The sequence below is a fragment of the Hesperophylax consimilis genome, chromosome 25, assembly GCF_061612785.1.
Source record: "Hesperophylax consimilis isolate HC1 chromosome 25, BYU_Hcon_1.0, whole genome shotgun sequence".
NCBI classification, from domain to species: domain Eukaryota; kingdom Metazoa; phylum Arthropoda; class Insecta; order Trichoptera; family Limnephilidae; genus Hesperophylax; species Hesperophylax consimilis.
In genome coordinates, this window is record NC_142860.1 from 27392067 (window position 1) to 27536245 (window position 144179).

At 33.3% G+C, this 144179-nt stretch overlaps 1 protein-coding gene across 1 annotated transcript; it reads left to right on the forward strand.

Moving 5' to 3' along the window:
• Positions 1–47243: 47243 nt before the first annotated feature.
• On the forward strand, positions 47244–110247 carry LOC149411756 (zwei Ig domain protein zig-8-like). The gene is made up of 7 exons (XM_089646729.1): positions 47244–47331; positions 54743–54936; positions 65223–65299; positions 71136–71272; positions 82817–83012; positions 85872–86005; positions 110102–110247. The coding sequence occupies exons 1-7, from the start codon at positions 47244–47246 to the stop codon at positions 110245–110247; spliced, it is 972 nt and encodes a 323-aa protein (XP_089502855.1).
• Positions 110248–144179: the final 33932 nt, after the last annotated feature.

Here is a 144179-nt window from a genome sequence, read left to right on the forward strand (position 1 = left end):
ATGGAAATAGAGATAGGTAGTATATACGTAATCGACGATCATCCTCTTCCTTTTCACGTCTTGTATAGAAGCAAAAAAGAGACTATTACGATGACATCACGTACAACCCCTCTCTGGGACTGCTATTAGACTGGTACCAAAGATATCATAATAAAAAAACGACACAAATCTTAACGATAAAGAGAAAAATGCATATGCATGTAGTGGTGTTTGAAATAGAGAGTACGAAAACAGTGTGCGCAATATAGTTGTGAATGAAGAATACTTGGAGCAGGTGGATGAGTTTGTATATTTAGGAACTATCTTCTAGAGACATGGAAAGGCTGTCAGAGATATTGAAAGAAGGTTTAATGCAGGTAACTCCATTAATGGATGACTGAACGCAGTTGGCGTTAACAAAAAATTGTCAAAAGAAGTGAAGTTAGCAGTCCACAATTGAGTGCTGGTACCTACCCTGATGTACGGAGGTGAGGCATGGAACTGGCAGAGAAAGTGGTAAAACCATATACGATCGTGTTAGAAATGTGGAAATCATCAAAGAGTGCAATGCTGATGTAAGCTTATTGAGTAAGATTAAGTAAGTAGATTAGTATTGGGCGCTTAGATGGATTGGTCATGTAGAGCGAATGAGCAAAGAAAGGAGTGTAAGTAGAATATATGATGCGAATGCGAATGGTAACAGAAGTCGGGGACGCCCAAGGAAGACATGGCACGATCAAGTGAATCAGATTCTAGAGTCGGGCCATGTAAAAAGTCAGAATAATAGAATAGTATGTTTGAGACGATCTAATGTGATTGAAGCAAGAAATGTGTGCCAAGACCGAGTTGTTTGGCGGTCCGTCCTCTCTGCCTTTCCCTGCGGGGAACTGGCGTGATGGTTAGTTAGTTTATGAATTAGAAAGTAATAGATAATAGAAACCGTGGAAGATATGGCAAGAAAGCGTGCCAATTGTCACCAACTACGATGACTCTGAGTTTACTATCAAAGAGCCTGTGCAATTAATGTTTTTAGATCTGTCATTGTAGGTAGAAACAAATGCGCTATGGGTTAATATCTCCCTTGTTTCTATTATCTATTTTCCACACCACACACACACAACGGTTGGTAGCTTAGCGAGCTTAGTCGTTTTCTGTCATGTTTTAGTTGTTTGTAGTGTAAAAAAATTGACCAGAAGTAACCTACTACTATACTTTTTGTTATTTAACTTGCTGTTCCAAAAATGTTCCACTGTCTCGATTTTTTTACTTTCTTACTTTAATTCAATCTAACTTAAAAAATGTGGTGACTTGGACCACAATTGATAAAGAGTCTTTCTGCCAAGTTTTAGCTCGATCGGATGCTGGGAAGTAGGTTAATCTCCACTTCAAAGATTTACATTAATTCATTACAGAAAACAAAAGTAAACTTCAAATAGATGTATTTTAAAAAATGCGGGTTTTAATATGCAAGTAGTTATATAATATTACACCGAAGTACACTGACATACTTTTTAATAATAAATGTATTTACAATAATAGGTGTATTCTCTTTGTGTGAAAATATATAAAAAAAACAGCTTCACAATTCAATTGGAAATATGTTTAAATATGTTGAGTCTCCTAGGATTCGCACAAACTCTCCTAATAAATAAAACTCCAGCTTCCACAAAACACTTTTAATGTGATAGATTGACATTGGATTCTGATATCTTAATTAGAAGGCTGTTGGAATAATATGGACCTTAACCTTGATGTTCCCACCTTATTTATTATAAATTTGGTCTCTATAATACTCGACAGCTAACGCCATCTATGAGTAACCTTATATACATACTCATCTAGTGCAATCTATAGGTGAGCTCATAAAAAAATATAAAGGATATCAAAAAATATATAAACCCTTTAATTTGACACTTATTTTCGGAGAATCATTGTATTCGCGTTGCCTAAAAGAAAAAGAGTGATAGCGGGAATTATGCAGATATTCGCAATGATAAAAGTCACCCCCAGATACACAAGTTCTCCCGGTTTTATTTATTCTCTATGCGAAAACATTGCTTTTAAAAATTCTCTTATCAGACACTAGACTGCACTGCGCTAAAGCGATAATACCTAACCTAACCTTACTCCGTACTACCCGTTTAACCCGCTTAGGCTAATTTGTTCGCTTTTGTGAACAGCTCATATGGTCTAACAGAAATTGAATGGTTACTGTCGTAGTTATAAATATGATTTAAATGGTGTTAGAAAGAGACAACACCAGGCTTTATAATCAAATCTAGAAGTTAACAGCAGAAGTATGAAAATGTATAGATAAATCAGTATTCGAGACAACCGCAATTCGAAAAAAATTAATGAAACTTTTTGAATTTTTAATGAATTATTATTCTATCTAATGTCTAAAAGGTGACAGTAACGTATATTATATTGCATGTGTCTAATTAATCATATTATGTGTGTTCGTTATCAGTAAATTTAGTTCAGTGTTTAGACAAAAAACACAATGTGAGCCATCTTTAAAAACTTTTTAATTTGCATTCAAAATTTTCTTTAAAAAATATTTGTGTAAATTATTTGACGCGACTTGTCAATTCAACAAAATTCATCACTTTTAAACAAAAATAAATCAGCACGGAATTTACCAAAGTCCGAATTTTTACGGCAATATTTTCCGGATTTCCCCAATCTGTCTGTCCGAGAATGTGCATCGTAAATCATGTTCAATATTCTCCTCTCAATATCCATCCAACATCCCACTCTCTCTCTCTACTTCCCAAATCCTTTATATCTGTGCCATATTACATAATACTTGATACTTGCTCTCGTGAAACTTTCAAAGAGAAACTATGTACCTAGTATGAAATATATTTTGGTAGGTAAAGTAACTACTTTTAGCTGAAGATTTTACTTATCCCCTCGGGCTTAGGAAATATCACGTTAGTTACAAATCTGTCAGATTAGAGGTTCATTTTTAAATATTCTTGTTCTACATTGAATTTGAATTTTTTTAACGTATGCTTTGTATAAAAGTTTTGAATGTAAAGACAAAGCTTTATGGCTATTAGCTTTTCGGACGTGGGATGCAACTGGAAGTAACCTCAATACCTAGAAATCTGATAGTATCGGCTGAGCTCGTAAAAATTCGGGTACAGCCGACATGCTATCTCTGTCAGAAGGTGCGAGTATAGCTATCTATGGACATACCGTAAAACTATACTAACTGTATAATAATAACTTAGATCAACATCTACATACTATACTGACACCAGGTAGACGGAATATAACCTTTTTTAAACTTTATTACAACTAAATAACCACAATAAACCTTCTAAAACGTGTTTTATCAAATGTCTGAATTATGGGAATTAATTGATTTTTTACTATCTTCGTCTTCAATAATTAATTAAATAATGGTTAATTATTGTTAAAGAAGTCTTTGAAATATTGGAAGATCTGAGAATTTCAAGGAAAAACAAGGATTTTTTGTTAACAAGACGCAAACTATAGCATTAATAAAGAGAAATAAGAAAATACATAAAATACTATGAAAGATAATGTAAAAAAGAAATGCTAAGGAAAGACGAACCTTTCATCCAAGGAATTTCGCAGTCTTGTTTGGTCAAAGTCACTGAATATACAAACTTATAGAAATGTTTGGTGGGCGTGCCTGCGACTCTAAAGTAAAGACAAATTTTCTATACTTCTGGTGAAATTATTATATTTATCGGGATAAAGCGCATCTGCATGAACACGTGTATTCTGAATGTACTAATATTTTAAAAGGAAACGACTTAACAGGATTTTAATAAATCAGTCGTACTAATTTTTCTCCATGTGGATCGAGCTACCAGCATCTGTTTTTCTTCCTTCATATAATCCAAACCACTTCAAGACTAGCATTAAGGCGAAGCTTAAAGCCAAATCACTATTTTGATTAATCTTTATAACGAATTGGTGTACATTATGAATACCAAAATATGCTTTAGATAAATTGAAGGTTTTCCTATCGTTTCGCTTGAGTAGAATACAAATAAAAAAATAAGTTACTCAATAAAAAATATAAATGTGAACTACTAACAAAAATTTTTTTTTAATAGAAATGTATGAACGCATAAAGGAAATAACTTTTAAAAAATACAGAATTATAGCTAAGATTATTTGTGACAGTTTTACTTGATTAACTTTTTTGCTTTCTTATAAAATTATTTACAAAATAAATAAAAAAACAGTTTTGTGCTTGAAATCGAACGTTTATAGACTCCGTTTGTCAAGCGATTGTAATACCTATTATCTACAATATAAGGTATACCAAGAATATACACATTTTTGGCTTGTAGCTTCCTCTTAATAAATCACTTCCTACAACTCCTGCCTTAACCCGTCTCACAACGCTGTGTAACTGGGTGGCGACATAGTTTCCCTGCCTTTACACTCTCACACACAGTCAGGGGCGCTCTTGCAAGAAATCACATTTTGAAAAAAATCTTTGGCTTGTCTGTGCCTAGAATTTGAAAGCTCTTATGTAAATTGACCACATCAGTTTTCATAATCGGTAAAATTCACACTCCTAGGTATTTTTCCATTCAGTGGCCATATTACAATATCTTTAGTATCAGGTTTCATGCGGTTTTCAGATTTTTTTTGCAAGTTTGCGGTTTTAGTTAATTAATTACAAGTTTTCCACCCGGCTTCTAATACAAAACTGAGCAGCTTTTGATTGTTGTACGTGATGCATTCATTTTCTCTTGAGATTCACTGGAAAACGCAAAAGAATTGCAGTTTGAAGAAAGAAAAATAAAAATAAAACTTTTCACAACGATTTCGTTATTCTTGCATTTTTATTGAATTGTTTTATTAAATGAACTCCACGTTTGAGGCTCTGAGGAGAGACCTATGTGTGGAGGGTTTTTTAAGTAAAGGTATGAGGGGTGGGTAGAAATCTGGGGGAGTGTGTGTCTGGGTGAGACGGACGTTTGAATTCATCCCTCCCATTGTGGTGCAAGGCGATCGGTCGAGAGAGTCCTGCTAGAGAGGTCAAAAGATCTCTCTCATCCTGTCTCGCCTAATCCACCACACAGTAGCTGGGCAGATGCATCCGCCGCCAAGACCTAGACAATCCTCACAATCAATCCATCGGGGTTAGTTATCCAATGGTTCCCGGGGCGGTGGTACCTATATACGCCTCACAAATTAGAATTAAACATTATTTTCGATATGCTACCAGATTTCGCCACAGTTTGTTAGTAATTTTATTATATAGAATTAATACATAATAATTCGATAGAAAATATTATATATTTGAAATAATGGTAATTGAAGCACTTTACAATTGATTTGAATTTAAGTGTCGCTTTAAAAATGGTGAATATTTTGTATTAATCACTCTGCAGCGATTGTCCTCATTCCGATGTATTTGAAAATATTCAGCTTCACAAGATGTACAATTATAATATCCCGTGATTTTTCTGGTGCTTTTATGAGTGGAAGGGGGTGCATGGACCAGATCTTCTCATTGCGTATACTCACCGAGAAGTTTCTGGCAAAAAACCAGAAACTTTTCTGTGCCTTTGTAGATCTACAAAAAGCATACGACCGAGTCGACAGGAAAAAGCTATGGAAGGTGTTGTCCAAGTATGGAGTGAATGCGAATCTGACTCAGGCAATTGCGTCTCTGTATGAGGGAAGCTTTGCATGTGTTAGGGTGAACGGTGGTTTTACGGGGTGGTTTGATATCACAAAAGGTGTTAAACAAGGCTGCGTAATGTCATCGTGGTTATTCAATCTAAACATGGATAATTGTATGCTAGAATTGAAAGAGTTGGGATTGGGCGCGAATTTGAGTAATCTTAAAGTATGTTGCCTGTTGTATGCTGATGATGCGGTGCTGATTGCTAATAGTATGGATGATCTGCAGTCTCTCGTTTCTAGGATGAACGAATTATGCGTGAAGCATGAGTTAATGATGAATGTAAGTCTAAAGTAATGGTGTTTGAAAGAGAAAGTACGAAAACAGTGTGCAATATAGCTGTGAATGAGGAATACTTGGAGCAGGTGGATGAATTTGTGTATTTAGGAAGCATGTTTACTAGAGATGGGAAGGCTGACAGAGATATTGAAAGAAGAGTAAATGCAGGTAACTCCATTAATGGAGGACTGAACGCAGTTGGCGCTAACGAAAAATTGTCCAAAGAAGCGAATTTAGCAGTCCACAATGGAGTGCTGGTACCTACCCTGATGTATAGAAGTGAGGCATGGAACTGGCAAAGAAAGGATGAAAGTAGATTGAATGCTGTTGAAATGAGATCCCTGAGGCGTATGTGTGGTAAAACCATGTATGATCGTGTGAGGAATGAGGATATCCGGAAAGAGTGCAAGGCTGATTTAAGCGTAATGAGTAAGATCAAGAAAGGGACGCTTAGATGGTTTGGGCATGTAGAGCGAATGAGCGAAGAAAGGAGTGTAAGGAGAATATACGATGCAAATGTGAATGGTAGCAGAAGTCGGGGACGCCCGAGGAAGACATGGCACGACCAAGTGAATCAGATACTTGAGTCGGGCCATGTCAAGAGTCAGAACAATAGAAGAATATGTATGAGACGATGTATGAATGTGAATGAGGCAAGGAGTGTGTGCCAAGACCGAGTTGTTTGGCGGTCCGTCCTCTCTGCCTACCCCCGCGGGGAAACGGCGTGATGGTTAGTTAGTTAGTTAGTTAGTTAGTGATTTTTCGTAAATCTGCGCTAGTCGAAACAAGTTATGTAGCTAAAAAAATGAAAAGTAAAAAAGTCACCACTTCGTTTCTTAATGTTATTTTAACTTATCTAACTCTACAACTCATGATGGAATGATATTGCGAATTTAAATTAGTTGCGTCGGTCTTGAAGATCTAGACTCGTGAAAAAGTCCGTAAATTTTATGACGCCAGAGATCATTTCCAAGAGTTCTTTCTGCTTTTTTTCAAATATGAGTATATAATGTCTAAAAGTTACATTGTGTGTTTATTTTTAAGATTAATATATCCGGGTCACAAATAACTGTACAATATTTAAAACACTCCTACTGCGATCACCGTAAGTAGAAAATTTTGCTTGTGCAATGATGGATGACTAAGCGAGAAGAGTACGGTATACGTATATACCTGGGTGGAAACCTGACGAATTTATTGACTTTGCTAACCTGTCAAATCTAAAGAATGTTCAGTTTGTTATGCGGATTTACTGCCAAAATTTAAAAGGAGCGTCGATGATATAAACTCTTCAATAATCGTACATATACGTCACTAAAAACAATAAACTGTTTGTTTCTATGATATTAAAAAAATTATTAATTATTTACACTTTAACAATTTTGCAATTTGTGGTTTTCAGTATTAATAAGTTTTTGTGAGCGAAAACCGAAATCCTAATTTATATGAATCACACCGGTTCACTTAACCTCTAACACATTAAGCAGACTGTTTGTCTGTTTTCCGAATGCTCAAACACATTAACTATATGGTGAAATATATCCTAACATTTTGCTAAGAATAATGTGGTCCATTTTTATCTCGTCTTTTCTTATTCCAGTGGAAGATTTCAATCCGTTTCTACACTCCCTCCGTACATAAATTATCACATACAAGCAAGGAGCTCAGAATAATGTGGAAGCTGAGATTAGTGAATATATTTTTTGAATGCAAAATTTTGAAGGTCAGTTTGTTTTTGTGACCGCCCAAGTTTCTTAAGTCAGTGGGAATATGATATTGCTAAGTTTGACTCACTAAGAATACTCAATTCGGATCCAGAGGTGACGGGTTCAATTCTCGGCATCCAAAAGTAAATCCATTTGTCATTACAGTTAAAACCAAAATTTAAAAACTACAAAAACTACCCTTTTTTATTTTTAGAGCAACAAGGTTCTATTTGCAAATGTTTCGTGCAACTTAGTTATATCTGTCATGGTTCCATTTGCGTTGCACTTCAAACTCATTCCCGGCAATTTCATTTCAAACTCATTCGGCCGTGTCCCGGCAAGACAAGGGTCCTGGGTTCGAGTCCTAGATGTGACCGTATCCTTTTCTGATTTTTCTGTTTCAGATTTTTGGTTCAAAAAACGCTAATATTGTCTTCAATAATCAAACTCATTTGCTTGGTACAACACGGTTTCCTTTACCAATTACGTGAAAATGAGAAAATAAATTAAAAATTATGTTCATAAAAAATCGAATGCGGGTATTTTTAGGTATAAGAACATTGAATGCCAAAATCAATGCATTTTGCCGAAAAAATACTTATTATTATTTATTTATTTATTAGATACAAATAATTACATACATATTAAGGAAGCTTTGGCTGTCCAACTAGGAAATTTTCCCGTTTTAGGACAGCCAACACTACTACTTACTTAATACTACTTACATTAATGACATTGTAAAAGCCCGTTGTTTTGAACTAAGCTGATTTTTGAAACAACAAAGGTATATCTGCTTTTTTATTAGTTCTTAGGCCAAATGCTACATTATTTCATAGAATTTTCTTCCACTCACATAATTCAATTACACCCGCACAGCTCAAAAATTACAATTCAACATACCTTTAAAACTTAATATATAGGCAAGAAAAATGATGAAACAGAAACTAGGTTCAATAGTTTACGTAGTTTGGGTTTATCGGTTGATTTTTGTCATTGCTTTTAACGACTTTATATCCCTTTTAAAGGCGCGTTGAATTGTCATTGTGTTGATTTATCAATGAACCTATAAGAGAGCAGATAGGACTTTGTTATTCCAAAGGCAAAAAATATTAATGTTTCTAGTCTGGATATATATATACCATTTTAATAGAATTATTTCACGCATGAGGTATATATGTCTAGACTTGCGTCATCTCTACCTTCTGGAAAATGTTGGTTTCCACTGTCCAGTTCAAAACACACGTCCAAACAAACTATTCCACATCCCACACTAAAAAACTAAGTACACACAACATTTTTCAGAAGGACATGCACTTAACACAATCATACATTTTCAGACCTCGATATTTTCCACTTGTTCTTGGTTAAGTTTACTAAATGCATATTGGAGAAAATTAAGGCGATGCACTAAGTAGTAATGCAAAATCATGTGTTTTTGGTTTGAAAATTTGGTCGCCTAGAAAAGTTTCAAATGCTTTAATTAAATAAGGCGAGCAGAATACATCCTGGTCTTTGAAATAATCGAGTATTTTTTAGATAAGTCTTTTTATTTTCGGTTATGATTTTATTGTACAATATTTATTGTATAATGTGGCAAATTAAGTTATTTTGTGGAAAATTAAATAATTATGCCTGAACATCCACAAAATAAAACAAAAAGCACTTTTTGACAATGTTTTTTTTCTTGCATAAATCAAAATAGGCGGATGGTGTTAAGCGGGAATTTAAACCTTATCGTCATCTACATAAGGGGTGTTATTGATAACGGCTCGATTTAAAATATTACACGACGTAGTGCATCGCCTTAAATCAAATTGTAAATTACGTATCCTCTCCCCCTGCTATGTGAAAGATACCTAAGTTTCTTCCCTACCCTTCGTTAAGTTGTTTTCATGTTTTTCTTTTTATTTATATTTTTTTCTGTATGTAACATGATTTTTATGTGGAAACTTTACTGGTTCATCCAAACATGTAAAATGAATTATTTATATAAAATATGTATAACAGTTCGTTTCCCCAATAAACTAAAAGTAATACTCATAGATCTCTGGGGAAGCTGTACGAAGGTCTCTTTTAAGAAGGAAAGAAAAATGAATAAACCTGGGTTTTTAAGGGTAAAGGTCATGATTAAGCGGGTCCATTTTTTTCACTTGATCCGCGCAAACCATCTTTTATAATAATTTACGAATCCACTTACTCATATCTTCAAGAAAGTTAAATCATTTGAGATTGCTCCAACCAGTGACTTCTAAAAAACTAGAATGGTTTTTGCCGACATAAAAATGACCTCATCCCAAAGCGCAATATCCACTGCGAACGAAGCTAAGCTAGTACTTACTTAGTTGACTCTTTTTCATATTTTCTTTTCCACTACGATCGTGTATGAAAGTATGAAAAAGACTCGTAACAATGCGAGCTAAGCTAATCTAAGTTAGTACTAGCTTAGCTTCGTTTGCGGTGGATATTGCGCTCAAAGGTTAGTGGAATAGTTGGTATGTTTGATACCCGTCAATTGCAATGTGTCCGATGTCAACGTTTGTCTCGTCGTTCGCGTCATTGATACAACAATTCGTTTCATTTTTGGAATTCATTTCGTTTGATACTAGGTACCGTTTTATGTTAGGTACCGAATAACAATTCTTTATAGGGTATTAAAAACGTAAATTCAGTGACGCAAAAAGAATTTTACATTAAAATAGGCGAATGGTGGAATTGTACGATGTCAAACTGATACATCGAACTAATATTAATTATATGCCAGACTCACAAATAAAACGAAGGTAAAGTTTTCAACTTCTCTATTATACTAAATTAAATTGGCTAAACTACGCTACGGATTTTGATATGATTTTCACTTTCATTTAGAGAATGTCTTATATACAAAGATAATATTGTTACGGGTCAAACTAACAGTGATAAAATTATTACGGGACAAAATGACAAACATAAAGTTATTACGGGTAAAACTGACAAAGATAATATTATTACGGTTCAAACTGACAGTGATAAAATTATTACGGGTCAAACTGACAAAGATAATATTGTTACAATTTAAAATAACAGTGATAAAATAATTACGGGTCAAACTGACAAAGATAAAATTATTACGGGACAAAATGACAAACAAAAAGTTATTACGGGTAAAACTGACAAAGATAATATTATTACGATTCAAACTGACAGTGATCAAATTATTACGGGACAAAATGACAAACATAAAGTTATTACGGATAAAACTGACAAAGATAATATTATTACGGTTCAAACTGACAGTGATCAAATTATTACGGGTAAAACTAACAATGATAACATAAAATGCAAAACTGACAGTGATCAAATTATTACGGGTAAAACTAACAATGATAACATAAAATGCAAAACTGACAGTCATCAAATTATTAGGGTAAAACTAACAATGATAACATAAAATGCAAAACTGACAGTGATCAAATTATTAGGGTAAAACTAACAATGATAACATAAAATGCAAAACTGACAGTGATCAAATTATTACGGGTAAAACTAAAATGCAAAACTGATAGGTAATCGTTAAACTATCGAAAATACCAATTTGCTTTGTATGTAAGTATTATTTTCAATATTTTAAATTATTGTGTTCAGACAAGCGATTAAAAGAACATATCTGTTATAATAGAAAATTGTTTTAACTGTCATTTTCAAAATTCTAACTCATTTGTCAAGAATTATCTATCACCTGATTTTTCACGGGTCCGCGCTAGTATATTAAGATAATACCCTAAATTGACATTTTCAAAATGAAAGTAAAACGTCAAGAACCTTTTAACTTTAGGTAAAAGTCAAACTACTGTTAAATTTAGTACTAATCTTTATAAATGTGCGATGGAATTGCTGTCAAAATTATCGATAAAAAAATTTGAATTGGAAATAAATACTAAAATGCGTTTAGTAGATAACTTCAACATATAAAATTAAAACAAGTATTTTTAGTTATTTAGTTTGCTCGACGCTCACATTTGAATTATTTCTGATGAACGTATTACTAAAATTTCAAATATTTCTAAATAAATCACTACGGATGTATGTGATTTTTATTTAAGATTAATAAAAACAGGATCTTACAATTGAAATATTTTACGTAAAACGGTTCGAATATTTTATAAAAAGTTTTTCATCTGTAAAATTATGACTAAACACCAGATTTTATTTTTCTAAACGATGAATTAATAACTTCCCGATAGATTTCTCTAGAAATATCTGAGATTTTATTAATTAATTCATCAGAAATAATTAAAATAAACCCAACGGAAATATCGATTTTCTAGGCCTGCTAGGGCAAAGTCGACATTAAGATTCCATTACACCAGGCCGCGCGCCGAATATTGTTTTTACACGACTTCATCACTTGTGTGGTTAAAATTCTCACTTTATTTTAGAGATTTGTTCGGCATTCAACCGCAGGGTTGTTCAATACACCAGGACCTCGAGTCGCATATTTTTGTGCACGGTTGCTTTATTTACGTCGTTAACACCGACTTTATGTCCGGGTTAAATCTATCCCACAGGAAAAACTAAACCCTTCCACACACTTTTCCACAAATGATCATCTTGTCAATTCAGATAATGCGAGTGCATTATATAAGCATAATAAATAAAATAAAACAATACAAGAACAACACGTCAACTCACCAGAGATCAAATGGGAAAATAATTCACCGACTCCTGATATTTTCATATCAGAGGGTTCGGCTCGGTAGAACTCCTAACTGGACCTATAAATTCTACTGATCCCTCAATATAAATATTTTAAAAATCTTCCGTTAACCAACATGTATTTAAAATGACTGATTGTTGCATTTTTATATATAAATTCTTTGACAGATTTAATACGCCTAAATTTTGAATGAGAGAGCTAGAGAGCTATGCCAGTAGCCGAAATAACAAATGGTATTATTTTTATAGCCTGAGAATTTCAAATTCTTTTAATTTCATTTCCTAAATCTGTGTATTTTCTTATTTTTTCAGAAATATTTTTGAATATTATTCTATTTTCCGACTTTATGTCCGGGTTAAATCTTCCCCACAGGAAAAAATAAACTTTTCACACACTTTTCCACAAATGATCATCTAGTCTTTTTTAATACTTTTTCTGACTTTATGTCCGGGTTAAATCTTCCCCACGGGAAAAACTAAACCCTTCCACACACATTTTTCACAAATGATCATCTAGTCAATCCACACTATGCAAGTGCATTATATAAGCATAATAAATACAAAAAAATACATGAACAACACGTCAACTCACCAGAGATCAAATGGGAAAATAATTCACCGACTCCAGATAGTTTCATATCAGAGGGTTCGGCTCGGTATAATATTAATATTATTTATTTAATATTCTTATTATATAATATTGTCTGGGTATTGTCTCGTCTTAATACGTTTTTTAACCGAATCAACCAGCACAACTGAACTAAAAAAGCATTTCATATAATGATATTGTTTATAAATACATTATTATCTATTGATTGTCTAAATATGCCTATAAGAGTGTTTGATTATGCCGCGCGCCTTTGATTGTGTGTATGCTTTGAGTGTGTTGATGGTCTTATATCTATCTCTCTATGTATTTATATTGTAGTCCTTCTGTATCTATCTAATTGTGTTTTCTCGTTATATGTGATTTTGTTGTAAAATTAATACTGTGAACATGACCTGCTGATAAACTGCTTTGGCAGTTTAGCGAGTGTTTATTTTGAAGAATAAAAAAAATAAATATAAAATAACGTTTTTTTTCCGCGGGTGACTCGCTAGTACGAAATATTTCATTTTCTTGTCGGAATTTTTTTGGACAGACGGGGTCTAATTTTATTCATATAATTCCCGTGATGTATTTGGCTCCAATGTTGCTGGTATTTGGTGTTATATTTGATGCCATATTAATTTATTACGCGATTTACCATACGCCGTTTTTACGTAACGAAAACGGCCAGATTTTTTTCACAAAAAGAAATCATTAAAAAATAGTGCTGTGAATGTAATATAAGTAAATCAATTTGGGAGGGGGCTTGGATACCGCCGCCCCGGGAACCTTTTATTGGATTACCAACACTCATGAGATCGGTCACTCCAAGTGGTTTGCAATGTTTAGTGACTTAGCAGGTGACCGTTCATGGGATGAAGTTTGTCTAGGTCTTGACGGCTGATTTGTTTGTCCACTCTGCGTGGCGGGCCGGATCGGGAGAAACTGGTTGTGAGAGAGCTTTTGACTTCTCCAGCTGGACTCATTGCCTTTCAAAGCAATGGGAGGTATAGATTCATACGTCTATCACTCCAGGACACATTGACACCCAGATACCTACCCACCCCCACATATCGTTACCTTCCCAGAACTTCCTCTCCTTTCTTTCCCTAAAAAGACCCTCCACACAGCATCCCCAAAGATGACATAGGCATTGGGATTTTTTACAGGGCCTCCTATGTGGACCTAATGTAAAAAAATATATTTATCTATTTCCTATTCACTTCTACATCTAAAATTAATGATAACTGTACCTATTTAAACCAATAAAGAAATTTAAAAAAAAAAATAAAAATAAAAAAACTCCGTCTTGGCACAAAAACCTTCATTCATTCAGATTCATACAACGTAACACATTTTAAAGATAATCTATTTCATATTTTGAGTGCCTAACAGCATACATGGAGATCCCAGGCAATTTTTTATACTCCGAAAGTGAGGACTTGTGAGAAGACGCCAATCAATAGAGGGACTCAACTGATCAACGATTCTGCATTGAAAATCGACATTTTTAACGTCACTCACAGACAGTTGGTTCAGCAACTATATTTTGATGCATTCTTAATATATTTGTTTATAACCGTTTTATGGAAAATTCGAAATACAAATAAATAAATTGTCTCAAAAATATTATTCTCAATATTGACATGACCCAACTCAATTATTTATTTAACTCGATCGTTCTGCCCCTTACTTCGGACCCGTAAAGAAATGTGTCAAAATAAAGTGTTTGAAAACGAATTTACGTTATATTTTTACCGTAAAACCTTCAAATTGTAATATTTAATCATTGAAGATAATATTAACAACTCTCAAACGAAACATGTAAAACAGAAGTGTCAGAAAAAGATTCGGTCACATCTAAGAATTGAACCCCGGGTAGAATATTGTAATCTCGTATAAAGATAGTAGGTAAAAATATGTGCTATAAATATGAAGGTAATGTTGGCAGTACTTATTTGAAGTACGACCTAAAAGGATTGGGTCGGATTAGCTCAGTGGTAGAACAAAGCTCCGGCAAGGCTGAAGTGCTGGATTATAAGCCCGATATGTTAATCTTCCATATAAATAAAAATGTAAATGTTCGTTTGTTCAAAATCTTAAATCTTTTCTTTGAAAATGCGTGTGTTTTTATGTACCTACCTATATTTATATTTATTTTATATAGATGTCACCTGTGACAGCTACAAACATTCTTTTTTTGAAAAACACGCCATCTGTTAGACAAACATGCTTCTTTTGAAAAACACACAATCTGTTGGACAAACATGCTTCTTTTGAAAAACACGCCATCTGTTGGACAAACATGCTTCTTTTGAAAAACACACAATCTGTTGGACAAACATGCTTCTTTTGAAAAACACGCCATCTGTTGGACAAACATGCTTCTCTTGAAAAACACACAATCTGTTGGACAAACATGCTTCTTTTGAAAAATATGCCATCTGTTGGACAAACATGCTTCTTTTGAAAAACACGCCATCTGTTGGACAAACATGCTTCTTTTGAAAAATATGCCATCTGTTGGACAAACATGCTTCTTTTGAAAAACAACGACATCTGTTGGACAAACACGCTTCTTTTGAAAAATATGCCATCTGTTGGACAAACATGCTTCTTTTGAAAAACACGCCATCTGTTGGAAAAACATGCTTCTTTTGAAAAACATGCCATCTGTTGGACAAACATGCTTTTATTGAAAAACACGCCACCTGTTGGACAAAAATGCTTCTTTTAAAAAACAACGACATCTGTTGGATAATACGCGTTATTGTTTCTCTATCTGCACGACAGACTGAGCCACAGCAACCCGTGTCGGGGTACAGCTAGTAAATAGTAAATAAATAAATGATTCAACTCTATTCCTATCTTTTTCTGATTTGTCCGTTTTACATTTTTCGTTTGAGAGTTTTCTGTAGTGATCAAGTATTACAAATTTATGTGTTTACATTGTAATTATTTATGACAAGCCATAAAGTAAATTTAAAGCTTTTTACGAATACGTAAAATATTATTTTTTTATAATTTTACTTTAGTGGACTTTTTCAAATTGTCACCTTTTCCCGGATCTTGTCAAGTTAATTGGTTTGTTACTTCATCTGTCCTCTGGGAGCTGAAACGTTGTCGTTTTCCTTCGCTTTTTGTCATTTTTCATGGCTGGGGGGTTTTATTGCTTCACCGTTTTATTGCCATCCAACCGCCATTACTAACTTGGGATGGTATTATAGTTGACCAAGGATGTGTTTTTACGATGAAAAGGAAAATCTTATGGTCATAGGTAATTCTCGATCGTGCAATTTTCTTCGTATTTTCACTACAGATATTTTTTAAACTTGAGAATATTTTATCCATTTATTTCTAAGAAACAAACAGCTTTTATGGTGAAGTAAATGATAATACTACGAAATAGAGCTATCAAAATAATTATGAATAAAAAAATACTCGCAAATGTACTATGAGAATCAACAAAGACATTAAAAACTAATTATTTAAGTCAATACTTTATTTTTAATTTACAAAATAGTTCATTTCAAAAATTGAAAACGTGCAGCTCAAAATACACACATAAGACGAGGAAAATAAATGATATACGACTGCCCTTGAGAAAAAATCCACGGTCAAAAGTCGTTGATGTACAGAGTAATCGAGAAATTTGGCAAATAGTATTAACGTTTCCCAAAAAAATTCTAATAATTTAATTCACTTTAAAACCAATATTCAATATTTTCAGCCGAGTGCATTGCAATATGTGAATCTCTCAAATATATAAAAAAATAAACATTCCCTTGTCCTCTTTGATTCTCTCAGTTCCCTTCAAAAGCTTAAATCCAGCCATATTTTTCATCCTGATGATCACTTTGTATGCCTTATTGGAGTGCTGATAGCCTCCATTCAAAGCTCCGGAAAAACCCTAACTCTTATTTGGATTCCTGAACTTGTTGGCATGATGGGTAACGATATTGCGGATTCCTTGGCAAAACAAGGAGTATCTAACCCTATCGTTACTCTCGTAAACCATTTTACCCTCTCTGAAGTTTTTTTCCATCCTCAAAGATATATCGCGCAATGTTTGGGCTGAGTATTGACACATTGCTAGTTAATCCAAGGGAGCCTGCTATGCTTCAATGCAAAATACTATCCCATCAAAACCGAGGTTTCAAAAATTCCTTCATTTCTCCAAAAAATAAATTTACTCACTTATTCGAATGAGGTTTGGACAATGCTCCGTTCCTTCTCACCTTTTTAAAATTCACGTGCTTGACTCTTCAGATTGTACATTCTGTCGTCTAGAAGTGGGAACATTAGATAACATATTTTTTGGTTGTATCTCTTTAATCAAATATCCTCTCTGCTATTAATTGCCTCCCCTTCATTCAAAATCTAATCTCATCTAAGTCTGAATTTGACTCCAATCTTCCATATAGTTGTAAAATTCGTCAATATAAACAAAATTAAGATATAAATTCACCTTCCCTCTCTCCATAATTTCAAAGGATGGCATAAAACACCCTGGAAGGGCGAATGCAAGAAAAAATTGAAAAAACAGAGTTAATACAATTAGGAAAAAAACAAAAACAAATTTAAATGTATATTTCGAAATTATGTGTTTGATTTATATTATTTTTTAAATAATATATTTCGTCTGTATAGACGAAATACAAAGCTCTCGAGTTAAAAAAGGACTTCACCACAGTCAGTCAAATATAAGATTATTATTCATTATATGAAATTTTTTTTAATTCTGGCTTATTCCCAGTGAACCATGCAAAAACTTTTAATACGAGAATTTTTTTCACCTAACCATCACAGTAGATATTCTAAGTAACTTTACTAAATAAGAAATTCCTTTAATGTCACAATTCTTTATATTTATTTCATCTTCGAGGAAGTATTATCAAGTTTTTCGCAGTTATTGAAGGAAGACTGGAAAAAGCTTTATAATGGAAATCGTTTGTCAGAGATTCGAGGAAAAGAGAACAAAACATAATTTTAATTTAAAAAAATTATCCATGAGAAAATATTCTTCCAATTGGAAGCTCGGTGAAAATTCTACCCACTTAATTATTCCGTAGCCTATTATTTGATGTTGTTACTTTTGAAAAAAAAACTTGACAATTCTCCTTTCGTTATATTAAATGACAATTGCCTTCGAAAAGATTTGAAAAAATATATTATCCATTGTTGAAATACCAGTTTAAAATACTTCAAAGGTAAAATTCCTCACTTTCGTCTTTTTTCGTGTACCTAATTTTTAAATGGTTTATTTTATAATTTATCTTCAGAGAAAAACAATCTAGAATTACGGGTGATCAGATAATTAAATTTATTATTCCTACTAATTTCACAAAATGTTTCAGACCGGATCAGCTATATATAGGACGCTCGTCTATAATGTAAATATAAAATTTGCTAAACGGTTATTAATATTCCAGTATTGAAATTAAACACTTTTTTAAGTGACCGAACCAGAGTTCCAACCTAACCTAACCTAACCTAACTGTCTGTAGCCAGTGAGAGTATGGCATACCCGATTGGGGTATATTGTGAGGCTGAAGGTAGTGGGGATGTGAATGAGATGAGAAAGAGGAAGGTGGGGAAGTACCTGGCTATTCAAATTTGGTCACCAAACACAGCCAAAGCCATTTCAAGCAACATTTTAATTATAAATGGTGGTCCTACACCAGGGTGATACTGAGAGTATTTTTCACTCTGAAATGTGCCACAAATATACTTCTTATTATTTTATAATAGTAAATTGTGAAATAACACATATTAATCAAATAAAATTTACTTGTGCACGCCAGGATTTGAACCCTCAACTTTCGGCTTGCTATTCGGAAGAAAGCCTTACCCCTCGACCACTTAAAAGAAACTGCAATTTTTGGTAAAAACACAGTTTTTTATTTTTTTCCACAAACTTACAAATTTAAGTAAAATATGAATTATGCCGAAAATAAATTGTTTTAGAAATAAAACAACGGTTTTGATATGATTTGAAATTGTCGCGGCCAAAAGTATTATAATGATTTATTTTTGAGGTATTATGCCGTATTGCACTTCCTCCTACTTTAACATAAAAGAAAATTAAATAATTTTAAACAAACAAAAATGACTAAATAATACACTCACGTTATCGTTATGAACCACCGACACTAATATCGACGAGCGAAACGATTTTTCCACCGTCGTTTTACTGTCTGTTTAAAGTGATAAATTCGTTAAACATTTTTCGCATTTGAGCGGAAAGAAGTGGAAAGAGGGTGGAAAGGAATGTAAAATAGGCGGAAGGACGCACTTAAAGATAACCTCTTAACATATTTACACGCCGTCGTTATTCAAAAATTTCCATACAACCTTAAAAATAAGGGTTTTCGAGTTTAACAAACAAAATTCTGATACAAAAGAAAAACGTAATTTATGATGAGACTTTAGACTAAGGTGATCCCATATATTATATAACCCCAAGTCATTTTTCAGGATCAAAATTGTTGGCAAAGCTTTCCGATATGCGTTCGGATTTTATAAACATACGCAGGAAAGGGTTCCTGCAAAAAAAGTATTTCTAATACTTAATATGGCAGGTCTCTCGTGTTCAGGAATTGGTAATGTATTTATGATAATGATTTTGTGATGATCATAATGATTCAATCATAAAAGTCATAGATAATAATAATATAGTTTATTTATTTTTATACTCTATGACTTTGGCAAACTTTTTAATGGTTCAGTCACAAATAGTTTACCAAAGTAATGGATTGTAATAATATAGTTTATTCATTGAAGACTTTCAAATATTGAATACTTTGTTTTAGGTATGTAACTATAACAAGGCTACGATACATGATGTAAAAAACTATGACTGATATAAGCCGCTACAATACATGTTGTCTTAAAGAGATCTGTTGTACAAAGGAGTTCAATAATTGGATACAATAACAAGAGTACAAAGCAAGTACCTAAGGTACCACGAAAGTTATTATGAGCAATAATTATTTGCCTTAAATACCCATGCAAATTGAAAAGATCTCCAGATAAAGAATTAACACGATTGACAAGAATTGAAACCGCAGCTTTTTGACTGCCGGTCAGTTGCTCTAACCATTGCGCTACGTTGGCTTATTCCAAAACAGCCAAATAATTCAATAGGTACAAGTATTTTTCATTCAACAATTTTTGATCATTAAATTTTTTCGGGTTTGAAATAAGGGGACATAGCTAAATGGTTAGAGCAGCTAACCGGCAGTTAGAAAGCTGCGGGTTCAATTACCGTTGGCGGAAAGCATTCTTTATCGCGTGATTTTTTTTTATGTAAAAATAAAAAAAATAAAGAAAGACGAACATTTTCGGGTTACGAATAACCTGAAAATATTTGTAAATCTAGTACATCCACCACAGTAAGCGGAAAATTTGGCTTGTATTGTGATGGAGGACTTTAGCCAGCCGAGGAATTGAACACAAACGGGATGTCAGCTCAGCCACCGATCAGTCATTTGTATAGGTATTTCTTGCTTATAATAATTTGTTATCCTTTGAACTAAGTATAAAAAACATTGTCTTTTTAACATTAGTCTATCATTAAAAATAATATTCTGAAATTAGTTACAGACCAACGTGCATTAACTTTGTTCATATTTATGAACAGTTTTTTTATATAGCGTTTTTGTATTTAGCAAAATTTTTATTACGCCAGATTGGATGTTTTAAAGAACATAACTAAATTAATATAGCGATATAAGATGCACATGAAGAAGTGTGAAAAATATAATGATATATCTAAATAATGTACAAAGAAGTTTGATAAGTATATTATTGTAATATAATAACATAGTTGAGGAAAGTTTATTAACATAATTATTAAAATAAACATGAGCAGTTTGTTGTTAAGCAGGTTTGCAATTAACACACCTGACTTACCCGATTGGGTAAATTTGGTAATTGGGTACAGAACATAGTAAAATTAATATGAAGATAAAATGGGCACAAATGCAACTACTGACAAGGTTTTATGCATACCATAAAGAATGACAAATAATTAAATGCAATAATTAGTCGCCTGAAATACTAATACCTTAATCAACACCTGTAAATCACCAATAAATTTGGTTGTTTAAAGGTGAAAAAAATATAATAAGCAGTAATTGTTGATTGAGGTACTAGTACATATTGTATCATTTGGCGGGTTGGAAATAAGCCGACATAGCTCAGTGGTTACAGAGCACCTGACCGGACATCAGAATGCACTGGTTCAATTCCCATTGGCGGCATTTATTTTTACCCGGGAGATATTTAAATTTGTATTTCAGGTATTTCAGGCTACTAATTATTGCTTATAATTATTTGTCACAAATACAACTGTAATAAATATTTTAATATAATTAATTTTAGTTTCAACACAGCGTGATGTCGGTAAACTTCTATCGATCTATTCTTATTATCAAGTCTTTGTAGCCATTGAATTGTCGAATCGAAATAATTATTAACAGAACTTATTTAAACGATGCCTAATTGCATTTAATATCTTACTTACGGTCTTACTAAAAAAACCTGGTGAAAATTTTATTCATTTGATAAAAAATGAGGAAAACAAAAAGAAGAAATGGATTGAAGAACAAAAAAGGCTTATATTAAATTTATCTTAAAATAATAAAAAATATACTTACATAGTACATATATTTTATACAACCGACCATCAATTATGTACATGCCGCATAGTTTTTATAACTGCCATAACTGTTTCATTTATATTCGTTTAATTAACATAATTTGAATAGAGAACATTTTTATTTACCTAGATAATTTGTCACATAAAATTACAAAATGGAGGCCTCACCACGGATAAAGCATCCAGTGAGGCTCACATTACCAAATCGTATTTTATTTCGAAATATATTCTAATGTATCAATAAAAATATTAAATTAAAAAAAACGACCCTGTATGTGAATACATTACTTTTATAGAAACTGTCAAAAAATAGTTCATGGAATGATTTATTCATCGTTTACATAGCCAAAAGGGGTTGTTTATCTGTTGTATACACTTAAATTTCTCATGGAATTTCACAATATTTACAAGTAATATCAAATGTGTCATATACGAGGGTGGTCTGAAAAGTTTCCGACCTAACAATGAAACAAGGTTTTTTTTTCCTAAGTTTTTTATTTATTTTTCTACATAGTCTCCTTGTATCTCTACACTCTTCTCCTAGCGATGCTCCCATCTCTCTAACCCATCCAAATAGTATTCGGCGTTTTTCTCTGCAAAATAATTGTTCACAAAGGTGATTGCCTCTTCATTTGCTCCCACAATCTTAGATCCGATGGATTCCCGTGCTTCTCTGGTTTAATTTCATGTTTAATTTAATTTTTAATCTTTTTATTTTTATTTTTATTTATTTTACTATATGTAAATACTATATGTACTTATATCCTCTATGGGATGTGTGGGATTGCACTAACCTCCCCACATCCTGGAATAAAGAATTTATTATTATTATTATTATTTACAAAAATGTCTGTCCTCCGAGTGCAGTTTTTAGATTAGGAAACAAAAAGAAGTCGCTTGGGGCTAGATCTGGTGATTAAGGTCACTATGGTAAATGATGGTGCAGAGTCCCCATACACGTATTGCCTTTCAAAAACAAAAAAATATATATAAATTTATAAACTGCGTGTCCAAAATGACCGAAACTTTGGTGAGTAACTGTCAAAAGATGCACAGCTATATTCACTAGCTTTCATTGACGAGTACCGCCATCTTTGCGTTGAGGTCGAAAACTTTTCAGACCACCCTCGTATCTTCTTTTGAAAACTATCACCTCACTTTTATACAATAAAAACATACAAGACAATAATTAAAATTGCATTAAAATAATAAAAAATCAAATATTATAACCTATAACACACCTAATCAACCTTAGCATAACACATGCCTGCTTTTTGTTGTTGTTTGTTTTTGGGGTGTTATGCCGTGTTGCGCTAACTCCTTCTTTAGCCTTCTTTTGGCTAAAGAAGGAATTAGCGCAACACGGCATAGCACCCCAAAAACAAACAACAAAAATGCTTTTGGCCGTGAAAATCTAAAAACTTACATGCCTGCTTTCCTAATACTCTTAAAAAAGGACTGGTAATCCCTATTTATAAATCCGGAGATAAAATGAAAATAACTAACTATAGACCAATCACTTTGTTAAACTCACTATCAAAGATTTTCGAAAGACTATTAAAAAACCAAATAATAAAATACCTGGAAGAAAACAAATTATTCTCGGACAAACAATATGGATTTAGAAAAAAAAGAAGCAGAAAAAAAGCTTTGGCAAGTACAATAGATTATATACATAGCAACTTAGATAAAGGGTTTAAATGCATAGCGATATATCTAGATTTGGCTAAAGCCTTTGATTCAATCTGCCAAAAACACTTTTTAAAAAATTAGAAAATATGGGTATCAAAGACAAAGAACTCCAACTATTGAAAAATTACATGAGCGTCAGAACACAGCAAGTCAAAATTAATAACTATACTAGCAAACCACTGCCGATTACACACGGAGTTCCACAAGGAAGCATACTAGGGCCCGTTCTTTTCACAATTTACAAAAATGAACTTTGCAACATGGAAATAGATGGAAAAATAATTAGTTACGCAGACGACACAGTTTTACTATTTAAATCTAAGGATTGGAATAAGGTATATAACATAGCGAATTTAGGAATCACGCAAGTGAAAAAATAGTTGGACTCAAATACACTTACACTAAAGATATCGAAAACAAAATTCACAACGTACAGCATAACTAACACAGCACAGCCAAAAAACAATACAAACAGCATAAAAATACACGAATGCATAAACACCAACATCTGCAATTGCCCCCCTCTAGAAAAAACAGAACAAATAAAGTATCTAGGAATCGTAATTGACCATAATCTTAGATGGACGCATCACATCAAACAAATCACAAATAGGCTCCTCAGAACAAAACACATTTTCCTAAATATAAGAAACTATATAAAATAAAACAATATATTTTGCACTATGCCAATCAATAATAGAATATGGAATAATTGCTTGGGGAGGAGCAACAAACGCAGCTATCACTCAAATAGAAATCGCACAGAAAACGATATTAAAGGTAATACTCAAAAAACATAAACTAACCGACACAGACCAAATATTTAAAAGCTGTGACGTACTTGATATACGCCAATTATATATTAAAACACTACTAAACTACATTTTCGACCAAAAAAACAAACCCCAACCAACACAAAATATCACTAATAGACCGGTCAGACAAGCGTACAAAGAAAACATAAAAACTCGGTAAACACTACCTTTGGACAAAGACACCATAAATACCATGCTATTAAAGCATTCAACAGTCTTCCACTTGAAACAAAAATTGAGGAAAATAAAAATAAATTCAAACACAAAATAAAAAAATGGATTAAAGAACAAAAAGACAATATTACCAAAATTCTATAACATAAAAGAATAAAACATATACACGAAACACAAAAAAAAATATAAAACACGCAACACGCACAAACACATAAATCATTATAAATGCCGATTTACATTCTCTTTTAATATTTTTCTTTTAGTGTGATAATTATATTTTAATTTTTAATCTTTATTTTTAGTTTAAATTTATCTTTATTTTAATGTTATTTTTCTTTTTTTTTAAATGTATAAATTCTTATATTATAAAATGGGGGCCTCAGCACGGGTAAACAACCCAGTGAGGCCAACATTACTGAATTAAAATATGAAATATTGTAAAATAATGTATACACAATAAAAAAAAATAACAAAATAAATTATGAAATTTTGAATTCATTGTTGGCGCAATTTAAACGTTGTATTACATTTACCTAACCAACTAACAATCACGTCGTTTTTCCGCAGGGGTAGGCAGAGAGGACGGACCACCAAACAACTCGGTCTTGACACACACTCCTTGCCTCATTCACATTCATCATTTATTCATTACATCGTCTCATACATACTCTTCTGTTATTCTTTACTTTTACAGTTGACTCTTTACTTCCAACACATGGCGCTGTTTGAAAATAAAAACATGTTTTATCCAACAGATTACGCTGTTTAAAAAAAACATGTTTTTACCTGTCACAGGTGAAATCTATATAATATTCGAACGCAACGTTGTGTCAAACTTTTATAGCAATCGGTGAAGAATTTTCGGAGATTTAAGATTTTTAACAGACGAAAGTTGAAATTTTTTATATATATTTTATATAGATAGATTAATGTGAAACCGGACAAGAGTCCCAACTGCTTCGAACGGTCTAGAGCCAATGAGACTATAGTATTCCCAAACGGGGTATATTGTGAGGCTGAAGATAGTAAGGAGGGTAAGGAGATGGAAAGATCAAGTTGGGGAAGTCCCTGGCTATTTAGATCTGGTCACCAAACACAGCCAAAGCCATTTCACGCAACGTTTCAAATCTGATTGGTTGTCTTACGTGTAAGGTGCCGTAAATATACTGAGTAAATTGTGAATTAACACAAATTAATCAAAATTGCGTACGCCGGGATTTGAACCCGTGACCTCCGGCTTGACCCCTTTACTCCTTGACCACGGATTCCGTCACATTATATTGTCAATATTACATCCGCGTGGAATATCTCAACTGCATTAATGATAAAAATTATTTCATGCGCCAAGCAATACTTGCGCATTTGTAAAAAAAACTAAACGAATATACTATAGGTTACAAATCACCCATTGAATACTTTTACCCTTTGCCGCAAACGTAAGTAGCAACTAGCCTGGCCATCCGGATAGCGGCAAGCATCGAGAAGGGACGAAGGATTTAATTGGTGTATACGTTTGCAGTAAAGGATCAGTGATAATTATAGGAAACAGTGATGCCGTCCAAAAGGCTGATCCATTAATATGAGTCCTGAATACACTATTATTGTCACAGTATCTGATTTAATTCCCGTCATGTTGTGCTTTTTGAATGTTTAATTATTTATTTGTCTCAAGTGCGTTGTCCTGCCAATGAGTAGGAATCCATTGAATATTATTATTGTACATGTTGACAGGAAAAATCGTAAAAGCTCTCTCGTATAAGAATGTGGTATAACTTTGCTAGTCACTGAAATGGATTATTTTTTCTACGTCGCTCCTGGAACATTTTCAAAGAGGTCTGATTTCAAAATAACAATGAAATACGTGATGTTGTTGAAATGGAACTTTTAATATTTTTATTTCACATCCCTGAATAACATTTTTTTCGTAGAACGGATATTACACGCAAGCTTTGAAAAGCGCTCGAAGTTGAAAGGCAGTCTTTTTCCGATTTTTCAAAAGATTGTAAACAATATGTGAGAGTGAAAAACTGGGCATAGTATTTTTTGTTTGTTTTCGTTTTAGTATATGTATATGATTGAATACAAAGCGATTTTTCAATTTATTCATAACAGACTAATGATTTCCTTCTTCATTTTCCATTTTTCTATTTCCGCAAAACAGAACAATGAAAATATATTAAACAATAACTACACTATATACTAAAGCCTGGTGAATTGAGATCCTTGAGGCGCATGCGTGGTAAAACCACCATGAACGTAGAAAATTATACGCTTTTTATATTTTTATTTTGAATACACGAGAGACCCAATTACTCCCAGCCGTCTGGAACAAATAGTTAGACTATGGCTTTCCCAATTGGGATATGTTGTGAGGCTAAAAGTAGAGGGGAGAGAAAATAGATGTGAAAGAGGAAGGTCTAGAAGTACTTGGCCAAACAGATATAGTTACCAAATATGGCTAGAGCCATTTCAAGCAACGTTTCAATTCTGGATGGTGATCTTTAACCAGTGCAATACTGAAAGAATTTACAACTTTTTTTAAATTTTATGATTTCGAATAAAATGTTTTAAACAAGCTGTATGCAAGCAATTCATCTGTGTGAGTACTGTATACACCTAATATGCTTGTTGTAATATCGTCACCTCAGTTGGAAAAGGTTCTAACTGACTTTTTTTCTAAAAATGACGTGTGCAAAACCATTTCTTTTGCTCATTTCTACAACCAAAGTTAGTTTCATAGCCATATGTATTGTATTTCCATTTATTTTACAAGGTTCTAAGATCACTTTAAACCTTTTTCATTTGTCATTTTGTTTGTATCTGGCAGTTGATCGTTTTTAAAATGAGCAGCGTAGTTCGTCACTTTAGTGAGATAGAGTTCTAACTTCGCCTTACCATATTTGGAGGTGTCAAAGTTGCAAAGACGATTTCTTATAATCTATTTAACATTTTCAGATTTAGAGATCCAATCTTGCGTTTAACATATTTAAAAGGAAAATATTTAACTAGAAAGTGGCTGTTTCTTAAAATGGCATTAGGGAAATGTAGTTAGAACCTTATGCAATGAGTTATTATGCCTAGCTTTTTGCATATGATACTTTTTGCATATGTTCGCTTAATTTATAATATAAAAAGATTTATTTTTTGTGTAATAGATTTATTTTTTGTGTCCTGTAGCGCATTTGCGAGATTTTCGACATTGCATATACACTGCATAAATGGTACAATTATAACGTCTTAGGCTATATTACCTGTAATTGTTATAAACAAATGTACAAATTATATTTATTTTATTTATTTATTTATTTCATTCAAAAAACAGTTTTTACATAAAAAGCATACTTTGCACATCTCACTAGGGCATTCCTGTATCAAGATGTGCAGCTTTACAATAATATCATTTAAAAAAATACATATATGTAAATTTAAAATAATAACAACATTAAATTAAATTTAAACCAAAAAGAAAAGTTTATGACACGGACGTTTCGAGACCGGTAGACAAAAATAAACAAAATTTTAGTAACAAATATATGAAAAAATAAAAACAAAATGTCAACAAAAGAAGCATTAGTAAGTAAGTTGGCAACAATAATATTCTTCTGTTAACTAAAGTACAAGGTACCTGTGCTGGCTTATCAGACACAAGCATAGTGTAACCATACTAACAATTACAACATGGATAGTATGAATAATAGATTATAAGAAAAAATAAAAATAACTAAATAAAAATAGGTAAATAATAACCGATAGGTAAGTAGATAATATTATAATAAAAAGTAAGTTAGTAAATAATTTAGCTAGACAATAATTAAAGTAAATATTAATACGATAATTAAGTAGATAATAATAATAAATAACATAATAATAAATAACCAAAAGTTATTTTAGAAGTAAATAAGTACATGCGCAGTAAGTAAATAAGGATTGTATCGAAACAGAGCTTCCACAAGGAATTATGATATAAGCGACAATATGGGTGATCCAAAATCATCACTCTCAGCTTGTACGGAGATTTTGACCATTTTCTTGAATGAATTTGACGTACCTATAGTTTTTATATTTTCTCCAAGCATATTATATAGCAACGGAGCTTTATATGAAAAACTCCTTTGTCCGAAGGATGTTCTGGTATACACCGGCTGATACATTAAAGAAGAACCCATTTTAGTGCTGCGCACTTGTTGAGATCTTTTAGCAGTAATAGTGTTGTTGAAAAATTTACAGAGAGCCTGTATTATGTACAACTGCCTTATTGTCATAATTTTGCTTTCGCTATATAATAACTTTGATGGATACATAAAATTTCTCTTATACATTATTTTTAAAATTAATTTTTGCGCAACATTCAAAGGCTCTAAGGTAGTCTTGTTACAAGAACCCCAACAGACAACATTATATGAAAGCATTGATTGAACAAGAGCATAATATACAGTTTTTAATGTAACTTTGTCCAATATGTTTCTAAGATTTTTGAAAATGTAGGCTAGCCTTCTTATTTCGCTTCTTAATATAGTAATGTGATTGTTCCATTTTAAATTTTTATCAATAATTAAACCCAGGTATTTGATGTTGTCGACTCTTTCCAAAGATTGACAGTTACACTCCTGCACCCAACAATGTATTTTTAATGAACGTTCCAAAGATGGTTGATTTACAGAGGAAATGCTAAAAGTAATATATTTAGTTTTGTTCATGTTTAAGGTTAACAAGTTTTAACCAAGCCAATTTTTGACTGCCCTTAATCCTGCCTCGCACTTAGCATACGTTTCATTCCATGTGTCAGCAGCAAACACCAAGACAGTGTCATCTGCAAATACAATTGAAGATCCAGAAAATTTCAGTTTACAGAGGTCGTTAATATATAACAAAAATAGAATTGGACCCATAACACTACCTTGAAGAACACCATATACAATTGATTTATTTGAGCTAATGTGATCATTAATTATTACTCTCTGTGTTCTATTTTCAAGATATGTTCTGAACCAATCTAAAGATTTATTAACAATACCCATTGAACTGAGTTTTTTTAAGAGTAAACCGTGGGATACGGTATCAAATGCCTTAGACAAGTCTAAAGAGACGACCATTGCTTTATTGCTAGTATCAAGAGCTTCTACGACTGTGGTGATCATTTTTAATGCAGCATCACTTGTTCCCATGTTCTCTCGGAAGCCAAATTGATTATCTGAGAGAATTTCATATCTTTTTACATAAGACATCAACCTAATTTTAGCTAATTTCTCTATTATTTTTTATAACGTATTTAGCAAGGAGATAGGTCGATAGTTATTTACATCTTTGTTATCTCCTTCTTTAAATAAAGGAATAACTTTGGAATTTTTGCAATGATTAGGGAACAAGCCATTCTCAAAACTAACATTTACAATGTGTGTAATAGGTATAACTAGTTCAGAAGCATTTTGTTTGTAGACCATTGCACTTATACTGTCATTTCCACTCGAAAAACCTGATTTTAGAAATTAATCACATTTAAAACTTCATTACAATTCGTTGGTTTGAATTCAAATCAGGCATTTTGCATAGATTGTGTTGGATTATAATTTTTTACTAAAGATTCTTCACTGGTGTTATTTGCACTACACAAAAAATTAGCAAAATTTTGACCTATATCACTAAAAAAATTATTCACATGGTTAGTAATGACTGTTGGATTATCATTTATGGATACAATGTTATTATTTACTTTCAGTTTATTTATGGGCACTGATTCCTTTTGCAAATCCAATGCTTGTTTTATTATTTTCCATTCTTGCTTTATGTTTTCTTTTACCTCGTGAAGCTTCCCTTTATAATATGTCTGTTTGGTCGTTTTTATAATTTTAGAACACCAATTTCTGTATCTTTTATAATGTGCAAACAGTTCGATATTATTTGGTTCTTTACGACAACTCTTGTGTAATTTGTCACGTTTAATGAGGCAGTTAACAATTCCAGAAGTTATCCATGGTTTCAAGTGCTTTTTATTACAATGGATTCTCTTAGTATATGAGCAATTTCCAATATGTAATTTTAGACGTCTTATGAAATTATCAGCTGCAGTATTGACATCACTGTATATATAAATTAATAAATAATTACGTTCAAAAATAGTAAGTATACTTCAAATTTAAATACTTTCCTGTAAAATACTTTGCACAAAATTAAATCTTAATAGATTGACTTATTAAATCCCCTATCTTTAACATACCTTTGAGACGTACACGACACACAGTGCTATTCCACACGCTAAATTATAAAACAAATGCAGCATCTAATTCGACAATTATCCGAGCTCTTCATACTCTAAATAATATTTGTCTTTACTCTAACATTGACATTTTTTCGGATTCACTGCCCAAATTCAAACGTGGCATCATGTCAATAATTTAAACTATTCAATGCGCATACATACAGACACACACACTCAAACACTCACACATACATTACATACGTCAAACACACACCTATAAACTACACAAGTCACCTGGTAATTAAAGAATAAACATACCACTTAGCAGACATTACAAGGAAACATTTATGTAGATGAACTATCTTATTCCTGTATATTGTTTCAACTCTGTAAATCATCTACTGTTTGTTTCTATAGTATAAAAAAAAATCATTTTTGCAAACTATGGCACCTGAAATTTCAGAACAGGGTAAATAAAGAATCCTGTCCAACTGAGGTGACGATAGTATGTTCGTTGCAATATGTTCGCTGTGTGCTGTAATAACGCCGAGCACAAAACACCATCAATCTAGAACAGCCTGTATTTCGTTTTGAATTATGTTTTAATATATTAAAGTACGTCACCCACAGCTAGCAAAATAATAAAGCGAGATTTTACGCTATCTAAACTTGCGCTACCCAAACTTGAACTATTTTTTTAAACCTTTTTCTGCAGCTTGGCGCTCTTCTGGGGTACAGATTTATGAAATTGTGCAGTTGCGAAAACAATTCGCTTAGTATATCACCCCTTGCAGCACCGAACAGACAACACCTAGAAGTGTGATCTATACTGAATTATTAAATCTTTTTATTTTTTTAATGATAAACTAATGTTTATAAGACAAGGTTTTATGCATAGCATAAAGGATAACAAATAATTGTAAGCAATAATTTGAATTGAAAATGTCTCTCGAGTAAAAATTAATTTATTGAAGCCATCTAATGGGAAGCATTTATTTTTACTCGGCAGATATTTTCAAATTGTATTGATATTTCAGGCGACTAATTATTGCTTATAATAATTTGAAATAAATCTGATGTACATATTTAAATGACCTTTCTACTTTAATAAAGTCAATGATCTGATCTAGATAGAAATTCGATAAATTAATGTACAATGAAATTATCATGTCTTATGTGTATGAATTTCGCATTAACCCGTTATGCCTCTGGCATATTAGGTGATCAAATATGCTTTTAAATTTTATGGTTACAAATAAACACATTTTTTAACATTAAAATTTTTAATGCAAACATAAAAAGTTTTAAAAATATATATCACTCTATCAATTTTTATTTTAATGTGCGACACCTATTGATTTTTTTACAAGTCTAGGATGAATATTTTCTTAGGTGCGACCTCTTTTTTTAATTTTTCTGTTTCACATTTTTCGTTCGAGAGTCTTTAATGATGATTAAAAATTACCTATTTTTGATATTTTTTTACAAGAAATAAGAAAAAATATATAAACTCTGGCGTAAGGAAACGCCCACAAAAGCCTTAAAATCAGTTTATCTCTCCAGTGGTGTGCATTAATACAGCCTTCTGGCATATCATGTAATATGCAAGTCTCAGTTGAAAGACACTATTACTTAACCAAGTGCAGAGTATGAAATAAAAAGTGCAGGAAATCAAGTGAAGAATGGGCCCAACTGATTGCGACGCGAAGTGCTAAGCATTAATACAATATGAACTAGTGATGTGATAAAGTGATATCAAAATGATGTTTTTAAATATAAATGTTCTAATGTTGGCGGTTTTGTCGAGCGAGATACAACAGAGCACACTTATCGGTAAGTGATTTTAAAATAAATATTTAACTTTTTGTGTATTGTATTTTAAATAGTAACCAACGTTTTGATCGTAATCAAATGATCGTAAGCCAATGGATCGCATTCAAAAGATCGTAAAAATCATTTAATAATAAGAGCATTTGAATGTAAATTACCATTTGATCGTAAGCTGTACATTATTTCATTAAATAAATTACTATAAGTAAATATTATCAAATCTTTTTACTTTAACAAGACAAACAGACACTCTTATTTGCTGACAATCGTTTGCTTATTATTTTCCTGTGATCATTTTGCTTACGATCAGTTGAAAGTTACGATCATTTTATTAAAATTATTTGATTACGATAATTTTATTTACGATAATTTGATTACGATCATTTGATTATCATGATTTGATTACGATCATTTGTTTACAATCATTTGATTACGATCATTCGATTACGATCGTTTAAATCGATCATTTGATTATCATAATTTGATTACGATAATTTGTTTACGATCGTTTGATTACGAGCATTTGATTACGATCATTTGATTACGATCATTTGATTACAATCATTTGATTATGATCATTTGATTATCATCATTTGATTAAGATAATTTTTTTACGATCATTTGATCACGATCATTTGATTATCATCATTTTATTAAGATAATTTGTTTATGATCATTTGATTACGATCATTTGATTACTATCATTTGATTACGACCATTTGTTTACGATCATTTAATTAAGATCATTTCATTACGATCATTTGATTACGAACATTTCATTACGATCACTTGTGTTATTGATTGATCATGTTTTCATGATATAATATTATTTTGTTATTGGAAAAACTTTTCTTTAACTTTTAAAGGTTCAAAACGGTTCCAACTGGGAATCGAGCCCAGGATTTCTGTCTTACCGGAACAACGACATGATCCACTAGACCTCTGGGACCTAATTATTAAACGTCATATTTTTTTAACTCATTTTTCAAATTAAGTTTTATAAATATTATCTTGCAAAAAATTTTTCCAACATTTTTGGCTGCCATATTTTTGAATGATCACAACGTTCTAAATAATTGGTTTGTAATCTAAATAAATATATCGGATTTTAATTTTTTTTCAGTGACTTGTTCTGTTTCATGTTTCATTTAGAAAAAATGAATATTCATTTATACTGAAAAACTCATAGGTATCCTATATTAAAAAAAATTATCAGATATATTTATCCGAGACACTATCTAGGTAACAAACCAACTTTTTTTTATTTATTTTTATTTTTATTTAGTTACTTTTTTAAATAATTAGGTACATTTTTGTATGGCACATGAAATAAAATATATATATAAAATTAAAACAGATCATTGAAGTCCTCCTCACTAGGAGATCCTGTGTTGAGGGGGACTATATATGTTAGTATACGTTTTCAGCGACTGATGATGTTTTTAATATATTAGCTAGTTCTTCTTCCGATATTTCCTTAAGCCAAGATTTGATGTCCTTAATGTAGTTATTTTTCGTTTTCCTTTGTTTCATGTTGAGAGGGAGTTTATTATATAATTTAATTGCTAAAAATTCAGAGTGTCTTTGTCCAAAGGTAGAATTACATTTAGGAATATTTAGCATGTCTGTTTGCTTGGCTCTGGTTCTATGATCGTGAGAGGGGTTTGCCTCTGGTTTATTTTTTAAGTGATGAACTAGAATATTTTTAGCATAGATTTTTTGTAAACTTGGAACATCAAACAGATTAAAAATATCAGTAGTTGGTTTTACTCTTCAGAACTTTGTAATCATTTAAAAAAATAGCTGCCAAAAACATGGGTAAAATTAGTTGTAAGATAATATTGTTAATTCGGAATTAAAAATATGACGTTTAACAATTAGATAGGTACCAATTGTTGAGTGGATAAAGATGTTGTCACGGTAAGGGAGAGATTCTGGGTTTGATTCCCAACTCAGACTGATATTTTTTTTTTCTTTGTATTGTTCTGTTTCATGTTTAGATTTATTATTATTATGTACTTCTTCAATGATAAAATATTACTTTTCCCTCATATCTACCAGACTGTGCTAAGGAGATTGCGTGTTGTAAGTTTTCCTCTTTGGTAATATTATTTTGGGAATTTTCAAATAATGTCAGTAAAATGTGTTTAAATGATTAATTTTTGCTTGTTTGTCGCCTTTTGCTATAACTTGTAGTAGTTTACAGACCATTTGTGTCACCAATAATGGCAGCCTTGGTCTTGGCTGATATTCCATTAACTTATATATCTTGACCATTAAATTGTTCGCCTCATTTATTTTACGACCGAAAATAAACAGTCTATTAGAGTTATGTTTGATTAATAAAGCGGTATTATATTTCCAATCTAGTACAATTTATCTCTGTGGAATATATAAAGATTCTGTAATTACGTGACATCGCTCGTTTATACAGCACGATTTAATAAAATAAATTACTATGGTATACAAATACGGTTTATATAAATTAAAATGTAATTACTGTTCCTAATTTTATATTGGAAAACAACTTGTAATTTCGACATGAGAATCAAACCATACCATATATTGACAACAATTAAAAATTTAAAAAAGTATAGTGATAAATATTCTTCATAGTAATAATTAAATAAAACGATAGCAATAGATAATAATAATAAACAAAAAATATTATCTCATAGTCCCATTTTCCATCACATTCCGTTCCATCCCCCCCACCCCCACTCTTCTCACTAATCTCTAGTCACGCCCACAACCCCACTTCAAGTAATATATTGTCTTCACGCATTGATTTGTAATGTTAAGTTAGTATATATTTTGGCCTGAGGAATGAATGGTTGTTCCGAAATCGGTCGGTTGGTCAATTGTTCAAATAAATTTACATTGTTGCATTTAAATAAAATTCTAATCTTCTCTAATCAAATATTTATTATACAAAAAAAACATGTAATCTTATCTAATGCAATATTTACTACACATAGAAACCCGTGTAATCTTATCTAATCCAATATTTACTATACAAAGAAACCCGTGTAATCTTATCTAATCCAATATTTGTTATACAAAGAAACCCATGTAATCTTTCTAATCCAATATTTACTACACATAGAAACCCGTGTAATCTTATCTAATCCAATATTTGTTATACAAAGAAACCCATGTAATCTTTCTAATCCAATATTTACTACACATAGAAACCCGTGTAATCTTATCTAATCCAATATTTACTATACAAAGAAACCCATGTAATCTTATCTTATCCAATATTTACTACACATAGAAACCCGTGTAATCTTATTTAATTCAATATTTACTATACAAAGAAACCCGTGTAATCTTATGTCATCCAATATTTACTATACAAAGAAACCCGTGTAATCTTATCTAATCCAATATTTTCTATACAAAGAAACCCGTGTTATTCGTTGGTTTCATTCCTGTATCTACTCTATAACGTTAAATTTACCAATTTTTTCCAACTTTAAATCCGGACCTGTTTATTCATCTACTAATCGACCCCTATCGTAAGAAACCATTTTCGTTCATGTACATCATGACGTAATTTTTACGTAAAAATTCGTTCACTATTTCCGTGTCTGCGCGGAACCCTCACCTCAAGAGGCTCACCGGCAGACCAACTTTGTTAAGGCTTATTAATTCTCACTACAAAGTAATTTCATTCATTTGTCACCTCGGGATCCTAGTCTAATTGGAGTTTCCTGTATTTTCTCTCCTTTCAATATCTCTCTCAGCCTTCCCATTCCCCTAAACATACTTCTCAAAAGCACAAACTCATCTCTCCTGCTCCAAGTATTTATTATTCACAACTATTTTGCATACTGTTCTCGTACTTTCTATTTCAAACACTATGAATTTATGTAAGAAGAGCGACCCGCTATCTGAATACAGTGAATAACAAATTTGAAGCCGTATTCCTTGAAACCTTCAACGGGTTTGTTAGGTCTTAGGCATTACATTTTAAAGATGGTGACCGGATAATTCATTAAAATGACAATTCAATACACATATAAAAAGTTTTATAAAGTTATGAAAAGTGATGAAACAAAAACTAGTTTTAATAGGATATATATGTAACTATTTAACCTAGTTTTTGTTTCATAATTTTATAGCAATTTTTAAAGGTGTGTTGAATTGTCATTTTGATAAGTTATCATGGAACCATTAAATGTATCAACGGCACAAACTAACTGACGTGCACCCGGCGTCGCTCGGAACCAATTCTGACCAATTGTAAGTATTTTATCGTATTTAAGTATTTTTTTTACTCAATCGTCCCATGTCTTCTTGGGGTGTCCTCGACCATTTACAAGTTGTTATATCTCTGCCTTTACTTGCAGATTTAGTGTTGGGAACTCTTGATAAAGTAAAAGGTTCTTTACAATAATTGCGTGTATTTACGTTACAATAAATAAGTCTAGTTTTAGCTACACTGTTCACTACCCGAGGGTTGGTAATTCGATTTTTCTAGAAGCTTGAAGTCTGACAAGGATACCCCACAGGCAATTGCTGCACTCTAGCGACATCTGTCGGACTCTAGAGTAAGTTTTATGACTGGTGCCATCTATCGCTTGAATACCCAACTTTTTACCATACATCACATTAGTCAAACATTATCCTTACATATCTTTCTTCGTTTATCACTTCGTATCATTCTATCACAAATAATTATTTGATTCATGCCTACCTCAAGCATCCCTGACTTTTCATACCATTCACTTCATGTAGTATAATAAAATTCAAATAGTAACAGCAAACAAACACATTATATCAACTTTAAATCGACAACGCATCTCATTCCAGTGTAGAAATACTTCGTTAAGTGTTCCTCGGGCGTCCCCGAACCTTTCTACCATTCGCTACAGTATACCATATTGTTACTTTTAAAAAACTTCATCATATCCACAGACATAAGAATATATAGACTAGAAATTAAAGGTGAGGGGTAAAATCAACTGTTGAAGAACGAAGGGGGTAAAGCTGACTGTGATTCGTCAATAAATCAATCTGACAGGATATAGGCATCTCGCAATATAATATCACCATTTAGTTCTTAAAAGTAAAATCTGCTTTTGAATGAATAGACATTTTTACATGGGAGCGCAAATTACTCGCCACGTTATGAACTAATTTGCGAAGTCCAAATTCGGCAAAATAAATTTCTTCTATTTTCAGAGTCGTAGTTAGTTTCAGAGTATTTAGTTAAGACACTTTTACAAATGTTTCATAATTTACTTACCCCAGTAAACAACGATGAGAATCTTCTCTTGTCTTCTCAAGAACACTTGAGAATCGCTACATTGTGATGTGATAGTATATGTTTCTAAAACTGATCTATATAATACGGTGTGAATAAGCTTAAAATAAAGCACAATAATGCTTACTTATGGAATGTAATACGACAATTGGGTTTATTCTCTTTTTCACATCTATTTTTACAAGTTTTCATATCACAAGCAACCATTTTGCCGTGTTATTTCGTAAAATACCTCGACCATAGCTCGACGCTAGTTCGAACAAGAATGATGACGTCACATTCTCAAGATTCACGGGAAGCCATACGCGAGCCCAGCCGGCTCCAATGGAACCGGTATGGGGAGTGGGGAATAATACGCTTTTAATCACTTAGGGCAGGTCTACTAATATTCATATGTCTATGATCATATCGAATTTAATTCGACTGTGTACCTCATTCAGATATGGTGCAATAACCTAACTTGTTGTATCATCATTTACATGAATAAAATAAAACCATTATAAGCAATAATTAAATTCCGCCGACGGGAATTGAACCCGTACCTTCCGATTGCTGGTCAGGTGCTCTGAACCTCTAGGCTACGACGGCTTATTCTCAATCCGCCAAATTATTCAATATATATTCCCCATTGGCCTCCGAATTGTTTGGCTAAAAAATTGTCCTTCACATCCGAATTAATTTTGTACCAAAATTTTTAAGTGCAGTGGTGTACTAAATTTTACATAACTTTTAAACTAAACATGCAAACGAAACAATCTTTTTTAATTTACTTGTGCATTGAATCAAGGTATGTAAAAATATATGCATTGTTTAAAAAAAAATAATAATATGATTAAACGAGGATATGAATTTTTTTTTTTTCAAAAACCAAATTTTTTTCTTCATTTTTTTATAATTGGATTAAGAAAAGTTGTACATTAATCATACTTATTACCATAATATATATATTTTGCCATTTGGGCTCTTGTTAGCCACCCACCATGCGTTTTACGAACAGGCTTGTCAATTCCCGAACCACACGCCATTTTGAAAAAATTCAATGAAGCTGAAATATAACAAAATTTCAATCGTAATTATCAGGAAAAAATTGTACCAACGGAGTCCTGCCAATCACTACGAAATAAATGCTTAATTATCTACAGAGCGATTGGCATTTAAAATTTTAAACAAAGATGTCAATAATGTATCCCTTTTTCGTTTTTAAGCCGACAGACATCAGACCCGCCGGGACGGCGTCGTTTGATTTTAAGACACATCGCCGTACACACGCCGGGACGGCGTCGTTTGAGGCCAATGGGCTAGTATTTCAATCAACAATTTTTACTCATTGTATTTTTTTACCCGTACACGTGATGGCGTCGAGTTTTTACTCGACGAGATATTTTCAATTTAGGCGAGTAATTATTGGGTATAATAATTTGCTATCCTTTGTTCTATTCATAAAAAAACCTTTCCTCATAAACATTAGTTTATCATTAAAAAATAATAAAATAAAATGTAAGTTGAAATTTCCCCATTTTATAACAAAACACCATGCTGGAATTTCACTTTGTAAAAAAACATATTATCTGAAAATTACACAGAAAAAATAAAGGTACAACAGAGAGTGTATTGTTAACCAAAAACACGTAAAAATATTTATAGCTTTCCAATCAATTTATACAAGCCGATATTTCACGCATTTACCGCCCAGAAAAACTATAAACACCTCCCAGGCGAAATATTTTCCATTAAAATTTACGCTTTAGGCGAGGGCTAGGCCTTTATTTTTCAGACAAAAGGTCCCATTATGGGGCCCCATTATATCTGGCTTACCCTCCAATTTATATAGTCCCCTTGAATTAAACCAAGCGTGGGATTTTTGACGATTTCAGATCAATACATATGATTCCTATAGGTGTTTTTTTTGGGTTCCGTACTGATTTTAGATGTTCAAATGGTTAACAGTGGTAAATGGTTAAAAGTTCAAATTTGGCGGGTACAAAACAATACTAAAAACTATAATGTTAACAGAGCAAAGCAAAATAACAACACTTAGTAAATATTGTGCCAGTATGTCAGTATTTTTAAGTAAAAGTTTCACTAAATTATTATATTTCTATATAAAATTCTAAATGATTTAGTTGATAGTCCGGTATTGCTAGAATTGATAAGCTTCCGGATTCCACAGCGTAATCCTAGAAGTCAGGATTTATTTCAGTGCAGAAATTCTGGGACTAACTACCATATGTATTCCTCTTTACAAATTAAATAACAACGTTAACAATTATTATTAGTACTTATTAATTATTATTAAACAATTATCACTATCAACCAAATCAGTGGACATCTTCAATTTATCTTTAAATAAATTTAAAATGTTCTTAATAAAGCAATTCAGTTATGTACAATAAATAATGTATATTTCTTAATATTCATATGTAAAACGAATTAAAAAAGAGCGTTAATTAATAAATAAATAAATAAAATTATCTATCTTGCCATAGCCCCTATCGGAGAATAATTTTACAGACGTAAATATCTCTCAAGCGAGGCTTGAAATGCAACTTATATACCAGTCTAATTTATGTTCGGTATGAGATAGATTTAGGTCCGTCAAGTGGCTCCCTGGTAGGAGCCCTGGCAAGATAAGCCTTGCGATACGATTACAAAAAAATACTGATTTACCTGGCGATAGCCAGATAGCCATATTAGTTTATGAAAACATTGTAAATCGCCTTACCCTATATAATATTACATAAAAACAAACCATTCCAGACAAACTACGTTTCTTCACTTCAGCCTTTAACACATCGCTCATCGATGACCACTGAACGAAATGCATGATTACACAAAACCATAACCCCCCAAATATTTTATTTAATTTTTTTTTTAATTAATTTTAAATTCAAATTTAATAATATAATTATTAAGTTCTGCGAGTATTTTTTGGTTTTTGTTATTGTTTACTGTTTCGGCTTTTAAGGCCAATTTCAAACTGTGATTTTGACCACGTTTAGACGACTTATATATATGATTCTATTATAATAAGTCGTCTAAACGTGGTTAAAACCACAATTTGAAAATGGCCTTAAAAGCCGAAACAGCTTTAATAATAACAAAAATCAAAACATACTAGCAGAACTTAATAATTATATATATTTAATATGATTTTAATCAAATATTAATATGAAATGGAGTTCTACGAATTAAACACAAAAACAATAAATATCCTCAAAATCACCCAGATTTCTTACTTTTTTCCAAAAAAACTCCATTTCTCCCCCTGATCTGGAACTTCTACCCAGACTTACCATCTCTTCAGTGAAATAACACAAATTAATCAATTAAAAATTTTGTAAGGTGTTCCAAGTACCTTAGTTGTTTTCGCCTTCTGATCATAACGTTTGTTAGAAAAATGGCAGCAGAGTTTGGCCCAAATCTCATAAAAGCCAATTAAAAAGTGGCACTCATTTGAAATCTTATACTTTCTTGCCTTATTTCATTTTTCTACAGCAGACACTCGTTTTATCGGGCTAATGGAAATATCTGAGAACTTAAAGACTTCGTGGCTTATCTTCTATTTACCGTGTTTGAGTGAGTGAGTGTTGACGATCGTTTGTTACAATTACGGAGGTAGCCGGTTCAAATCAAAAGTGATTAATTTGTTTTCATTCACAATTTACTCATTTAAAATTTAAATTAAATGTTAATCAGTTTTTCTTTCATTTAGTTTTTAAGGTTATGCCCATCAACATAATTTATCATTGAAGACGAATATAAAACTAATAAATATAAATGAAGCACGAAACAGACTCTGGGTTCGATTGCATTTGAGACAGTTATCTGTTTATTTTTCTGTGTCTTGTTCTGTTTCATGTTTATTATAGATTTATTAGTATTATCTTCTTCAATGATTTATTTTATTATTTAATTACGCCTTGAAGACTTTTATAATTAAGTTCTTCATGAGTACAATAGTACAAGTGTATATAGAACATAATAAAATAAACTGAGTATGAACTTAAACATTAAAGAATTAAAAATCATTCCACATGTTTATTAAAAGTTTCAATAAATTAGTACTATTTTTTTACATCCACACAGGAGGTTCAATAGCAACATTGAGTATGTAATAATGTTGAAGGTAGTGTGGAGGGGAAGAAGATAGAGAAAAGGAAGGTGGAAAAGTACTTGGCTATTTAGATCTGGTTACCAAAAATGGTTGAAAGCATTTCAAGCAACATTTCAATTCTGAACGGTTGTCTATCAGGGTGATACTGATAGTATCTTCCAGTCTGGAATATGGTGCAAATATACTAACGTGTCAGGACCCATGCTACGTGGACGGTATTTTTAAGTAAAGGGTGTGGTTATCGTGGTGTATAAATGAAAGATTTCTCCAACTCAGGTATAGCGTTTATTGATTAGTTGAAAGCTGATTTACAATTAAAATATTTCACGTTTATTTATGCACAAATACTATGGAATGCTCGCGAAACTGGGTCGTAGTACAATAGGTAGGTGCAGCCGACGATAGTAAATACTGAATACTAATAATATGCTCGCTGCGTCGGGCTTATTTATATTGTTCGGTCGGTGGCAACAGCAGGTAGTTAAATGGCAACTAAATCGAGACCACTCGCTCGGTCTGGCCCTTTCCCGAAGTTTCGACGGCGTGGTAATTATGCCTAGGCCGTAGACTCGAACCTTCTGGCGAGTTCTCGTAATGTGTAAGACCGACTTGCGATATTATTGTCGTCGTTAGACAAGTAGGTGCTTGTAGTACGTAGATTACTTTGTTTACGATGCGATTTGGACTGCAGGTACATAATTGGGGAGTAGGTACTAAGTAGGTCGAGCGGTTTATTATTAATTAGTTAATCTAGATTTTTCTCGACGCTACAAGGGATTTCTAGGAAGGAAGAAGTATAAGGGTTAAGTAGGAATCTGGAAATCAGAGTGTCCAGGAGTGACCATCCATTAAGGCGGGTCACGATTGTATGGGGGAAAAAAAACTTGTTTTGGTTTGTCTGTTAGTGATAAAAGGGTGTTAAATGAAGATGTAAAATCACGTAATTTTTTAAATAATATTTGGATATCATCTTCTTCCTCCGGATTGAGTTTGAAATTTCACAAAATAGAGAAAAACCCACCCTTGTTAAATCTCTAAAAAATATTAGATAAACAATTAAAAATCAACTTTTTTTCAATAAAACACAAATTGAAGAGAATATTCTGACTTATTTATTAAAAAAATATATGATTATAATTAACATTATCTCAAGACAGTGTATTCAAATACCAGCAAAATCCTTCTTACTCTCAAATTTCGGCATTATTTTGCGAGACTCAATCTTTGCCTTAATAAGACCTTCTCTTGCAGGCTTCGTACATAAAGTAGTCGAGGCTTCAGTAACAGTCTTTACAGCTCTTTCAACTGCTTGAGTATGACATGGCAGACGCAGAAGAGGCAATTTACCTTCTCCCCCCTGTGCTACAAATAATTGAAGATCTTCATCCAAAATATTCTGCAGTATTGGGGGTTCGGTTACATTTTGCTGCCAATTAATAAGGTCGTAGTAATATGATGCATCGAGGTTTATGTTTGAAAGTTGGAACAGCCTTGTTTTACTTAGTTTCTTACTGCGTGCTTTTAGAACACGACGCGCAGCTAATTCCCGGATATGCTTATGAGGGTCAGTTAACATTGCAAGTAGTAAATTTTCGGGGTGTGCGAAGTAACTGTTTCTTTCTATGACTGGATCAATTATAGTTTTTAGTTCAGGGGATAAGTATCTAGACGCTGAAATTAGCTGCCATAGGTGACGTGCTCCATCTTTACAGGTGGGATGAGTTTTAATACTGAACCAAGTCGGAGCATAAACTTTAACAACGCACGTTGCTAAAATAATAAAATTCTCTGTAGGAGCTTCCGTTGCAACATAAAGACGAAGAATTTGGTTTGCACGCGTAAGCCATCTGGCATGAGACATTTTTCCAGCAGATTTGTGGCCTAAATCTTCAGGTAATTCCCCCACCGTAACTGCAGATACGATTTTATACAAATATAACTGATCTGTACTTAGGTCTTTAGTTAATAATTCAGGCAACTCTCCGTCAATTTTCTGAAAATGAACAATAGGCTTTTTTTCACAGTTTTCTAAAGCTAGTCCTATTGTCCCTGAATATGTTTGAGGTCCAGTTGTCTTACCGTCAAGATGTGTGAACAAATGACGAAATGGTAACTCGTTCATGTGAAGCAAGCAAATTATCCATTGCAATGGTTTATCCAAACGTTTTTCAAGCAAACGTATTATACCTCCATGTTTTCCAACGTTCACGTTCGTTCCGTCACATCCAATAGCCATTAATGGTTCAAATGGTATTTCTTCCTTTAAAAAATAATCGACAATTGTTCTTTCTATAACTTTCGACGTGCCAGAGTTTGGTGCAATATAACCCAAATATATTGAGTCTGGCTCTTTTATCATTGAAATATGCTCTTCAATGATTAGTTCTCTGTAATGCATCCCCCCTTTTTCCCTGATAATTAATGTTTTATCTTTCCGGCCATCAAAATATAATGCGGGTATTTGTAAAACTATGTGTTGTGTCTTAATATTTTCCCTTGTTTTTTTTCGTTCTAGTTTACCTTTGTCAATAACTGGAATATTAGACTTGATGTCATACAGAACTGCTGAGGCAATGGCTGCCGCTGCTCTATCCGAAACTCCATATCTATCACAAGTTTTTGACAGTGTAGAATAATCAATAGTGACCGCAGCCTGCTTCTGAGGCATTTGAGATACAACATTTGGTTTGAAAACATCATTGCAATCGGATTCATTTGATGCAGAAGACGTGGAAATATCGATTAGAGAGGTAGTTTGCTTACCTGTGCTTTCCTTTTTAGACGTACGCAAGGATTTTTGCTTCAGAAGTTTTCTTTTCAACGCAGTTTTCATTCGTTTTGTTGTAGCGGTATCCACATTTCCTATTATCATTTTTCGTGTAGTACGTTGGTCACTAATGAAACTTTGTTCATTTACAGGTATTTTTTTATCTTTAGGACAGTCACATTTACCGAAATTTTTGCATTTGCAAGACGAAATATCAAACAGCACTTTACTTCTGCGACGGAATTCCTCCATTTTTTTCTCCGGTATTTTAGGATGTGACTTAAGAAGGGTTTTGCATTTAAAATGATATGACCTCAACATGCGTGCTACTCGCGAGTGTGTAACGATGGGAATAGAAGCCTTTCTCCATATTTCTTCAATTCGTGCTGTCACAGTACACTCTATTTGCTGAAATTTGGGTTCTAGTTTGGTCTCTTCATTTAATTTTATTTGATGCCTGGTCCACTCAAAAAACTTCATAACATCACAATAAGTTGGTAAAACATTGTCTTTAACGTCGCAAATTTCACCAAATATGGGACTTTTTAACGCATTCCGAGTACGTTCCATTGCAAAAACTTGTGCAACGCGACCTACCGCTTAAAGAACCGTAGCGATACTGACTCCAAACTCCGACGTCGGTTGCGCAGAGTCGCTGCGCCTAGTGCAATCGGTGCTTCCCCCGCCCTCACCTCGAGCCACTAATAATCAAAACTCGGATTTTTTGTAAATGAATTCGTAAATACGTACCATATTTCCCATAGAATATTACAAAAAATAAAGTATAAAGGATTCGTAGTAACTTTTATACACACTAGAAAATACCTCTAAAAAAGAAAATTTTCAAAACTTTGAAGTGAATCCGGAGGAAGAAGATCGTATCAGAAATTTAAAAAATTTTAAACACGTCGGTTTGAACCCATTTGGCACCCTTTTATCGCTAACAGAATCTAAAATTATAATTTTTTTTAAATGACCCACCTTACCATCCATCCCTCCTACTGATAGTGTCTGGCTGAAGGGGTCAAAGGGTCTCCCTCAACCAGCCTTTCTCGATCAAAAACAGACGCATCCGATAACAAGACTTAGGTAAAACCTCACTTCGCGAACCCAAGGACCCCTGCTAAGTAATCAAAAGTAGCAAACTACTTGGAGTGACCTATGGCCAGGTGTTGGTTAGCTAACGAATGTTTCCTGTAGTGGTGGCTTCCCAAATTGATAATTTTTTTTATAGTGAATACCTCACAAGAGTCCCAACTGCTCCCGTCTGGAGCCAGTGAGACTATGGCATCCCCAATTGGGGGATGTTGTGAGGCTGAAGGTAAGTGGGGAAGGGAAAGAGGAAGGTGGGGAAGTACCTGGCTATTCAGATCTAGTCACTAAACACGGCTAAAGCCATTTGGAGCAACGTTTCAATTCTGAATGGTGGTCTTACACCAGGGCGATACTGGTAGTATCTTCCACTCTGTTTTTGTTTTTCTAATTGTTTGATTGATAAAAATAATCGTCTAATAAGTTTTTAGACAACTGGGCGTCTTGCATATTGCATAGACTCTGTATTGATAGTTTCTTTATGTGTTGATTCCTATCCAGATTTTAGTACATATTTTATTTGTCTGTTTCTGATGGATTCCTATCCACAGTATGGAACATATTTTATTTGTTTGTTTGTGATCGATTCCTATCCAGATTATGAAACATATTTTATTTGTTTGTATGTGATAGATTCCTACCCAGATTATGGAAGATATTTTATTTGTTTGTTTCTGATCGATTCCCTTCCAGATAATGGAACATATTTTATTTGTTTGTTAGTGATCGATACGTATCCAAATTACGGAACGTATTTTATTTGTTTGTTTGTGATCGATTCCTATCCAGATTATGAAACTTATTTTATTTATTATTTTTCGGAATAACTTATTGAGTAAAACCTCAAATTATAATATTTAAATACTGAAGACAATATTAGTGATTTTTTCAATAAAGATAGTTGCCAATAAAAATGTGCGGTGAAAAAATGAAGACAACGTTGGTAGTTCTTATTCGAAGTATGATACAGTTAAAAGTGACCGAATAGGATAGGGTCCCATTAGCGCAGTTGGTAGAGCATTGTCCCGGAAAGACAAGGGTCCTGGGTTCGAGTCCCAGATGTGACCGTTTCCTTTTCTGATTTTTCTGTTTCAGATTTTCGTTTGAAAAAATCACTAATATTGTCTTCAGTATTTAAATTTTACTTATTTTATTTGTTTGTTTGTGATAGATTCCTACCCAGATTATGGAAGATATTTTATTTGTTTGTTTCTGATCGATTCCCATCCAGATAATGGAACATATTTTATTTGTTTGTTAGTGATCGATACGTATCCAAATTACGAAACGTATTTTATTTGTTTGTTTGTGGTCGATTCCTAGCCCGATAATAAATGAGCATATTAAATGCATTTTAATAAATCTGAATTCATTTGATATTTACCCACCAAAAATCGAGACTTCACTGTAATTTAACAAAATATCAAATTTGAACAGATTTATTCGGGCGGCGAATGGAGCTATTAATATTTTTACGAAGTTAATTGGCAATAATTTCCAATTAACTCCAACAATGTTCAGATAATGATTTTAAAGGTGTAAACATAATTTATTTTTTATTTTTTTACATTAGCACCATTAAGAAGGCCCTTAAGAATATAATTTCTCTCAGGGCCTATGTCATCTTTAGAGATTCTGTGTGGATGGTTTTTTTAAGGACAGAAGGAATAAGAAGTTCTGGGAAGGAAGGTTTCAGGTATGGATAGGAATCTGAGGGTCAGTGTCTCCAGGAGTGACGGACGTATGAATTCATACGTCGCCAGAATAAAAGAGTCCTGCTGCAGAGGTAAAAAAGAACTCCTTCAAACAGTTTTTCTAACTTTGCTTTCAAAATAAACTGCTCTGAACTTTTAAAATGTCTATCAAAACTTTTTTAATTGGTTTGACTGAGGATTAAACCCTCCTCCCCAGGGACTAACTCAAATGAGTGAACTGCGCTATCAATTAAACCAATCCTAAATGGATAAAAGCAAGATTTAATTCGTATATTAAGTGCTGTAATTTTTAATGAAGTCATCTAATTTCAGATAAATGCATGTGTGCGCATATGCGGACGTAAATACCACCAAAATTTGACAGAATGCATCGTCATCCATAGTGAATCTTTCTGCCCAGTTTCAGAAGTGGGTTAGGTACCACTTCAAAATTCCATTTCCTTAATTTTTTTATTTTTTTTATTTATTTATTTATTACACGCCCTAGTGGGCTTTTATTTAAAAAAAGCATTTTTTATTAGAGTAAATACTTAAAAATTAATACAATAAAGAAGAATGTAAACATAATGGCAAAAATGAATCCTCACGCATATAATTGAATTTAAAAGATTCAACAAAACAAAATAGTAGAAGCGGAGAAGTTATATGGGTACATAGGTTTATTTGTGTCTAGAAGAATAAAAGTGATAGAAATTTTGAATCTGAAATTGCTTACGAATAACAGCTACACACGAAAATGGACTGTAAATAATTTGAACGAAAATAAATCAATTGGTGTTTGCTGGAAACGGGTGATATTTAGGGTATGTGTAGGAATGAACAATGTATAAAAAGAAGGAAAACGGGAAGACCAATCACTTATCACTGTAGTTCTGCGAAGGAGAAAACAACACAATCACAATATAGTGAGTTCCACCGCGAAACCTACTTTAGTACTTAAAGCGATATAATGCTCTTCCAAGATAGTCAACTTCCTTATTTTTACATTCCAACGAGATTATTTAAATACTCGAAAAAACATCAATAACTAGTTTCCAACGTAGCCTCAATCCTTCTTTAGTTTTCTAAACTAAACGACCATCTTAATAAAAATAGTTACGGGATTATGTAGACAACACTGAACTAAAAGCAAATCCATAGATGTAAATGTATCAAAATAATAAAAAATTATCTAACTAACTAACTAACTTATTTTTTCTTCAAAACAAATGCACTCAAATTTGCACTATTTTTTAGCCATTTTTCTAAATTTTAAATACTTTCCAGCAAGGTGGTGGTTAGGGGGAAGTAGGAACTAGATATATGACATCCCGGTAGGAACTAGGCATATTTTCATTTGGAAACAGAACGTATTAATTTATTCATTGAATCAAATATATATATTTAAAAACCACCTTTTAGTCAAAACAATTCTTAACATGGTAAAAAACTATTGTAAAGAAAAAATATATTTCAAATTACTTTAGAACTTTGAAGTATTCAGATTTGTGCTTGATGTTTGAGGTAGTTTCTTTGCGTGGGTAGAAATACATTGGTCACCATTGTTACCATTGTTACCATTTTGTACGTTTGATAGACGATTTTGTGAAATTGATTTGAAAATGATTTTTTGATGAAAAACATGTATGGGTGGTGGGTTTCTTTAAAGAATTTCGTCTAGACAGTTAGTAGTTGTTCAGAGATGGAAGAACTTTTGATAAAGAAAATTTCTTTTTGATTTGAGTGATATTAATCGTAAGTATTTAATAAAATGTATATGTGTTGTTAGATACGTGTCAGTGTTTTATTCAGTAGTAAATTCTGTTTCCTTCCAGTTTAGAATCAGTTCATTTCCCATGTGTCGATACAGATTTAGAAATTAATTCTTCTCTGTAAATTGACTTAGCTTCATTGCGCTTCCCGCTACACTCCCGAGATGGATTAGGTGATAAATTGTGTCCGGTCCCCCCTTTCGAGAATACAGTATCTGTACAGACATTCTTGATTGTCTCGTACAATAAGTATATCTGTATATTATAATTTTTTTAATGATAAACCAATGTTTATAAAACAAGGTTTTTTATGTATGGCACAAAAGATAATAAATGATTTAAAGCAATAATTAGTCGCCTGTATTTTTTTTTTTTTTTATTGTCGGAGGCGGTTTACTTACGTTCCCCGCGAGCACTTAGGCCATAGGCCCATTGTACTATCTCCCATTTTACCTCATTTCCTTGCCAGTAACCCGGTCCCTTTTATGAAGTTCACCAGGGCTGTCATTGGATATGTGGCGATGTCTTCTGGTTCCACACTGTGTCTTCCCAGGTATCTGAGCCTTATTCCCAGCAGAGCGGGACATTGGCACCATAGGTGAATTGGAGTCTCTTCCTCCTCTTCACATTTCCTACAGATGTTGGTGTTTTTCACTCCGAACAGTTGCATGTGTCTCCTGAGATGGCAGTGTCTCGTTAATAGTAATACTTTCGCCCCTTTCCTTGCTAGTTCGTCAGCCCGCTCGTTGCCCTCAATACCTTTATGTCCTGGTACCCAGAGCAGGGTTACTTTATTGATGGTCGCCAGTTCTATAAGGATAGTCCTGCATTCCATCACCAGTCCGGAGTCGCATCGGTTACTTTCCAGTGCCATTAAGGCCGCCTGGCTATCCGAACATATATTTATGTTCTTATTTCTGTACCCGAAGTACTAGTACATTTTGAATTATTTGGCGGGTTGGAAATAAGCCGACGTGGCTCAGTGGTTCAGAGCGTTCAATTCCCATTTAATATATGTATATATTAAATTATTATAAATTACTATAGGACCAAATTCACTGAAAATTTCAAAGTTTGTTTTTATTAGTATCAGGAGTGTTTAGAGTTGTTTGAATAGTACAAGAAGTAGGGAACGCCCGAGAAATACAAATTCGACAATGTGGTATACAGTAGTATATGGTGGAAGTCTGGGATGTCCGAGGAAGACATTGCACGATCAAGTGAATCAAAAAGTTATAAAAAAAAAAACATTTCAATTTATCTCCATTAAAAATAGACCAAATTTTCAAGTACACTAGAATTCCCAACCTCAAAACTTTACACTAAGCCATACAAAACCCCGAGCAACCCCGGGTAAACAGCTAGTCATTTATAAAGCACATCTGGTAGACGGTCAAAATAGAAAGAGAGCGACGAGCACCCTTACCGGCCTTTTATACCTCTGTTCGCGTCGTAAGAGATATACGTTCACTAATATTCCATGGTCTCCGACTCTTGACTTTTGTGCTAGAGTGGAAATATTGAAAAATGCTACGCTATTTGGTATTTTTGTACGAATTATACACGGAGAAAACTTACTGATATAAATTATTGCTAATTTATTAAGAATTTCTTTAAATAATTCGTTATCCGGTTAAAAACGGCGCTTAACGAATGAATTGATAGGTTTTCGGTAAAAATAAAATAAAAGAGGAATTTGCTGTCTCGACGTCGGAACACGTGTTCATAATATCAGATTATTTTCGCATTTCGTTATTATATATTATCAACGAATGATGCAGGTTCAAGAACACGTGTTTCGATATATCAGGAATCCACTAAAAGCTTACCCGGAAACTAAAACACTAACACTAAAATGAAAGTTATTTAATTCATGGGGTCATTGGTCAAAACTACCAACTTTTGTTTCTCGATAATTGATCGCGTCTTAGATGAATTAATTAAGTCTTTCGGTTCTGAGAGCTAATTAAGTTCACCGTCGTTCATTAATAACGCAGCTGTTTTGCATAACGAACGAAATTATCCAAAAATTTGCGCATATTGATAGCTCATCAGACTCCTTAGAGGCCGCGCAAGCAGCGGCTTTTGTCTACCGATTATCCTTATCACATTCTGACCGTGCTCACAAATATCGCTAGCTGACCATAGATGATTTGTCAATATCGTATAAATTAAAATTCAAATTCAAAAAAATATTTATTGCAAAAAAATACAGAGTACAAACGGTATAGCTTATAGGTTTCATCCTATTTCTTCCAGCTGTGATGTTTTGAATATCCACATAAATAAACGATAAATAATAAACGAACGTGCTCTAAAAATTTTTTGTCTAGACTAGCGACATGGGATAGATTACAGGCCTTAAATAAACACATTCCCACAGGAAGGGATAAAATACGGGCAGTCAGTTCTTGAACGTGGATACGTTGACAGCTCCGAGAAATCAATACAAATCAGAAGTGTTGTGTGAGATTACAGTTAATTAGTGAATTCAGATGGTGTTAGAAAGCTTTGTTGGTTTTTGAATTAAAGTGAAATATTATTGAACCGGTGTTTGTGTGAAGTAAAAGTGGTTCGACTCAGTGAGAATACAATTAATAATAATGATAATAATAATAATTGGATAATTTGTAGAGCGCCGTTTTGTGAAAAATCACCCCAGGGGCGCTAAGGGTTGGGCGATCACGATTATAATATAAAATGTGTTAAATTAAACGTGATTTCGTAAATGTGTAGTTCAAACTAAATTACTTGTCTTAAAAACATGAAAATAATAATAATAATGATTGCGTTTTAAAACAGAGTGAACGTATATAAAGGCAGCAAGTTTTTAATCGGTCTAGGGAGGAATTGATTTGGCGAGATCTATCCACGGAGACCGAAAACCAGAGGATCAAACAAATTATAAACTCGGGTTCGAATCCCAACAGAGATTAGGGAGGTACAATTGTATTTGCAGAATTATTTAATTACCCTTTTATAGGCGTAGGGAGGAGAACAACCTTGAAAAAGTTGCAAGGATTTCGCTGAAATGAGGAAAGAAGCCGATAGGGAGGAGATCGAAAATTAAAGTGATTTAGCTATATAGTGTAACCAGGTAAGCTTTACGCTGAGAATGAGAGATGACTAACTGGGTGAGTTTTTTTATATTATTTATTAAATTTCAGAGGACCCTTTTAAAAGACGGATACAACCGAGGGATACCACACATACATAGATAACTAGGTTTCTAAACCGAGAAACAAAAAAAACCAACACAACGTTCGGTGAAGCCTTTTTATACTAAACCGTCACGTGAAATGAGTACGTTCAAGGTCGTACGTCACGTAGACAAACTAGGATATACACACTTGAAGGGGTGTGTAATAAGGAGAGGGACAAAGGCTTGAAAGACGGAAGGGAGGACATTCCTACCCCGGATATATACATAACCAAAGCCTTATGGAAAAGTTACCTATGGGACTTAAGGAAAATTTATCGTAGAAAGAAGAGAAGGAAAAGTTTGAAGTAGAAAGGGTAGATCATTACACAGCTAACCCAACAAATACACATTATATTACATAACCCAACAATTACATGTTAACAAATGAATGTAAATAATAAATAAAAAACAGTGGTATTTAATTTATGTAAGGTATTCGTGGTATAGTGACATTCGTTTAAAAGAAATGTTTTAGTGATGATTTAAATTTAAGTATGTCGGTTATTTGTTTGATGCTACGTGGAAGGTTGTATAGATAAATTTCGATATAAGGTTTTATCGATTTACCGTACTAGATATCCAACACTCCACCGAACGGACTGCTTACTCACACCTTCATTTATTCCAGTACTTATTTCCTTTCATCTTGCTATCTTTACATAGTACATAGTTGTTCTTTTCTGTACCAGGGTTCTTAAATTTCCTTTAAAGTATCTCAAAAGTCCATCTCCTCCACAATCAATGTTTCTAGAGGAAATAAATATCTTCCTTTATGATAATAATCCCTCAAAGGCTTTGCGGGATTAATAGGAGTTTTCAGTAATTGAAAGAAGAACTCTAAGTCGAAGGATTAGGATTTTAAAAGCAGCCACAATCTGCCATCCCAACTTATTATTATGTAAAAATCAAATCAATAAAGTTAAGTCCCGTAATAATAAATTACGAAACACAGTTAAGACTCCCTAGATTGAACATAAATAAATTATTTGCATATTTTAAGAGAGAAAGAAGGGAGTGTAAGGATATATGATGCAGATGAGAATGGTGGAAGTTGGGCATACCCAGGCATGACGAGAGTCAGAATTCAGAATAATATACGTATACCTACATACACTTCAAGTGGCCATTTTTTAGAGCCCGTTTCTGGGCGCGTTACAACTGTCTATCAAATTGTACATGACAAGATGACAGTTCTTGTCCTCTTCTGTTGATTACAATTTGTTCAAAAATTAAAACAAAAATCGGCATTTAACCATAGAGATACATTACATCAATGCAGCCAAAAAACAAAACGGCGCTAGTGGCAATTTGATGACAATCAGTTGAAAATTACAAAGTAAAGTAAATGAGACGATATATGATTGTGAATAAAGCAAGGAGTGTGTTCCAAGATAAAGTGCATAACGATTTATCCTCTCTGCTTACCCCTGCGGTAAACGATGAGATGTTTAGTTAGTTAGTTACTAAACAAATTTAAACCAAATGAATCAAGTATTCATGTCCGACTATGACGTAATCATTTAACAGAATAGTATGTGCTAACAGATAAAAATCCGAAGCCGTGTTTTTTTTTTAAACTTCAATGGTTGTTTTTGAAAATAACAGATGGCGCCACTACCGTTTATAATCGTCAACTGTACAGCAGACATTAGCATAATAAAATCAGGTTATGTAATGTATGTTAATGAAGGAAGGTGTGTTTGTCAATACAGAGTTAGGTGGTGGTTTAACCTTAACAGTGATGGTATACTGTGGTGATTTATTTTTGGGATATAATGCCGTGTTTACTCTCTTTAGCCAACCTTCGTCTTTAGCCAACGTTTCGGACAGGGATACAATGATTTTTAATAAAATCTGCTGGCAATAACCAAATAATTGAAAATCAGCGGTGACACACGTCTCCGTTGTTACGACGCATTTCACCGCTGATTTTCAATTATGTGGTTATTATTTATCAGCACGCGCTTTAATAGATTAATTGACGATTTATTTTATGAATAAAATGATTTTCACCCAATTATATTTGTCAGTCAGTTCCAGGTGTCGTATATATTTTATTGCAACTTTTTGTCATTTCAAATAAAGTGAAATGTCACCTTCTCAAAGACAATTATTTTATTCACACTTTCTGCAGCAGGTGAGTAAAATTGACAGCTCGTAGAAGGATCCACGCTACACGGAGAAAAATGAGTATTGATGATTTATTAACATTCCGTTAAAACGGGATTGCAGGCCGTTTCCTAATAAATGTTTACATCATTGGTTATATATCGAAACACTTGCGTTGCAATTGCGTTTGTCCTGATAATACACATTGAAGAAATGCGAAAACATTTTAATTCGTGTTTTACTGCAATTTTAACAGGAAACCTATCATTTCATTTGTTATGGGTCTGCAGTCCCGTTTTTCACCGTAATATGAATAATTTGAAGAGATTCTGAATAAATTAGCAATATTTTATGTGAGTTTTCTCCGAGTATATTCAGAATTAATTTGAAAAATTGAACATTTTATTTAATTTGTTTCAGTAGTGAGTCCATCTCCCGGCGAGTCCCACTACTCGCTCGAGCCCCCGGGACCCGCCAGCCTGTGGGGCCCGGGGCCCCGCTGGGAGGGGGCTCCGCCACACTTCACGGCGCGCCAGGGGCCCCCAAACGTCACTGCGCAGGTGGGGGATCATGTCAAACTTCATTGCGGGGTGGAAGATCTCGGAGACAAGACGGTACGCACATTAGAACATTATCATTTAATTGAGCTTAAATTTATTCCTGCATAATTTCTTACATTTTTGTGCCGCCCCTGGAACCATTTATTATATAAACCAGCACCTTTGGCATATATTTTTTAACATACCAAGGATGCCCGGGTTTATGGGGTGAGGTTTTGCCATGTCTTGACGGCAGATGTGTCTGCCTACCAGCTGCATGGCGGGTCGGACCGGGAGATGCCGATCGAGGAAGACCTTCTTACCTCTCCAGCGGACTTTCTTGACCCATTACTTTGCATCGATTCCGTAAAATTACTAGTCGTCCCTAATATTTTTAAACAGAGACATAATACACCGTTGCTGTTTCAGAGTGCCAAAATTTTACCTGTTAAGGCTATACTATGGCAAAAAATCATAATTCAGTATATATTTACCCCGCAGCATAAAGAAAAATTAGAACATAAATACAGTACTAGATTCACGCGCAATGACGGGTTAATAGTTCCGAAATTTAATAATAAATACGGACAGAGAACGTTTGAATACAACATACCGAAGATATTTAATTTATTACCTGACACTATAAAGCAATGTAAATCTATGAATAAGGTTAAATATATGGTGAAAAATTGGCTATCGGAAAAAAAAATATTTATTTTAATATGTATGAAATATTGTATGAAAAAATTGTTAATTCTGTAGATGTAAGATGTAAATTATAACTTTAAAAAATGTATTTGAAACTAACTTTAAGCACCTGTTGACAAGCCAATTCAATCGGCTTAGCAGGACTTGTTTTTGATATTATGTATTAACTATTTATTCAATAAAAAAAAAATAAAAAAAAAGTGGGAGGGATGGATTCATATGTTTGTCGGCTACCGGACAACTCGGTTAAGTCATGAAAAGTGATGAAACAATAGGTTAAAACGTAGACTAGTTTTTTTTCTTCACTCTTAATGACTTTATATAACTTTACTGGGGGGGTTTTGTCATTGTGTTGAGTTATTATGGAACCATGTTCGTCACTCCTCAACACACTACGTCTGTCACTTTCATTGATTCCTACCTACCCTTTCCTTAAATCCTTATCTTTTCCTTAAAAAATATTTAAGATAATGCTAAAAAATCCTACAAATGAGTTTTCATATATGTGATTTTTTTATTGGAATACCGCACTAGATTCTTAACTGTCTGAATGCAGTAGTTCTGTGGCATCCTCATTGCGATATGATGGTGAAGATAGTAAGGAAGAGAAGGAGTTAGGTAAGATGAAGGTTCTGAAATGCCCCGCAATTCATATCTAGTCATAATGCAAAACTTTTATAACAATAGCACTACTCGCGCTTCCTACTTCGTTGACCAACTTTCGTATAGCATTCCAGTGTCCTTTCAAATGTCATGTGTAGATTCGGTACAGGTGTATTTTTATGTATCTGACATTAATCCACTTAGGACCACTATTTTAGTATAATAAAGTACCTGTATGTTCAAAGTAAACTCATTTATGAGATGTGGGAAAGAAATAAATGCACTCGAGATTTGAAAACTTCAAATTAGTCAAAAATGTTCTTGCAAACAAAACTAGGTAAAAATGTGTTAGCAGATTAAAATAAATGATAGAAAAGGAAATGTTTGTCTTGTTAGACAAACGTGATAAAAAACCGTTATATAAATTAATCTGTTGTATGACCGGGTGCTCTCAAAATCTCTCGTATTAAATAAAAGTCCGGTTCAACAAAATACTTGGACTTTTAATGTGATTTTTTTTTTTAAGTTGGAGGCGGTTTACTTACGTTCCCCGCGAGCACTTAGGCCATAGGCCCATTGTATTATCTCCCATTTTACCTCATTCCCTTGCCAGTAACCCGGTCCCTTTTATGAAGTTCACCAGGGCTGTCATTGGATACGTGGCGATGTCTTCTGGTTCCACACTGTGTCTTCCCAGGTATCTGAGCCTTATTCCCAGCATAGTGGGACATTGGCACCATAGGTGAATAGGAGTCTCTTCCTCCTCTTCACATTTCCTACAGATGTTGGTGTTTTCCACTCCCAACAGTTGCATGTGTCTCCTGAGATGGCAGTGTCCCGTTAATAGTCCTAGTTTCTGTCCATATCGAGTAGTTGCCTGGTTCGGTTAGGGTCCGGTCCGTTTATGAGTACCTACTTTAGATTGTCTCATTCCGGGTGCCTTCTTCCATTCCTTCCAGTGTTGGGATTTGACCCACCTCTTGATATGTAGTTTGGTGTGGCAAGCTGCTACTCCTACGGCCGGCTCGGATCCCGCAAGTGGTGATTTTGCCCCTTTCCTTGCTAGTTCGTCAGCCCGCTCGTTGCCCTCAATACCTTTATGTCCTGGTACCCAGAGCAGGGTTACTTTATTGATGGTCGTCAGTTCTATAAGGATAGTCCTGCATTCCATCACCAGTCTGAAGTCGCATCGGTTACTTTCCAGTGCCATTAAGGCCGCCTGGCTATTCGAACATATATTTATATTCTTTAATGTGATAGTTTGACTCTGATTTCTTATTTAGCAGTCTTTTCCTTAGTTATTATATGCTCAGTTTCTACAACACTCAATAGCTAAACGCCATCTATGGGTAATCTAATAGCTACTAGTGGCATAAATGGGTGAGCTCTTAAACTAATATCATTTTCTATGCGCGGTATTTTCCTAAATTTTTAAAGATTTTTTTTCCTCGGGGCATCCAGTGTGGAGCTAATGAAAAAAGTGAGATGCATATAAAATATCAAAGTAGGCAAACAATTTGTAGCTTGACATTATATAAATGAAATTAAAAAATTTATTTTTATCATATTTTTAAATTTTAATTGAGATTCATATAGTTCAACATTTGACCGGTTGATGGCTGAGTTGACATCGCGTTTGGGTCCCACACAGGCGTAGTGTGTTCAATTCCTCGGCTGGCTAAGTCCTCCATCACAACACAAGTAACGTTTTCAGCTTACTGTGGTGGTAGTAGGAGATTTTTAAATATTTTCATGTTATTCGTGTTCAGGTTGAGTGTTTAAGTACGTGCTAAATAAATATCATATATGAAGAAAAAAAAAGTTAGATCAGGTTAAGTAGGTGAGGTTTTTTTATGTGTCTAGTATGAGTAACTCTCCCCATTTGTAAATTCGATCATATATTGTAATTCCCTCGATGTTCATGTAATTCGGTTGATGTCGAAAAATTTTGTAGATGTCCATGTAATTATGTCGATGTCCATGTAATTCTGTCGATGTTCATGTAATTTTGTCGATGTTCATCTAATTTTGTCGATATCCATGTAATTCTGTCGATGTCCATGTAATTCTGTCGATGAAAATGTAATTTTGTAGATGTCCATGTAAATCTGTCGATGCCCATGTAATTCGGTCGATGTCCGTGTAATTTTCTAGATGTCCATATAATTCTGTCGATGTCCGTGTTATTCTGTCGATGTACCTATAATTCTGTATATTTATGTAATTCTGGAAGTTTAATTATTGGTACGCGAAATTCACGCTAGTGAATAACCTAAATATATTTGTTAGCACTCTGTATTCTACAACCTACGCATTTGGATTGACAATGAACCCTACAAGGTCTGAAACGTTGACTCGTGTTGTGATAATTAAAACAAAATCTCTACAATTAAATGTACTGGAAATAATTGAGTGTGACTAACCTTTGTTAAAAGCGTTGGAAGTTTTCCTTTTCGACATCAAATTAAATCAGACTTGTTGACTTTGTTTCTTACTAAAATTATCATGTAAAGTCTAATATGAAACATTATAATTCCTGCATAAAATTACGACGTTATCTTTCTATGAATAACATTTCGCTAAAGAACAGGACATCAGCTGAACAGGGTTCAAACGTCACTTTACCTTGCTCTGAGATATGAGATGTCAATGTTTGCAAATACGAATTTACAAATTAAATAATTTAATAATATAATATTTTTCATTATACAGGGTGTATCGGCACGTACCTGACAAACTTTAACCAGCTATTCCTTAGCATATTTGGAGTAAAAAATCTTATGTGCACTTTGCTGTCCGGAAACGTTTTTTTTTAATAAAAAAATTACTATTCATATTTTCACCACATATCACCACTGTTTTATCCTTTTTCAAAGTTTGAAAACCCATCTGGCAATATTTTATTCGAATTCCGTTGAATAATGCTCGTGTGTACCTATGTTGGCGCACTTTTACAATCACAACCAAATGGCACGGCACCATTCGTCTCATTTTTAACTATTATTATTTAGTGTGTGCGAAAGAGCGAAGACGCTTTTCGACATACTTGCTTATAACAGCTGTTGGACACGAAAAGTAATGCCAATGACAGTGATGTAGTGTGGAAATTTTTAATTTTTTTGTTTTTAATTGAAAAAAAAATGCTACCGGACAGCAAAATGCCCATAACATTTTTTACTCCAAATGTGCTAAGGAATATCTGGTTAAAATTTGTCGGGTTAGTGCCAATACACCCTGTATATATACCATAATAATTCATTACATAAGGTTCCAACTATATTTATCTAACGCCATTCTAAGATAGGGCCAAATTCTACACAAATATTTTCCTTTAAATTATACTTTGCTGTCCGGAAACGTTTTTTTTTAATAAAAAAATTACTATTCATATTTTCACCACATATCACCACTGTTTTATCCTTTTTCAAAGTTTGAAAACCCATCTGGCAATATTTTATTCGAATTCCGTTGAATAATGCTCGTGTGTACCTATGTTGGCGCACTTTTACAATCACAACGAAATGGCACGGCACCATTCGTCTCATTTTTAACTATTATTATTTAGTGTGTGCGAAAGAGCGAAGACGCTTTTCGACATACTTGCTTATAACAGCTGTTGGACACGAAAAGTAATGCCAATGACAGTGATGTAGTGTGGAAATTTTTATTTTTTTTGTTTTTAATTGAAAAAAAAATGCTACCGGACAGCAAAATGCCCATAACATTTTTTACTCCAAATGTGCTAAGGAATATCTGGTTAAAATTTGTCGGGTTAGTGCCAATACACCCTGTATATATACCATAATAATTCATTACATAAGGTTCCAACTATATTTATCTAACGCCATTCTAAGATAGGGCCAAATTCTACACAAATATTTTCCTTTAAATTATGCTTAAACATTTTACACAAGATTGAACCTCAAAATCAAAAATTGTTAAATAGATTACCAGAACATGGTAAAGCGAAGTTAGAACCCTATCCAACCAAAGTAGAGGCCTACAGTGCGCCTCGTAAAACGATCAACTGACGGATATAAACAAAATCGCGATTGTAAAATAAATGGAATCCTTAATATCGTGATGTTAGAACTTTATTACAAAACTTACGACTGTGAAGAATATTTTGGTTATAGAAATGAGCAAAATAAATGGTTTTGTCAATGCAAAAAAAATTAAATAAACGTTATTATTGAAAAAAAAAGTCATTTAGAACCTTATCAAACTGAGTTGAATATTTTTCTTATTGAAACACTTTTTTTTACATAGCTCGAAACAGGAGGAAATGAGGAATAAAAATCCTTCAAAGCCTAAGTCATATTTGGGAATGCTGTGTAGTGGGTCTTTTTGGGAAAAGGAAGTTCTAGGAAGGAAAAATGTATCTTTGGGTTATTGTGTCCGGGAGTGACGTAAGTATAAATCTATTTCTCCCACTGCGGTGAAAGGCGAAGGGTCGAGAGTCCAGCGGGAGAAGTCAAAAGGTCCTCCTTAACCAGTCTCTTCCGATCCGGCCCGCCACGTAGCAGGTTGGCAAACGCATCCATCGCCAAGACCCAGACAAACCTCACCGCATAAACCCGGGAGCCCCTACTAAGTCATCCAAAGAACCACTTAGGGTGACCTTTGGCAGGAGTGTTGATTATCCAATACATAATTCCTGGGGCGGCGCAGCGGTACCCATTTCCGCCTCCGAAATTGATTACTTTTTTAATATTCGCGTTGTGTTTTTTTTTCAGACAACTCAAACATTCTGTTTTGTAGTGATGTTTTATTTATTTGTATCTTGGTATTCCTCAGCAGTTCTATAATCTCGAGGAAATGCTGTTCAAAGCGCAGTTAAATACGTTAAAAGCATAATTGTTTTTGTTTTTTCATTAATAAAGTTAAAACACTTTTCTAAAAAATATCTTTGGGCAGTGGCGGGTTGTACTATATTATTCCCCTTATTATTTTTCCCAGAATAACATCATTTTGATTGGTTAGTATTTTTATCATTCTTCTTCTTCGTATTGTTACCATGGAGGAATATTTTAATGATGTTTCCCCATCGGATTCCGTGAAATGATAATATTTTTAAATATAAAATTAAATTGTGTTTTTATTGTACTCCCGCGAACATTGGCGTGGAGTAAAAGCTGTGCCTATCTTAAGAGCTACAGTCCGTAAAAAAATCCTGTATAATTTTGAACCTATTCAAATATTCAATACACAATAATTTTACCCGAAATTAAAAACTACATACAGTTTTCGAACATAGCAATGCACGACATTGCCCACTAGTTGTTTTTTCGCATTTCAATTTGACGGCGAGGTAACATTTTTGCATATTACACTTTGATATTTTTATTTTTTTACTTTACAGTATTGATCGTATATATTCTAAATGCTATTCCATTTGTTCTCAATTCAGAATAGAAAATATACAAATTTACGGTTTAGGGTTTCGTCAAAAATTTCGTTTCAAATACTATTTTCAAATAATATTGCCTGTTTTAACCCTTTGACCCAAATGTGTCGAATATATAATACTATAGGGTGTGCTGAAGTAGACATTTTCTTCGATAATTATTTACGCAGTTTCAGTAAAAATCGTTATATTAGTGAAAATATGCAACAATTTTGCGGCTAATTATATCAGTTGTGTCTCTCTTTGTATATCTCTCTTGTTTTTCTTTCGGTGTCATTGGACTGTGTCATTTGGGAGACGGGTTTAGGTACCGCCGCCCCGGAAACCATTTATTGGATAACCAACACCTCTCTTATAAGTCACCCTCAGTGGTTCGCTACGTTTGGTGATTTAGCAGGGGTGCCCGGGTTCATCGGGTGAGGTGTGTTCATATTGCGATGGGTCTTGATAGTTCAGCTAGAGAGAGAGAGAGAGGTCTAAGGATCTCCCTAAATCAGTCTCTCCGATCCGGCCCGCTACGCTGTTGCACAGACGTATCCACTGCTAACACCTGAACAAACCCCATCACATGAAACAGTGCACCCATTCTAAGTCCTGTTGTGACTTATAGCAGAGGTGTTGGTTATCATCATTAATAAATCGGTCAGTTCGATTCTAATCGAGTTAAAAAAGATTCGTTACAAATAACGAATAGTTCATACTCAAATATACAAGTACTACATGGGTTAGATAAGGTTATTAGTATTTTCAGAACACAAAGGAATACTCATTTTATGCGATTTCAGCAAAAAATAGACGGATCAATGAGGGAACTAAAAGGATTACGTTTCATATACTTTCCAAAATGGCTGCCAGCAAATGCATTATTTGATTAAAATAGCTTTGTGCTTTGTTGAAGTGAATGTTTTGCAGTTTTTGCCGAAAATCTTTGTGTGTATTGTGCATATTTTGTAATTCTAGGTTTTAAAAGTGTTGAGCCAACTGGTAATTTAATAGTTTTTTAAATGTGTATTACAGATTACATTATCCTATTAAAATAACATATGAAATAATTATCATAATACAAAATGAAACAAAAACTTAGTTTTCAACCACTTTATTTGGAGGTATATTCGTCGACCGGTTTCGATTGGACTCAATCTTCTTCAGAACAATAAAATATAATACTAAATTATAATACAGGGCAAGCTATAAGTTAAACATAAAAGAAAGAGAAAGTATGTAGTAGAGGGAGAGAAAATCAGAGACTGGTTGGTGGAGGGGCTTGGGGAGGGGAAGGGGGAGGGGTTGGGGGAGGACCAAAGGAAGGGTGGGGGTTACGGGTTAGGTTGGAGCAAGGAAACAACTTTAAAATCGGGCTGTTGGTTAGTTCTATCTGTTTATTTAAAATTTGGGAATTATTTTTCGTAGATTTAGAAAATTCCAAAGCTTCTAAGTTATTCAGGCGTATTCCTATTTTATTTTTATGAATTATTTGGACTCCCGTATGTTTTATTAAATGTGTGGTTAGTATTGATGTTATCAATACTAACCACTATTATATATATTCGACATATTTGGGTCAGAGAGTTAAAGTAGCTAATATTATTTGAGTATTATATTTTATTGTCCTGAAGAAGATTGAGTCCAATCGAAACCGGTCGACGAATATACCTCAAAATAAAGTGGTTTAAAACTAAGTGTTTGTTTTATTTTGTATAATGTGTTAGATAATGCGTTTCCACGGAATCGAACCGCGTATAGAAATGTAATATATATTCAAGGATACCTGGCTAGCTCAAGCAGGGTTCCGTGTTTTCAGTTCGTTGGTATTAAGAGAGAACATACGCCTTCTAGGAGTGGACAAAACAAAGGGATTTCTTGGAAATAAAAGAATATTATTGTGGTGCTGGTAAATGCCTTCAATAAGACCTATATTACAGCACTGGAATCTACGCGTAGGAAAAGCTTAAATCTCTTTGTGGACGGTTAAAAGAATGAAAAAATGATGTTAAATTAATGGGAAGAAAGCAGAGGCAGAAATTAATAAAATAAAGCATGGAACGATACTGCGGTATTTTTGTAGACGTCCAGGAGGCAGGCAGTAGAAAAAATGAATCGAAATATACTAGTAATTAATTGACAAACACTGTTTAGCAAAGCAAGTCTCGAATTCAAAGCGGAGCACGTAACACCCTCTCGCAACCAGAGCTAAAATCCAAGAGAGCCGGTGTCTCTTCCAACCGAGCTGAGGACTGGCCGTTGCGCCCGCCTCTCCCGATAATGGTCAACGCCCCCAAGGGGTTACCATATGAAAGAATTTAAAAATACAAAGTACTTGATTTTAAGAAAATATTACGGGGTTGAATGTTTTAATTTTAAGAAAGTTCGTTTCATAACAAATGTCAAGCCACAAAGTGTTTGCTTTCTTCGATAATTTAATTATCATAACTTTAAATATTTAACAGATTTATATTTTAGAGTCCTTGCCTGAAATGACTCTTGAAACCTTCGAGGCCAATGTTGAATATGTCAAGAGACCTAGTCATTTCATTTAGCAGCACCACACCTCTTGTCATGCTATGCTGGACCAGAAGGTCCGTTCTGCCATGTGGAATAAGATACTGTTCAAAATGTGATTGCATGATCATCATCATCACTTTTGGCTCTACAACCCCTGGTGGGTCTTGGCCTCCTCAAGAGTCTTCCTCCACTCATCTCGGTCCCGCGCCAGCTCTCTCCAGTTTCGAAGCTCCAAGGCAGATAAATCTTTGAGGATGTTGTCGCTCCATCTTAACCTTGGCCTTCCCAGGCTCCTTCTCCCTATCGGTCTTGAGCTCAGCAGGGACTTTGGTTCTTGATGCTCGGTCATTCTCTCCACATGACCTAGCCACCGAAGTCTTCCTAGTTTTATGAATTTTGTGACATTTAGCTCCTTAAACAGAGTATAGAGCTCATTGTTATAACGTCTGCGCCAAAATACATTTTTTAGAACCGGTCCGAAGATGCGCCTCAAAATTGACTGCATGATCATTTCCTAATAAAATGCGAAAATATTATTATTTTTAAACGGGTGACGCCGGGCGTGAGGCTATGCCGAGGTCGACAAATTGGTACTAACATCACTGTTGCAACCCAAAAAATATTTTAAAATTTCAAAACTACTCGACCTTTTGCAAGGAATTTTGCCAAATAACTAGACTACTAGCGAATGATAGTATAATAAATACCACAACTTAGAATCGAAATTTCGCTTGAAATGTAAGTTACGGAATGGTTTTGAATAGCAGGGTAGTTTCCAACCTTTCTCTTGTCCACCTCCTTCTACACCTGCCTCAAAATATTTCCTGAATTGGGGATTCTATAGCTCCACTTGCTTCGCGAAGTTTGGTCTCGATAAAATATCCTGCATTTATTTGCCCAGAGTGAAATTCATGTTTCCATGTTGTCACACATTGCATGGGATTCAAAATGCAAACTGTTAGACAGGGTCAGGTAATTGGGTAAAGGAATACAGAGTGAGGGAATGCGGGAACATAATATGTTGGTAGGAGATGCATAGTTACGTCAACATTCCATTTTATGTTTACCAAATTGATATATGAAGAAAATCGGTAGAACCTGTTCTGTAACCACGAGATTAATATATATTGTATTGTTTTAGGTTTCATGGGTAAAGCGGCACGGCCAAAGCTTTGAACTTCTCACCTTTGGCCACCTGACCTACAGCAGTGAAGACAGGTAAATATTATACATCCTCAATTACATACCTACTTATAAAACAAGAACTTCGCTACTGTTATTAATTTTGCTCTCTCGTTATTAGGTATTTCTAAATATTTTCGCATTTCTTTTCTGCTATTTTCTTGTGTTATTACTGCCATTTTCTGGTATTTCTAAGCATTCTGTTTTTACTCTTTCCTTGTATTATTTTTTGCTATTTTCTGCTATTTGTTGCATTCTTTTCTGCTTTTTGTATTATTCATTGTCTCATATATTGACTGTTTGCTTCCTAAATAAAAGAAATAAAAAAAAAAAATAATAATAATTGTATGTCATTGCCCTGCATTTTCTTGTATTCTCATCTGTTAGCCTGATTTATTTTTCGTTGGCTTGTATTCTCTTCTACTAATATCATTTATCTCTCCTTATTTTTTTTCTACGTATTACTCATCTATTATGAATCTCTTTAACGAGTTCTAATTGAATTGTTCTAGTTGAAAAAACTAATAATTTAATAAAAGATAGATTTTTCTAAAAATATATGTCCTAATATTTTAAAATTACTGCAGAAAAATAAAGAATAAATAAAAATACGTAAAAATTATGACAATATGCTTAACGGATGGGCGTTAAAAAACAAATTAATTAATTTAATTTATAACCCATATCTACCATTAAAAAGCTATTAAAGCAGATCTCAATTCTTAGATAGGAACAAAACAAATTGAAAGGTATTTAACATATTTTATTCTGATATTACTTTTCTATAAAAAATAATTGTTTAACATTTGTTAAAATGTGCAAATATTGTTAGCTTTTTAATTGAACTCTTGACTTGGACGGAATTTTAATGAAATGCGTTGAGTTTATTGACTTTTCTCATCCCTTAGGACAGATTTATAGGGTGGGTCATGACTGAAGAACTGAAGATGCCATAAATGAAATTGCTCCAATATTTCACAATTTCAAAATGGTTTATCCTCAAGTTAAGTTGCATCATCATGTCTACCAAAGGGCATAACCCACAAATTATACAAAACAGTAATTTGGAATCCTCAATATCAAACATATATTGATCGCATTGAAAATATTCAGAACAAATTTATGAAATACCTATCGTATCGTTTTAGTGACCATCGATTGGTCCCTGTCACTTTATATAAACGCAGAAAAATCTTTGATGCATTATTCTTACACAAAATCGTGAACTGCTTTGTTGATTCATCATATCTGTTAGAAAGGATTGCATTTCGTTGCCCCAAGCAAAACACCAGATCGAACGATTTATTTAGAATACCACATTGTAAATCCAAATAGCGCAAAACTCTGTAATAGTACGTATCTGTGAAACTCACAATGCCTCTAGAGATGTAGACATTTTCAACCATAACTTGATATCATATAAAATTCAGCTTAATAAATGAATAAATTAAAATACTTTTATTTTATTCGATTTTTTTGTTGTGAAAATTACATTATTATCACCCGTAGTGAATAGTATAGCTATGCGAAAAGTTGTATTTTTCTATTTGTTTTTAATTTTATGTATTTCTTTATTATGTTTATTTTTTTGCCATTTAATATGTTGTGTAGGTAAAAAATACTCAATCAAAATTTAACTCAATGTAACTTAATTGGTCTAGAACATAAATGTTTATTGTTATTTTTTTTTTACTTTACGACTGTTTGCTTCTTAAATAGAAGGAAATAAATAAAAAATTTAAAAAATCACTGAAAGTTTTTTAAAATAATTTTCATAATCGTGCAATTTTACAAATAGCCAACAAGTTTCGGCTATAACTAATATTTTTCTGGACCGAATTAATATAAACTAACTTATGTACAGACATTTACATATATATAAAAGAGTTAAAAATAAGAAGAGAGAGAGAGAAAATATATATTAAAAGGGACACCAGAGCGTGGCAGGTAGAGGGGTGGGAGGAGAATAGGAGTTTTTGTTTGTTTGAAAAGCCCCCAATGCCATGTCATCAATGAAAATAGCATATTTTTAGTACGATAATCAGAATCAGAAAAGTAAATTTTAAATCTTCCACATATTTGCAACATTATTAATGATTTGTGAATATACCCCATTGGGGATATCAGTGTATCGATAAAGGTTTTATCGATAATGTCGGTAACTTATTAGCTTTCCCGAACATGAGAGCACTCGTAACGATGGGAACTTGGGAAAGATGACAAATTATCAACAAATCCTTTATCGATCAACGGTGCTCTAGAGTTAGGTTAGAAGAGAGCAGTTGGGAGTCTAGAGAGTTATTCAGATTAAAAACTTAATAAAATAACGATGCTGCTAAAAACTAAAACAGCTTTATGTTTTTTCAACATAGATGGATTACCTATATAGCGTTGTTTTTGTATGCAAATTATCTCAAGGGTGCTTTACAACTAAAGTTATTTAAACTTGTCTTTTTCAATAACGTACAGCTAAGAATTATTACTAGTGACTTACCACGTAGATTTATAACTAGTGACTTACAACTAAAACTTACGGCTAGCCACAAATACTAAAACTTATAACAAATAACTTATATCTCAAAAAAACATATAGCTAGTAAACATTATAGCTAAGACCAAGTGGGTCTTATACGTAATACTGCTCTACGACTTACAACTGAGTCGTTGACTTGCAAAAGCCGCTCTGTAATTTTTTTTGTTTCCAATACATTCACAAAAAGTGCTAGGATTAATTTGAAAATATTTGTTTTTCGCTAAATATGAAAATAATAATAATTATTATTATTTTTTTTTAATATATTCAATAATATTTTTACTGTGTTTATAAAAACAGTTTATTTTTAAACAGTTTGATAATGCCTTCAGAGGGCTAAAAAGCTGTCACGCGTAATAATAATTACACAGCAGAACTTGTTTAAAAATAAACTGTTTTTATAAAACTATAGCAATATTTTTGAATACATAAAAAATTAAAATTAAATTGAGTTCTACAAATTAAACTTAATAACAATAAATGAAAAGAATTATTTATCATGTTAATATTTAGCACAAAAGGAATATTCTTTTATTTATTTAGCACAGGAAATACATATTGTACATTTGTAAAATGCTTTAGCTGTCCAGAAGGAATTCCCATTTTAGGACTGTCAAAATTTGGACGAATTAGCATATGTAATATGTGAAAAAAAAGAGAGAAAATTACAAAAGAGAAGAAGTAAAAGAGTAAAAAAAAAATTAAAACATAAAGTTCTGCTGATGTTTGTTTAGCATACCAAACACAGGTAACTGGTGTTTGCATGGCATATAAAAGTCCATATAATATTTTTTATTTTTGTTTTTTTTTGTATTTACTTTTATTTTCTGAAAAGTGAGAGTTTTCTCCTTTCAGCCAAGAAATGGTTAATTTACGAAGAACACCGTCCTGTGTTTTCCTTCAAGTATCAGGTATGAAGTTGTACATATACATTTCTCCGTGAGTGTCGGGTGTCGTGAGAGTGTTTAATAGAAGGTAAAGATAACGTTGTTTATTACTGTTTAAAATTAATTTCCTCATTTACAGTCGTCAAACATCCAGAACTCGTAACTTTTCAAATTGTGCTTTGCAGTGATAACGATATGGTTTTTTATGATGACACTTAGTAAAGAGTCTCTTAAGGATGACCCTTAGTAAGGAGTTTTTTTAGGATTACCCTTAGTAAAGAGTTTTTTTGAGGATGACCCTTAATAAAGAGTTTTTTGATGATGACACTTAGTAAAGAGTTTTTTGATGATGACCCTTAGTAAGTAGTTTTTTGAGAATGACCCTCAGTAAAGAGTTTTTTGAGGATGACCCTTAGTAAGTAGTTTTTTGGGGATGACCCTTAGTAAGGAGTTTTTTGAGAATGACCTTAGTAAAGAGTTTTTTTGAGGATGACCCTAAATAAAGAGTTTTTTGATGGTGACACTTAGTAAAGAGTTTTTTTGAGGATGACCCTAAATAAAGAGTTTTTTGATGATGACAGTTAGTAAAGAGTTTTTTGAGGATGACCCTTAGAAAGTAGTTTTTTGAGAATGACCCTCAGTAAAGAGTTTTTTGAGGATGACCCTTAGTAAGTAGTTTTTTGGGGATGACCCTTAGTAAGGAGTTTTTTGAGAATGACCTTAGTAAAGAGTTTTTTTGAGGATGACCCTAAATAAAGAGTTTTTTGATGATGACAGTTAGTAAAGAGTTTTTTGAGGATGACCCTTAGTAAGGAGTTTTTTTAGGATTACTCTTATTAAAAAGTTTTTTGAGGATGACCCTTAGTAAGTAGTTCTTTGGGGATGACCCTTAGTAAGGAGTTTTTTGAGAATGACCTTAGTAAAGAGTTTTTTGAGGATGACCCTTAGTAAGGAGTTTTTTGAGAATGACCCTTAGTAAAGAGTTTTTTGAGGATGACCCTTAGTAAGTAGTGTTTTGAGGATGACCCTTAGTAAGTAGTTTTTTGAGAATGACCCTTAGTAAAGAGTTTTTTGAGGATGACCATTAGTAAGTAGTTTTTTGAGAATGACCCTTAGTAGAGTTTTTTGAGGATGACCCTTAGTAAGTAGTTTTTTTAGGGTGACCCTTAGTAAAGAGTTTTTTGAGGATGACCCTTAGTAAATAGTTTTTTTGAGGATGACCCTTAGGAAGGAGTGTTTTGAGGATGACCCTTAGTAAATAGTTTTTTTGAGGATGACCCTTAGGAAGGAGTGTTTTGAGGATGACCCTTAGTAAAAAGTTTAAATATGACCCTTAGTGAAGAGTTTTTTGAAGACGACCCTTAGTAAGGAGTTTCTTAAAGATGACCTTTAGTTTTTATATTCAAAGTTTTTTTTGTAAGTCGACGACTCAATATGGTAAGTCGACGACATAAAACTAGAGACTAACGAACATTTATTACTTATATATACAAATACATCCAATATCATATACTTTTAAACATCGTTATATATCTCAAAAACAATTTTAATTTATAAAAAACTAAATGACGTGTGCCCGGCGTTGTTCGGGGTTATGAATGGTTTGGAGTAAAGTTTTGAAGTTGTTAATTCTAGAGTATCTAGTAGTTAAGAATTTACAAATTTTCTTTTTACAAGTTAAAGTTTCACTTGATCGTGCCACCTCTTCCTTGGGCGTGCCCGACTACCACCATTCACTACTGAATACCACACTGTTACTACTAAAAAACTACATTATATCGACTTATTATTTATAATGCAAGTTCTTCTCCGAGCGTCCCCGACTACTTCTACCATTCATACTACTCTTTTAACACTTCTGGCACTAATAAGAACAATCTTTGATTTTTTTATCGAAATCGGCCCCTTAGTTTTTAAGTAATAGGCCACAAACAAATAAACTTATTTTTTATTATAAATACATAAATAAATACTCGTAGGTTGGCAATCCAAGTAGTATGGCGGAAAATTTGGAATATTGATGAATACATTCTTTTTAGACGCTAAAATGTATCAAATTATTATAAGCATTAATTACTGGCCTGAAATATCCATACAAATTGAAAATATCTGTGGGCTCAGTGACCGGACATCAGAAGGTGCGGGTTCAATTCCCGTCGGCGGCATTTATTTTTACTCGGGAGATATTTTCAATTTGTATTGATATTTCAGGCGGGTAATTAAAGCTTTTAATAATTTGTTATCCTCTGTGCTATGCATATAAACCTTATCTTATAAACATTAGTTTATCATTAAAAAAATAACAGCCAAAATGTAGGTCGACCAGTGCAACTTTCACAATTTTTTCTATTGTACCTTTGGTTATTGGATATTTTCTCTGATTTATCTCCTTGCGTACTTATGAGCCTGCACAAAAATTAATAGAATAAGTAATAATGATCCAATTTTACAGATATTCCCTGATCTTCGTGGAGCCAAACGATTGGATCCTGCTGGTGAAGCTGGTCCAGCCCAAGGACGCTGGACTCTACGAGTGCCAGGTGTCTTCTCATCCACCCCTCGCCAGGTGTACCTACCTCATTGTGATGGGTGAGTTATAAACTAATTCAGTGTACAATATCGACAATGGTTTCAAAAAGCTTCTGCGGTATGGACCCTATACGTGAAATAATATGTGGAAGTTTAGAAACCAATTCTTTTATAAAATCTAGGATTTTATATAATATATTCTATTCAATATGGAAAGTGCAGTCATTGAAGAGACTGGTAGAACAATTAACGGAACACTGCCATTTCAGGAGACACATGCAACTGTTGGGAGTGGAAAACACCAATAGATGCAAGAAATATGAAGAGGATGAAGATACTCCAATTCACCTTTGGTGCCAATGTCGCGCTATGATAGGAACAAAGCTCACAAGACACATTGTGGAACCAGGAGACATAGCCACAACCCTGGTGAACCTCATCAAAGGAACCGGGTTACCGTTAAAATAATGTTGTGAACAATGAGAGATGGCACAATGTGCCCATGGCCTGAGTGCTCACGAGAACTCTAAGTAAATTTTAGAGTCTACTCAATTTAAGAATACCTACTGGAGGTACTACGCTTAAGTACCTATTTTAATGTCACCATTCACATACAAATTATGTAGTAAACTCTTAAAAACATACTTAATTTTTTTTTTAGGTAAAAATATTATTTCAGTTTATATTAGATGCACTACCAAAGTCACTTACAGCGTAATACATAATTTGATAATAATTACTGACTAACTAATTAAACATCACGCCGTTTCCCCGCAGGGGTAGGCAGAGAGGACGGACCGCCAAACAACTCGGTCTTGGCACACACTCCTTGTCTCATTCACAGTCATACATCGTCTCATACATACTCTTCTATTATTCTGACTCTTGACATGGCCCGACTCAAGTATCTGATTCACTTGATCGTGCCATGTCTTCCTCGGGCATAATTTATAGTTTGATAGTTGGTACAAATCTCCTTTAATACTATTTTTTGTGAATAACCGACTTCTTTTCCATTTACAATGCACATGTAACATAAACTACATTTAAAAAAAGGAATTTAAAATGTATATTTATAATGTGTAATAAATGGCATTTACGTGCCCTTTGAATCCTTCAAAGCTGCTGTTAAAAATGTCTACACTCTTAGACATATAATTTAATATCGTCATACTTCGTTTCATACTATGCCGGCTAATCACTTACTACTGTATCTGTACGAAAGAGCAGACACAATCACAATATAGTGAGTTCCACCGCGATACCTCGAGGTAATTATCGCCACAACAAAATTAACGAGTACTCAAAACGACATCATGCAATTTCAAGATAACTTCATTATTTTTATATTTCAACGAGATTTCGCACACGAAAAACACGAACATCTTGCTTTCAAGGTAGTCCCAATCCTTCTTTAGTTTACTAAACAAATGCATTCGAATTTGCACCATGTTTTGACATTGTTCCAAATTTCAAATACTTTTCCAGCAAGGTGAAACTTACGAATAGGTAGGAACTGGAGAAATGACATCCCGGTAGGAACTAAGCATAGTTTCTTTTCAAAACTAAGCAACCATCATATATCACAACTAAAAACTTGAATTCTTTACAAGCCACTAAACCATTATACGTATCTCTAGTAAGAAGTCTAATTGAATATAACTCAGTAGTTTGGTCTCCATCTCACAAAATTCACATTAACAACATTGAGCGAATACAAAAATAATTTCTACGTTTTATAAATTTTAAATTAAATATCCCTGTCGAAGACTTAAAATACAATTTCTTATTAAATACTCTAAAAATACATACATTAAAAGATAGACGTAAAATAAACGATATAACTCTAAATTCGACTGTTGTGAACTCCTGCAACTTATAAACATACATACACCCACAGTAACAACACGACAAAATACAATATTCTACAGCAGCACACATAACATTGCCCACTCTCCGATACAACGACTTCACACCGTGGGAAATCATTACTTGGGTGATGTTGACATATTCAATACCAACTTGGCAAGTTTTGTGGATCATTTAAAACATTTATTTCAACAATACTCCTAAACACATCATGTAAACCTACAAATAGCTGTAATTTTCTGTTTTTATTTCTTGTGTTTGTATGACTTGTTGCATAGCTTTAATCAAATGTAATTTTATTCTTATTTTTTTATGTTTCAAAGTATCTGTCAAATTAAAATTATACTACCAACCATGTAAAAGCTCTATGGGCGTTAAATAAATAAATATATCAAATCTAGGACCTTGATGGATTTTAGTCGATACAATATATCTTTTTTAATACAAAAATCCAATTCAATAGGGTTTCTCGAACGTGCACATGACAGAGTAACACATTTTTATTAGTTGTTTGTATCAAATAGCTATGCAAAAATGCAAACCATATGGCAGAACAGAAGTATTGGTTCTGTACAGCATGACACCGGTTATGCTGCTAAACAAAATGCCTCCAGTCGTGTGGTGGTTCATCATCTCTGCCTACCCTTTCGAGAAAATAGAGTGATAGTTATTTAATCATTGAGGAAGCTAGTATCAACAAGTCTCAATGTAAATATGTAACACACAGACACATAAAATAAAAATAAATTAACGGTCTTAAGTCAAACTTCTAGTCGTTACAGGGACTGGCGTCTCTTTCAACTGAGCTATTGCCACCTCATTACTCTCCGTCGTTTTTATCAATCTCATTTTTCAATTTTTGAATTACTTACATTATCATCTTCAATCTTTTCTTATTTAGCCTTGTTTAACAATAACTTTTATATTTTAATATCTTTGTACTTACATTATATTTTTCAAATCGGTGTTTCTTCACGGGTTTGCGCCGTTTATGTAAGAAAAATTTAGATTTTTAAAGTAACAAAGTAAGAAGAATGCTAAGCAATCGTTTGCGAACAAAATTAAATTCCTAACATTTTAAAATAAAGAAAATTAATTCCACAATTTTCTTCTCTTCCATTGAACTTAATGAATTCCTACAAACAGAGAAGACTCTTATATTACACTCACTGGTTTTTAAATCACGTAATTTTTTGTGATTAAAAAATTATTTCCAAAATTAAAAGATCTGGAGATTTCTTTGTGTGTTATTTATATACAAGAGTGTTGTAATTATTTGACGAAAGTAGTTATTATACTATAGAGCGTATAGTTAACTAAATAAAATCTCGCATCAACAAACACATTACTCTGACTAATACGAACAATTGATTACTATAAAAACAGAAGTTTTATCAAAGACTAAGGAGTCTGAAATAAATATTACCATTTTTGAATCTGAAACTGCTTATGTATTACAGCTTCAGAAGAACATGAAAGTGGACTGAAAATAATTAAAACGAGACGAAATGAAATGGTGGAATCGGGTAGGAATGAACAATGTATGGAAGCAAGGAACAGGAAGGCTAATCCCTTACCACTTTATCTCTGCGAAGAAGCGCACACAATCACAATACAGTGAGTTCCACCGCGATACCTCGAGGTAATTATCGCCACAACAAAATTAACGAGTACTCGAAACGATGTTATGCAATTTCAAGATAACATCATTCTTTTTATATTTCAACGAGATTTCGCACACGAGAAACAAGAACAACTTGCTTCCAAGGTAGTCCCAATGCTTCTTTAGTTTTATAAACAAATGCAGTCAAATTTGCACCATGTTTTGCCATTATTCTAAATTTCATATACTTTTCCAGCAAAGTGATAGTTAGGGATAGGTAGAAACTGGAAAAATGACATCCCGGTAGGAACTAAGCATCATTTCATTTCAAAACCAAATAACCGTCTTAATTATAATAATAATCTTCAAGCAAAAATAAAATCAAGCAAAAGCCATAATAAAAACCAGGTTCTCAACAAATAAAAAACACTGAACATTCCGATAACACACACCACACACGGACAAAGACACTTTCAATACTACGCAACCAAACTTTTTAACAGTATGCCCATTATTTTGAAACAATTATTGACTACAAACACATCTACAAACTTTCTCAAAAAACGAATCGTAGCCTGGATAAAAAATCAAGATATTCACTTTATTCAAAAGATTATAATTCCAAACAAAACATAACCAAAATGTAATGAGTAAACTTAAATATTATACACGCTGTTCAAGAATTATCCAAAAATACATACACTCACATAAAAATGTGTGTTTTCATGTTTCAATATATGTCTGTGAAAAAAAAAATAATAACTTTCTACCACAACACATAAATACCTGTCACCCTTAATCACAAACACGTTAACACCTCAGCACAGGTTCTCCTAGTGAGGTGTTCACGTAAGATCACACAGTTTTACAACCTATGTTCTTTATTTTTTATACCTTTTTTCTGTACTTTTTTCTCTATACTACACTATAAACCACTGTAATGATTTGTAAAATGAGTATTCAAAAATAGACATAAATAAATAAATAAAAATAGTTACGGGATTATGTAGAAAACACTGAACTAAAAGCAAATTCATGGATGTAACTGTATCAAAACAATAAAAATTATCTAACTAACTAACTGACCATCGTGCCGTTTCTGCACAGGGGTAGGCAGAGAGGACGGACCGCCAAACAGCTCTGTCTTGGCACATACTCCTTGCCTCATTCACATTCATACATAGTGTTCTATTTTTCTGACTCTTGACATGGTCCGACTCCAATATCTGATTCACTTGATCGTGCTCCAATATCTGATTCACATTTTTGTCATATATTTTCCTTGCACAACTTTCTTCGATCAGTCGGCCTACATACCCAAACCACGTGACCGTCCCTTTCTTAATCTGAGCTTAGAGCAGCCTTGAATTCTTTGCGGATCTCCACATTTCTCACACGATCATGCTTGGTTTTACCACACATACGCCTCAGAGATCTTATTTATACAGAGTTTAGTCTAATTTCATCCTTCCTCTGCCAGTACCATGCCTCATTACCATAAATCAGGGTAGGTACCAGCACTCCAATGTCTGCATTGGCCTTCCCATCTTTCGTAATAAAATTTGACTATTCTAAAATATATCGGAATTCCAAATATTAACTAAAATCCTGTTAACTCGACTGTTTGATATTTCATCTATCTGTAAATTTGTTTGTACGTTCCGTATCCGGTTCAAGATGGTGGCCGTTTTGAATATCCCACCAGAGTTCGCATGAGCGTGGATCCATCAGGATATCAATGAGCTGTCAAATTAATACCATTATTATGGAACCGTCGGCGGGGGTGAAGAGAACCAGGTGGGGTGAAGTGGACAGCTGAGCTTGCATTGTCTTACGAACGTATAGCAATAGCAAGTAATTTTTTTTATAATTAATTAAAAAATAATATGAAATATATTTGCGGCACGTTCCAGAGTGGAAAATACTCTCAGTATCGCCTTGGTGTAAGACCACCATTCAAAATTGAAACATTGCTTGAGATGGCTTTGGCCGTGTTTTGGTGACCAGATGTGAATAGCCAAATACTTCACCACTTTCCTCTTCCCCATTTCCTTCCCCTTCCCACAACTTTCAGCTTCAGAACATACTCCATTAGGAATTCCATCGTCTCACTGGTTGCAGACGGTTGAAAGCAGTTCAGACTCTTGTACGATTTTACATAAAAATATAATCAATTTTTTAATGAGTTATCATTAGTGTATTGTTGTGCATATTCCATTTGAGTAAGCACTCACTGCTCCTATTAATGACATACAGAATCCCTGCTTTCAATAAACTATTAAAGCTAAAGAGGTCATATGTGTAGGGGAAAAACAGCTCGGAGATTTTGTATCACGATTAAAAAAGCATCGAGTTGCAACGAACTAGTTCTTGTACTTTAATAAGATAAATAAAATCCAGCGTGGAGATCGTATAGTAAGATTACCGTTGCTGTAAGCTGTAATAGAGAAATAATTGGGTGCACTTTGTATAGAAGTGTGTTCTTGTAAGTAAGCATTTTACTTGGTTCTTTTTAAAGGAAGCATTTGCTAATGTTATGTTAATATCGTAAAAGGAACTAACAAAGTGATGTGGTTTGTATACAGTTTGGATGTTAAGTATGTTTTTACTAGTCATTTAATGCCAATCCAAGTAGTTTCTAACTAACTAATCATCATGGATTTCAGCGCAAGGGTAGGCAGAGAGTACAGCCACCGAACAACTCCTGCGTCATTCACAATTATACATATTCTTCTGTTATTCTGATCTTTACATGGGCCAACTCGAGTATCTGATTCAGTTGATCGTGCCATGTCTTCCTTGGGCGTCAACTACTTCTTCTACCATTCACATTTGTGTCATACATTCTCCATTCACTCCTTTCTTTGTTCATTCTCTCTGCATGCCAAAACCAGCTATGCGTCCCTTTCTTAATCTTACTTCATCAGCCTTGCATTATTTGTGAATCTCCACATTTCTCATACGATCGTACGTGGTTTTACCACACAAAATCCTCAGGCATCTCATTTCTACGGCATTTAATATGCTTTCGTCTTTCCTCTGCCAGTTCCATGTCTCACTGCCAGAGTGGAGGATAGTCTCAGTTTCACCCTGGTGTAAGACCACCATTAAAAATGGAAATTTTGCTTGAAATTGCTTTAACCGTGTTTGGTGACCAGATCTGAATAGCCAGATACTCCCCCACCTTTCTCTTGTCCATCTCCGTTCTCACAACATACCCCAATTGGTGACGCCATTGTCTCACTGGCTCCAGACGGTTGGGAACAGTTGATTCATAATGATTTGTTTTCTCACATTTATTCGGTACAAACAACATTCACTTGAAACATAATATCAACCCAACAATACAACGTTCATAAGTTTACTATGGGGCCATTAAACTGAAAATAAGCTGCTTTTCAAAAAAGGGTATTGTTTCCACAAACAAGAGCGTTTTTCGAAGCGCTGAAATAAGAAATAAATGACTTCAAAAAGACGATGACATTTGAAAAATGCTCCGGCATTAGAGAAGATAGGCAACTTCAGCAGAACGTCTCGGAGCTATAATAAATCTAGCTTCTCTCGAGCTTTTGAAGTTTGGGTCTCACTTCATATTGAGACCACTTATTTTTATTGTTGTTTTGAACTTTTTAATAAACGATTTGCTTTTGGATATTTAGGACTGATTATCTATTTTTTATTCGTTATTTAAGCTTCGTTAAGATAAATTAGGAAAAACGCTAGATTAGTTATGTTGAAAGTAGAAATTCAGTAAATGATTTATTTATTACTTCTTTCTGTACATAAATCATACATTTTCACATAAAAATCAACGCCTCTAGGACTTAATAGTCTGGGACAAAAATCTGGTCTAATAATTTACACATTTATTTTTATTTATTAATCTTAAGTTAGCTCACATCTTCGTGTGTGCTAATAGTTTTATAAACATATAAACATGTACATTGTTTGGCAAACATAATCTTTCTTTAAATATTTCAATAAAGTCACAAAAAAAGAAACATTAATAATTGAGATAGACATATTTTCTTAATTCATTTTTGAACTGTTTAATATTTTCTATCACAGTGAAGTGAGTGAAAATTATCATTTGAGTGAAGCAAGTAATAACTACATAATGATCCAGTTAAAAAAAGTGATAGCATGCCAACTTCCTGATAAAAAATTAGCTTATAAGAAGCTACAAACCAAAAATGGGTATATTCTTGGTATACCTTATATTGTAGGTAATAGGCATTAAAATCGCTTAACAAACGGAGACTAGGAACGTTCGATTTCAAGCACTAAATTGTTTTTTTTTTTTTTTTTTTAAATAATTTTATAAGAAAGCAAAAAAAGTAAATCGATTGAAACTGTCACAGATAATCTTAGCTATAATACTGAATTTTTTCCTTTAAGCTTTAATACATTTATATTGAAAAAATATTTTTTTTTGTAGTTTACACTTATATTTTTTATTGAGTAATTTATATTTTAATTTGTATTTTACTTAAGCGAAACGATAGAAAAACCTTCAATTTATCTAAACCATATTTTTTGGTATTCATAAAGTACACCAATTCGTTATAAAGATTAATCAAAATAATGATTTGGCATTAAGCTTTGCCGTAAGAATATATCGAGAACACGTGTTTTTTTCCTAATAAATATCATGACGGAATGCGGCATTATCAATACCAGTATTTGCATGAACACGTGTTTCGCCGTCCTCATAAAAAATTAGATTTTGATTGATACTTTGTTAGGAACTCTGTTAATTTATACGTTAAAGGCCCGCAGTCCGGTTTTTTTAACAGCAAATGACAAAAATTTTTAATAAATAAACAGTATTTTATATCAATAAGCTTTTTCCGTGCACAAACAACGTGCATAAACACAAAATATTACAAGGAGATAGAAGAAAACATGTTGCATAAGTGGCCAGTTGGGTACTTTGAGAGTCTATTGTAACAATGTTTAAACCAAAGATATTAGAAGAACGAGATGTGCTACGCGCAGTTCGTACTGAGTGGAATTGTTTTGCCGAGTGTCGCCGGTTTTGTTCACCAATACTACTGCACACCTTCGCTTACGCTAAGGCATCGCTAAGGTATCCGCACTAATACATAGAACAGATTTCTGTGCGTACACGTCCCGATACCGTTCAAAGTACCCTAATTAGTTAGTACTCCGGCTACGGTCCGGCGGCCAACATAGCATATCTCGTTCTTCTAATATCTTTGGTTTAAACCATAAATAAATAATTTATCTTAATTCCCAAGAAACAAAGTAAATAATACAGGGTTTTCCAATAAGAGGTGTTATTTTGAATAGCCCACTATTTCGGTAGATGTTATTTTTGAAGCTGTCATTTTTTGACATTTTACAAGTAGAAACTACGCCATTAATAAAAATGAAATGATATACGCTTCAACAACGCATTGAAAATGTTGAAATTCACTTGAGTGAATCAAATGCAAATCATCTTGAGTGATGAGGCCCATTTCCACCTCGGTGGCTTCGTCAACAAGCAAACTTGTCGCATCTGGGGCTCGGAAAACCCAATAGTTATTGTTGAAAAGCCTCTTTATCCTCAACGTGTGACTGTTTGGTGTGGTTTATGGTCCGGCGGAGTCATTGGACCTTACTTTTTCGAAAATGAGGCTGGAGCAAAAGTTACGGTGAATGGATCGCTATCGAGAGATGATTAATGATTTTTTATGGCCGGAATTGGATGTTATTGATCTGGACAACGTTTACTTTCAACAAAACGGGGCTACGTGTTACACAAGCAATGAAAACATTGATCTTCTTACGATCGATTATCAAAATAACACCTCTCATTGGAAAAACCCCGTATAAAAACAACTAAGGTAACATTCTGGATTTAGCAAATGGAACTGGAACTTGAAATGTTATTATTTAAGGAAGGACGGGGATGAAACATATTAGGGCAATCCTCTGTTAACATAAAGATCTTAACAATCTTTGAAAATTTAACCAAGTAATTCGAAGACTTAACATAATCTGGAAGAATATTAAATATAAATAAATATTGGTCTCCATCGTATAAAATTCACATTAACAACATTGAGCGAATACAAAAAAATTTCTACGTTTTATAAATTTTAAATTAAATATCCCTGTCGAAGACTTAAAATACAATTTCTTATTAAATACTCTAAAAATACATACATTAGAAGATAGACGTAAAATAAACGATTTAACGTTCTTATTCAAAATACTTAACTCTAAATTCGACTGTTGTGAACTCCTGCAACTTATAAACATACATACACCCACAGTAACAACACGACAAAATACAATATTTTACAGCAGCACACATAAGTTTACTATAGTTAAGCGCACTTGAAATGAAACAACACAAAACTGCGCTATATAAATGTTATGTTATTATTATTATTATAAGCGTAACTACATTGCCCACTCTCCGATACAACGACTTCACACCATGGGAAATCATTACTTGGGTGATGTTGACATATTCAATACCAACTTGGCAAGTTTTGTGGATCATTTAAAACATTTATTTCAACAATACTCCTAAACACATCATGTAAACCAACAAATAGCTGTAATTTTCTGTTTTTGTTTCTTGTGTTTGTATGACTTGTTGCATAGCTTTTATCAAATGTAATTTTATTCTTATTTTTTATGTTTGAAAGTATTTGTCAAATTAAAATTATACTACCAACCATGTAAAAGCCCTCTGGGCGTTAAATAAATAAAAAATAAAAATAAGTGGGGCCAGTTATAAATAGTTTCTTTGGCCCAAAGATATTTTAGTTTCTATATACCGCCACAAAGTTCATTGCAAAGCCAATTCTAACGGTATGGATTTGATGTTTTCTTTCCGCAAATTTAATGTTGATAAAAAAATGAACAAAGTGATTGAGTGATATACAGCTATTTATACGCATTAATTTATTTAATTGAATTTGTAAATTGGAACTGTTTGAGTGAAGAATTCAGATAAACGATATAACACCTGTTTTCATGTGTAACCGCACAAGAGTCCTCACTGCCGGTCTGGATACTCTGGATCCGGTGAGACTATGGCATCCCCAATTAGGGTATGTTGTGAGGCTGAAGGTAGTGGAAGGCGATGGGAAAGAGGAAGGTGGGGAAATATCTGGCTATTTGGATCTGGTCACTAAACACGACCAAATCTATTTTAAGTAATGTTTCAATTCTGATTGGTGGTCTTACACCAGAGCAACACTGAAAGTATTATCCACTCTGAAACGTGTCACATATCTACAATATATTATTTTAAATTATTAATCTTTGAAGAATACAATTTACTTGCGCATACCCATCGACCACGAAGACCGTACCCAGCTGAAATATAATATCAACAGAAAATTATTTTAATTGCCAATTTCAAAACAAAAACTGATTTCCCGAGAATCTCGTGATATTTCACGGGTTACCGCTATTATGTAATAAAACGTATGTATTCGGAATCAGCGTGTTCGTTTTTGATTTTTTTAAGCTATAATATGATGATGTCGATCTTTTGATTTGAGGCGACAAAGGACTAATAACTAGGGTTTGCTTGAGGCTCACAATTTAATTATTTCTGATGAACGTATTACTAAAATCTGAAATGTTTCTAGAGGGATCTCTACGGATATAAGCTATTTATATTTAAGATTGATAAAAACATGACCTTACGATTGAAATATTTTATGTAAAACGGTTTGACAATTTTGTAAAACGTATTTCAACTAAAAAAAATGCGGTTAGCACCATATTTTATTTTCTAGACGGTGAATTAGTAACTTCCCGAGGGATTCCTCTAGAAATATTTGAAGTTTTAGTAATACGTTCATAAAAAAACCTTTTAGATCGATTTTCTATGTCTGCTAGGGTAAAGTCCACTGTAGGTTCGTCCATTAAAGCGGACAGCGCGCCAAATATTGTTTTTACACGACTTCATCACTTATGTAATTAAGATTCTTACTTTATTTTAGAGATTTGATAGGGCAAATTCAACCGCAGGTCTTTCCAGTACACTAGGGTCTGGCGTCAAATTTTACTGTGCACGGCTGCTTTACTTAAGTCGTTAAGATTCTGGCATATTATTTTTTTAGGGTTTTGTCTTCTTTTAAATAAGTACATTTTTCCAGTTCCCCTGGTGACCATAGTGGATACCTCCGGTCTCTCTGTGGCGGAGAGATTCTATCGTCTCGGCAGCACCATCGAGCTAACCTGCGTGGCCACCGCCCCATCACGCAACAGCAGGACGGGGGCGCAGAGGGCCAGGATCATGTGGATGTTCGGGGACAAGGCCCTCAATCATGACATCACGAGAGGAGGCATCAGGTAATTGTTGCATTTCCGGGGTTTTCTCACATACTCTCTAAGTCAATAAAACACCGGCTTGAACAAAACACTAACACTCTTATTTTCTAATACGCCGCTGCAGCATTAGTACAGCCATACGAGGAAAAGTTTAAATCTTTACTCAAACACACAGTCATTTTCGCATTGCGCGTTTTATTACCAACTTTCTTCAGATGATATTTGTAATTTCATTGACCTGGTTTGTTTTGAATTGCATCTAAATCCGGATAATTCGATAATAAGTTCCGTATTTGCTATGATAAAATATTCATCTGATAGTTTGCAAATGGATATTACTGCTTTTTTACATTTCTACTGTGTGTGCGATCATCACTGCAGATCGTCAATGACAACAACAAACAACATTTCACAACGACTAAGTATTCTTATTTTATTAAACGTGAACTGCTGTTTGTACGTTAGCGATATACAGTCAATCTCGGCAACGATGTTAAGTTACCGACATTATCGATAAAACATTTATCGATCGACCGTGCTAGATACCCTGATATCTTAACTATCAGGCATAATCTACATCTCGACCTTGAGGTTGCCGCATCATTTATTGTCCTATTATTCTCGACAGATAATGCCATCTACGGATAACCTAATAGATTAAACTAGTCCCATCTATGGGTGAACTCATATCCTAATATCAAGGAATTATTACAATAAGGAAGTTGAGTGAAAAATATTTTGACTTATAAAAAATATGTTCATGTAGATCAAAAAATATCGATTCTAAATATATAAATATATTTCTATATTATTATTCTTAGAATTAGTTAAACGTTCTTGAAAAAGCATTCAATAGCAATAGACTGTATACGCTCCACGATTGGTCGAAAGAATTCTGTCGTCACATGTGTCGTGACTCGTACGTACAACGGAACACCTATGGTGCATCTCTTTCTATTACATGAGAGATGGTCGGTTTAGATGAGAGAGGTGTATAGGCCAAAGGTTTATTTGGGTTTGTCAAATATATGTACGTATTTGTTATTATTATTATATGAAATGGATTTCTAAAGATACATATTCGTATAGTGCTTTATAATAATATGTTGTTTATTGCATAACTTAGATGTTTTTATTATTATACATGTCACATAGCATATGATACACTTCAGGCCGCCGGCCGCTCAGAAAAGTCTCACAGTGAACTGGGCTGTAAACCGTTATTTTACTTTTGGTCTCTACTTTTCTGCGCGGTGGTCCTGAATTCGCGCGGGGAACGTCAACAAGTAGCGACGGCAATACCGTACCGGGCGTGAAAAGCAAATATTCTAACTTAAAATATTAATTTAACTATCAAATCTTAATCAATTTTCTTTTTTTTTAATAACATCAATTATAATAGACGGTTAACATTGGTAAAAAAATTACTGGAATTCCTTGTTGAAGAATTAAAATTTTTTCCATACATAATGCTTAAGCGACGTGGTTTTCACAGTTCTAATGACGTCACACTACACCCCGCCTGTTACCGCTCGGATTCCGCTCGTTTTGGCGGGCTTAATAAAATTTAAACTTTGAGAATTAATTTAACTATGAAAACAAACTTTAAAAAAAAAAAAAAATACCAGTATTTAAGTTTGAATGCGAACATTGATAAAAAAAAATAAAAAAAATGGACTCAACTTCCTTATTATAGCACGTTCAAATGGTAACTGAACCCCTCCGTCGTCTGGCATGTTGACCGTTATATATATATTTATTTTCCTATTATTCTCGAAAGATAATGCCATCTACGGATAACCTAATAGATTAAACTAGTCCCATCCATGGGTGAACTCATATCCTAATATCAAGGATATTACAGTTATAGCACGTTCAAATGGTACCTTAACCCCTCCGTCGTCTGGCATGTTGACCGTTATATATATATATATATTTATTTTACGCCTGTTTAGTCTTTTACTATTATTTCTCAAAGATGTTGTCAGAAGGTTGAGAATTTAAGTGTATTTCCACCTTGCAATAAAATCCAAATGAATTGAATATTTCCACTAAATGTATCCGAAAACTATGAAAGGTGATGAAATAACCTCACAAATTTTATTATTATAAATAACATTTAGGATAGCTTCACAAATTTCGAAGTTGATTTTCAAGTTCTCTCATCATTTCAGTTTTATCCAACAAATTGTCAATAATGATATAATATCAGAACATGAAATAGAACCTTCATAGAACTTAAAAATCGAATTTGAAATTTGATGAATTGTTAAAATTATGCGAAACAACCCGTCCATAATTTTTTAAGTAAAATTTCAAATTCAAACTAAAAAAAAAATTATAAATGGCTCACCATGCATTTTTGTCTAAACACTGAACTAAAATAAGTAATAGCGAAAAAAAATATTAAGTCTTATAATAGACAAATCGTGAATAAACATTATTGTCACATCTCTTTTTTATCGTTTGATATAAATATAATTTAAAAAAAAAATTTACAACATTTTATTAACAAATTTACAAATTGACGTCGGAACCTTTGGTTTCTTAGAGGTGTACATTTTTACTATTCTGTGGTTAACTTCTAGATTTGAATATAAAGCGTCGCGTTTTTTCTTTCTAACACCGTTTAGTTCATATTTCTAACTACGACGTTATGGGAGACACAACGATATCTATGAGACCATATGAGCTGTTTCGAAAAGCGAAAAAATTGACTCTACGGGTAATAGCTGTTCGTTTGTTCTCGAAACCGAACAAATTAGCCTGGAAGGTTAACAATATCGATCGATAGGCTGGGTATATCTTATATTCTGGTTTGGACCTTTATACGAACCTTTTCATTGCTTGGTGTTAATTAATGAAATTATTTGTTGACAGTGTGAAGACTGAGGCAACGGATTCAGGGCTCGTGTCCCAGTTGCACGTGGCGGGCGCGCGTCGTGCTGACTCTGGCAGCTACCACTGCGTGCTCAGCGAGGTGCGTGCTACGGTGGTTGTTCACGTGCTGGCAGGTAAATATAAACTATCATAAAAACGTGAAAAATCACGGGAAATTATTTAAAAAAATACATTATTAAAAAAAAAATACATATATTACTTTTTGTCAGAATTATTTTTCACAATATCAGTTCCAACTTTGAAAATTATCCTTATCGTCAATGCATATTTGAGATCAATGGACGTGCATAATTTAACGCAGGAATAACTAATGCACAGACAACCGAAATTAGTACTATGTCCAATAGGTAGGTCCTACTTCATCGCTTGTTTGAATTCCTCACATCTGATTCCAATTTAGAGGCATATAGAGCAAATGAACAAAGAAAGAAATGTAAGGATAATATATGAATTGAATTTGAATGGTTGAAGAAGTTGGGGACGCCTGAGGAAGACATGGCACGATCAAGTGAACTAGTTTTGACAAAGCTCTTCAAAATGTCCCTGAAGTGTGGCACTGTGCCCTCTGGTTGGAAAAAAGCGGTCATTCACCCTATTCCCAAGAAAGGTGACCGCTCCAACCCGGCCAACTACCGCCCCATAGCGATCACATCAGTTCTGTCCAAAGTGATGGAACGTGTGATCAACGACAAACTGCTCACATACCTCGAGAAGAACAAAATTATCAACGACCGTCAATACGGATTCCGGCGGAACCGCTCGTGCGGTGATCTTCTCGCGTATGTGACGCATGTTTGGGGGCGGTGCCTGGAACGTCACGGTGAGACCCAAACGGTCGCACTAGACATATCCAAGGCCTTTGACCGGGTCTGGCACCCAGGACTTGTCAACAAATTGCCTTCTTACGGACTTCCCGCATCCTTGTGTACGTGGATTGCTGACTTTTTAAGGGATAGGATAAGAGGAACTAGCGTCATTGATCCCTTCGGCACCGGTGCGTAGTCGGGATACACGCCAAACGCGCGCCCAACATTTGTACACGGTTGACATTTGTCACATGAGAACGGGTCGCTTTTACGATTCGTTCTTAAGTTCAACAGCTCGGCTGTGGAACGAACTGCCGGCCTCTGTGTTTCCTCCCTCCTACAACATGGGACTTTTCAAGACCCATGTTCACTCCTTCCTCTCCACAAAAAGACCCTCCACACAGCATCCCCAAAGATGACATAGGCCCTGAGGGAAATCATTTTCTTCAGGGCCTCCTGTGTGGAGTTAATATAAACAAAAAAATAAAAAAAAGGTACTTGAATCGGGTCATATCAAGAGTCGAAATAACAGAACGGTATGTATGAGACAATGTATGATTGTGACTAAAGTAAGTAGTGTGAGCCAAGACCAACTTGAATGGCGGTTTGTCCTCTCTGCCTACCTTTTCAGGGAAACAACGTAATGATTAGTTAGTTATCTCTTTAATGATGTTTCCCGTAGATTTCCATAATCTAGAATAATATATAATTAATTTTGTTTTCCCCAATCTACTATTTGTCCACCATTGTAATGTATCTATTTACTTAGAAACATTTGAGATTTTAGAAATATGTTTATCAGAATTAATTAAAATAAACCCGATACATTAAAGATACATTTTGTAGGCCTGCTGAGGAAAATTCGACCGTAGGTCCGTCCAATGCGCCAGGCCGCGCGCCGATTATTTTTGTAAACGACTTCTTCACCTACGTCGTTATGATTCTGACTTTATTTTAAGGTATCGTGTCTTCTTAAATTGTTGAGTGATGACGCTTGGACTAAGTCGGGTAGTAACTACAAATCTTCCATAAAACAGAACAAATAATATCGTACTATTTCTCTGTAGGATTCTTTTAATCTCGTTAATTGGCTGGGCTGCGTACCTAAGACAAGAGAAAGGACACGTCACTTGGCTAATTCCCGGAGTGCTGTTCACCCACTGACTAAAAAGTAAATAGAAGTGCAATCTGTGCCGATTTTAATGAAACACAAGTCGTCAATTTACAAAACGCAACAGCCTAATCGTCACTTTGCTTTGGCAGGGTTGTAACAGATCATTACCTTATTCTGAGTTATGGGGTTCCAAACATTACAATGTCAATTTCTCATGATTTTTATAAAAATTGCTTAATTTTTGATCTGATCTAATATATATGTTTTTAGTTCTTTATTATAAACTAAGACATTATTAAATCGGATATGTATTTTAGATTCTAGAACATACCTACTTGTGAAGTTAGAACTTTGTTCGACCAGCAAGGTCACCATATTTCATTTTGCAATGTTCTTAAGTTCCTTTGAACCTTGTTCAACTGACATTTTGTTCCTAACTGACAGAAACAAAATTTGTTTTGGTTAAATTATTTTTGTATACGGAGTTTTTTTCTGTCTTTGTTTTCATTATTATTTACCTTTCAAGCCTCTGACATATTGAACGTTATATTTATTAAAGATTATTTCAGAAATTCGAAGAATATGTACTTCCACTTCTCAATGAAATTAAAATAAATGGGATATTTCTGAACATATCTGAAAACAAAAATTTGTTTTTGAAAGAAGATAAAATACGCTTAAAGTTTTTTTAATTGAATTGACACTGAATAAAATGAAAGGGTTTGTTATTTCATATAATAACCATTCATAAAAAAAACAAAAATTTATCTCAAATTGCGATCGGAACGTTTTAATTAATCTGTGGGTGTGGTAAGCTATTTATATTTAAGATTAATAAAAACAGAACCTTTCCATTACAATATTTTATATAAAACATTTGTATTTATTATATATGTCAATGATATATTCCATAGTTCCAAATATGTAGACATTGTCTCTTACGCTAACGATACAGTCATACTACTAAAAGCAAACACCTGGTCTGAATTAAATAAGATGGCAAATACAGATAACAATGAACTAAAATTATGGTTTGATGAAAACCTGATGACTTTAAATTCTAAAAAACTTATTATTTACCATTTTTCTTTTAAAAACAAGACACACTTAAAGAAATAAACATAATTATCCACTCTGTGAAAAATACAGAAAACCACAAATGCAATATATTATTTACAAACATAGAGAGCAAGACCGATATTAAGTACCTAGGCATAACAATAGACCAGCGTTTAAAATGGTCCCCACATATGAATATTCTGAACGACAGAATAAGGAAACTAACATATATATTTAGATGTTTAAGAGATATTTTAAACGAAAAATTACTTAGAACCACATACTTCGCTTTCTGTCAATCAATTATACAATACGGCATTATAGGCTGGGGCGGTACATATAAAAATCAAACAAACAATTTACATATCACAAAAACTAATAATAATAAAAACTATATTGAAAAAACCCTATTCATATTCGTCCGAACTTTTATTCAACAATTTAAGGTCAGAAAATTAAGTGCATTATAGTTCTTCCATGCAACATTACAAATTTATAGAAACAATATTCAAAATAAAATTGCACCCTTTAAGAATAACAGAAATCTTAGACAAACGTCAATACTTCCTACTCCTAAATGTAAAAAAACAATAGGACAGTTCAACCATGAATATTTCGGAATTAAATTTTTTAACTCATAAAATTAGAAACATGAATGCAAATATAAAAGAATTCAAAAGCCACCTTAAAAAGTATTCCGAACAGTTGAACTAAATCATATCAAATTTAAACTAAACACCCCCCATACATACAAGCCCTACTTATTTATGGGGGTACATCAAATACTTATATTATATTAAGTAATTAATAAATCTATTATATTGTGTGATGTAAATTTTAAAAAATAAATATATCATGCTAATATTGAATCAGAATACGTACCTGCCCGAATAAACAATAAATAATGGTAAAAAAAACAGTTCGAATATTTTGTAAAACGTTTTCGAACTATAAATTTAGCGGTAAGCAGCAGATGTTATTTTCTAGACGATGAATTAGGAACGTCCCGAAGGATCTCTATAGAAACATTTGAAGTTTTAGTAATATAAAAGAAACCACGGATAGATCGATTCTCTAGGCTTGCTAGGGTAAAGTCGACCTTAGATCCGTCCATTACACAGGACCGCGCGTCGAATATTGTTTTTACACGACTTCATCACTTATGTAATTAAGATTCCTATTTTATTTTATAGATTTGATAGGGCAAATTCAACCGCTGAAAAATTTTTGTATATAAATATGAGTAACAGAAACGATTTCCCATTCAGAGTTCATTTTGGTCCAAAATGTCAGTTAGAACCTTGTTAAACCATAGTAACGAAATTATAGCTGACTTCGGCTGTCAGAGTAAACTCCAATGTTGATACTGTATTTAGTTAACTATCCCGCAGCCAAGCGGGGGAGTAGGTAGTACCCAAAATTACTATCCTCCTTATATTAGCTTAAATACTTGACATATCATTTTAGTATTTTACGTATTCCTGCGCAAATACATACGTAACAATTAATAATTGACTGCATAATTGGTAATTGGGTTACAAGCGTTTTGTTTGGCATCTTGGCCTGTCAAGAGTAAATGTACTAAAGCACACTCTTGAAAAATCACGGGAGAACTTTTCGAAACTTCTACAAACACCCATTCCTTTTGAATTTTGATGAAAACAAATCCAAAACTTGGCTTCAGGCAAGATACAAACCAATGTATAAAATTTAACGCTTTCTGTAAAATTCAAATCCACAAGACTCGAACTAGAACTCACACACAAACAGATTCACAGAAAAGTTTTGAATTTGTTTATAATGATGTGTTGAATACACAAACCAGCAGTCACTACGAGTATCAACTACGATAATTTAAGCAAACCAGTTAGATACCCACATTAAGTAACTAATAACCTACACAAAATCGGTTCTTAGTTTGTGTTTGTCATGTATACTTTAATGTGAAGTCGTCCCAACTGCTCTCAACCGTCTGGAACCAGTGAGACTGTGGCATCCACAATTGGGGTATTTTGTCAGGATGATGGTAACGAGGAGGGGGAGAAGATGAGAAAAGGAAGGCGGCAAGTACCTGGCTATTCAGGTCTGCTCACCAAACACGGCTAAAGCCATTTCAAGCAACGTTGAATGGTGGTCTTACACCGGGGCGATACTGAGAGTGTCTTCCACTATGGATCGTGCCGCAAATATAGATACTTAATCAACATTTTAAATGAGTATATTGTGACCTCCGGATTCGTAGCCGAGGATCGTAACCACTCAATTTGATTAATTTCGGCAAAGGTTATGATAAATTCATTTATCTCTTTTCGACACACCGACACGCGCAAAACACATTTCTATCTGTTTAGGTATTCAGTGATTCCTCCAGTAGTATTTCGTTGCCGTAAGTCCTTTGTTCCAAGAGAAAGCTTCTTGGAGACAAAAACACTTGTGTTAGGTAGTTTTTTTACTGTTCCGCCTGGCGATGATATGAAAAGTTTAGGGCTTAGGAATTCTTTGTTTCCCGGTTCCATTTCAACTTCATTTTTCTATTCCATCTCTTCATCTTCCATTAGTTACACTTTTATTCTTATTATAAGATGTATGCATTGTTTAAAAGTCAGTGGCAGTTCGTGTCTCATTGGGGGTTCAACCGGAGAATCAAAAAGTGAACTCATCTATAAATCCTGTGTTGGTATTTTCATACTTTTAACGATATATATTTATTTATTTATGTATTTTCATACTTTTAACGATATATTTATATATAAATTGCAAACAATACAAAACAAAATGAACCTTTGTCTGTCCAACTGGGAAGGATTCCCGTTTCAGGACAGTCAAATTGTGTATTTATTACATAATATTCTTACAATGGAATAGCGGTGCTGTCAAAACAAATTTTGAGAACATTGTTTTTATTTATTTATTTATTTATTTATTTAATTCAAAAAACAGTTTTTACATAAAAAGCATACTCTGCACATCTCACTAGGGCATTCCTGTATCAAGATGTGCAGCTTTACAATAATATCATTTAAAAAAATACATATATGTAAATTTAAAATAATAACAACATTAAATTAAATTTAAACAAAAAAAGAAAAGTTTATGACACGGACGTTTCGAGACCGGTAGACAAAAATAAACAAAATTTTAGTAACAAATGTATGAAAAAAATAAAAACAAAAAACAAAAAAGTCAACAAAAGAAGCATTATTAAGTAAGTTGGCAACAATAATATTCTTCTGTTAACTAAAGTACAAGGTACCTGTGCTGGCTTATCAGACACAAGCATAGGGAAACCATACTGACAATTACAACATGGATAGTATGAATAATAGATTATAAGAAAAAATAACTAAATAAAAAAAGGTAAATAATAACCGATAGGTAAGTAGATAATATTATAATAAAAAGTAAGTAAGTAAATATTTTAGCTAGACAATAATTAAAGTAAATATTAATACGATAATTAAGTAGATAATAATAATAATGAGTAACATAATAATAAATAACCAAAAGTTATTTTAGAAGTAAATAAGTGCATGCGCAGTAAGTAAATAAGGATTGTATCGAAACAGAGCTTCCACAAGGAATTATGATATAAGCGACAACATGGGTGATCCAAAATCATCATTCTCAGCTAGTACGGAGATTTTGACCATTTTCTTGAATGAATTTAACGTACCTATAGTTTTTATATTTTCTCCAAGCATATTATATAGCAACGGAGCTTTATATGAAAAACTCCTTTGTCCGAAGGATGTTCTGGTATACACCGGCTGATACATTAAAGAAGAACCCATTCTAGTGCTGCGCACTTGTTGAGATCTTTTGGCAGTAATAGTGTTGTTGAAAAATTTACAGAGAGCCTGTATTATGTACAACTGCCTTATTGTCATAATTTTGCTTTCACTATATAATAACTTTGATGGATACATAAAATTTCTCTTATACATTATTTTTAAAATTAATTTTTGCGCAACATTCAAAGGCTCTAAGGTAGTCTTGTTACAAGAACCCCAACAGACAACATTATATGAAAGCATTGATTGAACTAGAGCATAATATACAGTTTTTAATGTAACTTTGTCCAATATGTTTCTTAGATTTTTGAAAATGTAGGCTAGCCTTCTTATTTTGTTTCTTAATGTAGTAATGTGATTGTTCCATTTTAAATTTTTATCAATAATTAAACCCAGGTATTTGATGTTGTCTACTCTTTCCAAAGATTGACAGTTACACTCCTGCACACAACAATGTATTTTTAATGAACGTTCCAAAGATGGTTGATTTACAGAGGAAATGCTAAAAGTAATATATTTAGTTTTGTTCATGTTTAAGGTTAACAAGTTTTGATCAAGCCAATTTTTGACTGCCCTTAATCCTGCCTCGCACTTAGCATACGTTTCGTTCCACGTGTCAGCAGCAAACACCAAGACAGTGTCATCTGCAAATACAATTGAAGATCCAGAAAATTTCAGTTTACAGAGGTCGTTAATATATAACAAAAATAGAATTGGACCCAGAACACTACCTTGAGGAACACCATATACAATCGATTTATTTGAGCTAATGTGATCATTAATTATTACTCTCTGTGTTCTATTTTCAAGATATGATCTGAACCAATCTAAAGATTTATTAACAATACCCATTGAACTGAGTTTTTTTAAGAGTAAACCGTGGGATACGGTATCAAATGCCTTAGACAAGTCTAAAAAGACGGCCATTGCTTTATTGCCAGTATCAAGAGCTTCTACGACTGTGGTGATCATTTTTAATGCAGCATCACTTGTTCCCATGTTCTCTCGGAAGCCAAATTGATTATCTGAGAGAATTTCATATCTTTTTACATAAGACATCAACCTAATTTTAGCTAATTTCTCTATTATTTTTGATAACGTATTTAGCAAGGAGATAGGTCGATAGTTATTTACATCTTTGTTATCTTCTCCTTTAAATAAAGGAATAACTTTGGAATTTTTGCAATGATTAGGGAACAAGCCATTCTCAAAACTAACATTTACAATGTGTGTAATAGGTATTACTAGTTCAGAAGCATTTTGTTTGTAGACCATTGCACTTATATTGTCATTTCCACTCGAAAAACCTGATTTTAGCTCATTAATCACATTTAAAACTTCATTACAATTCGTTGGTTTGAATTCAAAGCAGGCATTTTGCATAGATTGTGTTGGATTATAATTTTTTACTAAAGATTCTTCACTGGTGTTATTTGCACTACACAAAAGATTAGCAAAATTTTGACCTATATCACTAAAAAAATTATTCACATGGTTAGTAATGACTGTTGGATTATCATTTATGGATACAATGTTATTATTTACTTTCAGTTTATTTATGGGCACTGATTCCTTTTGCAAATCCAATGCTTGTTTTATTATTTTCCATTCTTGCTTTATGTTTCCTTTTACCTCGTGAAGCTTCCCTTTATAATATGTCTGTTTGGTCGTTTTTATAATTTTAGAACACCAATTTCTGTATCTTTTATAATGTGCAAACAGTTCGATATTATTTGGTTCTTTACGACAACTCTTGTGTAATTTGTCACGTTTAATGAGGCAGTTAACAATTCCAGAAGTTATCCATGGTTTCAAGTGCTTTTTATTACAATGGATTCTCTTAGTATATGAGCAATTTCCAATATGTAATTTTAGACGTCTTATGAAATTATCAGCTGCAGTATTGACATCACTGGTGGATAAGACTGTATCCCATGTTTCCTCTTTCAGTGTCGAATTTAGTAGGTCATTATCCACAGTTAGTCTAAGCTTTACGTCTATTTTTTTTGATTTTGTTACTCTGGATTTAGGATATTTCAATAATGTAGCAAAATGGTCTGTAATACTGGTCCTGAATACAGCACTCTGAGGATCGTCTTTTGACTTAACCATAATGTGATCAATACAACTCTCAGTACTTGATGTTACTCTAGTCGGTGAAATAATTAATGGTTTTAGACCGTGGTAAATCAAAAGTGAAAGATATTGTTCACTTTTTATGCTGTTCATATCCAGAATATTTATATTTATATCACCACATAAAATCACTTCATGGTTATGTGTTGATACAGAACGTAGTAAGTCATTTAGGTGGTCAAGAAAGGTATCAATGTGTGCTTGAGAAGGAGATCTATAAACTGCTAAAACACATACATTATAAGGTAGTTGTAATTTAAGACAGTTGGCATGTGGAATAGTTATTTCTTCAACAGAAACTATGACATCATTCCGAGTGTAAACGACAACTCCATCATTTTGTAAATAATTTTTTTTGGTGCTATGTGATGAATATCCAGTAATACTTGGGATATAGATTGAATCTTTCAACCAAGCCTCACTAAAAACGATAATGCCAAATCTATGTTGTATTGCGTCGAGAACAGCTATAGTATCATCGAAATTTTTTTTTATGCATCTTATATTCATACAATATATAGAGAGAGCAGAATGGTTAAGAAATTCATTACATACTGATGGGTCATCTATGTTGATATTGATTTCCTTGTCGTCATTTAGTTCTTCATCCAATATAGAATCCATATTAATACTTTTTTATACATGTTGCTGTTGGTGGTGTGACTCATAAAACAAAAGCAAATAATATGCGATGTAATTAATAATAATAATAAGAATAATAATGGGTGTATATTAATTTGAGCCCGTGAAAACTTGTCGAAAATGTAGGTATATCCCGTGAAGGTACAAACGAAGGAAATTATGTTTACATAATTATCAATCTTAAAGTAAATATTTATAATAAAGTGAATAATAGCAATAAAAGTGGTTATAGAGTGGTAGTAGATCTTTTGGTGGTAATAGATTGGTAAGATAAATAAGTTAGCATCAAGAACGCAACTAAAATGACAAATACATTCAATAACATTAGAAATACACAGAATGTGACTAAAATAGTGCGCAGGTATTTGCAATGATTTTATGATATTAACAAAACAACAATTATTAAATGATATTAACAAAAAAATATAGCTCAGAGCATGGAGCGTACTTAAGTTGTAAAGATGTTGCAAAGAATATGTTGACATAAAATAAATACATACAAAAACATTTGAAATACACAGCGATGTGGCCAAAATAGTGCGTAGGTATTTGCAATGAAAATTTTTTTTTTTCAGGTATATGCACAGTTGTTATTTGTATGTTATTACCTAATGACAAATTATATGTGATAACAACAGCTAAGGGTGGTAGGTAAATATAGAATACATCACATTGCTTATTCATTATCCTATTGAAAATTATGAAATGAGTCTTAAATGAACAAGTAATGAATTTCATAATTACCGACTTATTATTCTTAATCAGAGCACGGTGAGTACTCAATCTGTAAATATGTAGGTGCGACGGGTGTGTTGCAATAGAAAAAGAAGTTACAATTACCTGCGAACCATTCCAGAATCTGACCATAAAAGGAATATAGATATACTCATTTATTTTTTTCCCAGATTTATATAGATTTACTAGAAGTATGAGGTTGCATGAGATCTTACTGTTTGTGATAAAAATAAATGAGTATATAAATATTCTATAACAATATATTACAATATGAGAACATGAAATGATATCTTCATCAGCCATAATGACAGAGTGAAATAGAAGTCAGATAGATTGACTTTTTAAACGTTGCAGGTCATTGGCATTATTTATTGTTATGATTTTTGAGCTGTCAATTTTCTTCAGTAAGATACGTCCTGAAGATGTCCATGCATATTTAAAATTGTTTTCTCTGGCGAATCGTTTAGTTTGTCCTAGGAGGAATTTTGCTTTTTGTGTTAAGTGATCCGATATATATATTCGTTGGGCATCTTGCGATACTCCTAGATCGTATGTATTTAATTTATTTGTGCTGGGAGTTGTGGCCTTTGTGTATGTTTTTATTTTGCATAAGAAATTATCTCGATCTAGTGTGTTATTAAAGGTCGCAATGATTGATCTGGGATTTTTTTCAGCAATTTTAGGCCCCATTCTATAGATTTTTTTTATTACCGAGTTCACATTTCCTGAAGAGTCCTCAAAGTTGATAATTTTTGTTATTTTATTGAGAATTTCTAAATAGTTATTAGAGATGGATTCTGGAATGCCTCTTATTTCAATATTACATATTTGAGACATATATTCTAGTCTGTCGATTTTGACGTCTTGTTGTGAGATTGTATTAATTAAAATGTTGTTTTGGTTTTTTAATTCGATTAGATCAGCATTATCTTTAACCTGTAATTTTTCCATAGAAGTCACACGCTTTTTTAGATCTTCCTGTTGATCCGCCATGAATTGGAATGACTTTAGTAGATCATTGTTTTGTTTTAATATTTCTTCATATTTGTGATCATAGATGCTTAGTTTATTGTCTACAAAAGAAATCATTGTTGTTTTAAATTTTTCAAGTTCCTTCAAGAATATTTCCAATGTTAACGGCTGATTAGAGCCATCTGTGAATGATGAAGCTAGATTTTCACTGGTTATTGTAGGTGTGGTTGTAAGCTTCGCTGTTTGTGCAATTCGTTTTTGATTTTTGGCAACAGGTGTCAGGTCTTGATTGAGTTCATTCATGTTATTATCGATAAGTTTCTGTTTAGTTGATTTCGGAATTTTAATGCACTTCTTACATTTCCATTGTTGCGATTGAGATTGATTTTTTGCACCTCGGCGAGAAGTTTCCACTATATCCGCACACAAAATGTGATATCCATCTTCACATACAGAACATGCTATAAAGTCGGCCGGAACTTCAATGTTTTTTTCGCATTCAGTACATTGAGTATTCATTCTAAATTCGCTGAGCGTGAAATTCACACTAAAAGAGCACTATTGAATAATTGTTTCCTTTAAGGATGGATAACTTTGCTACACTTGAGATCTTCACTCTTTGATATTCAAGAACTATGGCACCGATTTTTGAGTTTATGACACAAGCTCTCGAGGGAAAACAAAAAACTCTTTTTGGTGCAAAAAAACACACTTTTTGTGAAAAGAAATACACTGGACAGTGCGCAATCTTCGATTTAGATGAATTGACCACTTTTTAGCTATTTTCTATTGTTGATTTTGTTAATTTTTTGATAATTTGAAGGAGATACAGAAAAACGTCAATACTAGACTTGACAGTGTTGCCATTGTTGATTGCATTAGAAGTGACAGGATGGTTTCTTTATCTTTGAAAGAATCGCAAAGATGTAATTTATTACCAGGGTCGATTTGGATAACATTAGTAATTGCATTCAGAACAGATGAATTATTTTTTTCCGTACATCACAAGTCTGAGATTCTTTCCAGCGCATTTTGGAGAACATTTACAATTGTATAGTTAGAACTTCCACATTTATAAATCAGTATAAGACATATGAATCCTGTAGTACTATATTTTTAGAATTTCTTAGGTGATAGAAATTACACATTACTAGACTAGAATATATGCCGTATGACATATGAATGGAAAGGAAGGAATTTCATCATATAACTTCTTAAGATCCCGTAGTAAGAGTCCGAAGATGGTTTGAAATGGAAATATTATGTAAATACGAATGTTAGAGGGAATATTAAAAACGATAATAATCAAGCGGAAATGGTGAAAATATTTTATAAAAAAACACGACTCTCACTTTGAAATAGAGCAAAAATATCTCTAACAATGCTTTAGTTTTTCATTTAATTAACGTTTCGGCATAACAAATTATATATACACGGTTTTCCAATAAGAGGTGTTATTTTGATATTCAATCGTAAAAGATCAATGGTTTCGTTGCTTGTGTGGCACGTAGCGCCGTTTTGTTGAAAGAAAACGTTGTCCAGATCAATACCATCCAATTCCGGCCATAAAAAATCATTAATCATCTCTCGATAGCGCAATCCATTCACCGTAACTGTTTCTCCAGCCTCTTTTTCCAAAAAAGTAAGGTCCAATGACTCCGCCGGACCATAAACCGCACCAAACAGTCACATGTTGAGAATAGAGAGGCTTTTCAACAATAACTCTTGGGTTTTCCACCGAGGTGGAAATGGGCCTCATCACTCAAGATGATTTGCATTTGATTCACTCAAGTGAATTTTAATAATTTCAATGCATTGTTGAAGCGTGTATTGTTTCATTTTCACTAATGGCGTAGTTTCCACAAAAAATGACAGCTTCAAAAGTAACATCTATCGAAATAGCAAGCTATTCAAAATAACACCTCTTATTGGAAAACCCTGTATTATCTTCAACAATAAACTTTTTCTTTTGGAACTTAAAACTTAAAGAGTTAACGATAAACTTGTTATAAATAGGTAGAAATTGGGTATGCGGGGGTTTAACGAACAATTACTTATCTTGTACCTTGTATATTTAATAAGATATTAATGGGTGTAAAAAGCAAATCAACCTGCAAAACTAAACTAAAAAAAGCTAAAAGAAATTTTAATGGATCAAGATTTTCCATATTGATATTATTTATAAATACAATAGTCTCCATTGATTGTATACAAGTAATATTGTAAAAAAACCTATGGGAGTCTTGGGCATGTTGTGTATCTTTGAGTGTGAGTATGCCTATGAGTATTTTGCCTCTGTTATATCTATCTGTCTATGTATTTTATCTCTTTGAAATGTAATCACTTGATATGTTATTCTTCTGTATCAATTTTGTGTGATAAATATTAAAATCTTGTACGCAAAGTTAGGTACATACTAGAATCAGTTAAAAATAGATATTAAAATGAAACTACTCTCGAAATACCTAGTATTATAGTACCTTAATCTTCTCTGCTTTTAGTAAACTACTAAATTTTCTCTCAAATGGAAGTTTCATGCATTTTAAAGTCACCTCTCAAAAGTTTTCAATTTACGACAGAGTACATATTGCAGTTTTCCCAGAGTTACGGGCCAGACGGTCTGAGTGCTGTGACGTTGATTTAACCCTGCTAAAGATTACAAAACTGAATCTACATCTCCCATAAGCTGACTTCGGCCGACTCTATTTATTTTGATACGAAGATTATTTAATGAAAATGTGAATGGTTCTAAATGTCAGTGAGTTTTTATTTTTATTTTGAATCGATTTGTTCGAAAACATGTGGTCTACTTGTGCTGCAATTGCGATAAAATCCATCAAATAGATCAATTTATATTGTGATATTGTTTACCAATTTACTCCGAGTTTTCCGCAAATTTCAGGATTAGAAAAAACGTTAAAAATCGTACGTTTAATTTCACATGTAATTATGACCAGAATGTGAGTAATATATTATAATAAACATACAACAGACGAAAAAAAAGGTCTTCGAAATTAATGGTTTTTTTTACAATGTTATATGTAGGAAACCTATTTCTATGAGTTTGAAAGTTATAATTATAGCAACCCACGTACCATTTAGGTACCCAATTCCTAGAAACATTAATGTAACAGTATTTTTTTATCAATCTTTATTTTATTTTTCTTATTTTGTAAAATTATTAACCTCAACACAGGCTTGTACTAGTGAGGTTAAAAATTCTAATGTAAAAAAGATGCAATGTAAAGAAACAATATACAACAACTTACCAGCTATCATCAAGCACTTTATTAGAAGCTAAAACGCCGTTGTCATCATCATTGGCGTAGCTGGTAGGATTGTGTAAAAAACGTATGTACATCCAAGAGAATGAAAGGGACATCTTGATAGGTTGTATGCAATATATAGCCTTAGAGAGGTTCTATCGTCCTTCTTTTATTGCGTGTACATAAGAATTATGAAATATATAATAACTTAAATGCTGGTATTTTTAAAATACATTTTCAATGCCGAGTCCAATTTGAGTTCGATGACGTCACATAATCGTCAATATCGTGCACCAGGACGTCCAGGCGATATTGGATGACGTCGAGGAAAAACTAAACCCTTCCACACACTTTTCCACAAATTATCATCTAGTCAATCTACACTATGCAAGTGCATTATAAAAGAATAGTAAATACAAAACAATACAAGAACAACACGTCAACTCATCAGTTATTTTGGATTTTGTATATATAAATTCTTTGACAGATCTAATACGCCTAAATTTTGAATGGGAGAGCTAAGTATAATGCCAGTAGCTGAAGTTTTTTTTTTTTAATTTTGTCATGTAAAACTATATCGGGTTTATAATGACTAATCGTTCGGTCTGTTAGTATAGTTTTATCATAATATATTTTATAAAATTCTTTTTCTGCAAATGAATTTGGTTCGTATTCATAATATGGTACTATATTACGGCAGTCAATCAAGTTATGTTTAATTACCGAACTTTGGTGAATTATTTTTAAAACTTGATTGTGCCTAAATGTATAATACAGAACATCCTGATATAATATGTTCTATAGTGTCCGGAAAAGACAAACATTTTCTATTCTGCGTGAATAATTTTATTTGACCAGGAATATAATAATTGCTGGTTGGGATTTTTAAAAATTTTACCATTCTCGTCGTATAAATTTAAAGTTGTAATGTTTATATCTGCCTTGCAAATTATTTTGTGCATTTCTGAGCTATTAGCTTTCCCATGGAAAAAGTTCTTAGCATTTCTACCTGATAGTGTTTCAATGAACTATAAATTCGCATGGACGAAAAATGGTCAGGTGTATGTTCGTAAGTCTGAGGACTCTAAAATCCTTAGAATCTCGTATGAATCGGACATTAAAAAAATGTGACTGGAAGTCAACAAAAAAAAATCAATTAACTAATCTGCTTATCTGTAATAATTCAATAATTTTTATTTATTTTCTTTTCTCAGTCAACTTTGCTCACATCACAAATCTATCTATAATTATTAATAATCTCACTAAACTTATCAACTTGCTTCAAATATTTATCGTGACTTGCTCCATAATTCCCCTTTATCTGATCATTTTAAATCTTTCAAATATTATTTTCTATATATATTCTATGTTCTATTCTACAAATATTCCAATTTATCCATTTATTTCCACTATGTTAATTTATCGAATTATTATACCAAACTTAATTTACTTAAATATTTTTAATTTCTTATTTACTTTATGTCGTATGATACATGTGATACATTCAATTGTTTAAAATTATAAAATAATTTCAACTAAATTAACTCCTTATATTTCCATGATAATACTAATCCTATCATATCATCAAATAAAATTATCTTACTTAAATCAATTTCCTCACTTAACTTCTCTTAATAATGCTATTCAAAAATTGGATACAACTATTCTAATTAATTTCATAATTTCAAACCACTTGATTCCGTCTATCCTAGTGATTGTTTTTATTCTTGCACTTTTTTCACTTTTCTTAATAATTTTAATTTTGCTAATTCTCTTAAATGTGGTATATTTATTAATTTTCTTACATCCCTTGGTAATTATTATACTATTAATTTTAAAAACTCTACTTCTCCAAATGACTAAAGTCTTCTATAATTCTCTTAACTGTCGCATGATCTATAATTATAACAATTGTTTCAACCATTTCCTATGCATTATTATTTTAAAACATGATATCTGTTTTAACTATTTTGATTATTGTGTCTCTTATTTTTCTTATTTTTCGATGAATTTAAATTGTTCCATTTTTATTTTTATACACATCTGTTTAATTATTTTGTTTATCTCAATGTCTCTTATTTTTCGATGAATTTAAATTATACCAATTTTATTTTTATATAAACCTGTTTTAATTTTTTCAATTATCTCAATGTCTCTTATTTTTCGTCGAATTTAAATTGTTCCATTTTTATTTTTATGAATATCTGTTTTAATTTTTTCGATTATCTCAATGTCTCTTATTTGGCGATGAACTTAAATTTTTTTTAAATTATTTACTAACCAATAAATTAACATACATTTTTTTGGTATAATCCACCTCACTAGGCTGAGCCTGTTCTGAGGTGGCGGGAGTTTGATTTAGTTTTAGATAATGCGAATTTACATAGAATCAAAGATATAAATAAAAAGATATATATAAAATATAAATTAAAAAAGATATATAATAATTAGAAAGATAAGAATTTTAAAAAGAAAAGCACAAGAAATAATGAAAATACAAATAAATGAGTGAGAACAGAAGAGAAAAATTCAGGCGTGGAGTGTGCTATAATTTATGGTATTGTAGATGTTATATTATTTTATTAATTATTATTTTATTAATTAATTATTCCATCTTAATTTGTATATACATCTCTTTTAACTATTTTGATTATCTCAATGTCTCATATTTTTTGATGAATTTAAATTGTGGCATTTTTATTTTTACAAATATCTGTTTTAACAATTCAGATTATCTATATGTCTCTTATTTTTCTATGAATTTAAATTGTTCCATTTTTATTTTTATAAATATCTGTTTTAACTATTTTTATTATCTCAATGCCTCATATTTTTCGATGAATTTAAATTGTTCCATTTTTATTTATATATACATCTGTTTTAACTATTTTGATTATCTCAATGCCTCATATTTTTTGATGAATTTAAATTGTGCCATTTTTATTTTTATAAATACCTGTTTTAACTCTTTTGATTATCTCAATGATTTTTACTTTTCGATGAACTTAAATTGTTCCATTTTTATTTTTATATATATATCTGTTTTAACACTCTTCCTATTGTTCTAATTCCGTTAATTCATATAATTCTACTAAGCACTAGAGTAACTAAACATCTGCAAAAACACATCTTAATTATCAATTGCTATGGTTTTCCATTATCTTTATACATCCACTTAACTCACAATGTTACTGATGAATTCGAGCCCCCACCATACACAGACGCTTATAATGGACCCAAATAACCCTATCGATAACTTACTAAACATCACGGTTCAAACGACAAATGATATAAATGAATATAAAAAAATTATCTCCACCTAAAGCACTAAAATATTTTCCATGAATATCCGCAGCCTCAATAAAAACTTTGACAATTTACTTGTACTCCTAACTGAATTAGGGAATGAATTTGATATAATTGAGCTGTCAGAGTGCTGGATAAATGCAAATTATATCCCGAAAATAATCAACAACTACTCCGTGTTCAATACAACTCGGCACATGTCCCAATCCGATGGGGTCATACTTTATATCAAATCTTACTTAAACCAGTGTCTGAAATTTCAGTTGACCATGCAAATTGCCTCAAAGTTACTATTGACAACTTAAATGTCTTCGCCATATATCGCTCCCCTAAGCTCAATAATTTCTCCCTTTTTCTCTACTCACTCGAAAAAAAAATCGAAGACTGAACTAAAGATCTCATCATAATCGGTGATATCAACATAGACATCCTAAACGAAGCCAGCCCTCATGCAACAAAATACCTAAACCTAATGGGCCTGCATGGCCTTATACCATACATCAACATACCTACCCGAGTCACACTCACTACTAAGACATGCATAGATCACATCATGGTCAGAACAGAGCGATCAAATCAATTGTATTCGAATCTACTGTAACAGACCACTACTCAACCATCCTAGAATAACAAAATTCAAAATCTCCTCCCCCTAAGCCCAGTAATCCTAATCATTAAATTGTAAATATGGATCATCTGATAAAGGCAGTAGAACTAGAAAAATGGAAGTCTACCCTGCTTTCTGAAAATTTCAACACAGCTCTTGAAACGTTTTCTGCATCACTAACTGCCCACATTAATTACGCGTCTTTCCCCACCAAAACAGCCTCCAACAAAAATAAGAAGTTGAAACCTTGGATTACGAACGGCCTTATCTTCTGCATACGTAAAAGATACAGATTCCACAAACAAGCACTAAATAACCCTGACCCCCAATTCTAACGATTCTATAAAAAGTATCGTAACATTTGCAATAACCTGATAATAATAAACAAACAAAAATATTATAAGAAAAAAATTGAAGAATCAAGATATGACAGCAAAGTAATTTGGAACGTAGTCAACGAGATATCAGGAAATAAAAAAAACCTTGTAATGATCTGCCCTTTCTACTTCAAACTTTTCCTTCTCTTCTTTCTACGATAATTTTCCTTAAGTCCCGTAGGTAACTTTTCCATAAGGCTTTGGTTATATATATATATCCGGGGAGGGAAGGTCCTCCCTGCCGTCTTTTCTTTATTACACACCCCTTCAAGAGTGTACATCCTAGTTTGTCTACGTGACGTACGACCTTGAACGTACTCATTTCACGTGACGGTTCAGTATAAAAAGGCTTCACCGAACGTTGTGTTGGTTTTTTGTTTCTCGGTTTAGAAACCTAGTTATTTATGTATGTGTGGTATCCCTTGGTTCTTTTGAGATAGAGTGAGTTGAATCCATTACCGCTGTGTTTTAAAACCATTTTATAAACCTTATCTTCTAAGTCGCCTGCTCCCCCCCCACTAGCTACTCGATTCTACCTATCGTAGGGTAATGTGAATATTGTGTTAGATTTTATATATGTGATATACATACGATAAGTTTATGGTGTTAGTTGTCGGCGCCATCCATGTATATATTTTGGGAGGGGAAGGAGAGGAAAGGAAATGAATTTTTTTCAAGCTAAGATTGACTCCTCCTCTTACCAAACAAAACTGATGGATGATAATTTGAGCAAGGCGATCGATATCTGCGTGTCTGGATATCACAACCGGCCGGGTCTCCCCTTGTTCCAAATCGGCAACCTTCACGCCAGAATAAAGAAAACCAGGTCTCATCACCAATTTCAGAATTGCCCCAATCTCAAACACCTCCAGGAAAATCTACTTTACTGAGTGTAGAAGGGGAAAACCATGACATCCCTTGTCACGAATCTAGTCGCGAAAATGTGACACGCAAGGTCCTAAGTTACGTGCCACCTCCAGAAAACGTTGTAACTCCCACGCCGTCGGGGATTTACATCCCTTTCTAGGTCAATACATAGGTAACACACGACGATCTTGTCGACATTTTGCCTGCTTATTAACGATAGGTTGTGTGCCTACCCATTCAGCCAATTATCATGTGAGATATATGTAAGGTCTACTCGAAATGCCAAATTTGGGATGAGGACTGTCTGTATTTTAATATTTGGTTCCAGTATTTATTTTATGAGGTTACTAGCATCCTCGTGTATTAGGTATGGGTAACTTCTACTGAATACCTATCCTCTCAGGTAAGGTATAAACGGATAATTGGTTTGATTTTTTGCATTTAATTTAAAGAGGCTGCCTACCTCTCGAAAGATACCTGTTGAGAAAAGTTGTTCGGTTGGTAGTTTTATTTCGGAGATTACCATCCCCCTCTTTCGACTTTAGATTTGTTTTTGTGCATCCCAATTCGTAACTTAGAAAGTCAAATAATAGATGAAAAGTATTAAATTAGAAAGTCAAATAACAGAAGAAAAGTTTTCATTTCGTTCCGTCTGGTTGCATCCGATCGCTTTCAATTTGGGACGGCATACGCTAGCAAAACTTCCCCTTTGACTGACTGTACTCCGCGCCTCTCGGCCTATATATGAAAAGGTCGTTGACTCGTCTCTCGCTCACAGCTGATTGACGGTTCGCCTAGCACATCCCTGTTAATGATAACATTATTTGGGCGGCAGGTGTCGTAAACTTAGTTCCTGTACCTCGGTTGTATCCGTCTTTTAAAAAGGTCCTCTGAAATTTAATAAATAATATAAAAAAACTCACCCAGTTAGGCACCTCTCATTCTCAGCGTGAAGCTTACCTGGTTACACTATATAGCTAAATCACTTTAATTTTCGACCTCCTCCCTACGCTTATAAAAGGGTAATTAAATATTCCTGTAAATAAAATTGTACCTCCCTAATCTGTTAGGATTCGAACCCACAGTTAATAATCTATTTGATTCTCTGGTTTTCGGTCTCCGTGGATAGAATGCCATCTCGCCAAATCAATAACTTAGCCCGATTAAACACTTCCTGCCTTTAAGTACATTCACTCTATTTTAAAAACGCAATCATTATTTTTATTATTTTCATGTTTTTAAGACAAGCAATCTAGTTCGAACTGTATACGAAATCACGTTTAAATCAACACAACTTTATAACACAATCGCGATTGCACAACACCTGGCGCCCCTGAGGTGGGTTTTTACAAAACGGCGCTCTACAAATTATCCAATTATTATTATTGTCATTATTATTAATTGTTTTCCCACTGAGTCGAACCACTTTCACTTCACACAAACACCGGATCAATAATCTTTCACTTTAATTCAATATTCCGCAATATTCTCTAATACCATTTGAATTCAATAATTAACTGTAATTTCAAACAACACTTCTGATTTGTATCCCTTTCTCGGGGCTGTCAATGCACCCAAGTTCAAAACTCGACTGTCCCTCCGGTCTCTCCTTTCCCGTGGGAATCTGTTTACTCCAGGCCTGTCTGTCCATAAATCTTCCGTCGTTGTCTAAACAAAAAAATTTTTTTGAGCACGTTCGTTTATTATTTATCGTTTGTTTTTGTGGATATTCAAAACATCACAACCTCACTCAACATTCAATCACTAGTTATAAATGGGAAAAATATCCAAGTTCACGAAGACCCAGAAACCTTAGCTGATCACGCCAACCATTACTTTAGTAATATCGGCACAAACTTAGCCAACAAAATTCTGAAAGCCACAAATAAAACCCAAAATCTTCTAGCTTCAAGGGTAAGACAACAGAACTTTCTACATCCCACACTTATCCTAGCCCCCACATCCACCAAAGAAATTGTTGACACTATACTCTCTATAAAAACAAATAGTGCTGCAGGTAATAACAAAATTTCACCTTACATGCTAAAACACGTAGCTCACTTCATTACCACACCGTTATAACACATTGCTAATCTAAGTTTCAAAAGTGGCACCTTCCCCAACCAACTAAAACATGCTACGGTTATCCCAATGTATAAGAGTGGCGACAAAACAAATATCGAAAACTACAGACCCATTTCTTTGCCTTTTTGAAGTGTCCTATCAAAAATCATCGAAAAAATTGTCAAAAGTAGACTTATCTCCCATTTGGAAACCCAGAAGATTCTCTCGCCCAATCATTTGGCTTCCAAAAAATAATTAGTAGAGAATCTGCAATCTTAGATTTGACTGAGAACATCTCTAATAGCCTGGATGAAGGCGATTCCTGTCTAGCCATATTACAGATTTAGCCAAAGCATTCGACACGGTTTCCCACCCCATACTCCTAGAAAGGCTATCTCAAATAGGCATCCGGGACTTAACTCTTAACTGGTTCTCCTCATACCTAACTGGTAGATCACAAACTGTAAAAATTAACAACACAGCTGAAAGTAACCCTCTACCAATTCAATTCAGAGTCCCACAAGGAAGTGTCCTAGGCCCTATTTTGTTCCTCATTTACATCAACAAACTCTGTAATCTACCCATAACCGGAAAACTAATATCCTTTGCAGATGACACTGTGCTCATAGCTCGTCATAAAAACTAGAAAGGAGCATTTGACATAGCTCAACACGACATAGGCCTTGTAAAGAATTGGTTAGATGATAATCTCCTGACCCTCAACGCTGGTAAAACAAAATTCCTAACCTTCAGTCTATCTGTTGCAACCCAACCACTAACAATCAGAAAATAACAATTCACTCTTGTCCAAGACCTTATTCTTCCTGTACTTGCCCAAATTTAGAAAAAGTATCCCATATAAAATACCTAGGGGTCCTAATTGATCATCATCTTCATTGGGATCAGCACTTAGCCAGCCTAACTCCACGAATTCGCAAGCTCTGTTTTTCGAACATTGAGAAATATCCTTACTCCTACAATAATGAAAACAGTCTACTATGCTCTCTGCCAATCCCAATTAGCATATGGCATCATAATTTGGGGCGGTTGTGCACATTATCTTATTGATTCATTACAAAAAGCCCAAAAAACGATAATACGTGCTATAAACAAGCGACCGATAAGATACTCCTCCACTCGACTCTTCACTGAATACAATATCTTAAACATACGGCAACTCCACATAAAATTTACTCTAATGCATTTTTTGTACAAATATAAGATAAAAACCCTCGTACACCACAATTACACCACCAGAACAATAACAAACCGACACTACAACGTACCTACGCTACATACCACGTCAGCTCGAAGACATTTCATGTACCTAGCTCCCAAAATATTTAACCTTCTCCCTGAAAACTTAAAAACCGAAACCCAACTCCATAAATTTAAAAAATTAATATCAAAATGGATAAGTTCACTTGGAGACCACAATATATAAAAATTGGTACATAAATTAAATTATATTATAATTTAATCAACTAATTATCAATTATTATTAATATTTAATACTATTTTTATTACTATAAATACATTTAGAAACCATGATTTTAATATTTGTAATGCAATTAAATTTGTATAATTTAATAACTTTTAATTTAATTTAATTTGTGTAGTTTTATTACTCGCTTATTATTTAATTTAATTGTATAATCTAATTAACTTATATTTTAATCTAAATTGCATAACTTTATAACTTATAATTAACTTATTTTATAAATCCAACCTGTAAATATCACCCGCCATAACACATGGATATCCCTAGCATGGGGGATGAATTATCACAAATATGTATAAATGTTCAACAAGTTCTTATAATAAAATAAATAAATAAAATGATGTTATTTTGACTTTAACTCTACCTCCTAAATTTCTAGGTAAATTAATTCGTTCTTTAGCTGAATTAGATGACGGCAATTAAACTTTGTTAGCTTAGTTCTAATTAATCGTTCTAAGTTATCTAAATCTGTATTGGACCATTTAACTATGCCAAATGAGTACGTTAATAGCGGTATTGCCCAAGTATTTATTGCTTTTACTAAATTTTTAGCAGATAGATTGCATTTTTAAAATTTTCTGATCCTAGTTTGAAATTTAATCCTATTATCATTTTTAATACTAGTATGGTCTAATTTATTTGATTGTGGGTATCCTAAATATTTTTAAACCTCATCCCTTTTTATACTAGTAATTTGGAAATTTCCAAATATACTCTCGTCCCATTTACAATTTTTCTTTTCTTTATATGGATCATTCTACATGAAAATTGATTTATATTGATCGTTCTACATTTAATATTAAATTTATAACGATCAATATAGATATATTATTATTCGTATTCTTATTATTGTAATTGTCTTTTTTCTTTTTATTCTTGTATTCTAATTATGTGTCCGTCTCTGTGCAGAAGGTAAGTGTGTAACATGTATAAAAGACCATGTAACAGTATATTATTTTCTTGCAGGAGAGTATGCCGACGCCATGCAGTACGGCGCTGCAAGACGAGGAAACACTCCCAACTACCTCCAGATATCGATCATGCTCCTGTTCACCATCTTCCTGTTCCCGAGGATAACCCAGGATATCCGGACCATCCAAGCGAACAGATGATGGCCCTAAACCTCTGAACTATATTGCAGGATTAAATTAGATACGTAGTTATAAGTATAGTACTAACATTAGATTTTATGTTAAATTAATATAATAATTCATTAGAATTGTGTTATTCGACTTTTGCTGTACTGGTGGTGCCCCTGTCATATTATTCATTTGACATTTTCACCAATTTGGCAATCAGCGCCATTTAGAATTGTTCAACATTTGTCTCTAATGGTCCCACGTAACAATAGACATAATAATCTCATGCATCAAATGAGATCATTGATCATCCCCTTGAGATATAATTTAAAATAGATTAGCTGTTTTTGAACGTATTCCAAAATGAAATACAATTTTTTAAAGCAGATGAAATACTAATTATTATTTTTGTGGTAAACTAATGTTTTTAAGACAAGATTTTTTATGCATAGCACAAAGGGTAACAATTATTTTACAGGCAATAATTATTCGCCTGAAACACTCATCCACATTGAAAAATCTCCTGATAAAAGATACATGACGCCAACGGGACTCGAACCCGTGTCCCTTCAAATGTAACAAGCAGTAATTGTTGAATGAAACACTAGTATATATTGAATCATTTCGCGGGTAAGAGATAAGCCGCCATAGCTCAGTGGTCAGAGCTGTCGACCGGAAATCGAAGGGACACGGGTTCGAGTCCCGTTGGCGTCATGTATCTTTTATCAGGAGATTTTTCAATGTGGATGAGTGTTTCAGATGAAATACTCTTTCAGAAATATGTCTAACTGATATACATATACTTAGTTAAAAACTTAAAAATTTTGAACCGAAACATGCAGGCAAAGTTTTAGTGTTTTTTTTTCTTGCAAACTGTATACTACTTTACATGAAACTAATTAATAAATTTATTTAAACAAACATAAATTATAAAGGATATTATCAATTTACTTTCGTTTTGTATTTCGAAAATAATTATTTAAAAAATTTCCATATCTTGACCGGGTTAACTGTTTAGCAGTTTTCTGTGTCATAGAATCATTTAAAATTATACGGGAGCGCTTGTGGTAAACTTTTAAAGGCAAATAGAAAACTTGGTGTTATATCTTTCTAAATTTGTTTATATAATAATAATATATTGAGGTAAATAGATAGAGCTTACATTGGCGTTCAAATTATGGGCCGCAAACATCGGTTAATTGTCCGATGTGAGATACCACGGGCTTTAGTCGGTTAAAAGCGCTCGCCGGGCGCAACAGTTCTCAGATATTGTGCAAGGCGTATTAGAAAAGATAGGGAAAACAACCTTTAATCAATTAATAGGTTTTACCATAATCAGTGGTCGTTTAAATTGGCTTTTTTATGTTAAAAAAACTCAAAAACACTAAATGAAGTCGTCCACCGGTCATCGACAACTCCGTTCGCTGAGATCGTTCACGATTGGAAGGATTCGGGTAACATCGACAGCCGCCACACCCCAACTTCCTACTTCCCGCACGCGAACAATATTTGACACTGATTTTTCAAGTAATGCAGTCTCTTTTTATAAAACTCAATGCTTTTTATAAGGACGTGCCAGTTGACAGTTAAAGCACTACTTGGCCCGGGTGGCTCGCCGGTTCTCGCTCCGTCAGTATTTTGTAAGATAATCTTCTTGGTCATTGTGCTTGACGGCTGATCAAACTACCTACCTTGATCTTTTTTATGGTGTCCTGCGTTATCTTCATTTTGCTTAAGCAAAGAAAGCAGGGCTGAATGTCTAAGTTAATTGGCTTTATAATCTATTAACTTAATGTGTACGAAAGGTGGTTGACCACCAGTAACTAGTAACTGAAGTTTTTTGTGGACGGAAAAATGTTCCAATCCCCTAACGTCACCTCTTCAACTCGGTATTAATTAACAAAGTATTTTAACTTGAACACCTTAATTATTATGTCATCACAATGTAATAACCTATTTTTAGAAGAACTATTCCTCGAATATTTATCATAATAAGTGATAATAATAAAATATTATGAGTGCTACCTTGATAAGGTACAAGCAAAATTCATGGAAGGTTAAGAAATATTATTTTTAAATATTGAGGTTCGTACAAGTGACTGAAATATAAAGGCGATGCTGTATCGTGTTACATTTGGAATCAGGCTGCTAACGATAACACCCCTTATGTAGATTGCGAAAAGGTTTAAATTCCAACTAAACGCCAGTCGCCGGTTTTGATTTGTGCAGGAAAAAACATCGCCAAATAATGTGTTTTATTTTATTTTGCGAAGATCAGGCACAAGTGTTTATTTTTTTACGAAGAATAGAATTTGCCACATTATACAATAAAACTATAACCAAACAGGTGTTTGTAAGTAGGAGATTTTGAACGTTAGAGCAGATTTTATTTTTGGGCATGTTAAAAGGCACTCGATTGTTTCAAAGGCCAGGATGTGTTCTTTTTTTATTTATTTATTTGAGTACCGCACAAGAGGCCCAAATGCTCGCAACTGTCTGGAGTCGTCAGTGAGACAATGTCATCCCCAGTGGGGGTACATACCCCCTCACCACATGGTGAGGCTGAAAGTATTGGGGAAGGGAAAGAGGTGGGGAACAGGATGTTGGGGGTGTACCTTACTATTCAGTTCTGGTCACCAAATACGATTTAAGACATTTCAAGCAACGTTGCAATTCTTAATTTTGGATTTTCGCCAGGGCGATACTGAGAGTATCTTCCACTCTTGAACGTGCCGCAAATATACTATATATTATTTTAAATTGTATAATAACACAAATTCATCAAATTAAATTTACTCGAGCACACCGGGATTTGATCCAGCAACTTCGGATTACTAGTCGAGCACTGAGGCCGTTCTACTGGCAGTATTTAAAATATATGATATGCACTACTTTGTGATGATTCGCTATAACTCTAAATATACATTCTGCTTTAAACCGCTTGGTATATTCCAGCTAGTTATCTTTGAACTATAATGTTAAGGCACCTATACAAAAGATTTTTCTTTGTGCAAAGGTTCCAAAGCTTAATCCTCTTTCATAAGAACTGGCTTCAACGTCCTATCTTTTCTAGATTCGTCCTAGGCACTGAACAGAAAATACGTAGAAGTGTGATCTACACCAATTTGAAAGATAAATGATATGTCTCCCAAATATTAAGACTTTTGGACTTCCGGGCATCAGAGAATATCCCTCTCTGAATGTTCTAGTTTTAGCAAATTAATATTTATTAATCAGTCAAAGGGGGAAAAATAAAGTGTATGAAATCAACTATTGTGACTGTGATACTGTACAGGATTTTCCAATAAAAGGTGTTATTTTGATATTCAATCGTAAAAGATCAATGATTTCGTTTTTGTGTGGCACGTAGCGCCGTTTTGTTGAAAGTAAATGTTGTTCAAATTATTACCATCCAATTCCGGCCATAAAAAAATAATTAATCATCTCTCGATAGCGCAATCCATTCACCGTAACTGTTGCTCAAGCCTCATTTTCGAAAAAGTAAGGTCCAATGACTCCGCCGGACCATAAACCGCACTTAACAGTCACACGTTGAGAATAGAGAGGCTTTTCAACAATAACTCTTGGTTTTTTCGAGCCCTAGATGCGACAATTTTGCTTCTTGACGAAGCCACCGAGGTGGAAATGGGCCTCATCACTCAAGATGATTTGCACATTTGATTCACTTAAGTGAATTTTAATCATTTCAATGCGTTGTTGAAGCGTGTATCGTTCCATTTTTATTAATGGCGTAGTTTCTACTTGTCAAATGATAAAAAATGACAGCTTCAAAAGTAACATCTACCGAAATAGCGGGCTATTCAAAATAAACCACTTATTGGAAAACCCTGTATTTAGGCGTTCCCATAAAAGAATTAACCCTTTTAACGGCTTAACTCAAACCTCCTACACAGATTTTTTCCGTTTGAAATAAAAAAATTATTACATGCGTCAAGCGACTACTTTCACATATATAAAAAAGGCAAAACAAAAATATTATCGGTCCGAAATCATTTCGTACATTCTTTTGACCTTTTGCTGCAAAGTGGGTACTTATGTAGCTAATCTCGCGGTGAGCATCCAGGAGAGGGCGAAATATTAGTAGGTTTCTTCGAATTATATTATTTTTTAAAGCAACTGCAATATGTCTAACGGAAATAAAAATAATATCTTAACCCACTGAATACAATTTTAACGACTGAAAATCAATAGATGTCGCACATTAAAATTAAAATGGACATATTTATCTAATACACTATCTAGATTGCATTTAGTTGATTTAGTTAGAATCTTGCAATCGGGTAGAATCTTGAAAGATAGGAGCCAAAAATATGTGTTAAAAATGAAAATAATATTGGTAGCTCTCAATCTGTTTGGTACAGTTTAAAATGACATGGTTAGTTGATATGGTCCAATTAACTCTTCCCCTGCAAGGAAGAGGTCCTAAGTTCAATTCTTAGTTTTCTATCTTTTCTGTTTCACATCTTTCGTTTGAGAGTCGTTAATAATGTATTCAATGATTACATATTGCAATTAAAGGTTTTATAGGTAGTTATTCCACTTAATATTACAATTAATATCGTTGTAGGAAACTGAGAGAGGCCATCAAAAGGGTACACTTCATTTTGCCCTTTTTACTTCTTAATCATATGTTTGTTAGTGGGAGTGACTCGGAACGTTGCGCAGTCATCGACTGGACGTAACCACATCAAAAGTCTACTCAACAGAGAATATATCTATAGTATCTAATACCCACCTTTTTGAAATAAAACTGTGCCAAATTAACTACAAACGACTTGCAGAAAGAATTCTTCAAAATGTTTGACTAATTTAACCTGAAGTAAGAAAAAATTGAGCTCGCTTCAGGCCGACTGAAACGCGCCCAACGCACTTCTACATATTTATCTCTTCAGTGGTCATAGGGTACATTGAGGATTGGAAAATTGCAATTATATATAAGCTACTCCACGAACTTTCATTTCTATTAAAAATGAGAGAAAAATTGACCGTGGGCGCTTCATTCAGGGTGGACAAAACATCAATTTGGTCGATGGGGTGGCATAATTGGTTTTATAAAATTGTTTTAAATGATTTTAAACAGAGCAACGGGTAGAAAAAAAACTGCTGCAGACGATAGCTAATCAAAAAGGCATCTCGATTGTTATTCAAAACGACACGGAGAAAAATTACTAATATTGAATATAACTAATTAAAACGGGATTGCAGGCCCTTACCGAATGAATTGATAGGTTTCCTAGTAAACTTTTAGTAAAATACGAACGTATTATTACGACGTTGGATCACGTGTTCATAAAAATCCTAATATTTCCGCATTTCGTCATTATATATTATCAAGGCAGAGTCAAGACAAAGCAAAGTTGGATGAACACGGGTTCCGATTTATGAAATTTACTTACTTTATCAGGAAACGGTCAGCAATCCCGTTTTTAACCGCAATATCAATAATTTGAAGTGATTTTTTAATAAATTAGTAATACTCAATTTTCTCCCAGCGTTGCTAGATCAGGTTCCCGGTGTGGCCCGGTTTTATGCAGATTTTTCAAAATCAAGTGTATAAAATTCTGTCAAGAAGTATCAAAATTTCGCTTTGAAGAGTTCGAAAAGGGGATTGGATGTTTTTTTAAAGCTTTTATAGACAATAATCTTTCTGTTGTGAAGGTCAAGTGTGCAAAAATGCATCAATCTCGGAATAAAACTGTAGATTATTCACCCACACTCTTTTCAAGAAGAAAATATAATACAGATAAAGCACTTTGAAATAAATAACGAGCCATTTAAATCACATTTTCTGAAATATTGAATTTATGATTTTAAAGTTTCTAGATACTTATTTTGTAAGCAAGACTACAAAGTAACATAAGGTTCGAATATGTCAATATATTTATATCAAATTTGGATTGTATTTAGTTATCTCTATTTAGTGAATTCATTATTTATATTTATTTACAATATCTTAGTAATAATATTTTTTAATTATTTGTGTTTATATTTAACTCAATTTAATTTTTATAATTAAATAATTAAGAAACGTGGGGAAAACAGATTTCAAGTACCCAACAGAATTATTATTCTCACAATTTGTTTCTCAGGTAATCGGTTTAACCAGTAATAAAACCTTTTATACATCATGAAAATTGAAATTGGGTAAATAGAATCATATAAATAAGTCATCTCGAAGTAACCTAACCACAGTTTTACAGTGGCCTTTTTCACATTAACTTCACACAGAAGGCCCTGAGGATCCCCATTTTTTGGGATACTTTGTGGAGGGTCTTTTTGAGGAGAGGAAGGAGTTAACGTGTGTCCTAAAGAGAGCCATATGTAGGAAGGAGGAAACACAGAGGCCGGAAAAATCGTTCCACGGCCGAGCTGTTGAACTGGAATGAGTTCAAAAGCTTAAATGTGACAAATGTCAACCGTGTACATATTTTGGGCGCGCGTTTGGTATGTTTCCCCACTATGCATCTTCCCTTTGTAATACCGATAGAACAGTGACATCATACGCCTGTGATCTAAGGATTGCAATCCATTTGTTAAGAGAAGGAAATTTTCGCCCGTTTGAACGCCGAAACACCTGTCACAATAATAAAACTTGACTAAAATACTTGCAGAACTTAATAACAACTTTATTAGATTTTATTTTCATTTAATTAAAAAATAATTTGTTATTTTTGGTATGATTATAAATTATGCCAAAAAACATCAAATAAATAATCTATTAATATAGTTACTTCAATAGAATAGAAAACAGATGTGTAAACAAAAATAGTACGTAAAAAATATGTATGCATATTAAAAAAAATTGTATTAGGCATATAAGTCATAGTTTTGTACATGAAATGTTAAAACAATAACGCGGGTAGATAGGTACTTACACCTTAAAGGCCTTACACACCTCCCTGTAAGAGAGGTGGTGGGGGTTAAATTGGCGTCTTCTCTACACCCCCGCCATCAAGATGGCGATTCTAGTTACAATAGCGCGCTGGATGACTCAACGCTAGCCGACCTGGATTGTGGTTTCAATTTCGGAGTTAGGACCCATTTGTCTACTCGCGCAGTGATCAAGGAAGCGATGTAGAGTGCTCCCCACCACTGCCCAGAAATTGACTCCAATTGCAAGGAGGTGTGTAAGGCCTTTAAACGTACATATTCTACAAAAATATATATTTTAATTATGATTTTCCTTTTCAGTAAAACAATATTTTTTACTATTTTGCTCCTCAATATCAACAATTTGACATTTTTATAAACATGTGTCCATAATTGTGTACTCAAAAAACGGCACTGTACAAATTATTATTATTTATTTATTTATTAATTTAAGGGATATCGACAGTTAACATTAATCAATTTGTACATAAGTATTGTATAACTAAAATAAAACCAATTATGGATTTCCTCCTTGTGACTTTACCTCTACTGAGACAGCATAATATGGAATAAGTAAATTAAATTTGTGAGAAAGGAATATGAATTTAAAAAAATATACAAAACAAAAGATTATATAAAACGAAAAATTTTCAAAACAATACATTTATAGCCATGGAGAGAAGTTGTAGATATAAATCAAATCATAATAGAGATATAAACAATAGAGACATAAACATTATTCACAAACCATCAGAGAAATATTCTTTTATGGACCTCTTATATTGCGTAAGTTCGCAACTGAAAATATCAACCTTGGATCGCTATTGTAATTTTTGCATAGTCTGTTCAGGCAAGAATTCTGCTTCGAGTTCGTTTTGCATTGATCAACCCTGAACAGGACACAAGAGCGTGTTGAACGCGCAGGTACATTGAATGGAATCTTGTTTAGCAACTCTGGACATTGAATATTATTGTTACTTTATACAGGAATATTGCATCCTTATGATGCCTCCGTACACTCAGTGAATCAATTTTAAAGTATGAAGCTGCCTCTGCATAATTATTAAATCTTACAAATGACTTGAAACACAGATATTTTAGGAATTCGTTATGAATTGCTTAGATTTTGTTTATGTGGATGTTGTAACATGGAAACCAGACAACTGATGCACACTCCAAATGACTTCGTACATAGACACTTGCAGTAATTAATTGACTGGTTTTCTTTGATGCAATAGATGTTTTAATCCGTCCAGTTAATTTGTTATATTTTTGACAATATCAGGAGGTTTAGCACGGACGATCGATAAAGCCCTGTCAATATGATATTTAATAAATCTGTCGTTTATGGTCGTTAGCGTCGTTAGCGATATTTGCAAGCACGGTTGACGATTGATAAAAAATAATCCAACCGACGATAGACATATTTGCCTCTACAGTATCAGATTAAACTTCGTTCAGCTGTAAATATACACATTTTTAACAATGTCGTTCTAAAATAACACATCTGCCCTGATGATGAACACTGCAATGCTGTCCGAAACGTTGGCTAAATAAGGAGTTATCGCAACACGGCATATTACCCCAAAAACAAATAGCAAAAATGTCGTTCTATACTCAAAATTAATGGCTTATTAAAGAACGGACTTGATCTACCGAAGCTCTTAGAATTGAAAGAATTCGTATACGCGGCGTGTTGAATCCGTTCGGACCAATGGCGCTACATTGGTACGGGCTGTTCACCTTACAATTTGTTAATAAAGACCTCATTAATTAATTAACTCCCTTCTTAGTATCTTTCAATAATGTGATGTTATGTTGCTAATATTCCAATACTTTTACGTGACTGTATGACGTTTGGCGTATCGGTATGTCAAATCATGGTTGCTAGAGTATGTCGATTATTGGTTTTTATTGCTTTATGAAAATCGGTCTGATAACAACAGCGCGGCCGTGCTCGAGAAATCGGCATAAAATCGTCGTAGTTACGCCTATCGATCCGATATTAGTCATCAATTTCATTGTTCTGGAACCTCTGTTCCTTCTATAAATATATGTAAATAAAAATACATTTAATATATCTATGAACTTAATAGGATGTATTAGGTAAATTAAGGTTAAAAATATATCAACAATTTTTCAGTTTTTACAATAATGTTAAAATCTTTTTTATGAAACATATTTTAAATTAATTTGTACAGGTAGCCTAAGAAAAAACATTGTTGTAAATATGTAGAAATAAATACGACTTGTGTACAATATTTCAAACCTATGAATAAATACTAAGTGTTACTGTGGAAAAAATTGTTTAATTTTCTTGTTTTCTACCCTATGAACTAACTAACTAACCATCATATCACTTCCCCTCGGGGTAAGCAGAGATGATTTACCACCAAAACAGCTGGGTCTTGGAGTGCATGGATTACATAAGGTTTTGTTTTTTTCTGGCTCTTTTTTATCATAATATTTCAACAAACTTTTTATTTATATCGCCGTTTAGTTATCTCAAGGGCGCTTAACAATTCTGGTTTTGACACTTGGCTTATTTCTTCTGTTGTTAACCTTTCCTCATCTGTGGTGTGTATTTACTACACATTGCTTCTAAGAACTTTAATAACTCTATAAATATAATAAATTCTGGGTTCGGATTTTAGGTATTCCTCCGTTATACATATATGAATTTAAAAAAATATTTTACATAATTTTCAAGTTCAATTAAAAATCAGAGATTTTTGTTAATAATCGTGAGCAAATACACCAATACAATCAACCGTGTGACACTGCTTCGCGAAGAGTGTGCGAGTAAATGACACGCTATTGATGTCCCGCTTTAGTTCGCTATGCGGGAACATGAGAAAACCACACGTCCGCAGTTGTATTTTGATTTAGACTATCATCATCATCATCATTTGCCGATGGTTTTTTTATGTTGTCAGCAATTAAATTACAATTATTATCACTTTTGATATAAAATATAATAAACATTGGCGATTAGCTATATATACCTATTCATATTTTTCCGATATTAAATCGCTTATTTGGAGATGTGTATTGACTACACAGCACAGGAACGCATGGGTTTTTTTTTAGCACAGTAAGGGAAAGGTTAAATTAATAATATTGTGGTTTAATTCAAATGATTGTAATTATGTTACAATTTGGCAGACAAGTACGGGTACCGCTGCCCCGGCAATCATTTATTGGGTAACCAACACCTCTGTAATAGGTCACCCCAAGTGATTCGCTACGTTTGGTCACTTAGCAGGGGTGTCCGGGTTCATGGGGTGAGGTTTGTTCGGGTCTTTGTAACGAATACCTCCGACCACCAACTGCGTTGCAGCCGGATCGGGAAAGACCGGATGAGAGAAACCTTATGACCCCTCCAGCAGGACTCTCAGAACATCTCCTTGCACCGCAGTTGCATGGATGAATACATACATTCGTCACTCCTGGACACACTGACCCCCAGATTACTACCCAACCCTCATACTTTTTTTTCTTTCCCAGGACTTTCTCCCCTTATTTTCCTAAAAAGACCCTCGACCATCATATCCAAAGATGACAATGATTATTTTCTTCAGGGCCTCCTGTGTGGAGCTAATTTTAAAAAAAAAGATTATTAAAAATAATAAAATTAAATTATTAAAATTAAATTGCCACCCTTACATCTGAATTGTAACACTTGAAGTAAACAAACACTATTGTTAGATAATTGGTTTTACTGAAGCAAGCCCTAATACATTCTACGGATATAGACATGTCTAGAAATTCGTAGTACAATCAGGAAACTGGTGAATCAATAAAACCAATAAATAAACTGGCACATATCCGTACTAGATATTTGCTTTACCTTTTGATTAAAAAACTAATTATTCCGTTTGTTTCGGTATTTTGGTCTTAAATCCAAATTTAAGCTATGTATGAGAAGGGCCTCGCAGCCTTAACTCGGTTAGACGAAATATTCGTTATAATCTACGCGTTCATAGACGGCGCTTATTTAATTATTTAACCATGTACAAAGTTATTACCATGGAGGAATAATACATAAGGAGAGAGAAATATACTAATTGATGAAATTTCTCTCTCCCAAAAAAAAACATGCCGTATTTAATTAAAGTGAAAGTGATACCAAATATCCGCACATAGAAATATTTCCATGGTATCCCCAATTGGGGTGGGTATGTGTTGTGGTTGAAGGAATTAGAATATGAAAGATTGCATTCACAAACATACGGAAAAAGCGTTTCTAGGTCGAAGGGCAAACAATTAAAGGCTTTCGATTTCTATTTTTCGGAGATTCTGCATTCCAACAAGATTTGACTGAAAATTCCTGAAATCAAATATTTTAGTATTGTTTAGCGGAAACTTAATAAAAATTTTCAAACCGGCTAGTTGCCGAGTGGACAAATGCGTCGGATTCCCACCCAGGCGTCGCGAGTTCAAACCACTGCTGAACTAAGTCCTTCATCATTGCCAAAGCAGCATTTTCCGCTTACATAAAAATGTGAAATCTATTTATCCAGGTTGTTTCCTCGATGTGTATCATTTTGGCAACTAGGCGGGGGTAAATTTAATGTATTATTTAACAAGTCCTATGTCCTCAATGTTTACCATTTTCATAGCATTGGAAAGATGAATTACGCCTTATGAAGGAACTTATTAACTTATGGGCTGTGTGGAGTTAATGTTAAAAAAAAATCTGACCCCAATCCACTGAGACGTTACGTCTGTATCTGGCACTAAACTTGTCACTTTTTTTTTTAAAACAGTTTTTGTGGTTTTGGCCCCAGTTATAAATGTTTTTGTTTCCTTAAATATTTTATTTGATACCAAAATTTCCAGATGAGAAGGACAGCTGCACCCCTCCTCCAGCCAACTCCCATGATGGAATTAAATTATATTTTAATATACATACAAACAGGTTCTATCTAAAAGCTGGTCGATAAAGGTAAAATTAAAGAAACAAGTATTAAGTGTTTTTTTTAATTTAAGCCAATACACTTATAAACTTTACAGTATTGTGGCTTTCTAGAGATGACCTTGAAATATTGACCTAAATTTCACCAAAACAAGCTTGTTTGTTGGTTTTAATTAAATTTCCAATTTCTTTAAAATACAAAGTCTTTACCACCCCCCTCCCCACACCACTCTCCAATCTAAAAGTGCCATTATTTTATTTCGAAAATTTGTTTTGTTTTATAAGTATTGCGTTGCGGAAAAAAACGAGTTAAGATAATATTTCTTGAGTTTGTGAAAAACTTCACCGTAAGTTGTACATAACAAGTCAGTTGGTAACTTTCTCACTCCTCTAACCTATATTCAAACAGACTTTTTCTCCGGCGTTACTTCTATCAATTCCTGCGGCCCGTGTAAAGCTGGGAAACTTTTTCAAAACGAACAAAGAAAATTTTCCTTGTAAACGCGATTCTGTCGACTAAATAACAACTAATAATATAACGGTTATTTTTTTACATTACGGGAGGCCATAAGGAAAATAATTCTCCTCAGGGCCTATGTAATATTAAGGGAGCTGGATGTGTATGGTATTTCTAAGGAAAGGAAGGAGAAGAAGTTCTGGGAAAGAACAAAGGTAAGAGGGATGGAAAGAATCTGGGAGTAAGTATGTCTAGTAGTGACTGACGTATGATATCATCACTCCCATTGCGAGAAAGACCTGTTGGAGAGGTCAAAAGATCATTTCATCACAGAGGGAGTTCAACACAAATTATTACGGTTCATCAATTTCATATTATCTATACCCATTGAACAAATTTATTATTTTAATTTAATGAAATATCTTCATTTAACTGATCTGTCTTGCAGAAGAACTATGAGCAATTTGATACTTTTATACAAATTAGTTAATGACCCAACGGATGCACCTGACTTAATAAAGCTAACAACTTTCTTAATACTAAATCGTAACACGAAACTTCCAGGGTTGTTCTTTGTTTATTCGTCGAAATTCCCTAACCTACTTTTTCTTTTAACATTGGTGTTTAAAATGTACAAGTTATTAGCTAAGTGCACAACCATTTTATTTTACAGGGCACTGCCTAGCACCTAGCGGTCAGTAGTAAAGCTAGGGCCTATTGTTAAAACAGGTGTTTTAATTACCATTGGCTTCTATGACAGTATTTGTTTGGATAATTAGATTGTCAATGTGTGTTATTTTGATTAGGTTATAAAAAGCCTCGCAGAGTGGATTTTTTCACTTCTTCTCTCCAAAAAATAGTAACAGTCAGGAATTATGGTCAACTGACCACCTGTAAAAGTGTTTTGCCCGGGTCGGGAATAAATTTAAACTCGTAATATTAAATAAAGTACAAATGCAGTTTTGTGCAACCAAAACCATGCGTCTGTTATTTTGAAGACTCCATCAAGCCCCAAACTATTCTCAACAATTGGTTTTTGTTATTTATTGTAGGCAGGTATCAATTCTTTTTCTCTTCTCTTCTCTTTGTATTTGTTGTACTTACGAGTATAACGTTGACTAATTTTGTTTCCATCTTCTTTTTTTATATTCTATTGTTTGCTATGGTGCCATTATGGATAAATCAGATTGCATATCCCATTCACGTCGATGGGAACAAAACTATTATATTTTAAGTTAGTGCTTGTCACTTAATCAATGAATTACGTTTGTACATTAGTACTAACCTAATTTTTCAAGACTTGTTTTATGTAAAAGCCCTGCTTCTACTATTGTCGTACGGGATCACCTCATGAACGCAGGAAACACTCTGTCTTCTTAAATCAACTTGTTTATGTATAACTTCCATTCGTCTTGAGCTTAGATAAATATATACCTCTGATCCCCGCGAGAACTGCACTCAAGATACTAAAAATACCTCGCATTCAAAGTAAAACGTACAAAGATAAAATAACACCATGCATTAGAAAGTTGACAGTTACTAAAAACCTTAACAGGGGTTCCTTTTTTAACTCATTTAGCCATGTGCAATATGATGTGCATATTTTTCTTAAATAACGAACCCATAAAAATAAGAACAAATGACCAACAAAGGGGAGATACTTACAAAATAGGTCTTATAAAATCAAATATAAAAATAAAAACTATTATTAAATTAAATATCCAGGTTTTGGACACATTTCTTTAAAAATACACTTAGCCACCTTATAAGTCTCCTCAGTCTGAATAAAAGCATTTTTCCAACAAACTATGGAAAAATTTATAGTATCACCTTCTCTAAAACCAGTGACCCCACAAAAAAATCTCAAATTAGGGATGCTGTGTTGAGGTTCTTTTTCGGGAAAGGAAGGAGAGAAAGGAAAAAGGTTTGTTGGATAGGAATCTGGGGTCAATGTGTCTAGTAGTGACTGACGTATGAATCCATCCCTCCGGCTGTGGTGCATTCTCTCCAGTTAACCCAATCATCATCATCATCACTCTTGGCTCTACAACATCTGGTGGGTCTTGGCCTCCTCAAGAGTCTTCCTCCACTCATCTCGGTCCCGCGCCAGCTCTCTCCAGTTTCGAAGCTCCAAGGCAGACAAATCTTTGAGGACGTTGTCGCTCCATCTTAACCTTGGCCTTCTCAGGCTTCTTCTCCCTATCGGTCTTGAGCTCAGCAGGGACTTTGGTTCTTGATGCTCGGTCATTCTCTCCACATGACCTAGCCACCGAAGTCTTCCCAGTTTTATGAACTAATATATTCCCAGTTAACCCAATAAATAGTTAAAAATATTTCACATCAAAATTTAGAAAAACATAATACCATTTTCATTTAAGCTTTTAAAAAATATTTTTAATTCGTTTCATGAATTTGTAAATATTTGTTTTTATCGTCTTGGCCATAGTTTTATTTTGTGGCTTTTAGGTTTATAAGGGTTTTACCAAACCACAGTCGATATTTAAATATCGCAACGTACCCGATATCTTTGGGTATTTGTAGGGTAAGAAGGGACTGCGGGCGCGTGTTTCAAAGTAGTTTAAAATAAAAACTTGTTTGAAAGTTTCGGTACTACTTGAAACTACAGCACAAATACATTCAAACGTGTCCTCTTTAAAATAATTTGCCTTTACCTACATATATTCTAACCGAAAATACTTGAATATGATTTGGTTTTTGATCCGATTAAGGCTTAAAAATAAGCCACTGAATTAATTTATTTGAATTGGCTGGCTTTACATTTGATTGCAGCACGATTCGGATATTTTATAAAATTCATGAATTCACAATTTAATATTCAATGCAGTGCTGAATTTATGTTAAATTATGAAGAGGCTGCGGTATAATTTTCCCAACGTCAATAAAATTAATAATATTTTGATGATTTGTATAGCGCTGTTTTTGCGAAAAATTACCTTAAGGTCGCAACACAAATATATGAAACTAGTAGACCCTGCAATGATTCGTTATTGCTAATGTCTTTCTCAGACGTCTCCAACTTCTTCAAATATCCAAAATATATACCATAATCATTTATTTATTTATTAACGGACATCGTCCAAATTACAAAATAATAACACGAATAAATTAAAATTAAAAATATAGGAGTAGACAAAGTACATGAAAGCAAAGACATATGGTAGATATAATATAAGAAAATAAAGTGACAAGTCGAACCAAGTCAAGAATACGCCGTAGGTCAGGACCACAGGACACTTATAATATTCCGTCACTTGTTTAGCGACTGGCAAAAATCATTTAGACTTATCCCAAAAGAGTTAAGGTTTTGACTTGAGTTGACCAGTCTACACATTCTGGACAATGGTGAATAATATCCATAATTTTTCGAATGACGGTTGAGGAAGAGCAGTTCATTATTTCTGAATCTTTGCGAGGGGATATTGAAGGGAATGAGTTGCAGTAGAGTAGGTGAATTTTGAAGAAGCAAATGAGGTCATTTCTTTCTCGACAGACTTCCAAAGGAGACAGGTTTAGAGTTAGTTCAATTTCATCATATGAGTATTTGCCTTTTTCTAATCCTAGCCTCCTAGCAATCCCTCTTAAGAACCGATGTTGAACAGATTCAATGCGTCGAATGTGGACAGAATAAAAAGGAGACCAAATAACACAAGCATATTCAAGATGGGGGCGAACCAAGGAGCAGTAAAGAGTTCTAAGGGTATTTACGTTTATAATATTTTTTTTAATAATATTTAATATTTTTCATACCACATCAATTTCAATATATAAGCATACCTACCCTATTGAAGTTTTTTTCATCAAGTAGTGGAATATTTTAATAAAGGTATTTAATTTGATTTGACTAAGGGGCCGTTCAAGTATTACGTAAGCAGATTTATTACAATTATTTACCCCCTCTTCCCCCTTGTCACCAAAAGTAAGCAAAGCTCTTACCCCCCCCCCCCTCCCATGCTTACGTAAAAATTGGTACCTATATGCATTTTTCTGTTAATGTATTCTGTTTTTTAAGCGAGTACCTAAACTTATTAATTATTTGTGGGAATCCCCGAATATGTATTCGGTTTTCAAACATAGACAATGTGTGGGTTGCCAATGTGTAAAAAAAAATAACTACTGCTGAGCAGTGCTGACGTAATCACTATTTCGACCCCCCACCCCCCCATGTCATCAAAAATAAGCAGAGCAAAGACCCCCCTGCCCTCCTATAGTGCTTACATAATACTTGAACGCCCCCTAACACATAATAATTTTGTCAACTGAAACAGAAAAAAAACATTTTGGATTTTTTTATGTTTTGTGCCTACATACTGTGTAGATCAAGTTCAGTGATATTTTGACTTTATATTTATTTTTCTGCAATTGTTTTAAATAGTCTTTTCCTGCACTATTTTCATGTATAATTTCGTAAATATTTTATATATATATATGTATGTAAAAGCCTTAATAGGCGTGAAATAAAACAAAATAAAAATAATTTTACCAAATATCTCCCGAGTAAAACTAAATGCCACCGACGGGAATTGAACCCGTGCCTTCTGATATCCGGTCAGACGCTCTGGACCTCTGAGCCACGTCAGCTCAGTGGTACTCAGTGCTACTCGGGAGATATTTTCAATGTGTATTAATATAAAAATGTTGTCTTATAAACTTAAGTTAAGTTTATCATTAAAAAATAACATAACTACGTTAAATTGACTTTAATTCGATCCGTGTCGCATTGCGGTCCAGTGAAACATGCGTGGATTTTGTTTTCCTATCTTCCCAAATCTTAATCTTAAATTATTTGGTTTTCCGTCTAGTCTTACGCTACTATTTGACTTTAATTTGTCGTGAAATAATAAAATAAAAAATGACAACATGTCTTTTTTTTAACTGTTTTGATTTGCGGGTCTCCCCAGACTAGCTTCTCCCGATCTGGCACGTGACGCAGCTGTTGGGCAGGTGCATCCTGAACACACCTCACTTATACCATTAGTCATGAGTGTGTGTTAATTAATTTAAGTGGGGGGATCGCATTGTCACAATTCACAATACTGCCATATATCAGAAATGTTATCAAAATTATATTTCAACATTAAAATTTTTGTATACATCCCTGGTTCGTAGTCAAGTCGAATATAACTCCTCGATCTGGTCCCCCCACTACAAATTACATTCAGATTCAATCGAAAAAATTCAACATAAATTCCTAAGACACATTAATTTTAAACTCGGTATTCCCATTGAAAATATAAACTATAATTACTTGATGAAAAATCTAAATTTATTAAAACTCTCAGATCGAAGAATTATATCCGACTTAATATTTATGTTCAAAATTGTAAATGGTAGTATAGACAGTCCTGATTTAATTAACCTCATTGAATTTCATATACCCACGAGAGCTACTCGTTCTAAAATTTTGTTTAAATGCAACAATATCAGGACTGAGTATTCCAAACACTCGCTTGTACCTAGGTTGCATGAAGTTAGTAATAGATACGCAGATGTGGCAGATCTATTTAACTGCACGCAAGGTAGGTACAAGAGGGCTATGCTATCAAATCTTTTCAATCAATATTAATTTAATCTAATTCTACCTTATTTGCACTATAGAAACTTATATACTTGTATCTCTTGTTTACTTACTCTCTAATGTCATTTCACATTCAAATGCCACATATATTTGTAATTCTTTTTTTAAAATATTTCTACGATTTTAACTGTGACATGTTATCATTGTTTATGGTATATTTATACCGTTGATATTAAATAAATAAATAAATAAATAAAAAACTTCATTGTGGACTGCTAGCGTCTCTTATTATGATGTTAACAAAAATCTATGTTTCTATTTGCTTTGTTAAGGTGAAAAAGTATGTATTGTTGCGTTTTGCGTTTCTTTTAAAAGCTACATTTAACGAACAAATGATTTTCATTTTAAGATCTGTCACTGACAACAGAAATCGCTCGAAAAGTAGAAAAATCATCAATCTACCTAAACTGAAATTTATTCAGCAAGCTGAGTGACAGGAAGATTCAGATAAAATCCATTATCCATCTCCGCAGTTCGTGCCTTCAACAAACAATATATTATTCGCTGCGTGCAATATATTGTATTCACACGTCGGGGAAAAGATACACACTCAAGAAATTTAAAAAATTTAAAGGGATAGGCGTCTTCAAAATGTGGTGCTGGCGTATAACTTACAAGACTCCTTGAATTCCAGAAGGGCAGAGCTTCATTTATAGGCTCAGCATCTCGAGGAGTAAAATATGACAGTACGTCCGTTTGGCAAAGAGTCCACACGGCTTGAAGGGCATCCGGAAGAATCCAAAATAATTTTTTAATATATGTAAATTTTAAAATGGGCATTCCTAAAGAAAACCTAAATTACGATAACGTACTTTGTTCATTAAATTTAATAAAATTATCTGATCGTAGAATTATTTCCGATTTAACATTTTTGTATAAAATCATTATTTCAATGTTTGATACCCTTGATTTATTATATGTAATCTCTTTTCATACTCCAAGCAGGTCGGTTACAAGACAGTACCTACCACATTATTGTAGCAATCCTATTTCAACGTCCCAATATCACACTCCTATGCGACGGATTCAACAGCTAGGAAACAAATACTACAATGTTTTTGATATATTTAATACATCAATTTCAATATATACGCTATTGAAGTTTTTTTCATCAAGTAGTAGAATATTTTAATAAAGGTATTTAATTTGACTAACACGTAATAATTTTGTCAACTGAAACAGAAAAAAATACTGTGGATTTTTTTATGTTTTGTGCCTACATGCTGTATGGATCAATTTCAGTGATATTTTGAATTTATATTTATTTTTCTGCAATTGTTTTAAATAGTTGTTTCCTGCACTATTTTCGTGTATAATTTCGTAAATATTTTTTTATATATATGTATGTAAAAGCCTTAATAGGCGTGAAATAAATAAATGGACCGGCGCGTAGACAATCTAAGTCTAGATTCTAAACAATAATATCTAAACATAAAACAATAAAGATCAAATTATTATAATCAATAATTAGTCGCCTGAAATATGCATACTAATTGGAAATATCTCCCGAGTAAAAATAAACGCCGCCAGCGGTAATTGAAGGCGTAACCACTGAGCTATGTCGGCTTATTTCCAACCCGCCAAATGATTCAATATGTACATATAATAAGCAGAAAATGTTGATTGAAGTTCTAGTAAATATTGAATTATTTGCACCTGACCGGACATCAAAAGGCGCGAGTTCAATTCCCGTCGGCGGCATTTATTTTTACTCGGGAGATATTTTCAATTTGTATGCATATTTCAGGCGACTAATGACTGCTTGTAATAATTTGTTATCCTTTGTGCTATGAATGAAAAACCTCGTCTTATAAACATTAGTTTAGCATTAAAAAGATACAATAAAGGATAGAATACATAGACAATGAACTAATAGATATATATTATTCGATAACGTTTGGTGACTTAGCAATGGTGTCCGGGTTCATGTGGTGAGGTTTGTCTAGGCCTTGGAAGTGGATGCGTTGGCCCACCTACTGCGTGGCGGGCCGGATCGGAAGAGACTGGTGGACGGAGACCATTTGACCTCTCCTGCAGGACTCTCCCGACCCTTGCAACGCAGTGGGAGGGATGGATTCATACGTCTGTCACTCCTAAACACACTGACCCCCAGAATCCTACCCACCCAGATCCTTATCTTCTTCCTTTCTCTAAAAATAAACACAGTATCCCCAAAGATGACACAGATCCTGATACTATATTGCATGTTATACCGTAGTCTTAAATTTTTATCAAACATTGAGTCAATTCAAGTTAAAACACGAGATTCAAGGCGGGTTTTCGCACCGCCGCCACGGGAACTATGTATTAGATAACCAACACCCTGTCAACCAGTATCCCCAAAGATGATCTAGACCCTGAGGAAAATTATTTTTCCGTGTGGGGTATGTAAAAAAAGACCAAAAAAATGATTTACTTAAATGAATATGAGGTTGGTAATTCTTAGTCGAAGTATGATACAGTTAAATATTATCGAAATGAGTAGTGGCTGATTAGCTCCGTGGTAGAGCAAAGCCCCGGCAAGTCCGAGGTCCAGGTTCAATTCCTATATGCGACTGAAATAGCGAGGCACCTGTAATCATATCTCACTCTTTTCACTGCATTCACAACAATATCACAAAGCCCTGTACGTGTACAAATATCGAACTTGTTAACCACTATGTGTATCTAGGAGTTACAGTAGATTGTAACATGAAGTGGGATGTACACATTTCAAAACTGTGTAAGCGCCTTCGGTCTATTGTAGGTAGACTGTATAAAATAAAATATTATGTGCCTTTAAAAAATATGAAATTGATCTATTTGTCTCTTGCAGAATCTACCGTAAGATATGGGATAACTTCATGGGGTCAATCGTGCAAAACTAACATAAAACATGTACAAATGATTCAAAACCGCCATGGTAAAGTTGTTAGTAAGCAAAACCGTTTTTAACCAGAGGCGAGACATTAGTATCATGTATAAATCAATAAATGTATTACCGATTTGTGCCCTTATGTGGGAAAAAATTGTATTACAGCATATATCTGACAGTCAGTATAAAACAATGGTGGATCGTGTACACAATACACGTTTCATACAAAATAAAGGAATGACCTGTCTTCCAAAACAAATATGGTCAAAAAATTCTTGAATACATAATACCTTTAATTTTTAACAAATTGCCATATGAATTAAAAGAAAATTGCTCCATTATTAAATTCTCTTTAATATTAAAATCATGGCTACTAAGGAGTAACATCATATATAAAGACTGTGATACACTGTTTTTCCCCATTACATTGTTTCTGTATTTTCAACTTTAAAGTATAACCCAATTTTTTGTTTTTTTTTTGTAGATATGTATGTTTTTTATTATTTTTTTAAATTTTTTATATACTAAATGTTTACATGTTACATTTTTTGACATTTTTTTAACTACCATACTAGGCTAATGCCCGTGTTGTGGTAGTTATACATGAAATAATAATAAAAATAACATAAAAGAACTAAAAAATACTAATACTAATAAAAATACTAATAATAATACTAACTATATATATACATTGGGCAATACCTCTATTAACGTACTCATTTGGCATAATTAAATGGTCTAATACAGATTTAGATAACTTAGAAAGATTAATTAGAACTACGCTAACAAAGTTTAATTGCCATCATCCAAATTCAGCTATAGAACGAGTTAATTTACCTAGAAATTTAGGAGGTAGAGGTATAGTCAAAATAACTTCTTTGAAACATAATCAGGTAGAAATGCTAAGAACTTTTTTCCATAGGAAAGCTCATAGCTCAGAAATGCACAAAATAATTTGCAAGGCAGATAGAAATATTACACCTTTAAATTTATACGATGAGAATGCCAACATTTTTATAAATCCCAACCAGGAATTATTAGATTCCTGGTCAAATAAAATTTTACACGCAAAACACTTCAATTATCTCAACCAAACGTATGTTGACAAAATTAAGTCAAACAAATGGTTGAGTATTGGAGAGTTGAGCGCAGAAATAGAAGGATTTATGCTTGCAATTCAGGATAGAGTCATTAATACTAAAAATTATAGAAAGCATATAATCAAAGATACAAATCAAATTGATGATTTGTGTAGAAAATGTTTGGCTTTTCCGGAAACTATAGAACATATTATATCGGGATGTTCTATATTAGCACCGTCCGAGTATACATTTAGGCACAATCAAGTTTTAAAAATAATTCACCAAAATTTGGTAATTAAACATAACTTGATTGACTGCCGTAATGTAGTACCATATTATGAATACGAACCAAATTCATTTTTAGAAAACGAATTTTATAAAATATATTATGATAAAACTATACTAACAGACCGAGCGATTAGTCATAATAGACCCGATATAGTTTTACATGACAAAATTAAAAAAATAACTTATATCATTGATGTTGCTATTCCAAATTCCTGTAATATTCAAAAATCTGTTAGTGAAAAAATAAGAAAATACACAGATTTAGGAAATGAAATAAAAAGAATTTGGCATTCTCAGACTATAAAAATATTACCATTCGTTATTTCGGCTACTGGCATTATACCTAGCTCTCTAATTAAAAATTTAGGCGTATTAGATCTATCAAAAAATTTATATATAAAGATGCAAAAGTCGGTCATTTTGAATACATGTAGGATAACAAAAGATTTTTTAAATATTTATGTTGAGGGATCAGTAGGATTTATAGGCCCTGTTAGAAGTTCTACCGAGCCGAACCCTCTGATATGAAAATATCTGGAGACGGTGAATTTTTTTTTCCCATTTGATATCTGGTGATTTGACGTGTTGTTGTTCTTGTATTGTTTTGTATTTATTTTACTTATATAATGCACTTACATAGTGTTGATTGACTAGCTGATCATTTGTGGAAAAGTGAGTGGAAGGGTTAAGTTTTTCCTTTGGGGAAGACTTAACCCGGACAACTAAATCGGAAGTTTAAAAAAAAAAAAAAAAAAAAATTTCTTATAGAAACATAAGTATGCAAGTATGAACCACACATGAAATAATAATAAAAATAACTTAAAAGAACTAAAAAGTACTATTTTATAGAAACATAAGTATGCAAGTATGAATCTTACATGAAATAATAATAAAAATAACTTAAAAGAACTAAAAAAATACTACTTTACAGAAACATAAGTATGCAAGTATGAATCACACATGAAATAATAATAAAAATAACTTAAAAAAACTAAAAAATACTATTTTATAGAAACATAAGTATGCAAGTTCTTGGGATCGTAATTGACGACAAACTTCATTGGGATGCACACATCGAAGGAACCTCAAAAAAGCTAACAAAACTCATCTATTTCTTCAAAAAATTACGAAATATCTTGTCAACTACAGATCTAAAGAGAGTATATTATGCTCTATGCCACTCTCTACTGGAATATGGAATAATAGGATGGGGCTCAGCATCATCAAACCATATTAAACTACTAAAGAAAACACAAAATTGGATCATAAAGACCATATTAAAGCTCCCCGTAAGGACGCCAACTACTGATATTTTTAATCTGTTTGATGTTCCAAGTTTACAAAAAATCTATGCTAAAAATATTCTAGTTCATCACTTAAAAAATAAACCAGAGGCAAACCCCTCTCACGATCATAAAACCAGAACCAAGCAAACAGACATGCTAAATATTCCTAAATGTAATTCTACCTTTGGACAAAGAAACTCTGAATTTTTAGCAATTAAATTATATAATAAACTCCCTCTCAACATCAAACAAATGAAAACGAAAAATAACTACATTAAGGACATCAAATCTTGGCTTAGGGAAATATCGGAAAAAGAACTGGCTAATATATTTAAAACGTCATCTTAGTTGCTGAAAACGTATACTAACATATATAGCCCCCCTCAGCACAGGATCTCCTAGTGAGGAGGACTTCAATGATCTGTTTTAATTTTATATATATTTTATTTCATGTGCCATACAAAAATGTACCTAATTATTTAAAATAGTAACAAAAAAAAAATTAAAAAAAAAAAAAAAAAACAAGTAGAATCACACATGAAATAGTAATAAAAATAACTTAAAAAATACTATTTTATAGAAACATAAGTATGCAAGTATGAATCATACATGAAATAATAATAAAAATAACTTAAAAGAACTAAAAAATACTCTTTTACAGAAACAAAAGTATGCAAGTATGAATCATACATGAAATAAAACTAAAAAAAATATATTAAAATTAATAGTAAACTGAAAAATAAAAAATAAAGTATATGTATATTTAAAAAGATACACTATGATTATAAGATTACTACGCTAAAGCGTTGATGATTATTTCATTTGTGTATTGTACTACTATTATATGTGCAACTAATCTTCTGTTGACAAGCTACTTGCAGTAGCTTAGCGGGTATAATTAACATTGTATGTAATTTTTATACAAATAAAATAAAAAAATAAATCTTTTTCTGATTTTTCTCTTTGAAATTTTCGTTTGATAGTCGCTTATATTGTCTTCCGGGATTAAGTTCCCTTATCTTAACACTGTGCAGACAGGGTGCTGTTGTGAAATGTCTCAAAAAAAGTACTTACCCAAAGTCTTTTTATGCTAATCGTCTTATTTAAATACTATTTATTTAGACTGAGGGCTGGAGAAGAACAATTTGTCTTATTTAGTAACAGTGACAATAATACAGGGTATTCCAATAAGAGGTGTTATTTTGATATTCAATCGTAAAAGATCAATGGTTTCGATCGTTGATAGCGATCCATTCATCGTAACTGTTGCTCCATCCTCATTTTTGAAAAATTAAGGTCCAATGACTCGGCTGGACCAAAAACCGCACCAAACAGTCACACTTTGAGGATAGAGAGGCTTTTCAACAATAACTATTGGGTTTTCCGAACCTCAGATGCGACAACTTTGCTTGTTGACGAAGCCACCGAGGTGGAAATGGGCCTCATCACTCAAGATGATTTGGATTTGATTTACTCAAGTGAATTTTAATAATTTCAATGCGTTGTTGAAGCGTGTATATCGTTTCATTTTTATTAATGGCGTAGTTTCTACTTGTCAAATGTTAAAAAAGGACAGCTTTAAAAGTAACATCTACCGAAATAGCGGGCTATTCAAAATAACACCCCTTAATGGAAAACCCTGTAGTAGGGATGCTTGGGTATGGTATTTATGCACTGTCATCGCATTTGCCTAATGATGAACCCAAGGGTAGCAGATCTAAACCCCCGACATAGGCAAATATATATATATATATATATATATATATATATATATATTTACTTGCTTTTCGCAACAGACAAATAATGAATTTTATCCAAAGTTTCAAATACTCTCAGTATTTGTGCTGGAGAGACCACTATTTATAGTTCATATTTTGAAATAAAATACAGTTTTGATAATATCTTGATGAAGGCGAAACAGCTCTCATAAGGTATATAGATAGAATTCACATTTATTTTTTCACATATGAATGTTCTATTTCTGTTAAATTGTAAGTAGGTCATTAGTTTTTGTTTATGGGACGCCGCAGGTGGCCGTATTTTTTGTGAATGTTTACACTGTTTACATTGCATTTTGCTTTAAGAAGTTTTCTAGTTAATTTAAACATAAAAGCGAATTGTGGTCGAAATTTTTGTATTTTAATATGCGTTATTATTTTTTTGATAGTGATACTTTAAGATTGTTGGAAAGTTGTTTATTTATGTGATTAATACCGATTTTTAAAAAAACTGATTTGAAAAAATGATGTATTACATATTGACAGAATTCACACCATTTGGCATTCGAAGTCTTGGTCACAAACATCGGTTAGTTGTCCGCTGTGAGATACCACAATGCAACGGGCTTAACCTTTCCTTGGTAAATAGGGTTTTACCACAATAAGTAGTCGTTTAAATTGGCTTCTTAATGTTAAAAATTCAAGGAGCCCTTGAAGTTGGCGCAACTGTAACCCAAATGCTACGGACCGTGGCGCGGCTGGCGGTCACCGGCGAATCCGTTCGCTGAGGACGTTCACGGTCGTAAGAATTCGGGCGACATCGACAGCCGCCACACCCTCCTTCCCGCTTCCCACACGGAAACTATATTTAACAAAAATTTTGCCAGGAATGTAGACTCAATATATATAACTCAATATTATATTGAGTCTACATTCAGGTACATAGTATATATACAAATAATACAAATGATTTAATATTAAAACTTAAGGCGATGCACTAAGCCGTGTAATATTTTAAATTGAGCTGCTATCAATAACAACCCTTACGTAGATGGCGATAAGGTTTAAATTCCCGCTTAACACCATCCGCCTGTTTTGATTTATGCAAGAAAAAAACATGGCCAAAAAGTGCCTTTTATTTTATTTTGTGGATGTTCAGGCATAAATATTTATTTTTTTCTCGATAATTTTATAAATAACTTAATTTACCACATTATACAATAAAATCATAACCGAAAATGGGTTCGTAAGTTGGAGATTTTGAACTTTAAAGCAGTTTTAATAGGCCTTATTCATTATTTTTTTCTGGGCTTATAAAAAGACTTATTTAAAAAATACTCGATTATTTCAAAGGCCAAGAAGTATTCTACTCGCAGTATTGAATTAAAACATCTGAAACATTTCTAGGCGACCAAATTTTCAAACCAAAAATACATGATTTTGCTTTACTACGTATGGCATCGCCTTAAAACGACACTCCCTCCTTAAACATGATATATTCTCAATTAAGGAGGTATTAATTAAAAGCTTGGAACATATACAATACTATATACCTACATAATATTTTTAAAATCTTATATCATAGAAATATGTTTAAAAATATTGGACATGTATATACGAGTATACCCTTTTTTGTTTTTTGTATTTTCTTTTTACTACCCTGTATTTTATAACTGTGAAAATGTAAAAAAAAAATCGATTAAAAAAAGTACATAGAAAATAAAATTTGTAAGAAATTATTTTGAAACTTTTTGATGATGCCTTCAAAAGGTGAAACCTCGAAATTTCGTAATAATGTTTACATAATTCATTTTGAAACAGTTTGATAATGCCATCGGAAGGCGAAACCGCTGTCATAATAATAACGTAGCAGAACTTGTTTTAAACAACTGTAAATGTGTGAAAATAATCCAAATCCCCCCTCCCCCCCATAATATTGTTTATTTAAACCGTAGTTCAATTACATTGTTATATAACTGTACCAGTCTAATTTTTATAGTATTTGAGTTGATGATCTCTTAGTGAAAGTCTCCTAATATCTATTTTAAATTTTTTTCAGATATATTTAACCCTTAAAAATATCTGAAAATTTGTTTTACTACAAAATCATTTTGTCAATATATAAAAATGTTTAGGTCCTAACCTAACCTCAGGGCTCTGGGAAATTATTTAGCCCAGCGTTTTTAAAAACAGGGGCAAAGTAGGAAAAAAACTAATATGCACGATTGCTTCTCTTCATTTGATTACTTTAAAAATGTACTTACTGCTTTTAAAATATATAGATAATTATAACCTCTATCAGGCCTTTAAAAGTTTTAAAATAGACATACTGGAAGCAGCATAAAACGAACGTATTTATTACGTTTTAATGATTATGCCCGATTTTTTACGAAAAATTAGCTTCGTTACCGCGGAATTTATCGATTTAGGTAAAACTTAAATAAAATAAAACATTTTTTAGTATTTATTGCGTGGCAGCGTGCCTACACGTCTCAAGGAGAAAACATCAACAAGGGGAAAAAACAATATTTCGCTGTCGATAGGGGAGCTTTTTAAAAGTTCGGCAATTCTTCACGAAGCTAAATCATCCTCCGGAGGCGACACTTGGCGGAGACACTTCCAAACTGAAATATGATTGAAAAAGGAAATGGGGAAGGGGAAGGCTGTATTGTACTATTGTACTGTTGTCACTGAATGAAGATTCCCTAGAAATGTGATTAATACCGATTTTTTTTAAACCGATGTGAATAAACGGTGTATATTTATTAATTTTTATTAATTAATTTTTATTAATTTTTATTTTATTAATTTATTATTTATTAACAGACAAAAATTTCTGCCTTAAAACGTTGATTTACTTTTTAAGACCTATGCAAAACGTTAGGAAAAGTCTGTTGTTTGCCTTGTGTCTTATGGTAGAGGTATTTGTTATCCAGTGAATGGTTCTTGGGGCGGCGGTACCCATACCTTCCTCTCATAATGAAAACGTTAAATTTCACCCGAATCTAGGTCAAATTGAGCTTACTTCTCAGGCATACGGCATACTAAGCCAAAGGTCATTTATTATCCCGACCGTCGCTTTTTATTGCGGGCAGAATGCACCTCTTCAAAAGTTACCAGGAACAGGATTACATGGAGATAAATGATGGACTTGCCGAATGTCACAGCGGTGCTGCCAGGGTCTCTTATCTATATGAGGTGTCAGTGCTTTATTAGCAGCAGATACATACCTGGACGCTGTTGTTGGACGCGGTAGACTCTCTTACTGCAGGAGCTGGTCCAGTTCCTTCACCACCTAGAATTCTTGCTGCAGAGTCTCCATCTTCAATCTTCGTAGAACGTCACAGCGGTGCTGCCAAGGTCTGGTATCTGTGAAAAGATAGTGTGTCAGCGCTTTATTAGCAGAAGACACATACCTGGACGGATGACGAACCTCGTGCTGGCACTGTTGGTGGACGTGGTGGACTCTCTCGCTGCAGCAGCTGGCCCAGTTTTTTCACCACCTAGGATTCTCGCTGCAAAGTCTCCATCTTCTATCTTCGTGTCACCTGTACCGATACTCCATTTTACTTAACTTAACTTCACTCAATTTTTGTAATATTTATATTTTCTGCAATACCTGCATCAACTGTAAAGCGCCCCTGAGGTGGTATCTCACAAAAGCGGCGCCATACAAATTATCCAATAAATAATAATAATAATAATACGGACACGCACTCAACAAACGTCTGTCAGTTTGTCTCTTCGGTGACTGTAGTCTACTTCTAGTGTACTGTGCCAAGAGGCTGTGCCTCGTATTGGAGTCTGAACTTACGGGAAGTGTTATTTGAGTTAAAGAGTTGAGACATCATTTTCACGAGAAGTAGAGAAAGGTTTTTCTAAGTTTCCAAGTTATGAATATTGTTATTCTTAGGCGCTTCTTCCAAGGGGATTTACAAGTATCGGATACTCGAGGATTCGAGTATTTTAGCGACTACCGCCATACATTTGCGCGGTGTAAATTAGTCGGCGACACAAGTATTCCGCAACCGCCGGGTGACGTTGTCCTGACTCGAAAGATTTTAAACATGGCGTCACTCGTCTCAGACAATGCAAACAGTCAATAAATTTTGATAGGACATACATTTGACAGCTACAACAACTGTTTGGTTGTGAGTGAGGTTATGGAATTGTACATTTGACGTTTCAAGAATTATAGTATCCCGTGAAAGAAGGGCCTCAAAGTTGTAAATTTATTTTTATTTTAGTCATTCGTACATCCAAATTAACAAACGTCTAACTTATATAAATATATGATTATTTTTTATTTGTATGTTTCAGACTTTATATTTATTTATTTTCCGGCATCGCATTTTAATATTGTATTCATTTCAATAGTAAAATGTTTTGTTTATTGACTGATATTGTGTATCGTAATTTTTGTGATTATATAATCCTTTTTTGTCGAAGGAACCAAATACTTTGGGGTGTGACATTATATATTACACAAAAAACCACACTTAGTAATACACCACTTTTTTATTGAATTAATAACTGACATCCAACCAGTTTTCGCTTATCTCTAGCTTCATCGGGGCTAATATATTAATCCAAAATAATGAAAAGTAAATAAGTATGTTTTTTTATTTAAGAATATATTACTTTTTTAATTATTGAAGAAAATATTAGCAATTCTTAAACGAATATTTGAAACAGAAAAAGATTCAGTCACATCTAGGATTCGAACCCATGACTCTTGCCTTGCCTGGGCACCGCTCTACCAACTGAACTAATGGGACCCTATCTCCTTCGGTTATATTTACCTGTATCATATTTCGAATAAGAACTACCGACATTGCCTTCATTTTTCTCACTGCACACGTTTATTGGCTGCTATCTTTATGTATGATCGCAAGATTTAACTCGAACCAAATGCAATCTAGACGTGTGTCTTAGATAAATATATCGAATTTTTATTTTAATGTGAGACATATATTGGCTTTATCTGCAAGTTTAGGATGAATGTTTTATTTTTTGGAATAACTTAATGAGTAAAACCAATATTAGAATCGCTAATATTGTCTTCAACAATTAAATATTACAATTTGAGGTTTTACTCACTAAGTTATTCCAAAAAATTAAATATATTACTTATTGAATTACAGAACACAGGATACACCATTGCCAAATCCTAACAACGCTTCCCAACTTTCTCACTGCTGGGTCTAACACATAAAAATACGTAATGTACACGAGAAAATTTTTGATCAATATTTTGGTATTTTCTGAAGTGTATGTTTTTTCCCTGAAACCAAAGGAATTTTATCACATCGCTGCACTAGAGATTAACGACCTATCTACGATATACTATTTGGTGTGTGTGGCTAATGAATAAATTTAAAGTCGTGGGTCGTAGGTTATAAAGGTTGGCCTTGAGTATTCGCCACCGATCATCTCCACCACAGTGTCGAGCATCGGTCCGGAGGAGTTCAGCATCCAGTCTCCGCCCGCTGTGCGTCGAGCACAGATGCACATCCCACCGTACATGCATCCCATCACGATATACACCAGCAGAACTACACTGAATATTTCAATAACAACACTGTGATACCTATAAGTTGTTTTAATTTACAATATCTCAATTTATGCAAGACAGTGTTCGATTTTACATTAAAAAAAAGTAATTTTAATAACTAAAAAATGATTCTTACAAAATACTATTTCGTGTAAGTTTGGTGTTAATAAATCTCATAGTCGCAGCGCAGCTTGGTTCCTAAGGTTTTGCACACTCGCGCGGTTTACCGCTGAAACGCAACGAGTGTGTTTTGTATGAACTATTTCTTAAAACATAAAGTCCCATAGTAACTGTTTTAAAAAACGCACGTACGGGATTTATTTAGGACTCGCTCTAAGGCTGTAATTAATACGAGGTGGTGGATTTTTAACACGGAATTTGAATAACGCTGTTTAAAGTGTGGTTATATTATAATACAAGTTTGTGTTCAACATAGACAAATTGACATTTTTCAATCCTCTTCACATTTTCTAGATTAATTTATTACTGCTTTCCACTTCCAAAACATCTACGAATCAGGTGTGTGTAATGTGGCAGTGTTCAGTTGATTATAGTCCTAATATATCTCTTAGTGAGTTTCTACCAATATTGATTATAGGCTCTCTCGAGTTCAGACGGTCTAGGATCAGACTCAATCAGGTCAATTTAGCCGAATCGAGCTGAGTACGCAGTTCATAGCATAAACGGAGATCTATTTCTGGTTTGCAGTATTTTCTCTAGTTCATTTTTTTTTCAGGAGAGAGGGATATTGAATAATGCATTAACTGAAATGCTATAATTCTCATTTTTTGTTACAATTAGTGTATGAGTGGACAAATGAGTTGGGTTCGTAATAAGAGTCGTTGGTTCAATTCTTCTGTTAGCCATCTGTATCTTCCATTATTACAAAAGCATTTTTTTTTATTGCACACATGGGGCTCTGAGGCAAATATATTTCCTTTTTATCCTTGGAGATGCTGTGTGGAGAGTATTTTTGACGAAAAAAGTTCGGTCTTGAAGAAGACCGTTATATTTACATGCACTTGAGAACTTGTAAGAATAGAGTATAAAGTTTTATAACCACTTAATCGACAGGAAAACGCTATAAAGGTGTTATCCAAGTAAACAGTGAATACGAATGGCAATTATGATGAAATCGTTGTATGTTTTAGGGTGTGAACTGTAGTTTTACGGGGTGGTTTTAAATCGCAAAAGGTGTTAAGCAAGGCTGCGTAACGTCACTTTGACTATACATGGATAATCGTATGCAAAAATCGAAAGAAGTGGGATTGGGTGCAAAATTGAGTAATCAAAAAGTATTTTGCCGGCTTATGCGAATGATTTTCTGTTTTTTTAAGGATGTTTACGAGAGAAAGGAAGGCTAATGAAGATATTGAAAGAATGATAAATGCAAGTAACTCCACTAATGAAGGACTGTACGCTGATAGCGCTAACGAAAATTTGTCCAAAGAAGCGAAGCTAGCAGTCCACAATGGAGTGTTGGTACCTACCCTGATGTATGTTTTTGAGGTATGGAACTGGCGGAGGGACGATGCAAGTAGACTAAATGCTGTAGAAATGATATCCCTGAGGATTATGTGTGGTAAAATCATGGGATGCCAAATGTGCAGATCCGCAAATAATGCAAGGCTGATATAAGCGTAATGGGTAAGACTAAGAAAGCACGCATATATGTTTTGGGCATGTAGAGCTAATGAACGAATAAAGGAGTATAAGGAGAATATGTGACGCAAATGTGAATGATAAAAGAAGTCGGGGACGCCCGAAGGAAGACATGGCGCACAAGTAAACCAGACACTTGGGTCGGGCCATGTCAAGAGTCAGAACAATGGAAGAGTATGTGTTAGACGATGTATAAATGTGAATGTGTGTTTTTTTTTAAAGTTTTTGGTGGGCAATCGTTTTTAAACCTCCGCTGTGTGTAGAACCATAAATACCGAAAAATACTTCAAACGTGGGTCTTTGTACAGTAATTTCTTACTAATACTAATATAATTAAATAATTCTTAGTAATAGCGAGTACTTAGTAGAATCTATATAAATAAAAATGTTAATGCACGTTTGTTCAAAATATTCAAACAGCTTAAAATTCAAATTTGATACATTAATTATGTAATTAGGTAGTTGTTATACCTGCATTTACTATGCAAACTTCAGTGTGTCGGTAAAATAGTAAAAAATTCTTCTTATAATTGTGTTTATTTACGTTACAATAAAAAGGTCTGGATTTATCTGCACTGTTCATTACCCGAGGGTTGGTAATTCTCTCGTTTGAGAGGCTGGTTCCCTGACAATAAAATCTCACAAGTAACTGTTACACTCTAGCGACATCTGACGGACTCTGGATTAAGCTTTATGACTAGCGCCATCTATCGATTAAATACTCAACCTTATTACCATACATAATAGTAGTTATTTCAGCACCCACTTGAAAATCTTATGAGTTCAGAGGAAATTTCAGTTTTGTATTATTAAAAGTGAAAATTAGAAACATACTTTTTTTAGACACGGGATCTACTGCTGACAGAACTAGGTACCTATTTGTGATATATTAAAAAAAAAACTACTAAATGGCATCGAGCATTTTTTGGTGAAATATTTTGACTCCACAAATATTATTATTTTTAATGATAAACTAATATTGACAAAATTTTTAATGCATACTACAAAGGATAATGACTGCAAATGTTATGTGCATCTACATCAGTTTCCTGCTGGTATAAATTTTAGTTTTCATAAAAGCTTTGTAGTAAAATGTAAAGACAAAAAAAATCCAAATAAAAGTCGAGCACATTTCTACATTAGCATCGTGTTTTCATGTTGCAAACAAATGCAAAAACATTAAAAATTCTGCTCATTCCCATTTGCCCGTATGCTCATCGCGATATTCTCTTAATGTATTGCAACTCGTGATTGCACAGCGCAGAGTATGTGGTAATTTTGACATGCCCGCGTCAACAGGCAATATAGCCCCACACGAGTTCAGCTGCTACTAACTGCCGGGCAACTTTATTCAACACCCTCATATTCAGTTAGTTATGCTAATTTATCGATTTTACAATCGATGTCCTACTTCCATTAGGAGACATGTCAAAAAATGCCATTTTTGAGTTAGTTATGCAATTTTTTAGTGAACTATTCTTTTTATATCTCTATTTCTGTTTTTATATAGAAACTACTCAAATATAGTCAAGTTTTTACCTACAAGTCACAACGACAGAAATTTAATTTTGAAATGCTCCCGAGGTATCTTAAATGCGCTACATACTTCTTATTTTTGAAGTTGTCATAAAGAAATACCATTTTAGAAACTAGATAAAA

Excerpts from the sequence above, each read along its gene's own strand:
- LOC149411756 (XM_089646729.1), top strand. The coding sequence starts at position 47,244 with ATGGATAGGAATCTGAGGGTCAGTGTCTCCAGGAGTGACGGACGTATG. Across the intron at positions 47,332-54,742 it reads AAAAGAGTCCTGCTGCAGAG|TAGTGAGTCCATCTCCCGGC; the intron begins GTAAAAAAGAAC and ends AATTTGTTTCAG. Across the intron at positions 86,006-110,101 it reads GGTTGTTCACGTGCTGGCAG|GAGAGTATGCCGACGCCATG; the intron begins GTAAATATAAAC and ends ATTTTCTTGCAG.